General features: G+C 45.0%; 2 protein-coding genes across 4 annotated transcripts; both read right to left on the reverse strand.

The window, feature by feature from the left end:
- Positions 1 to 20,370: 20,370 nt before the first annotated feature.
- Positions 20,371 to 53,764, reverse strand: LOC128830654 (granulocyte-macrophage colony-stimulating factor receptor subunit alpha-like). Of its 2 annotated transcripts, XM_054016524.1 has the most exons (12): positions 53,720 to 53,764; positions 52,778 to 52,977; positions 45,003 to 45,115; positions 41,911 to 42,028; positions 41,592 to 41,728; positions 38,544 to 38,670; positions 37,759 to 37,888; positions 37,491 to 37,666; positions 37,090 to 37,244; positions 28,919 to 28,954; positions 21,338 to 21,467; positions 20,371 to 20,734 (listed from the first exon to the last, which is right to left on the reverse strand). In XM_054016524.1, the coding sequence occupies exons 4-12, from the start codon at positions 41,993 to 41,995 to the stop codon at positions 20,721 to 20,723; spliced, it is 990 nt and encodes a 329-aa protein (XP_053872499.1). In that variant the 5' UTR covers positions 41,996 to 42,028; positions 45,003 to 45,115; positions 52,778 to 52,977; positions 53,720 to 53,764; the 3' UTR covers positions 20,371 to 20,720. The 2 variants fall into 2 exon arrangements, with proteins under 2 accessions (XP_053872499.1, XP_053872498.1); XM_054016523.1 differs by lacking the exon at positions 45,003 to 45,115.
- A 38,734-nt stretch (positions 53,765 to 92,498) lies between these two features.
- Positions 92,499 to 125,892, reverse strand: LOC128830655 (granulocyte-macrophage colony-stimulating factor receptor subunit alpha-like). Of its 2 annotated transcripts, XM_054016526.1 has the most exons (12): positions 125,848 to 125,892; positions 124,906 to 125,105; positions 117,131 to 117,243; positions 114,039 to 114,156; positions 113,720 to 113,856; positions 110,672 to 110,798; positions 109,887 to 110,016; positions 109,619 to 109,794; positions 109,218 to 109,372; positions 101,047 to 101,082; positions 93,466 to 93,595; positions 92,499 to 92,862 (listed from the first exon to the last, which is right to left on the reverse strand). In XM_054016526.1, exons 4-12 carry the CDS (start codon positions 114,121 to 114,123, stop codon positions 92,849 to 92,851), a joined length of 990 nt encoding a protein of 329 aa, XP_053872501.1. In that variant the 5' UTR covers positions 114,124 to 114,156; positions 117,131 to 117,243; positions 124,906 to 125,105; positions 125,848 to 125,892; the 3' UTR covers positions 92,499 to 92,848. The 2 variants fall into 2 exon arrangements, with proteins under 2 accessions (XP_053872501.1, XP_053872500.1); XM_054016525.1 differs by lacking the exon at positions 117,131 to 117,243.
- Between the last annotated feature and the right edge of the window lie 18,287 nt (positions 125,893 to 144,179).

Genomic DNA, 144,179 nt, shown 5'->3' on the forward strand with positions numbered 1-144,179 from the left:
TAGCTGAGGCATAGTTTTGAAGATGTCAGTGGCGCCTAAATGTGGAGCTGAGGCATTTAGATGCCTCTGCATCTTTGTGGATCTAACCCTTTGTCTATTAGTGAACTTCCCCCTCTAACATGTTGCTATGGGCTACTCAGCCAGAAATAGCAACAGCTTTACTCAGTGTTCCAGTGCTGCAGCCCTGAAAAGGAAACCCTCATTATTTTGTAGGAGAAATGTCTTCAATCCCCTAGAGGATTGCTCGCTCTGAGGGAGAAGAGCCAGCCAGCACCTCTGACGTCTCTTACCATTAGCTAGGTTGACTGGCAATGAGATTCGACGCGAGTTTTATCTCATCTGGCCAGAAAGGCGAGACAGCTATCCACAACCTAGAGAAGATTTCTTAGGGGCCTTATCCGGATTACACAGCTATCTGCTTTTATAAGCCACAAGAGATGGATCAAAGGGGAGTACAGCAGGTTAGTACTGTTCCTAAGGACAAACTTAAAAAAAAATTCAGTGCTGTGATGGTTCTTAGTGGACATCTCAAAGAAAGTTCTCAATGTCATTTTCAGGGTGTGTGTGTGTGTGTGTGTGGGGGGGGGGGGGGGAATAATGCACTCCAAGACATTATAAGCAATGGACAACTAGCCTCACGTACTTTAAAGAGAATAAATTATGCTTAATTCAAAACATATAAAATGTAATATCTCCCAATTGTTTTAGAAGAAATGACTACAAAAGAAAAAGAACATATTACTATACAGTGATGAAGTATTGTCCTTTTTTTTTGTTAAAGGAGAAAAAGATGAAATTTACTTTAAATGCAAGAAAAGCCCAGTTTTTGTCTCACTTTATAGTTCTATAACAATCAAAACAATAATAATTACACCTAGCTCTTTAGAGCTCTTATAGTACTTTCATGCAGACATACATTGAAACAAGCTGTGAGCAAGGCTTTCCACCAGGTGGAGGACTTTCTCCTGCAACTGAGAAAACCATGACTATGTAATACACACAACACAGTGTAATGGGGAAATAAAGATTTGTTCTCATTTGGCACATTACTTTTCCTGAATCATAAGCTTCACAGGTAAATGTAAATCCTTTCCACTCTTCTGTATTCTCCTTCCATAGGTCCACTCTGAGTTGTCTACTAGGACAAAAACAAATGGCCTAAACTTCCAGCCCCAAATGCTTTATAGCTTGTTTGTAGACAAAGTGCAGCTGAAGTCGAGAATGTTAATGAGCTTTGGCAGACTTGGCAAATTTTATCACAGATTAATAGATTCCAAGTCCAGCAGGGACCATTGTGATCCTCTAGTCCAGGGATCGGCAACCTTTGGCATGCGGCTCACCAGGGTAAGCACCCTGGCAGGTCGGGCCGGTTTGTTTACCTGCCGCAGGTTTGGCCGATCGCAGCTCCCACTGGCCGCGGTTCGCGGCTCCAGGCCAAATGGGGGCTGCGGGATGCTGCGCAGGCGGAGGGATGTGCATAAGAAGAGAAGTCTAAATAAGCCATATAGGAAAGATATCAGGCCAGCACCTCACCTGTAGTAAATCAGCATAGCTCAATTGACTTTAATGGAGCTCTGCTGCTTTAATCCAATTAAGGATCTGCCCCATATCATGTTTCCCTGTATGTGGCATTTAAGAAGATATGGAAATGAAAGGACTGCTTCCAGCAATAGGATATACATGGAAATACAATACCAATGCCTCTAGTCATGACTAGTTCCTGCCGTCATGAAAATTGACAGTGGGAGGCAGTGTGATCCAGTGGAAAGAGCACTGGAGTGGGACTCAGGAGACCTGGGTTGTCTGCCTGGCTCTGCCTCTGATCTGGTGGGTTATCTTGGGCAAGTCAGTTCCTGTCTCTGTGCCTCAGCTTCCCCACCTATAAAATGGGGGGAATGATATTATCTCTTTTGAGAAGTACAATGAAAAATGCTGAGAGCGCAGTATTAATTCGTTGTTATTATTATTACAACAAGGGAATGGCACTTACATTGGGAGGGGAAAAGGAGACATGAATTAGTCAGCCACCCAATCATTCTTATTTTATCCGTTGAATTTCTCAAGGCTAAAGGTTCTCTCCCTGATCCCTCTATGCTGGCTTTATTACTCCTGTTCTACCCTCCTCAATGTTGAGGACCAAGGGGCAAGGCATGCTAGCATGGGAGGGATCAGAGCTAGAACATGCTATACTCTGGCCATTCTGGGCAGGTGGCATGGCCACCAGGGAGCTAGTTCCAGCCAATGCAAGTTGGAGCAGTTCAGTCCCTGGCCAGTCCCAGAATTGGGGGAGGCAAATGTGGCAGAGGCAGACCAGGTGCCAGATTATGGCAAGGTCCCCAAGCCTCAACAGAATGCTGACAAATACATAGTGGGATTCAGTCTGGCTCACCTGTGTGTTACTATTGTTAAAATACATATTAGAATTATAAGAATTAGGGCTGTCAAACGATTAAAAAAGTAATTATGATTAATTGCAAAATTAAAAATATATAATTGCGATTAATTGGAGTTTTAATTGCACTGTTAGTAATAGAATGCCATTTATTTAAATACTTTTGGATGTTTTCTACATTTTCAAATATATTTATTTCAATTACAACACAGAATACAAAGGATACAATGCTCACTTTGTATTATTTTTATTATAAATATTTGCACTGTAAAAAAGATAAACAAAAGAAATAATATTTTTCAATTCACCTCTCTAGTGAAATCTCTTTATTGTAAAAGCGCAACTTACAAAATGTAGATTTTCATTTGGTTTCACAACTGCACTTAAAACCAAAACAATGTAAAACTTTAAAGCCTACAAGTCCACTCAGTCCTACTTCTTCTTCTGTTAATTGCTAACACAAACTACTTTGTTCACATTTACGGGAGATAATGCTGGTCGCTTCTTATTTACAATGTCACCTGAAGGTGAGAACAAGTGTCCACATGGCACTGCGGAAGCCAGTGTTGCAAGATATTTATGTGCCAGATATGCTAAACATTTGCATGACTCTTCATGCTTCGACCACCATTCCAGAGGACATTCTTCCGTGCTGATGATGCTTATTAAAAAAATGTGTTAATTACATTTCTGACAGAACTCCTTGGAGAAGAATTGTATGTGTCCTGCTCCATAGTTTTACCTGCATTCTGCCATATATTTCATGTTATGGCAGTCTCGGATGAAAACCCAGTATATGTTGTTTGATTTAAGAACACTTTCATTGCAGATTTGACAAAATGCAAAGACGGTACCAATGTGAGATTTCTAAAGCTAGTTACAGCACTCGACCCAAGTTTAAGAATCTGAAGGGCCTTCCAAAATCTGAGAGGGACAAGGTGTGGAACATGCTGTCAGAAGTCTTTAAAAAACAATATTCCGATTTGGAAAGTACAGAACCCGAACCACGAAAAAAGAAAATCAACCTTCTGCTGGTGGCATCTGACTTAGATGATGAAATTGAATGTGTCAGTTCACATTGCTTTAGATCATTATCGAGCAGAACCCATCATCAGTATGGAAGCAGTTTAATCTCTCTCCTTTAGTATGGTAGATTTAAGTTTAACCAGTGTTTTTAATACTCTGAGAATATCCTCTTTCATTATTTTATTTTATTTTATTTGCTCTGGAAGGAATTTGAATTTACTTTCTCCCTGTCATGTGATGTCATTGCTGTGCTAAATGTTCTTCTTATGCTAATTTGGCATTTTTAGAATATTCAGACTGCTTTCATTATTATCATTTCTCCACTGAAATAGAAAGGAGGATTTTAGCTATTAATCAACAGTATGCAGATGACGCTTGGAGTAGACAGGAATCTGTTTGTTCAGAATTGTTAGTTTCACGTATACTTCAGAAAGGCCAGGAAACCCAGGGAGTTTCTAGCTATTGTACTCATGTGGACAGTGAAGTCACAATATTGTATATTAAGTGAATTTTTCACTTATTCATTCTTTTTTTGTCTGGTTGTGTGTGTATGTGTGGTGGGGGGAGTCTTTCTTGTTCTCATCCCCCAGGTTAAGGAGAGCTAGTCATATGTAGAAAGAATAGTAAATATGGCAGGCGACCAGCTTGGCTAAACAGTGAAATCCTTGCTGATCTTAAACACAAAAAAGAAGCTTACAAGAAGTGGAAGATTGGACAAATGACCAGGGAGGAGTATAAAAATATTGCTCAGGCATGCAAGAGTGAAATCAGGAAGGCCAAATCGCACTTGGAGTTGCAACTAGCAAGAGATGGTAAGAGTAACAAGAAGCATTTTTTCAGGTATGTTAGCAACAAGAAGAAAGTCAAGGAAAGTGTGGGCCCCTTACTGAATGAGGGAGGCAACCTAGTGACCGAGGATGTGGAAAAAGCTAATGTACTCAATGATTTTTTTGCCTGTCTTCACGAATGAGGTCAGCTCCCAGACTGCTGCACTGGGCAGCACAGTATGGGGAGAAGGTGACCAGCCCTCTGTGGAGAAAGAAGTGGTTCGGGACTATTTAGAAAAACTGGATGTGCACAAGTCCATGGGGCTGGATGCGCTGCATCCGAGGGTGCTAAAGGAGTTGGCAGATGAGATTGCAGAGCCATTAGCCATAATTTTTGAAAACTCATGGCGATCGGGGGAGGTCCCGGATGACTGGAAAAAGGCTAATGTAGTGTCCATCTTTAAAAAAGGGAAGGAGGAGGATCCGGGGAACTACAGGCCAGTCAGCCTCACCTCAGTCCCTGGAAAAATCATGGAGCAGGTCCTCAAGGAATCAAGTATGAAACACTTAGAGGAGAGGTGATCAGGAACAGTCAGCATGGATTCACCAAGGGGAAGTCGTGCCTGACTAACCCAATTGCCTTCTATGATGAGATAACTAGCTCTGTGGATGAGGGGAAAGCAGTGGATGTGTTATTCCTTGACTTTAGCAAAGCTTTTGATACGGTCTCCCACAGTATTCTTGCCAGCAAGTTAAAGAAGTATGGGCTGGATGAATGGACTGTAAGGTGGATAGAAAGCTGACTAGATCGTCGGGCTCAATGGGTAGTGATCAATGGCTCCATGTCTAGTTGGCAGCCGGTTTCAAGCGGAGTGCCCCAAGGGTCGGTCCTGGGGCCAGTTTTGTTTAATATCTTTATTAATGATCTGAAGGGTGGTGTGGACTGCACTCTCAGCAAGTTTGCAGATGATACTGATCTGGGAGGCCTGGTAGATACACTAGAGGGTAGGGATTGGATACAGAGGGACCTAGACAAATTACAGGATTGGGCCAAAAAAAACCTGATGAGGTTCAACAAGGACAAGTGCAGAGTACTGCACTTAGGACGGAAGAATCCCATGCACTGCTACAGACTAGGGACCAAATGGCTAGGTAGCAGGTCTGCAGAAAAGGACCTAGGGGTTACAGTGGACGAGAAGCTGGATATGAGTCAACAGTGTGCTCTTGTTGCCAAGAAGGCTAATGGCATTTTGGGCTGTATATGTAGGGGCATTGCCAGCAGATCGAGGAACGTGATCGTTCCCTTTTATTCGACGTTGGTGAGGCCTCATCTGGAGTACTGTGTCCAGTTTTGGGCCCCACAGTACAAGAAGGATGTGGAAAAATTGGAAAAAGTCCAGCGGAGGGCAACAAAAACGATTAGGGGTCTGGAGCACATGACTTATGAGGAGAGGCTGAGGGAACTGGGACTGTATAGTCTCCAGAAGAGAAAAATGAGGGGGGATTTGATAGCTGCTTTCAACTATCTGAGTGGGGGTTCCAAAAAGGATGGAGCTCAGCTGTTCTCAGTGGTGGCAGATGACAGAACAAGGAGCAATGGTCTCAAGTTGCAGTGGGGGAGGTCTAGGTTGGATATTAGGAAACACTATTTCACTCGGAGGGTGGTGAAGCACTGGAATGCATTACCTAGGGAGATGGTGGAGTCTCCTTCCTTGGAGTTTTTTAAGGCCCGGCTTGACAAAGCCCTGTCTGGGATGATTTAGTTGGGAATTGGTCCTGTTTTGAGCAGGGAGTTGGACTAGATGACCTCCTGAGGTCCCTTCCAACCCTGATATTCTCTGATTCTATGATATCTCCCTGTTAAAGATGTTTCCCATAGTGCTGAATCAAACAGAAACTTACTTAAGAGCAATATAAAGGTACTGGGGTCTAAGAAACTTGACTCTGTTAATCTATTTCATGCATAACTTGTTAGGATTTTTAGAACCATCCCTTTCCCTAGTCAAAGAGGTCAGAAGAATGACAGTAATTAAATGCAGCTCTATTTCAATGCAGTATGAGATGGACAAAGTAAAATGTGCCTTGTACTGACAGTGGGATATAGCCTCAGCTCTTACCCTTTTGAAGCACTTTAATAGGTTTTCTTGGAGGAACCAGTCCAAGAGTTATCCGAGACAAGCAGCATGGTCTAGTATAGTGGTGGGCAACCTGCGGCCTGCGGGGACGTGCTGGCCGCCGCTTCCTGCAGCTCCCATTGGCCAGGAATGGTGAACTGCAGCCACCGGGAGCTGTGAGGGGCCACGCTTGCAGATGGTCAACGTAAAGAAAATGTCTCGTGGCCTGCAATCACATTACCCTGATTGGCTGCATGTGGCCTGTGGGCCACAGGTTGCTTTCCACTAGAGTAGATCGGGGAATACACTGAGAGTCAGGAGACCTAGGTTCTGCTCTCCACTCTGCTACAGAATGACCTCTGGCAAGTCATTTTAGCCATTTAGGGCCTGATTTTCAGAGGTGTTGAACATATAAACTTTCAATTGTTATCAGTCATTGAAACTCAGTGGAAACAGAAACAGCAGGAGGCAAAATTAAAGCAATTAATTGTGGAGGAGAAGCTGCCAAATAACTTCAGCAGAGTTCAGGAAAAGAAAATCACAGAAGGAAAATAAGCCCAGTCTAGTAGGAAATCCAAAAACTCCTGGAGGAAATGAGGTTCAACAAGGACAAGTGCAGAGTCCTGCACTTAGGAAGGAAGAATCCCATGCACCACTACAGGCTGGGGACCAACTGGCTAAGCAGCAGTTCTGCAGAAAAGGACCTGGGGATTACAGTGGACGAGAAGCTGGATATGAGTCAGCAGTGTGCCCTTGTTGCCAAGAAGGCCAATGGCATAATGGGCTGTATTAGTAGGAGCATTGCCAGCAGATCGAGGGAAGTGATTATTCCCCTCTATTTGGCACTGGTGAGGCTACACCTGGAGTATTGTGTTCAGTTTTGATCCCCCCACTACAGAAGGGATGTGGACAAATTGGAGAGAGTCCAGCGGAGGGCAACGAAAATGATTAGGGGGCTGGAGCACATGACTTATGAGCAGAGGCTGAGGGAACTGGGTTTTTTAGTCTGCAGAAGAGAAGAGTGAGGGGGGATTTGATAGCAGCCTTCAGCTACCTGAAGAGGGATTCCAAAGAGGATGGAGCTAGGCTGTTCTCAGTGGTGGCAGATGACAGAACAAGCAGCAATGGTCTCAAGTTGGAGATCCACCATATCTCCTGGGTAGCTGCAATGTCCCTCCAGCTAGTTCTACCATGCTAGTCTGAGTTCCACTAACACAAGTCTATCTACCTGGGTCAAGAAGCTCTCTCCATCTGCTGGGTAGACATACCCTTCCTGTACAAATCTTGGGACTTCTTGTTGCAGACAGAGAAAATGTTTGAGAGACACCATGTCTTTTTCCTGATTCTGCAGTGACAATAGATGGAAAAAGGCCCACCACCTACAATTGCTTTATTTAGTTATTTTTGACTAAGCATGGAGGGTTGGTTTTGATCATCCTGGGCAACTGGAGTTAGTCGGTGGATGTCAGAGGGCTGGGAAATTGCACCCAAAAGAGATGGATTTATCAGGGGGGTGGATTTTTTCCTCCAGATTCTGCTGAGAGGGCAGTGTGTCAGATTAGCCAAAGACCAGTGTGAGTGCCTTCAGAACACAATATAGCGCCGTCTTTATTGCACGCCTCCTGTCAAGACCCTTACATGATTTATGAGATGAACAATTGAGCTTGGGGGTCTGGAAAGATAGCACTGTAAATAAACCCCAGGAACCAAGAGTATGAAACAGCCTTTTAAAACTAACTTCCCGTGAATCAATAGCAGCATTAACAGAGCCTGGCCTGGGGTTTTATAGAACCACTGTGAGAATTAAGCCTGAGGTTTTAATGATTTCATAAGGAGAAAGGATTTACGAGCCAGTTAAAAGGATACATTGCTGTATACCAAATTGAAGCTAACATATAACGAAGCCATTTTGAAAGAATACCCACTGAAGCAATAGTAGGAATGAAGTGTAAAGTAAAAGAGAATGGTGTCCTGTCAAAGGAAGACATTTGCTAAATGAAGAAATGATCTTTCTTCAGAATCCAATTGTTTACAATGGGCCTATTTCTAAATGTCTTACTCTGGCAAAGTAACTGTGAGTTTTGACTGAGTTAGGACTTCAGGTACGGGGCGTGTATGATAATACAGAGAAAAAACTGAGCATATAATAAAAAACTTTCCGTGTTCTCCTACACTGTACAATCATATTCCTTCATTCCTTGCTCATATTTATTCTAAACAGATAAAGTGCTACAGTGGTAGAAGAAATTTCTAACCATAAGCTACTTGTTACCCTGAAGAGAGGAAGGAGGGTCCTGAGGCTAGACAATGGCTTAGGAGATCTGGATTTAATTCCTGGCTATGCCATAGATGTTCTATGAGTCTGTCTACACTGCAATTGGAGTTGTGATTACAGCACAAGTCAGCATTCCCTTGCTGGCGTTAATCTAGCTAGCCTGGCTCAAAAATAGCAGTGAAGACGCAGCAGCATGGACAGTGTGGGCTAGGAACATGAACAAGACCCGGGGCTCCAGGCAGGCTGGTACAGTCCATTCTCCTACATCCTCCCACTATTTTTAGCTGCAGTAGTTTGGACAAAGTTAGCAGGAGAATGCCGACCTGTGCTGTAATCTCACCTCCAATTGCAGTGTAGACAGACCCTGTATTGCCTTGGGGAACTCACTTAATCTCCCTGCTTCAGTTTTCACCACTAAAATGTGGATAATAGCATGCTATTTCTCCCACTTATTTTTCTTGTCTAGTTAAATTATAAACTTTTTAGGGCAGGGATTGCCTATTACTATGCATGTATGCAGTGCCTAGCCCATTAGGGCCCCAATTTTAGCTGGGACCTGTTGGTGCATTTGTAATATAAATAATAATAGTAATAAATAGTATTAATTCTGAGCTGGCATTGCCTACCAGCCTTTCACCGGGTTCACCAAATTATCCCACAATCTGGAGAGGAGCTCAGGCAGATATAGGTCGTGATGTATCCTCTGTCTCCATTCCTCATTCCCGATCTAACCCTGCAGAGTCTGTGCACTCCCAGAATTCTGTCCCCACTCTCCTTCTTGGGGAAGCTGAGCCTTCTTGGTCAAAGAGGAAGTGGCAGAATTTACTTCAAGTGCTCAGAAAAGCCAACAGACGTTCTCAACTAATCTAAAGTTATGAGATGACAAGTGTGGGAGGTAATTGTGCCACCAGTCAGCACTGGTGAGGCCTCAGCTAGAGTTCTGTATCCAGTTTTGGGCACCATGTTTTAAGGAAGATGTGAACAAACTGGAAAAAGGTCAAAAGAGAGCAAACACAAATATAAGAAATGTTTAGAAAACATGACCTATGACTAAGGTTGAAAGAATTGCTCAAGTTTAACCCAGAGAAGAGAAGGTAGACGGGGAACATGGTAACAATCTTCAAATCAGTTAAAGGTTATAAACAAGATGGTGATAAATTGTTCTCCACATCCACTAAGGACAAGAATTAACAGGCTTAGTTCACCGCAAGTGATATTTAGGTTGGATAGTAGGAGTATAACTGTCTCTCAGGGGGTGTGGATTTTTCATTACATTAGTTATACCAATGTAAGTTTGTAGTGTAGACTTGGCTTTAGAATAGTTAAGCACTAGAACAGTTATGTAGGGGAGGATGTGGAACAGGTTAGACAAACACCAGAGATGTTGTAGGTATGCTGGGTCCTGCAGCAAGATGGACCAGATGAGTTCTTGAGCCCCTTCCAGCTCGACATTTCTGATTGTATAACTATTTGATAATGTATGATTCTATAATGAATAAGGAAGTCTGGCGTCCCTTCACTGAGCAGTAACATGCTGCAGCAGAACAACTCAAATAGCCACACCCGTGGAGTTCCTTTATACAAAAGAAACACATAGCCAAACTTCCCCTACTCGGGGCTTTCCATTCCCAGTGCTGAAGCTAGCATAGCTTCCTCCCAGAAGGTTTTACTTCGAAGTCCTTTTTCAAATGGAAAAGCCCAGTCCATGAAAACAAAGAAATCAAAGAAACAATGGGAAACTTATCCCTTCTTCTGGAAGATACTCCTCAGCCTGTCTAAGTTGCTCCAAGCCTCTCTTTCTGGTGGAAGAAGGCAAAATTTATATGGCCCCTTATCAAGTGTACCTTACCTTAACCCAGGACTCCCATGGGCTGCTAGGAAACTATATTTCTCAGCAATCTCTCACCACTGAGGCAAGATAGATGTTCTAGCCCACTTTACTCTGGGTATTCTAGTCTTAGGACTTTAATAGAGTTGGGTTTCTCTCCAAAATGACATACAGCCACTCCAAGGTGTCATCTTCTCTGTCAGGAATTGTGTTCTACTCCACAAGAATTAGTGACATTGATGCTATGCTGTAACCTGGACTATGTAACCTGTACTAGCATAGCTGACCTGCCTGGAGAAAAAGGCTAGATACTGTGGTTGAAAATTTGGGGAAGGAGGGTGATGCATAATTTCCAAGAAATAATTTTGTGTAGTAGCTTGCCCTTCTCTAGCACATAAACTCTCTAGGAAGTAGTTCAACAGTAAACCACAGAAAGGGTAAACAAATATGTTTTGAAGTCACATTGGATTCTTTCTAGAGACCCAGTATGTAACTTGGGAAACATGCCCAGGTTTCCGAAAGCTCTGCTGAGTGGAATGGAGAAATGAAAGAAACGGGTGCCTGTCAGTGCCCTCTGCTTCTGTCCCAGCTCTATCTGACTGGACTCAACGTGGGTTTTACAGTCCAACCCAATTCCCATTAAATCAATGGCAAAACTCCCACTGATTCAATTTGGAGAAGAATTGGACTCTATGGACCTGATCAAACTCTGCTATAAGCCATTGGGAGTCTTTCCATTGGCTTTACCGGGAATTGGATTGGGCTGTAAAACCCCCCACTTATTCTTGCTCACTCCTCTCCCCCACACTCACTCCATGGCTGTTTAAAGAAATTCATTCTTGTAGGCCTCTGGGGTTAGTGAGGAGTAGTTGGAGCAAGGGACAGCCCACATCTGAGTTGCTGCACAACTAGCGATGCACAGGAGAAAAAAGGTTCCTGATTTAGGTTTCTAAACTGCTACCTTGTGAAAAATCAAGTTGTTATTTTTGGAGTGGGAAATGTATTCATATGTGATTATTTATTACTTTAATTTATTATGTTTCTGTCCATGATCACAGCATCTGATTGCATTGTGTGTATTAAATTACATGGCACAGAGAAGACAGCATAAACAGCACCACTCCTTCTATTGCCCCAGTCAGGAGAAAAATGTCCCCAGTGATGAGCCACAGTCAGGTGACTGGCCAAAATGATCTGTCTGGCCCCCAACCTTTGATGCCACCTGGGGAAGCTAATTCCCCAGTCATGGATGCTCCATCCAAAGGGTTCTTCCCTCAGTCTCCAAGAGTTCAAGTCTAGGATAAGAGGCTGCCTCAGCCATCACAGTGATGCATGCAGGAAAAAACTCTCTCTTAGTGGAGGTCTATCCTGCAGCCTTGGAGTGTGATTGCATTTCATGCTGACACGCCAGAGAGGGATTAGTTTAGCTCATTTGGGTACCAAAACAGTGAAGCTGCAGCAGCGAGTGCTTCAGCATGGGTCTTACCATTACTGGGTAATAACTGAGGTGGCCAGTCTACACTGAACTGCACGCTGTTATGGCGTCATTCCTTCGGTACTCCAGCTAGCTAGGTCTGCATGAGCTGCAGACACACCCTCTGATTGCAGTATAGACCTACCCTTGGGTAGTCAGGTCTGAGACAATATAGATCAAGTTCAACTTGATAGCTACTGGGAATGGAGAAGCCACAAAGTGTGCAGAGCACCAGTGAATAGTATCTAGCTCTTAATTTTTCATCCATAGACCTTTAAGCACTTTACCAAAGAGGCCAGAATCATTCTTTCCTTTTTACAGATGGGGAAAATGACGCACAGAGTGATGAAATGATTTGCCCAAGGTCACCCAGTAGGCCGGTAACAGAGCTGCGAATGGAACCCAGCTCTTCTGAGTCTCGCCCCAGTGCCCTATCGCCTAGGGTTAGGCCATATTGTAATAGAAGCTCACCCACCGAATTCACCAGGAAGGTTGATTGCTGCAGTCCTTACTAGAGGCAGATTCTACGCATATAGCAGTACAGCCAGTAATCACTATCCACTTCCTCTCCTATCTTTCCCACACTGCTCTCTTTAGAGATCAACTAGCTGTCCCACAGCAGTGAAACATTTCATTTTCAATTGTTTGGACCGTTGTAATGTTATTTTCACGCCAATAAAACTTTAACGATGTGATTTTCCCATCTTACTCTGCTGACGTAAAGTGAAGGAATTAGAATCACGGTGACATGAGAAAAAGACCTCAATGTCAACCTCAGCCCCATATATTTAATTGTACTCTGTGCGTGTAACCATAAATACATTTAGCTCAGGGTACATTTTTGTTTGAGACTATGGTAATGTATTGAATCATATGCCTTACAATACTGGGTGTTACTCAGCCATTGTAGCACCCATCAGCACAAAAAACTAAATACAGTATTGTTCCTTTAAAAGTATATCTGAAATACAGACAAAGAAGCATTTGGTTTAAGTGATTCGCTCAGCATCACACAGGGACTCTGTGGCAGAGGCAGGGCTAGAATCCAGCTCTCCAGGGCAGCATTCAACTGCCTTAACCATGAGACCGTCCTTTCTCTTCCTTCATACCTCTGCCTCCTGCACTGCACGCCTTCCAATGTCTTCAGCAAATGAAGCAGGGCTACTACAGACAACAGCCTCCTTCTCTGCAAAATCCAGATTCATCCTCAGAGGAGATGCAGCATCTGTACTGAATGAGGCAGGGGTCCTGTGGAAAAATACAATGTGATCATGTAATTAAAGACTGTGTCATAAGGAATGTGCAGAAGAGGGTGAATCAAGAATACACAGGCAACCTTAATTCTGGCATTTCCTAACGTTTCAGTACTTGACTTTGCAACTTTAACATTCTGTAAGGTAAATTTTAAATATAATTTCCTACATTTTCAAAAACTAAAAAGAAAAAAAAACTCAAAAATTTCCTTATGTGGAACTGTATAGATCTCTGACATGGTTCCTCAGCAGGGTTGAGATCTTTAGCTCGATAGCACAGTTCTCTACCACTGCAGCTAATGAAGTAACTAGCAGCAAGAGAAGGTTGTATTTGTGTATGTGGCCCTGCCACTAGAGGGGGATGGAGACACATACTTTGCTAGTAGTTTTCACAGCTATTTACTAGACAACACAGGAATGTTGAGACCAGGTGAAAATGCACTTTCCCTCCTTGTTCCTATCTTCCCCCAGTCCCTGGCTCCTATCATCTTAAGCTGCCCTTTGTTCATATTCCCACTCCTGTATTTTCAGCACCCATTTACTCCTGCACCTATGCCCACTCCCAGCTCCTGCTCCTAACCCTCGCTCCCCCACATGCTTCTATTTCCCCTTCCCCATCCTGCATCTCTTCATGCCACCCCCCCCGCCCCCATTACTTACCCCTCCACATTTGAGTCGGACACTTTCCTCCTTTGCCTGCATGCTGGGCTCTGGCAGGGGGAGCATTGAAAACACAGGGCAGGCAGGCTCCCTGCTCTCACTTCTGGCGTCTGGCACCACAGTTGTTCCCTAGCAGCCAGGAGCTGCAATCGCAGAGAAAGTCCTGCTTGGCCCTTGCAGCACTGTGAGTCTTCAGAGAATTTAGCTGCCAAACTCTGACAAGTCTCCACTGAGCATGTGTAAAATGAGATTTTGCAGAGGCTTAAATTTACCAAATTTGGGAAGTTTTTCACAGAAGTGGCAAAAGGCACATTCCTGATATCAGGCCAGCCCTCCCCGCTAGTCAAATTTTAAATCCCTACTCCAAAACATGGAGGTGTTAGAGATTGTCATGAAACAGATGGAAGCACTTTTTAAACATGGGAAAACAATGTATTTTTCCTTAATCTGATATTCAGACATGTCCGAACCATTTTAGCTGAACCTTTCCCCCAGTATACCAGACACCCGGGATGGAAAATATCAGCTTGAACAGTTAAAATTTGACAAAGTTATAACAACTATCTACCCAGCCTATAACCAGGCCCCAGAGAGGAAGTCCTGAACAATCACCAATCAAAGGTCAGTATTCTCTCACAATTTAATTACAATTTTAAAAATACTTTTAAGAATATAATTAACAGAATAAACAAAATGAAAGCTGGACAATTCCAGGTACTAAGTTAGGTAGATCTGATATAAAAATTGAAATTGGTAGCAAAAGTCAAGTTCCTTTTGTCAAGAGGAGGCTTTCCCCATCCATTAGGGCTGGAGCTCTTTTGCTGATCTGTTTCCTTTTTATTTATTGCATACAGCAAGACGCATGAGGCTGTAGTAAGTTCTGTACAATCTTTCCTAGAATCAGAGTTTTTATTTTTGAAACTACAGTTGGTGTTGATTCATTTAAGGCCTGGCAGTTTCTATAAAGACAAGATACAGAGTGGTTTGAAAACTTTCTCTTCCAATGAAGTCAAGGGAAGAGATGGTAACAACTGTGACTGTTGGCGTCTCAAAGAAGATGAAACTCAAAGCAGTCTGAAGACTTAAGATAAAGTTCTGGTATGTATCCACACCCCCAAGTTTTTAGGGATTGGTTTTTGAATTTGATCCCATGCAAGTAGTGAGATGCTGCAATCACTGCCATCTGCAGTTTTGTCTTGAGAAGACGGGACTCTCATACATTAATTCCTCAGGCTGTCAGTACATAGCCTCAAAACATGACCTCTCTAGGATTGGGGCATTTTATGGAGATGCTTGGGCCAAATCCCAAGTGATAGGCAGGCTCCCAGGCTGGAAAATGTTCTGCCACAATGTCAAGTATAACTTTGAAAATACATGTGACTAAGAGTTGCTCTTTTAAATCGTGTGAGCCCACATCTTAAAAATGTAACATTATCTATATTGGTTATTTAATTGTTCCTAAATATTTCAGAACATTAAATAGCATAATATAATATCACTATAAGTAGTGTTAGAAAAACCTTTGTCCTCAACCTTAAATACAGTGCAAGTGCGAGTCATGTTCTAATTATGCAGATGTTGTAGTGACTCCACAATTTAGGTTGCTTTGAGATTTGCATTTAAAGAAGTAATAAAATTTCCATGTTTCACCTTTTAAGGATTGAATTTAGTTTCCAAATCTGTCACTTAAAATGTCCAGGTTATTTCTGTAGTGAAATGCTCACTTTTTCACATTTGAAAATGCTGTGGTTGGATAGGATGTGGTTGGATTGGAAAGGGGCACTGAAAGTGGCAGGGGTCCTATGGTAAAATTAATATGTGATCATATAATTAAAGGTTGTATCACAATGCATACACACAATAGGTCTTAATATAGGTGTGATAAATGAAGGGAGGGGAGCTCCCTTTTATGGACACCCAGCCAGCCAGTTAGCTATAAAATCCCTATTAGTAGCTGTTCTCTACTTTTTTACCTGTAAAGGGTTAAAAAAAAAAAGTCCATAGGTAAAGGAAGGGAGTGGGCACCTGATCAAAAGAGCCAACTTTTTAAAATTGGGAAAAAAACTTTTCCTTTGTGTCTGTTGTTCTCCGGGGAAGAGGGGAACAGGGCAGCAGTTATGCTGGGAGAAGCTGAAGGCCAGTTATGAAAAATCAGAATCATACCTAGGAATTGCTTATTTGGAAACTCAGATATGTAAGTACATCAAAAATGTCTAGAAAGATGCGATTAGGTTAATTTCTTTTATTTTGTGAGGCTTGTGGACTCCTCTGTGCTAATCCCAAATGCTTTTATTTTGTTTGTAACCTTTAAACTGGACCTCAAGAAGCTTATTCTTGATGTTTAATTTTTATAAATGGGATTTTTAAATCTAGTAAAAGACTAAGATCCAGATGTATTTTCTTTCTTTGTTTTTAATAAAAATTACCTTTTTTTAAGAACAGGATTGGATTTTTGGTGTCCTAATAGGTTTGTGCACATATTTTTAATTAGCTGGTGGTAACAGCTGATTTCTTTGTTTTCCTTTCTCATCTCTTCCCTGGAAGGGGGTGAAAGGGCTTGAGGGTACCCCATAGGAAGGAATTCTCAAGTGCGCCTTCCTGGGTTCCAAGGGGTTTTGCATTTGGTAGCATCTACCCAGCCAAGGTCAGAGAAAAACTGTAACCTTGGAAGTTTAATACAAGCCTGGAGTGGCAAGTATTAGTTTTTAGAGTCCTTGCAGGCCCCCACCTTCTGCACTCGAAGTGACAGAGTAGGGAATCAGCCTTGACAATAGGCAACCTAAATTCTGTCATTTCCTAATTTCCCCTGTGTGTCCAGGGACAGAATAGGCCCCCTGTCCTCCTGCATATCCTGCAACTAAAAGGGGCTGCCTAGAGAGGGATGGGCTCTGCCAGGTTAGAAATTTGCCCAAGACACACCATATGATGAGCATGTCCATACCGGATTGATTGCAGCCTGACTTAATAATGACCGCGCCATCCGTCTCCCACCAGGGCGCACGTGACAAGTATACTACGGGTGTAACCCTAACACAGAGAATCCATGGAAGAGATAACATCACCAGAGCCACATGGAAAGTAAGGATATTGAGACAAATATGGAAGTTGAAAAAACTTATTATGAAATGGAACAATACATCAGGCAACCTCCTAGGAATCTCTGAGGTCAGATGGAAGAACTTTGGAGAGGTACTAACAGAAGAAGGCCATGTACTCTATTACAGTGGAGAGGACAAACATGTCAACAGCATAGGATTTCTTGTGCATAAAGATATCAAGAATTCAGTATTAGGATGCGGCCCAATGTCCAGCAGGCTTATTTCCATCTGTCTAAAGGCAACACCATTTAAGATCACAGTGGTACAATCTGCAGTCCTACAACAGACTATGACAATGAGCAAATTGAAGATTTTTACAATCAGTTCCAAGACATCATTGATAAGGTACACAAGAAAGATATCCTGATTGTACAGGGAGATTGGAATGCTAAAGTGGGTACCATAGATGCCGACTCCGTGGGTGCTGCAGGGCTGGAGCACCCACGGGGAAAAATTATCGGGTGCTCCACACCCACTGGCAGCTAAGCTCCCCCCGCCCTCACCCCCTCCTGGACTCCTCCCAGCACTTTCTGCCCACTGCCTAACAGCTGTTTTGTGGTGCTTAGTGCTTTCTGGGAGGAAGGGGGTGGAGTGGGGACGTAGTGCACTATGGGGAGGAGTTGGTAAAGAGGTGGGGCAGGGGTGGGGACTTGGGGGAAGGAGGTGGAATTGGGGCAGGGTGAGGGTGGGGCAGGGTGGGGCTATGGGTGGGGGTGGTGTCGAGCACCCCTGGGGCAGAGGGGAAGTTGGTGCCTATGATGGGTACTGACGCACAGACAAATTGGCGAGATTATTGCGGCCCTTTCAGTAATGCGGTAATCAATGAGAGAGGATTGAGACTTTTGGAGTTTGCCAGCTATAACAATCTGGTTCTTGCAAACACGTTAGGAGCACATAAAGCAGTCAGATGATCAAGTGGCATGAACCTAATGGTCTACATCACAGCCAGATCGACTACATGATGGTGCAAAACTGATTTCATTCTGGGATTAACAGAAGGAAAGCAAGGAGCTTCCCCAGTGCTGATATTGGAAGTGATCACAACCTTGTGATGCTAAATTTTTGGCTGCGACTAAGGAAAATCATCAGGCCAAAGTTCACCAGAACTGAGTTTGACTTAGCAAGACTCAGAGACCAAAACATTGCAGAGTCATTCCAAGCAGTGATTGGCAGACAATTTGCCCCACTGCTTGCTCTAGAGGAAGATGTAGAAACAATGACCAACAATTTCAATGCTGTAACGAATGAGGCAGCAATGGACATCCTTGGGAAACATCGTAAGAAGACTAAACCATGAGTTACAAATGAAATACTACAAATGTGTGACATTAGAAGAGAACTTAAGAGAGACAAGAACAGCACCGAGGGAGTTGATAAATACAGAGCGATTGGCAGAAAGATCAAGAAAGGAATGAAGGTAGCCAAGGAGATATGGATTGTAAAACAATGCTCTAAAATTGAAGAGTGTATCAATAATAAAAATAGCAAACGAGCCTTCCAGGTTGTAAAAGATCTGATGAAGGAAAGATGGACCAAAACGAACGCAATTCAAGACAAAGAAGGGAACAGTCTTACAGAAGAAAGGGACATCATCAATAGGTCGACAAACTACTGCTCTGATCTACTCAACCACCAGAAAAATGGAGATCCTAGTGTCTTAGACAGTCCAGATTCAACAGAGGAGGATGATGTTCCAATACTACGTGAAGAAGTGGAGACAGCTGTGAAATCACTCAAGAACAGAAAGGCTACAGGTATTGACAACATCCCAGCCAAATTGATGAAATTCGGAGGAGAAATAGTAACAGATGTACTCACCAAGATCTGCAACAAGATCTGGCAGACCAGTGAGTGGCCCTCCACGTGGACACAGTCACTAATCATCACTCTGCCAAAGAAAGGCAACCTGCAATTGTGTCAAAATTACCGAACTATAAGCTTAATTAGCCATCCCAGCAAAGTGATGTTGAAAGTCATATTGAACAAATTGAAGCCACAAGCAGAGAGTATTATCGCTGAAGAACAGGCTGGCTTTCGTGCTGGAAGAAGTACCAAAGAACAGATTTTCAACCTTCATGTTCTGTGTGAGAAGTACTTACAACACCAGCAGGACATCTACCATGTCTTTGTTGACTTCAAGAAGGAGTTTGACAGAGTATGGCTCAAAGCTCTCTGGACAAGCATGAAGTACAATATTGGTTGTAAGCTTATTCTTACCATTAAAGAACTGTAGGGCTAAGGCCAGCAGTGCAGTTCTTGTCAATGGCACAATAGGAGACTGATTTCACACCACTGTTGGAATCTAGCAAGGCTGCCTTCTTTGGCCCACACTGTTCAACATCTACTTGGAGCACATAATGACTGATGCCCTAGAAGTTCACATTTCCACAGTCAGAATTGGGGGGCGATCAATCTCAAATCTTTGGTTTGCTGGTGACATTGACGGCCTGGCAGGCAGCAAAGATGAACTTGCCAACCTTGTGAAATGATTGGATGAAACCTCTGCAAGATATGGCTTGGAAATCAGTGCAGATAAAACCAAGCTGATGACAAACAAACGTGATGGGATCAGCTCACATATCATTGTCAGTGGACAAGAGCTGGAGACAGTGAAACAGTTCAAGTATTTGGGGGCAATCATCACTGATGAAGGATCCGAGGCAGAAATTGTGGCAAGAACTGCGCAAACAGCAGAAGCCGCAAAGCTAAAGCCAATTTGGAGGAATAAGAACATCTCCCTGGAATCCAAACTGAAACTGCTGCACGCATTGGTCATCTCAATTTTTCTGTATGTGTGCGAAACATGGACCCTTACATCAGAACTTGAACAGAAAATACAGGTAGTAGAGATGAGATACTTCTGTAAAATCCTGGGCATCTCCTACTTCGACCATGTCACTAATGAAGAGGTCTGCAACATTATCACCCTCCTGCCCCCCAAGCCTGCTCCTGCCCCCCCCCACGGAGGCCTGGGACCATTCCACCCCCTCTTCCCACCCCCCGCAGAGTTGCTGCGTAGGGCACCAAAATGGCTAGGGACGGCCCTGTATATATCCCAAAATCGCACAGGGCATAGTGAAGAGAGGCTACACCAGGGACACACCGCAGTGCTGCATTAAAATTAAGGAGCTCAGGCAATCCTACCAAAAGACAAAGGTGGCAAAGAGTCACTCTGGGTCAGAGCCGTAGACATGCCGCTTCTGTGATCAGCTGCATGCCATTCTAGGGGGGGACCCTACCAGTACCCCACCACTGTCTGGGGACACCTGCAAGGTGGCAGCCTCACACAACATGGATGAGGATTTTGTGGATGAGGAAAAGGAGAAGAATGTGCAGCAGGCAAGTGGAGAATCTTTTCTCCCTGGCAGCCAGGACGTTTTCCTCACCCTGGAGCCAATACATTCCTAGGGCTTATGGTTTCCAGACCCTGAAAGTGGAGAAGGCACCTCTGGTGAGTGCACATTTCTAACGACGCTACACGGGTTAAAAGCAATTGTGTTTAATGTTTGATTTCCCCTGAACAATTGGGATGCATTTGCGGCCAGTACAGCTAATGGAAAAGTCTGTTAACGTGTCTGGGGATGGAGCGGGAATCCTCCAGGGACATCTCCATGAAGCTCTCCTGGAGGTACTCTGAAAGCCTTTGCAGAAGGTTTCTGGGGAGGGCTGCCTTATTTCGTCCTCCACGGTAGGATACTTTACCACGCCAAGCCAGTAGCAAGTGGTCTGGAATCATTGCAGCACAAAGCATGGCAGCGAATGGTCCTGGGTTTTGGTCCAATTCATGCAACATTCGGTCTTTATCTTTCTGTGTCAGCCTCAGGAGAGTGAAATCATTCATGGTCACCTGGTTGAAATAGGGGAAGTTTTGTAAGGGAACATTAATAGCCTCTCTTTGGTGATCCCAGACACATTAGACTCTGGGCATGCTGGGCTGTTTGCGCTTGTCTAAAAGGGATCATCCCAGAGAATAGCCACATATAGGGGAGAGGGGGCATGTGTGTGTGCACATCCACTCCAAAACCGCAGCCCCTCCTTTTAAACGGCAACTGCAGCCCCTCCTTTTAAATGGCAAACACAACTAGCATTGGTTGCTATGGGAAAGGAGGGCACTGCAGTTTGAAACCATTCCCACATGATATGAATGCGGTAGAACCAGCCCCATGTACTCTTTGGCTTACCATGATTGCCACACTCATAACTATGGTAGCTGAGCATTTATTGCTGTTTCAGTCTTAACTCTTTCTGGCATTCATTACCATAGTATTTGAGTGCTTCCCAAGGATTAAAAGGTACATAATAATCTCCCTCACTTCCTTCTCAGCAGGCAGGAATAAAATATTTGAATAGAATTAAGATTTGTTTGTGTCTGTGAAGGTGAGACAGTAAGTGAAACAGACAGATAATTACCGAGGGAAAATTAAATAAAAGAAATACTCAACATCCTTACCAAACTCAATGGGCTCACTCCATTCCCCCCAATTCTGGCTTACGAGACATAAATCTCCCTTTGCTCTGATTTGCAAGGTGTACTTTTTTTTCATGTTGTAATTCGGAAATATGTAGCTTGTTCCTGTTACCTAAAAACAAGGCAATTATTAGTATTATTATTAATAATAATAACAACAACAAGTATTATGGTAGTGCCTAAGGGCCAGCCAAGAATGCAACCCCATTGTGCTAGACACTGTACAAACACAGAATAGTTAGACTAAGTACTTGTCTTCATTGTATATATTACATGCAAGTTTTCATTTGTTGATCCCAGCTTTACAAAGATATATTTGTGCCTGCTTATGGAAACAGAATATAGTTGTGACACACTGTACCTCAAAATGGCACCCTGAAACCCCCATATTCATCATTCATATGTAGTTGTGATATTTCATACAAAGCATGCCATATAAGATATCATATGAAAGGTCATAATCTGCTGAAATTCCTTGTTCTGTCCAAATATGTATATCACCAGTGTGTATGAAGTTATGAGATTTTGCTGTAGGGTTACTGAAATATGCTGTAAATTTGCTAGTGACATACAAAGGACTCCTGCCCAGGAGGGTGTTCAATGACCATTAATCAACCGGGGACTTATAATCAAGGGATTTACAATTCAATGACAGCTGCCAGAGCACCACACAATGGGGACAGCTCAACTCTATGACTCAGTTGCACAAGGCCACACCAGGGGGATTGCTCAACCCAGTGACTCAGTAAAGTCCACCAGAACGTGTTTGGGCAAGTGTCTTTTAGGCACTTGGACTGAGGATATAAAATAGGGGACAGTGGCAGCATGCCTTTGCCTTTCTCCTCCCCCACCTATGGTGGGAGCAACAAGAATGCTGAGAAGATGAAGGCTTCATCTGAGGAGACTGGTCCAGGCTTCAGGGAGAAGTGTGTATTAAGAACTGTAACATCCAGTGGGTGAGAAAATTGCTTGATCTAAATACTGCTTAGTGTATTAAGGTTTAAGATTTAGATTGTGCATTTATCTTTTATTTTCTTTGGTAACTATCTCTGGTCTCTTATGCCTACCACTTATAATCACTTAAAATCTTCTCTTTCTCTTTAATAAATCTGTTTTATACTTTACCTAAAAAGGTGAATTTTGCTTGAAGTGCTTGGGAAAGTGCTCAGTTTACAAAGGCTGGTGCGTTGTCCTCTCCACATTGAGGGAGGGGCAGACTGGGTAATAAACCTACATTGATCAGGCTTCTGACCAGGGCAAGACAGTACAACTCTGGGGTGTAAGGCTGGGGAGAATTGGCTGGTGCCTTTCTCTGTGTTTATGAGTGGCTCTGGGAGCATTCATGCAATCTAGCTGGGTGTGGGGGTCTACACGCTGTTGTGCTGAGTGTCTGGAGGGGTTTGCTGCTTGTCATTAGCAAAGCATTGTGAGAGACAGCTGCAGCTGGAGAATTAAGAGTGCACAGCGGTACCCCAGTTCCAGGTTGTATCCCGGGGATCCTGTCACAATGGTTAAATGCCAGAATTTTTCCAAAAAATATGCAACATGCAAAACACAGTACACCATCCCACCATAGCATTTTTCTGTTTGGAAGATTTTTCTGCATTTAAGTCTTCAGTGTTGTAACCTTTCACTTAAATTCTTGTGCTTTAAGAAGATTTCCTAGTTTCCTTCCTTGCTTTTATGTCTCCTAAGCAAAGGGAGAAAAGGAAGGTGAACTATAGAAAAATTCATATCTGTTTATTTTATCACAACACCATAGGCTTAGTGATGCAAGGATTAATTCTCTGTGCCATCTGTAACAGAGCGCCAACTTACTGGCATGGTGCCTCCTGCTGGTCGTCCAGGAATTAGCTCAATTCCAGCCTCAGAGCGCCTCCTGCTGGCCAGTGTCTCCCTGTCGGTACCTGCTTCCTGTGACCCCCCGCCCCAGTAGCACTTCAGGCCCCACATCCCTCCCAGACCCCAGTGCCCCTTACCTTGGGGTGCGGCTCCACAGCAGTGCCACCACACTCTGGGCCTCCCCTCCCAGGGGAATCCCAACCCTTTATACCCACCTTGCCTCAGTGGCTACTGCCGTTCGCCATCTAGCCCCTTCTCTCAGGGGCTAACTGCAGTCTGTAATGGCCACTCAGCCCTGGCAAGGGTTGGACCTGCTGCCTTTCTAGCTCCAGCTGCCTCCTTGCAGCCCTAGTAGCTCCCCTGGCCTTTAGCAAGGCCTCAGCCTGGGGACTCACCAGACCAGAGCTCCTCAGCTCTGCCTGCCCTTCCCCAGCCCTGCTCTGCCTCAGGTACCCTGCTTGATCTCCCAGGCAGCCTAGTCCTCTCTGCTCCCCAGATGGAACAAGAGTCTCTTCTCCCACTTGCTCAGCCTGCCCCTTTATCAGGGCCAGCTGTGCCCTAATTGCGTGCAACCACACCTGTGGCTGACTACCTAAGCAGCCTCCCTTGGCTGCTTATAACCCCTTTCTAACCAGAGTGGGGTGACTGCCCTGCTACACCTCCCAATGAGAGGAGGTTGGCCGATGGAGGTTCCTGTGACTGTGGGGCCTGTTTCCGATCCTCTGTCCATTCACGTATCCGGGCAGAGTTCCTCTGGGCGGCGTCCACTGGCTCCCTTGATGCCTTTGAGGAGCAGTGGGCGCTGTCCGGGGTTCTCTGCTCGGTGTCTCCGTCTGGTTCTCTTCTTTTGACCCTTTGACCACACTCCTGTCCCTGTTTTTACATTAGTTGTCCCCCGTAATTATTTGAGTTCCAGGCCCTGTGGATCCTCCCCTTAGGCTGGGGGGGGATCCTTTAGCAGTGGGCGGGCTTCTGCCCGCCCACTTCCCGGAACCCAATATGTACACCTCCCAATGCTATTCACAGTCTCTGCTAGACATTACTGTGTTTGAGTCCACCCAATTACTCATACGTATATATCATAAAGACCTACACTATTTTATGTTACTAGGATTTAGTTCCTTTAAGATATGGTTTTGCTAACTCTTGGATGGCTTTCTGGATTGAGCAACAGAGGGTCCTGTGGCACCTTTGAGACTAACAGAAGTATTGGGAGCATAAGCTTTCGTGGGTAAGAACCTCACTTCTTCAGATGTAAGACTTTCTGGATTGAGGTGAAGTACACAGGTCAGATTCCTGTTAAAATGAATATCTTGGCATATATTGGAACCCCACTCAATAAGATACTGAAGCTCCTAGACAGCTTGAAGTTTTTTTCGTCCAATTTAAACTGTCCTGAGCTTTTGGTGTTGGGTTTTTTGTTGTTATTTGTTTGCCACTATACATGGGAAAGTATTGCAAAGAATGAAATAAAATTTGTTTCCCACCTTTTGCAAAACAACATCAAATTATGATAGAGACAGAATTTATTTTATTTGTATCAGTGTGTGTGTGAAACCAATAGAAAATGGAAGGTTTTGAAAGGTGTGTGGAAAGTTAGATGATGTTCTATCTTTGAATTAATTACCTGATGTGCTAGGGCAGTAGTTTTCAATCTGTGGTCCGCGGACCCCTTGGGGTCTGAAGATTATGTATATGGGGTCCGTGAAAGGTTGTCATTACCATAGAACAGTTGCTTTCAACCCGTGGGTCTGCAGACTATATCTAAGATTTCCAAAGGGGTCTGCACCTCCATATAAAATTTTTTAGGGGTCCATCCAGATTACATATATCTTTGATTCTGACCTAACAGTTTGGAATATGATTGTAGCAGGGTGGTCACCTGCTCCGACCTTAAAGGGCTTAAAACAGCCCAGGAGAGGGCTGTGGCTGGGAGCAAGCAGTTCCCAGGCTGATTGGGGAAGCAGGCTCAACTGTGGCCATGCCCCAATCAGGGCTCAGCTGGCCCTTATAAGAGGGCAGTGGGCCAGGAGAAGAATCAGTCTCTCTCTGTCTCTAGAGGGAGAAGGACCTGGCTGCTGGGAAGCTGAACAGAGTACCTGAGGGGAGCAGGGCTGGGGAATAGGGCAAGGAAGCTGGGGAGCTCCCTCCTGGAAAAGCCCAGGGTGTGGCCATGTCAAAGGCCAGAAAGGTACTAAGTTGCAAAAGTGCAGCCCAGGGTAGGCAGAGGTAGCTGGTCCAAACCCCCCTTGCCTGTGATGAGTGGCTTTTACACTACAGTCTGCACCAGAGAGCGGAGGCTAGATGGTGACTGGCAGTAGCCCAAGACTGAAGTGATAGTGGGGATAGTGGGTGGGGGTTCCCCTGGGTGGGGAGACCCAAAGACCGGGTATACTGCCAGGGGGCAGCACCCAAGGACAAGGGACACCAGGTCTGGGAGGGACACAGGGGCTAGCAGCAGCGAGGCACCAGCCTGCAGAGGGCACTCTGGGACAAAAGAGCTAATTCCCAAGACAACCAGTAGGAGGCGCCGCAGTGGTGAGTCCTGCCCTGTTACACAGTGGTGGAGAATGCGGGCATAGGTGGTCCACCCCCAATACAAGGGGCACAGGAAGGACAGTGGGACTATTGCCCCAGGACTTAAAGGAACAGGGGATGATGGATCCTGGATACACTGGAGGTTTCTATGGGGAGACCCCGGGTGTTGTCCCTGGCTGGGCCCCGAGGTCAGTGCCCTAGTAGAAGGGGGCTGACGACCTGCAGGGGGTCCGGGAGACCCAGAATGGACTGTGGAAGGTGCAATGAGCCCTCCATGGACAGTTGCCCAGCTGGCAGAGGATCATCGGGCCCTGATAAAGCTCCTCTGTAGGCAGATTAGGAGGGACTACCTAGAGCCGGGCGAGGAGCCCAGCGCCAGGGCCAGGAGGCCTGGCGTGGAACAGAAGACGTGTTATGCCTGTGCCAGGTGTGGGCATTTAAGACGGGACTGTCCCTATTGGGGTGGAAGCAGGGCGCTGCAGCCCAAACAGGGACAAGGACAGGTCCCTAGGAAAGTCCACCGGGTGAGGGAAGCCGGGCAGCTGCAGATCTGTTGGGCCTGTGGTCGACAGGGCCATATGCAGTGGACATGCCCAGGCCTGATGTGAAAGGTCCACGTCGGTCCCGGCAAAGGGACCGAACCCCAAATGGACCACGAGAAGCCCCGGGCAGGACGGAGGTGGAGCGCCTGCTGGAGCTGCTGGATACTGAGCCATCTTCGGAGGACCTGAGAGGTGGCCAGAGGAGGTGCCAGTGGGCCCGGAAGGACCAAAGCTGGAGAAGGCGGTAACCGGGATGGAGGAGACCCCGAAGGAGGTCGGGACTCAGACCATCGCCAGGCAGGTCACCAGTACAGAAACGCAGACTGAGAGGGCCCAGCATGAGGCTAAGGCCCAAGTGGTCCAGGAACAAGAGATGAAATGGACCCAGACCCTGAAGGAAGAGGGCCTGGGGACCCTGATCTGAGGGTGCAGCTCAAAGAGGCAGAGCTGGCCCATCGGAAGGCCAAGGCACAGGCCTGGGAGATGGCCTGAAGCTGGGAGGCCTGGAAGAGAAAGCATGCGGAACCGGAGGGGCAGCCCTGGAGTGCCAACTTTGGGGAGCCCAGGCCAAGAGGTTCCCCTTCCACCAAGGGTGGGGGTTTTGAGGAGGGGTGTATGTAGTGGGGTGGTCACCTGCTCCAGCCTTACAGGGCTTAAAACAGCCCAGGAGAGGGCTGTGGCTGGGAGCAAGCAGTTCCCAGGCTGATTGGGGAAGCAGGCTCAACTGTGGCCACGCCCCAATCAGGGCTCTGCTGGCCCTTATAGGAGGGCAGTGGGCCAGGAGCAGAGTCAGTCTCTCTCTGTCTCTAGAGAGAGAAGGACCTGGCTGCTGGGAAGCTGAACAGAGTACCTGAGGGGAGCAGGGCTGGGGAATAGAGCAAGGAAGCTGGGGAGCTCCCTCCTGGAAAAGCCCAGGGTGTGGCCATGTCAAAGGCCAGAAAGGTACTAAGTTGCAAAGGTGCAGCCCAGAGTAGGCAGAGGCAGCCGGTCCAACCCCCCCTTGCCTGTGATGAGTGGCTTTTACACTACAGTCTGCACCAGAGAGCGGAGGCTAGATGGTGACTGGCAGTAGCCCAAGACTGAAGTGAGGTGGGGATACTGGGTGGGGGAGACCAAGAGAGCGGGTGTACCGACAAGGAGCACCGGGTCTGGGAGGGACACGGGGGCCAGCGGCAGTGAGGCACCACCCTGCTGAGGGCACTCTGGGTCAAAAGAGCTAATTCCCAGGACAACCAACAGGAGGCCCCACAGGGGTGAGTCTTGCCCCGTTACAATGGGTTAAGAAAACTGAAACATAAAGATACTTTGTAGTATGCTACTGTGACACTGAGTCAGTGAGGGTTAAGCAATGAGCAGGCTAAGTGACCCAAAATCAACCTTAAGGACATATTAGATAAGTATGTCCATGGTAAACAGGGCCATTCCTTGTAGATAGTTATCAAAGCCTTGTTAAAGTAGACTAAATTCTTTAAAATGTAAACCTGTATTGTTAGAAAATTAGAAGAAGCTACTGAGTGTATTTGTCTGTGTTTACCTAGATCTTGTTAGATGTTAAAAATGTGACCAGATTAGCTTGTGGATGCTAAACATCTGTTCCTGTCTGTTATATTCTATTGATTCAAGGATGAAAAAGGAATATTAACATTTAGATGAAACTTGGGTTGTTATAATACCATTACCTTTATTTCTCTTTGAAATTTGTAGTAAACTACCTATGAACTACTTGAATGGTTAATTACCTTATGCTAATGAATGCAGCTCGTTACCAGTGTGTGCCTAGGAAATAGAGATTTACTTCAAAGCAACAATGTATATTACCTCTTCTTCATCCAAGGAATGCCTGCTGTGTCATAGCCTGCTAGCAAACTATAAAAGAACTCTCAGATCTGCTTAAACTTCGTCAGCGGAAGTTCAAGCTACAAGACTGAGATCTCCAGATACCCTGGACTGTCCCTGCAAATTCTTATGGAAGAATTTGAACAAACTCTATACATGGACTGGCTATTAAAGTGATTCTGGAAGGACTTTTTGCAAATCAGCAGCTCACCATTTCTGCTATGAAACTGACCTAAGAACTTTATTCATCTCCATATGTATAATGATCTTTTATCCAAAGTAACTTTTTCTTTTCTTTTTAAATAAATCTTAAATTAGCTAATAAGAATTGGCTGTAAGCGTGTACTTGTGTAAAATCTGAAATATTCATTGACCTGGTGGTTAATGTGTCCAATCTCTTGGGATTGATAGAACTTTATATATGGCGAATAAGATTTTAAGTAATCCTCACCATATTTGACAGACTTGGCTGTCTGGGTGGGAGCCAAAGGCTGGATTGCTTAAGGGGAACTCTATTTTAGCTTCTTGATAACCAGTATGGTATTGCAGAAACTGCTTGGTCTAATTTGGTGACCCGAATTAGAAGAATAAACCAACTGTTTTGGGGATCGTCTGCCCCATTCTTTGCAGTTGGCCCTGATTGAGCAATCTCAGTATGACCCCTCCAGCAACCCCAGTGACAGCTACTTGAGTGTTATATTGACACCAAAACTATTTAGGCACTAGTAACAATATTTTACACTGTAGTAGAGTAAATGCTAAGCCAGGACAAGACCATATATTAGTATGAGAAGAGAATAGTTACCGTAGGACACTCATTGCTGCTTTCCTTGGGATTGGCCTGTAAGACAAAGAAAAGTTTATTATTTTATTATTTGTTTTGCTACCTTGTAATACCCGATTTCTTTCTTTCTTTTCCTTTTTGATTGTTTACTTACTAGCTTGGTTCAGAAGAAGGTGCAAATAGAATTTACAATATCTAAGATTCCAATATTATGCAATAAGTTTCCTCCTATCACATACAGATGTCCTTGGTTGTAATTAATGACTGGCAAACCTGGTGAGTCTGCTCCAATAACTCGCCTGAGTTTGGTTTCTAGTCAAAGTTTGTGCTTCTTGCATTTCAGGTTAAAAAAGAAAGGAAACTTAAATCTTCTTCCTTTCTTCCTTCCTTAGACAAGCAATTGCATGATGCTGGTGCTGAATTAAAGTCTCCCTCCCCCTTGTCCTGTTTAACGGTGACATCACAAAGAAAGAGGAGGCTGAGGCTGGTTCCTTGGGTTCCATATGTGGCTACTCTTGTTTGCCTTTTGTTCTTTCTTCTGTAAGCATGGTCTGAGTGAGTTCTCCCCTGACATGTAGTGATGCATAGAGGAAAAGACTTCAGGAGCAAATTATGTTTTCATAGACACATGTACTCTGCCTAGGTGCACAGCAGATGGAGCTGCTTTGCCAAACTGATCAATTCTGTCTGGTTTGACAGACCCAGGGGAACTTTAGAGGAAAACAGCATTAGAGCTGCACAGACGCTCGGCGTGTTTTGGGTGGATCCCCGCCGAGCTGGTGGCAAGGGGAACTTGCCACTACCAGGGCCCTGGGTCGGGACCCAGTGGAGAGGGCAGGTCCGGGTCCCCCTACCACTCCACCCCCCCCCACCATGGGAATCATATGGACTCTAGCTGCTAGGCCACGCTACCCTGTCTGATGGGGGTGATTATATAGATGCTGGCCATTGGGTCGCACTGCTCCAACGGTGGGAATGATTTATATGGACCCTGGCCATTTGGCCACACTGCCCTGACACTTGGGGTGACTTACATGGACTCTGGCCACTAGGCCGTACTACCCCACCAGTGAGGGGGGGAATTATATGGACTCGGACCATTGGGCGACACTACCCTGACACTTGGGGCGAGTTTGTGGACTCTGGCCGCTAGGTTGTATTACCCCGCCTGCAAGTGGGGAGTTATATTGACTTGGGCCATTGGGCCACACTACCCTGACACTTGGGGTGAGTTACGTGGATTCAGGCCACTAGGCTGTACTACCCCACCTGTAGGGAAAGAGTTATATGGACTCTGGACATTGGGCCACACTGCTCCAATGTGGGGAGCGATTTATATGGACTCTGGCCATTAGGGAACACTACCCTGCCCAACAGGTGATTGTGTGGAGAGAGGCCATTAGGCCACATCGGGCCACCCACAGAGAGGCGAGCACGTGAACTTGGGAGTGGCAAGGTTCCGACACCCCATCCCACCTCTGCCACAAAGGGGTGGTGCGACACCAGGCCCACCACAGGCATTCATCATCAATATCGTCTACAGTACCACCTGGGAAGACCACTTACAGCATTTATAGGAAGTGTTAAAAGCATTATAGGAGGTATGACTTAGAGCCAACCTGGCGAAATGTAAGGTGGCTGTGAGTGAAGTGACCTATCTGGGATAATGCGTAGGAGGTGGCCTGGCAAAACTAGTGGTTGATAAGGTGTAGGCATGTCCTGTCCCCCAGACAAAGAGGCAAGTCAGACATTTTCTTGCCCTGGCAGGATATTACTAGTGGTATATCCCCAGCTTAGCCTCAATTGCAGCCCCACTTATAGACTTCATAAAAGGCAACAACCCTAAGAAAATCCATTGGGATGGGAAGTGCAAGAAAGCGTTCAGAGAACTGAAAACATGACTGTCAGGGAACCATGCTCTTCAGCCCTGCTTTTTTTCTGGGGAATTCATATTACACCCTGATGCCTAGGACGTCAGTCTCAGCGCCATCCTTTCACAAGACTTTGAAGGGGGACAACACCAGGACCTTTACCTAAGTAGGAAGCTATTCACAAGGGAAAAGTAGTACTCCATCATTGGAAAGGATGCATTCACTATCCAATGGGCAGTAGAAGCCCTCAGGTATTACTTGTTGCACAGCCCCTTTTCCCTGATCACTGATCATGCGCCCCTATGCTGGGTCCAGTCCATCAGGGATACGAACCCTCATTCAATCTTATAGTTTCTGATACTGGGTGGGAACGGACCATGCTCACGCAGATTTCTTTTCACAGATCAGGGTTGGAGACAACTCAACCCCAAATGTTTTTCCCATCTTGAGGGGTAGGGTATATGAAGGGACATGCCCTCACCCTGGTATGGAAGAGGCTAATTATCTCCTCTGTGCCTGTTTCATGCTAACAAGACACACCTGCAAGGCTTGCTCAGCCTGGAGTGGGAGGAGCTTAAAGGAGGGAAACCTACCACAGGAAGGGACAGTAAAAAGGAAGAAGGTTGCTCCAGCTAGAGACTGTTGGCAACAAAGGGACTCCAGCCGAGGAGGAGACAGCCGCAAGATGCACAGCTCCCGAAGCCGCCCTGACTGATGGTAAAGCAATATGCCCCAGGAAGAAGGGTAGAAGGTAAACCCTTCGATGAGGCAATAGATTCTGAGAGACTGAGCCTTTAGAGCTGACTCTCTAGGGGCCGCCTGAGAGGCTGATCCTTGTTCCAGCCAGAGCTTCCCCTCTTGTAAAGGGAAGGGAAGAACAGGAGCCAAACTTCAGCTTGTGGGCAGTAGGCATAAGAACATGAGGAGGAGGAGAGGTGGCGGGCTGAATGGCGGGATGAAAAGAGCAAGTAGCGCGCTGAAGACGATAGGTGGCGTCAGCTTGCAGACAGACGGCAAGAGTCAATGCTACGTCTGCTGGAGCATCAAACTGATATGCTCGAGCGTATGGTTGAGCTGCAGGAAAGGCAGCAGGAGCAGAGACCGCCGCTACAGCCCCTGTTTAACCAACAGCCCTCCTCCCCAAGTTCCATAGCCTCCTCACCCAGACGCCCAAGAACACGGTGGGGGGGCCTCCGGCCACCCAGTCACTCCACCCCAGATGATCGCCCAAGCATCAGAAGGCTGGCCTTCAATAAGAGTTAAAGTTTTAAAATGCAGTGTGTCCTTTTCCATCCCTCCTCCCCCACCCATCCCAGGCTACCTTGGCAATTATCCCCCTACTTCTGTGAGGAACTAATAAAGAATGCATGAATGTGAAATAACAATGACTTTATTGCCTCTGCAAGCGGTGCTCGAATTGGGGAGGGGACGGTGGGGTGGGGTGGTTGGTTTACAGGGAAGTAGAGTGAACCGGGTCGGGGGGGGGGGGTTGGAGGGTTCATCAAGGAGAAACAAACAGAAGTTTCACACAGTAGCCTGGCCAGTCACAAAACTCGTTTTCAAAGCTTCTCTGATGCGCACTGCGCCCTGCTGTGCTCCTCTAACCGCCCTGGTGTCTGGCTGCGCGTAATCAGTGGCCAGGCGAGTTGCCTCAACCTTCCACCCCGCCATAAAGGTCTCCCCCTTACTCTCACAGATATTGTGGAGCGCACAGCAAGCAGCAATAACAATGGGGATATTCTTTTCGCTGAGGTCTGAGCGAGTCAGTAAGCTGCGCCAGCGCGCTTTTAAACGTCCAAATGCACATTCCACCACCATTCGGCACTTGCTCAGCCTGTAGTTGAACAGGTCCTGACTCCTGTCCAGGCTGCCTGTGTACGGCTTCATGAGCCATGGCATTAAGGGGTAGGCTGGGTCCCCAAGGATCACGATAGGCATTTCAACATCCCCAACGGTTACTTTCTGGTCCGGGAAGAAAGTCCCTTCCTCCAGCTTTCGAAACAGAGCAGAGTTCCTGAAGACGCGAGCATCATGTACCTTTCCCGGCCATCCCACGTTGATGTTGGTGAAACGTCCCTTGTGATCCACCAGGGCTTGCAGCAGCATTGAAAAGTACCCCTTGCGGTTTACGTAGTCGGTGGCTTGGTGCTCCGGTGCCAAGATAGGGATATGGGTTCCGTCTATGGCCCCACCACAGTTTGGGAATCCCATTTCAGCAAAACCATCCACTATTGACTGCACGTTGCCCAGAGTCACTACCCTTGCTATTACCAGGTCTTTCATTGCCCTGGCAAATTGGATCACAGCAGCCCCCACCGTAGATTTGCCCACTCCAAATTGATTCCCGACTGACCGGTAGCTGTCTGGCGTTGCAAGCTTCCACAGGGCTATCGCCACTCGCTTCTCAACTGTGAGGGCTGCTCTCATCTTGGTATCCTGGCGTTTCAGGACAGGGGAAAGCAAGTCACAAAGTTCCATGAAAGTGCCCTTACGCATGCGAAAGTTTCGCAGCCACTGGGAATCGTCCCACACCTGCAGCACAATGCGGTCCCACCAGTCTGTGCTTGTTTCCTGGGCCCAGAATCGGCGTTCCACGGCATGAACCTGCCCCAGTGACACCATGATTTCCACATTGCTGGGGCCTGTGCCTTGTGAGAGGTCTATGTCCATGTCAATTTCCTTATCACTCTCTTCGCCGCGCTGCAATCGCCTCCTCGGCTGGTCCGGGTTTCGCCTTGGCATGTCCTGGCTCTGCATATGCTCCAGGACAATGCGTGTGGTGTTCATAGTGCTCATAATTGCCGCGGTGATCTGAGCGGGCTCCATGATCCCAGTGCTAGCTATGGCGCCTGGTCAGAAAAAAGGCGCGAAACTAGTATCTGACGGACCAGGAGAAGGAGGGAGGGCGGGAGGGAGGCAGGGAGGGCCGAGTGACGACATGGCGAACAGGTACAGGGAATTAAAATCAAGAAAGGTGGCTGTGCATCAGGGAGAAACACAAACAACTGTCACACAGAATGGTCCCCCCAAAGATTAAACTTAAAACCCTGGGCTTAGCAGGCCGTTGATTTCACGGAGGAAGGGGAAGCAAATGAATACAGAACAAATCTATTTTTTACATCTTAAGCTGGCAGCCGACGGTGCAGCATGACTGATAGCCTCTGCAGTATGATGACGATGGTTACCAATCGTAATATACCATCTTCTACCAAAAGGCAAGGGGCTGCTGCTGTGTAGCAATGCAGCCCCACGTCTGCCAGCCCCACGTCTGCAAGCACCCAGATCGCCCTCGGCCTCTTCTGGGTGCTTAGCAGACAATACTGGGCAATTGGCAGAAAATAGTATACTACGACTGATAGTCATCATCATCGAGACAGTAGCATGTCTGCCCAGGTGCCCATGATTGACAGCCACTGCAGTATGACGACGACGGATACCAGTCGTAATATACCATCTTCGACCAAAGGGCAAGGGGCTGGCGCAATGCAGCCCTACGGCTGCCAGCCCCATGGCTATTAGTCATGCTACACCGTCTACCGCCAAAAGGCAGTTAGCAGCTGCTGCTGTGTAGCAATGCAGTCCCACGTCTGCCGGCACCCAGAGGACATATGGTGACGGTGAGCTCAGCTGAGCTGAGCGGGCTCCATGCTTGCCGTGGTATGTTGTCCACACAGGTAACCCAGGTAAAAAGGCGTGAATCTATTGTCTGCCATTGCTGTGACGGAGGGGGAGGGGCCTGACGACATGTACCCAGAACCTCCCGCGACACTGTTTTGCATCATCCGGGCATTGGGATCTCAACCCAGAATTCCAATGGGCGGCGGAGACTGCGGGAACTGTGGGATAGCTGTGGGATAGCTACCCATAGTACAATGCTCCGGAAGTCGACGCTAGCCTCGGTACTGTGGACGTGGTCCGCCGACTAGAGCACTTAGAGCATTTTATGTGGGGACACACACAATCGGCTGTATACAACCGATTTCTATAAAACCGGCTTCTATAAATTCGAACTAATTTCGTAGTGTAGACATACCCTCAGTAAGTACTGAGGGCTGGTCTACACTGAAAAATTAGATTGATCTTCTATATCGCTCAGTGTGTGGAAAAAGTACACACCCAAGTTCTGTAGTTAATTTGGCCTAATCTCTGGTGTAGACCCGACTAGGCTGATGGAAGAATTCTTCTGTCAAGCTAGCTACCACCTCTCACAGGGGTGACAGCTACAGTGATGGAAAATCCCCATCAGTTGCTGTAGGAAATGTCTTCACTACTGCAGCTCCATAGCTGTGCTGCTGTAGTGTCTGTAATGTAGAGAAGCCCCAAGCCCTTTATATTTAAATTACCTTCAGGCATCTTTGATTTCCCTCTTTCAATCTAAGTTCCCTAAGTGAACTGTTTAGTTTTTACCCACTTGCTTTACTGTTTAATAGAGATGCAAACCCCATTGATCAACTTCAATCCTGAGCTATTCCCATCAGAATCAATGAGAGCTATACCCTCTTTTCCCAGGGCTGAATTTGGGCTTATGAATGTCACATCACTGCCTTGATTTCACCTCTCTCCAAGTCCCAGCTAGTTGTAGTAACCCAGTGCACAGTTAGCATCACACCAGTGGAATACAGAAGGCATTAAAAGGTTGGTTAATTAGCGCAAATCCCTGTCTCCTGGAACAAACTCTTACGATCAATTGATCTCAAGTGGAATAAAAGTATAGTCCATACAAAAAGCTACTTTAAAAGAATGTTAAATGTGCAGAGTGAAGCACTGAAAATGTCAAAGATTGTCTATACCACGGCCTTTATAACAGAAATGCATAAACACATAGGAACATCCCTGACACAAAGGACACCCCCTGCCAAATGCCATATATGAAATTACACACAAAACACCTGTGTTAAAAGAACTTTATGTTTACAAAGTCAAACACTCAAAATTTAGGTAGCACAAGAATTGAAGTGCCTGTGCAAACTTAATTTGGCCCCTTTGTAGTATGCATTATGCAGTATGCACCTGTTTTCCTCTCTGACTGTGAGACTGAGTCTCCTTGCCTAGCAAGTTCCAGTCTCCTCCCTGCAGGCTCCTTGTCCCAATCTACTCCCCCAGGCCTCCTCTACAATGCCTTAGGTTGGGCTCTTGTGGCCTCTGCATTTGAATCAGATGGCCTCTTCCTCCTCCACACTGGCAGGGGTGCACTGGGAGCACAGGAAAGGCAGATGCCCAGCTCTCAGTTCCAATGTCAAGTCCCACCCTGCCTGGAGCAGTCGGGAGCAGCCATAACTTCATAGCCCTGCGCTTGAACATGCTCAGCAGCTCTGTGGGGATGGCACATGCACAGCCTAGTCACAACTAGGAGCTGTGAGAGGCTCAGATATGCTCAGTGATTCCAGAATTTAGCAAGTCTCTACTGTGCAAGTACAAACTGTGATTTTTTCAAAGGCTTCTCCCTGGTCAAATCTGGGCAGATTTTCACAGGGATGGTAAAAGGCACATCCTGACACAAAGGACACCCCCTGCCAAATGTCAAGTCCCTGGTCCAAATAATGGTGTCCTCGAGTTTCCAAAGAAAAGATTGCTAGAATTCTTTTAATATTGAAAAACTGTATTTTTCTCTAGTCTTGTTCTGAACTATTTTGGCTAATACCTGCTATGGAAAATTTCAGCCCAAATAGTTAAAGTTTGGCAAAGTTATAAGTAACCAAAAACAAGGTCTTAGACTGGGAAGTGTCGGGCAACCTTAATAATAGGTGGTGCTATCAGCCTTGCCTATAATATTGTACGGGTTGTCATTGCACAGAGACATATTTGGAGGTGGGGATGAGTTAAATCAGTGAATCAATTATCTAGTGACCTGCACTCTTAGGGATAAAAGCTTTAAGAAGCTGTTTTCAGATCCCAGGATAATGAATGGCGTTGTAAGCTGGGGTTTTCACCTGTTCCAGTGGACAGCAAATTGTAGTGTTTAGTTCTCTCCACTGTCTCTGTGGATGGATGCTGTTGGATCTGAGTTCAGAAAAGTAATCGCTGTGATAGGGTTAGCAATGATGGAAGAGCAAGTGTAATGCTGGTGAGAAACAAAAGTAGTTAAGAGAGTGGGCACAGACAGTTGCAGGTGCTGAAAGACAGTTATGGGGACATGGTTAGCAAATGAGGCAATAAACTATGTAGCGTGCAGGAATGGCTGGATCTAAAAAGGACTGCATGACGGATGAGGAAGGAGAGGTGACTTTAGTGTAGGAGAGGCTTATGTTTGTGTATATATTATAGATTGATAAACAGAAAATATATATTTGTAGTGAGAGTCATTCGAAAAGTTACACTTACAATAGCATTCTTATTTCGAATGTCAATTTGATACTCAAAGCAGTGATCTACATTTCCTTCCATGTGGCTTGGCTGGGGCCGTTTCCATCGCACTATACACCCTGCTTGGTCTTCAGAACAGTTTACTGTGATATTTAATGGAGGAGTGAGTATTTCTAGAATAAAATAATCATTATTACATTAGCTAAAGAATCAGCTTTTGATAAAGAATCAGTTCACATTTGGAATTATATCTTTGCAACCATAAGGGCTAGAAACAGGTTTTTTTAAAAAGAAAGATAAAAGCTTATGTTCTGGAGCACAGCTCTGAAATGAATGCAGGCCCTTCTCCCAGTGAAGAATGGTTCACTCTCTACTTGTAGTAAAAATGGAAATTAAACAGAAAGAAACTTTTTCCTTACCTATTTCATATAGTGTGATGTACTCATCATAAAACCGAATCTCCGATTCGTTGCTCGACCCATTCACCAGGAAGTAAACTTTCTCTTTAATGTCTGTCACATTTTGAAAACTGCATGCGATAGGTCTTCCAAGTGCATCTCTTATGTAACGTGGACATTCTTGTTCATCTTCTTCCCTGCATATACCAAAATGTTTCAATCAAACATGAGAAATGTCATCTGTCAAATGTGAATTCAAAACTTCCTTGAGCCAATGAAAACTCTTTACTTTGAGTATTGAAAGAAAAGAAAATATTGGGTATCTTCTGGAGCATTCCTGCCAGCCTTCCAAGTGCAATTCATGAAGGAAATGTTGTAAATCACACAGGAGAAATTTTCAACAGATGTTCCATTCATGCCTGGAAACCAAGAAAAGTTACATGTGTATTTACATATTACCAATTTGCGAAGAAGAAGAAGGGTGAACTACTGGTACAAGCAGATACAATTCTGCACACACTGGGTCAGACCCAGAGAGAATTTGAGCATCTGCAACTTCTATTGATGATTTTAGGTACCTAAGGATATAGGAGCCTAATTTTAGGCACTCAAGTGTGAAAACTTTTGCATTCCATTTAACCATGGTGATTAAACCTAGTTGTCATAACCATTAACAATATGACTCAGTTTGTATTAGTCAGCCAGAACGAGGCACATGTTAGCCATAAATTGCTTCAGTGAAGACGCCTATTTTGGTCACTGTTTTATTTCGCAACGCACCATTTTAATCCACACTTTCTCTAAGAGACTGACAAAAGAAAAACAATTATATCACACACACATGTTTCTATCCTGTGAGTTACTGTGCAAAAGTGAACCCTTCCTCTGCCACAATGTCACTAGCACATTTGAGGCCACAGTTTGTTACAAAATGGCATCATTGTAGCAGATTTGCAAATGTATTTGTAATAAAAAATGAAATTAATGATAACTTCTAGAATAAAATGTATTCTGAGAGTTTTTTCTCAAAATATTGTAGATAGACAAAACCTTTCACAAACTGTAATGCATTACCTTGAGGAATGAATCTTGCTTCTGCTGAATATGAAATGTTGTTGTACATTGCTTGAACTTTGAATAATGCCCCCTTATGTATAGGATTAGCATTGGCTCTGCTAAACGTGCAGGTTTTATTGTACACCTGAAAAATAACATGCATTTGAATTAATCATTTGTTTTTTCATTCCCAGTTTTAACTGGTTCTAACTATGGGAAAAGTCCAAGCATAAGTCCATTGAAACCTGTAGGACGTCTCACAGTGTGTAAAGTTAAGCAAAGGTGTAAGTGTTTTCAGCGGTAGGGTCTTTGCACAGTTCCAGCTGCATGCATTGCCTCCCATATTTCTGCAGGGAAGTCTAGGGGATCTACAAAGAGAGGTGCCATGGAGTGCAACCAGTAACCTCTCCTCTCCTGCCCTCCCACCAGACTCCATGGAGTTCCTTCAACAAAGAGAATAGAAGCTTTTGCAGGGATCAAATGATGGTAGCAGCAAGCTCCCCTCTCTTCTGGAAAGGCAAGGGTAGATCTGCATCCAGAGAATTCCCTCTGTGAATGACTTCCTGGGGAAGGTTCTGAGCCTGAATATTTAATAGATGTACAGGTGTCCCCATGAATTTGCAAAACTATTCTATGCATGATCAAAAGTCTTCCAAAAGTTGGTTGTTGTCCCAAAAAGTACATAGGGACTAATTAAAGATGGTGGGAATATGATTTTTACCCCGATTATAAATATTTGCTGTCTGTACATTTGTTCAACAATATACATTAAAAATCAATACATCCAATTATTGAAACAATTTATGTTCTGGAGCTTCTCTTCACAGCCAGAAAGATTAGCAATGTTGGCCTTAATTCACCAGTATATTACTGCAATTTTACATCCAACAGAGTCACATCAGAATAAACTGGAGTGACACAGACGTGCCATCACTTTTAAATGAAAAATTCTCGAACCCCAAGAAAACAGCGCTACGATCCCCTTTGAGATCATAGTCTTGAAAAATGAGAATCAGTGACCGAGGAAGCTGAAATGTTGAAAATGCATCCTGGTCTATGGGGAAGGCAGCTCCCATTTGAATGTAAAATGGAAGCAGTCCTGACTCTGAGTTGTAAAGATAAGGTTTTGTTTGTTCTTTTTTTAAAATGTAATTAGGCCTCTTGTGTTTACCATGCATTCACAGCAAGAGCTATATTCCCTGTGGCCTACTCCCCATCATGAGATTTGACCTCTCCATGGGCAGAATCAGTCTTACAGTAACTAGACATCTTAGGTAGTTATATGGCCCCCATCACTGTAGCATCTGATTGCCTCATAAGCTAGTGATTGTTTCCATTTTGTAGATGGGAACTGAGGCACAGAAAGACTAAGTTACTTGACCAAGGTCACACAGAGAGTCTGGGGCAGAGCAGAGACAAGGTTAGTGCCCTAGCCCCTGGACCATCCTTCCACTCTGAACGCTCTCACTGAAATCACATTCACAGCTATGGAGTGTATGAAACTGTAATGGGTATTTCTAAAACTACTATTTAAATCTGATATATTCTTTTACAGCCACTTTCCCTTAAGTCCCAAAGCTCGTCTGTGGGGCCCTGCAGGATTCCAGCACTGCAGCAGGGGCAGGAGAGATCAGGGCTTGGGTAGATTCTATCCCCTCTTGGCCAAACACAAGCAAGCCAAATGAAATTTGGTAATTTGTGTAGATTACAGCCTGCAGGGGCTGTGCAGGAAAGGGTTGTGTGACGGTGTGGAAACAAGGGCCTTCTGCTTGGACACCCCTTCCCTCCAGTGGATTGTCAGGGATCTGTGTATATCTAAGGATCTGGCCAAACCACCAGATTACTTCTATGTGAGGGCAAACCCCACTGCCAAACTGAAAGCAGGAAATTTTGCAAATGCATCTTTCCAGACTTTCTACTCCCCTACATGGCTTATTCCTGCATAGGGAAGCTTCACACACTAAGCTATCCAGGCAGTTCTAAACAAAACCTTTTTCTCCTTGTTTTAGGCAAACATTTCAGTAAATTCTCTGATTCTCAAAAACAAACTAACGTCAACAGTGCTGCTGGCCCGTCAGAGAAACAGCAAGATGTGGAACAAATAAAGATGCCCTCTGGCAGCCACTGTCTCCAAACAGTCCTTTATAAAAAGGTATGCTGTCATCAGGAGGACTTTTGTGCTTTTGCTGTATCTTCCAGATGCAGTGGATCACAAGAATGTGTGCTAGGAATTTCTGTATTGGATCAGACCAGTTATCCATCTGGTCCCATATCCTGTCTCTGAGATTGGCCAGCAGCCGATGTTTCAAAGAAAGGTGCCCACTAAATGAATGAGCTCTATATTGTTAGACATCTTCTCCCCCAGTAGGTATGTGTAGACTGATCAAGTCACCTCTTAATCTTCTCTTTTATAAGAAAAGTAAAGAGAGTTCACTAATGACTCAGTTCCCTACACTCCGTCTGTTAGGTTGGTGGAAGTGCTCCTAATGAGGGGACACACCATGGACTCAAGGAGGATAGTGTGGACATAGAATCGTAGGGTTAGAAGGGACGATCAGGAGCTCATCTAGTCCAACCCGCTGCTCAAAGCAGGGCTAATCCCCAGACAGATTTTTACCCCAGTTCCCTAAGTGGGCCCCTCAAGGACTGAGTTCACAGCTTTAGGTTTAGCAAACCAATACTCAAACCACTGAGCTATCCCTCCTCCCTATAATTACTGTAATTACTACAGTGGCTATAACTCACCCTAATATAGGTCAACTTACGTTTGTAGTGTAGACATACTCAAAGTCTTTTCCTGCAAAGCAGGTTTCCCAGACCTCAGATCATTCATGTAGCTCTATCCTGAATTCTTCAATTTTCAGCATCCTTTTGAAGTGGTGACACCAGAACTGGACACAGTATTCCAATAATAATCTCACCAAAGCTGTACACAGAGCACCCTAGGCTTTTCTAGGCTTTTATGATACTACAAGTGATACATATGTTTCTTCAATAAATCGAGTATATAAAAGGAAAAGAAACTACAGTTTATTGTTTCTGTTAATAAGTAAATAGAAAACTTACCTTTTTCTCAGTTTGCTTACTCTCGCCTACATGCATAGAACACCTGTATTCAGTATCATTGAGACTGCTGTCCCAGGTAAGCTTTAGTTTTCCAGGATTCAACGTCAAGTTGGCAATGGGTGAGGATGATGAATTCGCTGTAAGTTTTATGAATTAATATCAGAGAGGATGCAATAAGATTTTTCAAAGTTTTCAGGTGCAGAGGCTAGTATTTAGCAGGCCTGCTATGACAATACATAGTGTAACTGGACGGGCAAATATCCCTAGAGTGAGATGAATTAAGTCCTTTAGATTATCTCAATTAAAGTATTATACTTACACCCTGTATACACAATGTCAGCATGCAACGTAGGAAATAACATAACGCAAAAAAACATGGAAAAAATTCCTAGAGTGGCAGCCATCCTTTTTTCCTTGGAAAATGACAGGAATGAAACCTACAAGAGAAGAAACAGATGCCAAAGCATACTTAGGTTTCTGTAAAGCTTGATTTCTTTTAAGGACAGAATCAAAGACTGTTTTTATTAGTCACTAGAATCAGCTAAATACATCACACGTATGCCCCAGCAACAAGGTCCAGTAGCTAAGGCATTATGCTGGTACTTGGGAGACTGGGGTTGAACCCCCTTTTTTTGGTCACAGACTCACTGTGACTTTGGGCTGGTTGCTTAGGCCCTCTGGCCCAAGGGAAGCAGGCATTGTGGTTCCTCGCCACTCAGTAGAATTCACAAACCCTGGGTTAGGCACCTAGGCTCTCTGTAGAATGCATGAGGAAGCCGGCTGGCTAAGAGTGGGATCCATGAAAGCCTGCATGCTAGGAACTGAGTTGTCAAAGCTAGCCAATAGCAGATGCAGAGGAGAGGGATGTGTCCTGACCCCTGCCCCTTTCAGGGAGTTAGGTGCCTAAATCTAGGCTGGAGAGGAGCACCTATCTCTGCTTGGGATGTGCAGCCATGGACCCTTCTCCTGGAGCCAGGAACCTAAGCTGTTGCTTGAAGAATGGCAGAAGTACTCTCCTAATTCTATACAAAACAGAGGTGGTGGTAGCCTTATAACCTTTAGCCTTGTAGTTAAGACACTCGGATGGGAGACCCCAGTTCAGTTCTTCCCTCTGCCTGCTGTGGAGAAAGGATTTGACTTTGGGTTTCCCACCTCTCCTCTGACTGCCCTAATCACTGGCTGTAGAGTCAGTCACAAACTCTCTCACCCAGTGTCTAGTTCATTTTTTAATTATGTAATATAAAGTGGAACAGCTTCAATAAGAGAGATTGAGAAAGCCTCACAAGAGATTATCCCATAGTCTAGTGGTTGGGGCATGCATCTAAAGGGTGGAAAGCCCAAGTTCAAATATGTTCTCTTCTAAGGGTGGAACTGAACCAGGGTCTTCCACATCCCAGGTGAGTGTTCTAACCAGTGGACTAAAGATTATAAAGAAGGCTGTTGCTGCCTCCTTCCTCCCTTAGCTTCTCTGTATGGCTTAAAGCATGCCTACTGGATTGAGCCCCACAGGCGAGGTAGGTGGGACATTGCCTAGTTTCACCTGGGCTGAGGATTATGCAGGCGTGAGACAGGCACTGGCTATCAGTATTGAGGCAGCGATGTGCACAGCCAGAGACAGAAATGTAGACACCTTGGGGACTTTAACAGCAGAAATTTTGACACTGAACAACTTTAGGCACCTCCAGAGTTAGGTGGCAGCTGAGTAGCAGTTTTGAGGATTTCGGTGGTGCCTAAATTTTGGACTTAGTCACCTAAAGTAGGAGTTAGATGCCTAAATCCTTTTGTGGTTCTGGTTCTCTCTCCCTCAGTTCCCCTTCCGTACGAAGCAGATAACAGCACTGCGCTACCTCGCTGGCGTGTGGTGAGGATAAATACATTAAAGATTGTGAGGTGCTCAGATATTATGGCAACAGGGCCCATCTACTTATTTCCTTTGTAAAACCTTCTGAGAGCTATAGATTAAAAGCATTTAAATAAGAGTCAAGTGTTAGCACATAGGCTTGTTTGTCAGCCTGAGATAGAATTTTGGGTTTGACTTTTTGATACCCTTATATCTTATACTAATATGTGTAAACAAAAGACAAAGACAGTGTGTTACATCTGCCCTCAAGCAGAAAGGGTGAAAGAGATAAGAGATGGAACTAAAGTCTTACAGGGTATGGTAGGAGTGTAATATATGAGCATACACTGGAAGGCTGCCTGGGTCCTCTCTCCGGTCAAGGTCGAGCAACCAGTTAGGAGGGGCAAGAGCATGCAGGCATAAGACACACTAAAAGCCAAAGAAAGGCCAGGCATTGGCCAGAGCACAACCTCACTCCTTACGCCTCCCAGGGGGTACAAAAGAGGTGGGACGAAGACCCAGACCCACAACCCTCCAAAATGGAACATGACCATAAATTGTAAGGTGTGGGACTGTGGGCATGCATTGCAGGTATGTTTGGGCCTGCTAAGAATAGGGAATAGGGAGTGGGGGTGGGAACGGGGAACAGGGATATAGCAAGGCTCTGCAGTGTCAGAGCTGGGAAGGGGGACACGGGGTAAATGCTCTGCGGCATCAGAGCTGGGAACAGGACACTGGGAAACAAGACTCTGTGGCATCAGAGTTATATGTGCTTGCTTGGAACTAACCCCAATACACATCGCATTGCCTGCATTTGGGGCTTCTGGTCTTCTGCTTTCTGTTTGCGTGACAAGAACCGGGGGATGGGGTGAAGGAAAAGCTCTCTAACATTAGATATTATTATTCTTGATGCCATCCATTATTTCATATTGCCTCTTATTCATTTCCTGTCTACCTGAAACATTCCTAGTCTTTTCAATCTCTCCTTATATGGGAATCTTTTCATGGCTCTGATTATATTTGCAGCAATTCTTTGAATCTGTCAATTTCTTTTGAGAGAAGGTGATTGGAACTGAACACAGTTTTCCAAGTGATGGCATATTATTGGTTTATATAATTGCATTATAATATTTTCAGTATCATTTTCTTTCCCTTTACTTTTATGTCCTTACATTTGGTTTGCTTTTTTGACCATTGATGCATATTGAGCAAAGGAATATCCACAGTGGTTATAGTTAATTTTGAACTCAGAAATGAGGAGCTGAGACGATTATTATTATTCCTTCCAATGTGTATTATCTTGCATTTGCTGCAGTGAGCTTCATCTGCTGCCATGCTGCCCTGAATGTCCCTGACAGGAGGTTCCTGACCCTTCTCTCTGTCCTGACTAACCTAAAGAATTTTGTGCCACTTTCAAATGTGGTCATCTCACTGTTCATCCTCTTTTCCAGAATGTTATTAAACATATAAAGACATACTAGGACTAGTATGTAACTGTAACTTGTCAGACAATGTTTTCCTACTTTGTTTCTTGCCTCTTGGCTGCTGATCCAGGAATACTCAATCCTCACCTTGGACACTTTAGTTACTTTAAGAGTCTTTTGCGAGGGACTTTGTCACAGACTTTTTGAAGGTCCAAATGTATTACGCCATCTGCTGCTTCTTTATTACTTCTGTTGACATGCTGAAAACATCATAGTAAATCAGAGAGGCATGATTTTCCTTTTTAGAAGCTGGTCCTTTGAACCTAACATGTTCATACAGGTATATTTTAATTCTGTTTTTAATTGTAACCAATTTACCTGGTACTGAAGTGAGATTTCCCAATTTATAATTCCTTATATCTCCCTTAGTACTATATTTCAAAGAGTGGTGCCCTCTAGTATAATAGCAAATTTTAATGAGTGATTGTATACTCATTAGCCTCCCAGCCACTTCATTCTTACTCTTGGATGTATACCCTCTCATCCTGATGACTTATTGCTCCTCAGTTTATCAATTTGTTCCAGCACCGTCTCTTTTTACACCTCAGCCTCTTTCAGTACCTCATCTTTATTACTTGTAAAGAGTAAATGTCCCCTCATGATCCTTTCTGGTGAAGAATGGTGCAAAGAAATAATTTTGTTTCTTTGCAATGCCCTTTTCCTCCTTAATCATTCCCTTTACTCCCTGGTAGTTGAGTGGACACATCAATTCATTCACAGACATCCTGCTTTTGACACATTTAAATTATTTCTTATTTTTTTAAATGTCTTTACTATCTGCTATTTAAAATCCGGCTTAGCCCACTTAATACCATTTTACTTTGTACCTGTCATAGTGCTTTCAACTGACTTCATTTGGATGATTTCTATTTTCTGAAGGAAATTTGTGTGGAGAAATAAAATCTTGTATCTTGCCATATTTTTTTAATCTACCTGCTTCCTTTTTTGTTTAGGACATTCGGAGTTGCCTTTGTCTTTGTTAAATAAATAACCTCCATACTAGATCTAAGGATTTTCACTTTTTCACTTTTGACTTTAGGGACTTTTTGACTAGCTTCCTCTTTTTTTATTAAAAAATCCCCTTTCTACAGTGCTTAATTTTTGGTATGGCTCCTCCACCCATGGATGGTGAAATTAATTATATTGCTATTTGTCATTGACTTCACTGATTTATCCCTTCCATTAGAAATCCCCCTTTTCAGTTCCTTAGCACTTTCTCTTACAAAATACTCTAGAGCTGAAATTTTCTATGCTTGGACCATGTGCAAATGAAAACAATACATTTGTCCCAAAGGTCCCAATCAGGAACTTTACATACAGAAATCTCTAGAATTCCTGAACAACTGTTCAAACATTGTCTATTTTTGTAAATCTTTGTGAAATCTAAGAAACAAATTATCTGAGAAAATTCAGTTCAGCAGTTTCTCAGTTCTAATCAGACCAAGAATCCATGTGTTGCTGCATTAAATTTTCTTGGATTGATTCCATGGGGGATGAGTGGAGATGATCTCTCCTCAGGAGCTGCAAGTGACTCAGCTCCCCACCAATCAGAGGGTCTGCTGAGACAGAGGCCATCCCCATGGAGGTCTCTTGCCTCCACCATTCTGCTCTCCCCAATCTCCAGCTTTCTGATGGCTTTTGGCAGCACTGCTCCTGGTGGCTTCCCCACTGCCCTCAGATCCTCCCTAAGGGGAACTTCAAAGAATGGAAGCAAAAATCAGGCAAGCTGCTACAGATGTGGCCTGTTGTAACCTTTGAATCTTTGTCACACAAATTTGGGGAGGGAGAGGGCACTCTCCCCCAGATAACTGTCTCACCCCACATCCCTAGCTATCTGTGGGGAAATTACACCAGTTTAGGAGGTTCCTGGTGTGGTAGCTCCTATGCCAATCCCCAGTCTATGAGTAGCAGTATGGTTGGAAGAAAAGTGCTGTGAGCAGGTCTTTCCTACACAATGTTCATCTCCAGCTACCAGAACAGCACCTTGGGGCTACTTGGCTGCAGGATAATTTTTTATAACATCCCTTACATAGACCCTGCCCAATGCAAAGACAGCCAGAGGGTTATCTCTGGAAGCACCTCTTGCATTGTGAGCCCCTTAGCTACAACCAGGATCAGGATGCACAGAGCTATATCCCTGCAAATCCCCTGTTTAAGGGTTCAGGCAAAGGGGAGACTACAGCCTAATGTGGGAAACTTCCCTTTCTACACCTTCTGCAGCCAGCCCCTCTAAACCAATGAAGTCTTCCCTCTACATCTCTCCCAGCTGTGCTCAGGGCCACCACATTGCCTCTGTACTCTGAGGTCCTACACAATTCCTTTTTCTTTATAAAGTATTTCTTTACTTGTGTTCACTTAATCATTCTTGATATTTGCAGATTTGCAAGAAGTGATTGATTTAGTACAAATCAGAATTCACTACTTAAAAATCACTAGGTAATTCCCAACAAAAATTATCTGGAGTTACTCAGTACCTGTTAGAAATGATTTAGGTTTATATTACTTATCCGCAGTAAAACAATTTTCTTGTCATTTATTAGTGATTAAATGATTCTAGGCTATCACTAATACATGCCAAGTAATAAGTTTGCTGGTAGTTAATAATTAGAAACAGAGTAATTTTTAACAAATATTAAACAATTCTGAGCAATTCTAAGTAACTACTGGTAAATGACAAGTAGCTATTTTGCCTGATATCCAGTAATTAATACATTTTGAGGTTTGGAGGTTTATATTTTTAATGGGGTTGCTGGGTGTAAGCTGGATTTGAATTTCAGATTTAAGTTCTAGTCCAAATTTAGTAAAAAAAAAAAAAAAAAAAAGAGAGAGCGAGAGAGCGAGCGAGAGAGACAAAAATTTCACTGTGTTCTCCAGACTGTTTAATTTTGAAAGAGTTATTTTTGCACTTTAATAGGAGGGTAGAAGTAGATCACACCTCCACTTATCTTACAGCTTTCTTTCATCCCCTCATTATTCTGCTATATCTCTCTTTTCTGACCCCTCTTCTACTCTTGCTATGGCTTTGATCCTGCAAAGATTCACACATCTGCTTAACTTCACCTGCATGAGTAGTCCCAGTGAAATTAAGTTCATGCGTAAGACTTTAGTGCCTTAGACTCAGTGGGCCAGATCAAGAGGTAATGTATTAGAGAGTATTAATAACATGTTGATGAGTAGGTGCAAGTCTAAGTTTGTGTAACAACACTGAGCAGACCCACGTTACACCTGCTTAGACTCCCTCAGGCTAGGTCTACACTACCCGCCTTATTCGGCGGGTAGAAATCGGGACGCGACAATTGATCCCCGAATCGACGTGCTTACTCCACCTGTGGAGGTAGGAGTAAGCGCCGTCGACGGGGAGCCGCGGAGGTCGATTTTGCCGCCGTCCTCACAGTGGGGTAAGTCGGCTCCGATACGTCGAATTCAGCTACGCTATTCGCGTAGCTGAATTTGCGTATCTTAAATCGACCCACCCCCTGTAGTGAAGACCTGCCCAGGTTCAGAGTGGCTAATTATGGAATACTAAACAAGAGCTCCATTATTTCACTCTTTTCATGTGAAACTGAATTTCCTCGAAGACACTGATACTCAGACTGAGGCTCGCGAGCCATTAGTGGCTCTTTAATGGGTCTCCAGCATCTCTCTGCAGCACAAGATATTAAAACGCGATGTGATTTAATTATTAACCAATCTAAGTTATTAACCAATCAGGATGATTTTACTATGTTTTTAACCAATTGTATTTGATGAAAATAATACTTGGTCAATCATTTTGCTGTGATTTATATATATATATATATTTTCCCTGTCATACTGATTAAATATGAATATATTGTACTACAGTAAATGAAACAATTAATTCACAGAACTGTGGCTCTTTTGGGTAATGCTGATCATTAATTTGGCTCCTGAACTACTGAAGTCTGAGTATTATTATTCTAGGAGGAGAAAACTTTTCTTTCCTTCAGTACCTGTTTTGCTAAAGGAGATTTTCTCCTTAGAAAAACAATTACAGTACAAAGAAACAACACTAATTACTGGAATTTTTGCTCATGATAAGAAAAGTTCTTCTCTTACATAAGATTTTAATTGCTTTCAGGGGAGGTTAATCATTGCAAAATCAAGGAAACGGAAATATGAGTTTTTTATTCTGTGAATTGTTTTTCTTAAGGCCTTTCTACAGTACAATTTACAGCCATTTCAGGAGAAATGTGATGAAAGCGAGAATACTCTAGAAGCCTCTCCCCATTAGGCTTGGGATTGTTATACAGGAGCCTTTCAGAACCCATTCAAAGGGACACAGAGAAAGAAAGAAAGAAAGAGAAGGGGGGGTGGGATTCTGGGGCCGACACGGTTGGTGGAGCCCTGGCTTCAGCCAGTATGAACTCTGTCTTACCTTTGCCTCTCTTTGCTAGCCTAAGGACTTCCCAACACTGTTTTCCAGCTGACTATTAAAACCCATCCCGTTTTGAAAAGGCTGCCTGGTGTTGCTTTAAATACTTAATGAAGGACATTGATCCCTGAAGAGGGTACAATGTCTGTGAACAGATGTCTACCTTAGTCAGACTCTGTGTTCAGAGCTCATGGTGAGAAACAGGTGGGGTGGAGCCTGAAGGCCCGGTCTCAGAGGTGTTGAGGCTGTGTGGTCTATCCTGGAGGAAAAGTGGGACCCTGGGGGCTATGGGGCACTGAAGAGGTATTCCCAGGAGACTACTTCAAGTCTGGGGCATAGCACATACCGTGTAGATTCATGACAACTGGTTACAACTCATTACAATTTTGTAGTGCAGACAGAACCATAGCCATATCCTCAAGCTATATTAGAACCTTAAACATTTCCACAGGGCACCCCGCATTTCAGGGAGAGTAGTTTTGTACCCACTGTTCTTCAAAGCCATGTTAAACCCAGGCTGGGACAGCCAAGATATACTGTTATTGCAGTGCAGACAGACCATTGCCGAGACCGTCTCTTTTTAAACACTGCAGAATCATTCTCATGACATCATTATGTGGCAACAATACAGGCACAGCTGCTGGGGTGAGAGTTTGCCGAAGCTTCAGTACAAATTTACAGCATTTTAAGTGTAGACAAACCCTATTACTATTATTATTGATATGTTTTCAGTAGCACCCACGATGTGCTAAGCAAAAGGAGAATTTATACTCTTAAGCAGACAAAACAAAGAGGACCAAACAGCAAGATGGAGGGTCTGGGAAGGATGTACGCCACACAAGCAGTGTGGGGAGGTGGTAATTAGCCATGTTCTGATTGGGGACTCTTGTTAAAACAAGGTTTGGGTTTTTTTAAACTAGTATAAAATATATTGACTTTTCCCAGGTAACTCCCAACCTTGCCACAATCAGCTGGTTAGTTTCTTGTCGGCTCTACAATAGAAGTGGGTCTTCGGGAGGGACTTCAGTATGAAAAGGATCAGTTAAGAAAAGGTGTTCCACGCATAGGGAAAGGCATAGAGGAAAATGTGGAGATGCTTGTGGGAAAAGTATCCAAACAGGGCATCGAGAGAAGCATTACTGGTAGAGTGAAAGGGATGGGGTGGATGCAGTGATATGGAACTAATAATCCAAATCTATCTCAGCTTTCCCTCAGGACCCAGGCTAAGATAGGAAAGGGTCTTGGAAATGTTAGTTCTTAATAGGTGACATTCTGCTGGAATGGATGTGTCCATTTTCCCCCAATTGATTCCAGTTCTCCTTTGGTGAGATTGTACAGTAGTGATTAACTGATTCCAATAGCCCTATATGCAACTTTCAAGTAATGAGGACTATCATTACTGTGGCCACTATCACAGGGTAAGTAGGATCAGCTTGGCTTTCATATGGGAGCAAATATCAACAAATTCATTTTTATTAGGTCTTTAAAGGGAGAGCACCATCTGAGGAGAGAGAAATGGATGGAAGACCTACTTTTAGATTCTAATTCCTAGTTCTGCCACTGACTAGTTGTGCAACCTTGGGCAAGTCATTCATGCCTGTTTTACGCTTATAAAAGACTATAAAAACATAGAACTGGAAGGGACTTCCTGCATCATGAAGTCCAGTCTGCTGCTATCACAGGCAGCTCTAGCCTATAATCCCATTAATAAACTCCATTTTGAAACCATTCAGGTTTCTTGCCCCCACTACATCTATTGGGAGGCTGTTCCAGAACCCCTCTCTTCTGATGTTATAATTAGGCTCTGTCAAATGATTAAAAAAATTAATCATGGTTAATCATGCAATTAATTGCCTACCCTGGCCCCATGCTGCTCCTGGAAGCGGCTAGCAGGGCCCCAGGGGCAGGGGTCTCCCTCCGCACACTGCTCCTGCCTGCAAGCACTGCCTCCACAGCTCCCATTAGCTGGGAATGGGAATCTGTGGCCAATGGGAGCTGAAGGGGTGGTGCTTGCAGACAGGGGCAGCACACGGAGCCACGTGCCCCCCCATTTCTCCCCAGGGGTTACAGGGGCACGTTGGCCCCTTCCGGGAGCAGCATGGGGCCACACACCACCAACTGGGAGCCACCGGAGCTAAGTGCTGCCCGCAGGAGGTCGCCCCCCAAACCTCAGCCCTGAGCCCCATCCTGGAGCCAACACTCCATATCCCCTCCTGCACCTCAAACGGTCTCCTGCACCCCAAACCCCAGCTCTGAGCCCCTTTCCAGAGCCAACACCCCAGACCCTCTTCTCCACACCAGAACTCTGCCCCAAGCTCAGATCAGAGCCCCCTCCCACACTGTGAACCCCTCAGCCCCAGCCCAGAGCCTGCACCCCCTCCCAAACCCTAACCCCCTACCCAAGCCCAGTGAAAGTGAGTGTGTGTGTGGGGGGAGAGAGAGCGATGGAGAGAAGGGGGACGGAGTGAGCAGGGTGCGGTTAATTTTTTTGAGTTAATCGCGTGAGTTAACTGTGATTAATCAACAGCCCTAGTTATAATGCTTCTAATTTCCAGCCTGAATTTACTGATGGCTAGTATTTACAGAAAGCAATCATATCCCCTCTCAGCCTTTGCTTTGATAGGCTACACAAGCCAAGTGGAGTCTCTCCTTCTAAGATAGGCTCGCCATTCCGCTGATCTGCACCTGTTCCAGCGGAATTCCCCTTTCTTAAACATGGGTAACCAGAATTGTACACAGAATTCCAAATGAGGGCTTAGCAGTGCCTTGTACGATAGCATTCAGACTTCTCTAGCTCAAACAAATGCCATTTATAAAATAAGGATAATAATACTTACCTTACAGAGGTGTTGTGAGGGTAAATGGAAGCTTATAAATTGCTTTGAGATGCTAAGAGCACCATATATGTGCAACATTTACTATTAAAGTATTGAAATGAAATTAAAAGCCAGGATACATATCAGTCATTGAAATATACATTCAATTCATGCTATTCCTAGAACTGATTCACTCTATGTAGCGATCTGCAACTTACCAAACACAAACCCATGTACAGGAGACAACATACAAATGCTTCCAGTTAGATTATTTTTTAAAAGAAGAAAGAGATAGCAACATTTCTCCTGGATACACAAAATAGATGTCAGAGCAAATAAGGCAGCCCAACACACAAGGGAAAATATTGCTAATGTTTTTCCTGGACCTGGCAGGCAGTGCTGGGAATCTGATCACTCCCTTTACTCACATTTGTCCTTAACTTCAGATCATAAATCATAAATAATAATGTGTCATCACAATTTTGGCTAAAACCATCCTCAAATCTGCACTTGGAGGTAGATGAACTCAATCTAATATAGCTTTTTTTCCCAATGCAAATGTTTGTGTTATGTCATAGGAGCCTTGAGAAATAAAAATAACAATAAAAAACCCCAAACAAGCAAACAAAAAACAAAGACAAAAACTAGCTTACCTCCTCCTTGCAAAAGGCTTGGTATCTCGTTTAACTTAGGGTCTTGGGTCTGATTGAAATGCTTGAGACTGAAGCTGTCGTACTGCCGCGACAATAATTTATCATTGCATAGTATCCAATTCATGGGAAGTGTTGCAAGACTGATATTGAGACAGTTCTTTGGGTCATTTCCTTCGCAGTTTCCGGACTTCTTTAATCTCCTTGTTTGCAGAATATAAATAATTTCACACAAAATGAACATCAAGTTAATTAATAAGATACCCTCTTCCCATTTCAGCCGGTCCATTTGTGCCTTTGGGTCTACCATTGGATATAAACGTACATATAGAAAATATATGTCCTACAAATAAGCCCGCTTCCACAAACAATAGTTTGCCTGTAAGTTCTTCTCACTGAAAGAGCTTTCTGTTCCAATAAGTATCTTATCAGACAGGACCAATGCAAACACAGCAGTATAATTGTGTGTAATGGGATCAAGGCACCTCAGTTTAACATACATCCTTCTCTACACTGAACTGTGAAACATATATTAGTATTTATTACTATTAGCATATCAAATCAAAATACAAGGCACAATTAATGAGTTGAGGACAGCCTATTTGTTATTAATTATTACTATTATTTTATTATTATAGCACATATAGGCCTCAATCAGGAGTCAAGGCCCTATTATGCCAGGTGCTGTACACACATATAATAACAATAATACCATCACTGCCGCAAAGAGCTTACAATCTATACCATATCTCTGCATTTCTCTGCTTTTGTCACTTTTAAATCTCCTCAACCTTAATTTTGTTTGTATATGGTTTTTAGTCTTTAATTTCCTGGGGGCTATTACTGCAGTAAAAAAAAACATATATTTACAGGTAACTCACATATCTACTTTGCATATTATATCTAATGGTAGGAGAAAATACAAACAGACCAATCTCCACAAACCTGCAGTGCTTTTGGCTGCTTGGATCTCCTACAGTTGGATTCTCAACAGCAACTTTTCCCTCTATACAAATTCAAGCAGATGTTTCCTCTTCTTCAGGGTCTCAATTCCTCACTTTCAGCCACAACAACACTGGCGAGGAGCCTGCCGGATATTATTCACTGAGCCAACTTCATCATGGTAGCTGCAGAAGTAAGATTCTTTCTCCCCCTCTTTCCTTCTCCTCCTCACATCATCTCATCCTGAGTCCTTTACAGACTATGAACCAGATTCTGATCTCACTTATATTGGTGTAAATCTGGAGTAACTCCAGAATGGATTTACTCTGGCTTTACACCAGCATAACCGAAATCAGAATCTGCTCCTATATATGCATAGAATAACCCCTCTCTTCTCCCCCCACACACACCTTAAAAGATTATTTAGGTTGAAAAATCAGGCACTTGACCCCTCCCTGTGTGTCAGTTCTGTGCCCTGAATAAGGCAGAGGTTCTGTGGAAAAAAGTAGCATATGATCATGTAATTAAAAGACTGTATTATAATGCATACACACAAGGGAGCAGAAACAGGTTGCACAGGCAATCATAAATCTTGCATTTCCTAAGTAGTTGACTGGCCAACCTAAATAACATTTGTAATGTATTTTAATGTAACTTCCTAGGTCTTTTTTGTTTTAATAGGAAATAAGAAAATATCAAATTATATTATGTACCGACCATCCCCTCATAAATTATCATGAGGGCTGAACCCTAATTTTTCAGTACCACAGTACAAGCTATTACCACTTGAGCTACAGCCTAACATCAAAAAGAACAGGAGTACTTGTGGCACTTTAGAGACTAACAAACATATTTATTTATTTATAAGCTTATGCTCTAATAAATTTGTTAGTCTCTAAGGTGCCACAAGTACTCCTGTTCTTTTTGCGGATACAGACTAACACGGCTGCTACTCTGAAACCAGCCTAGCCACAGGGCTACAAGTATATCCTGGGGGCTTATCTACACACAAATCTGCACCTAAATCACTAAATCAGGTTTAGTTCACAGCTTTTATTATTTTGGTGCAAGTCTGTGTGAAAATTTGGAATAAAAGTGTCTGATTTTGATTTTGCTTGTCAGTCTAGAGCACTTTTATTCTGACTTTCACTGAAATAACAAATGGTGTGAATTAAAAGTGACAGTTATTTCAGTGCAAGTTTGTGTGTAGACCAGCTTTCACATGACACTGCAGCAGAAAGCCACAAAAGATCTTGGTTTCAAATACAAAGTAACGAGACTGTCTTCCAGAATCTCAGAGTTGAGATGTAGTGGAAAGTTAGCAACAGTCACTATTATTACTACACCTCTACCTCGATATAACGCTACTCGTTTTAACACGAATTTGGATATAACGTGGTAAAGCAGCGCTCCGGGGGAGTGAGGCTGTGCACTCTGGCGGAGCAAAGCAAGTTTGATATAACATGGCTTCACCTATAATGCAGTAAGATTTTTTGGCTCCCAAGGACAGCATTATATCGAGGTAGAGGTGTATTTCCATTGCTGTTATGCCACCATGCTTCCAGTACAACTGTACCCCAGGAGCACACTGCTTCAACTTTCCCTGTTTCCAGGATTTACCAGGTTATAGCTCCCAAAAGGTATCCAACAGACCTGCCTTTCCCATGGCATCTGGCAAACCAGACACCTTTTCCTCCACTCGGATCATCCCATGGCACTGTCCACTTCATCACCTGTCACAGTTCAAAGTGGGAGAAACTGTCCAAAGAAATAGAAAAGCAGATATAAGAAACCGGTTTCCAGACATCTTATACCTGTACACTGCACAGGACCTCTGTCTAGGCACAGGTCAGAAGCAGATAGCACAAAGCAACACAAATGAAAGCTGAGATTGAACAATGCAAGATCTGCTGCTAATAATAAACAATACATGACTTCATCGGCAATTAAGCACCCAATATACCTGGATCACCAAGGCCTGGCTGGATGACACCGCAAGCCCTGTGCTAGCCCACCGTGTCCCTCCAGGATACTCGGTACATCACAGACCCAGAGATGACAAGAAGGCAGATGGAACTGCATTCATCTTGTCTGCACACATTAAATGCAAGAGAGGTGGTTCAGGTAAGGCAACTTCATTTGAATTCATTCATCTGACAGTAGAAGCCAGAACCAAAGTAATCTGATTTTATACTCATTTACAGACCATCACAGACTAAACGATTCATTAAGGAGCTCACTGATACCTTGTTGGCGATGGTGGTGAAATACCCAGACTTGTCATCCTGGGAGATATCAACATACATAGCAACAAGGCCACAGATGCAAAAGCCCCAAAAATTCATCTTGTCACTTGCCTCCCTAGGATTTTCATGGGTCACCCCTGGTCCAACCCACACAGCTAGCCACATTTTGGACCTGATCTTCAGCCTAAACGTCAAGATCATAGACATCACAATCCAGCCACTGTCTTTGATAGATGACTACCTCATTAAGGCAGTTGTCAGAGACCATCCAGCTCCCCAGGAACAAGAAAGACAAATGATCCTGATTCAACTTCAAAGGCTCATGGACTCTGACAAATTCCAAAGCCTGCTAGAAGACAGCAGCACTCCATCTGCAGGACAAGGAGTAGAAGACCTGGTGAATCATTACCATTCTTCACTGACCTCGGCCACCGATGCACTGGTTCCCAAATGGTCCTTTCCTCTTCATTGCCCACACAGATCTCCTGGGTTTTCTGACACCTTGCACTGTATGAAGAGAGGGGTGGAAACTTAAGTGTTGATGGCAGGGAAAAAAAAGTGTGAATCAAACTGGATGAAACTCAGGGTGGTAAACCTCTTCATCAATCCTGTATACCTACAACCTGCATCAAAACTGAGCACAAGTGCTGTGAAGAACTATTATCCCTCTTTGCTGAAAAGATTACGCACATTTGGGAAGCCTTCTCAAACAGCATGGATCCACTCTGCCTGTACCCGCCAACCACAGCCCACCTACCTTCCCAGAATTCAGTACATTCACTCATCAAGAAGTTCTGGACACCCTAGAGGAGTCTTCACCCAAGACTTGTGAACCTGACCCATGCCCTTCCTGGCTTGTGAAAGACAGTCATGAAAAACTGGTGCTACTCCTGATGGAAATAGATAATGTATCATTTACAAAAGGAATATTCCCTTTCTCCTTCAAACATGCAATAGTCTAACCAACACTGAAAAAAACCATCCTGGATGCATCAGTTCTAGCCAAATACTGCCCAGTATCAAACCTCCTCTTCCTGAGAAGTTCATGGAGAAGCTAGCCAAAGGCCAACTACAAACTCATCTAATTGAAACTAACATTTTAGACCTGGTACAATCTGGATTCAGGGAAGAATATGGAACTGAAATCACTTTAGTGGCATTGATGTGTGATCTTCTGTTGTCAGTGGATAGAGGACAGACATCCATTCTCATTGCCCTGAACTTCTGTGCAGCATTCAGCACTGTTGATTGAGATACTGCTGTCCCACCTGAGAGAAATGGCAGGGGCGCAGAGTAATGCACAAAAATGGTTTGAGTCCTTCCTGGGGAGATGCACCCAATGAATAGTGATGGGAAACTGTACAACATCAACAGGCGCTCTAAATTCCAGAATTCCACAAGGATCAAATCTCCTCCTCGTGATTTTCAACATGTACATCCAGCCACTAGTTGAACTGATCAGACAACATGGACTCAACTCCCAGCATTATGCAGATGACACACAGCTCTACCTATCCTTCACTATATCTGACCACACCACTACCACCCACAATGGCTCATCGCTTGGACAAGATCAGCTCGTGGGTGAAGAACAGCTGGCTGAAGCTGGACCTGAGCAAAACAGAGGTGATGCTGTTGGTGAGCATAGGAAAGAATTTTGAAGAGTTTGAAACTACGATGCAATCTCTTTGGTCAATTCAGTCTGTAGTTTAGTACTCTTGGATCCCTTGCTGGCACTAAGCAGCATCTGCAAGTAATGCTTTCTACCATCTTCAAAGGGCTGGCAGACTCTCCTGATGGATGATGACCTGGCTTCAGTTATTCATACCTTTGTCACCTCTTATCTAGATTAAAGCAATATAATATACCTGAGCATGAAGCCACCAGTGCTTAGGAAACTTCAACTAGAATGCTGCAGTGCATCTTCTCAGCAACACAGGATACCACCAGCACATCAAACCTGTCCTCCAGTCTCTACACTGGCTTCCCATAGAATTTTGAATCAAGTTGAAGGTCTTGATCCTTATCTTTAAGGCATTTTATGATCTGGGGCCAGGGTATCTAAAAGGCTTCAGGATGAAGACTGTGGCTGACAACTGTGCACCTCTGTTCCAATGGGACTTTCTACCACAAGGTAAAGCTCATCTGTGCAGGACACAGAAATTTCTTGCGGATCAGTCCAAGGCTTTGGAATGAACTTCCCTAAGAAATAACGATAATCACCAATCTCACCATCTTCCATACCAAGTGGAAGGTGCATTTCTTTGACTTTACCTTCTCTAACATAAATAAATAGCATCATGTGGATTTAAAACAAAAACACCCTCAATAGACCTAAATTGAGACACTTCACTGCATATGCTTCTCCCCATGGGAAGAGGATGAGAGAACAAACAAAGCATGACAGATTTTAGACATGTTGGTTAATGTACTACTGGAAGATGCTCAGATACCATGGTGGTGAGCGCAGTGTAAAAACCAATTGTGACAGACCCAAACCAGTGGGGTACAGGAGTCTGGTAGAGGGCAAATATACTGGTCACTGGATGAGTAGTTTTCTGTTCCCTGAGTGACCAGAGCAGGGGCTGCACTAGAGTAATCAGGAACCTGCTAGAACCAATTAAGCCAGGCAGGCTAATTAGGACACCTGCAGTCAATTAAGAAGAAGCTACTAGAATCAATTAAGGCAGGCTAATCAGGGCACCTGGGCTTTAAAAAGGAGCTCACTTCAGTTTGTGGTGTGAGTGTAAGGTGCTGAGAGTCAGAGGTGCAAGGAGCTGAGAGTGAGAGGGTGTGCTGCTGGAGCACAAGCGTTATCAGACACCAGGAGGAAGGTCCTGTGGTGAGAATAAGGAAGGTGTTTGGAGGCGGTCATGGGGAAGTAGCCCAGGGAGTTGTAGCTGTCATGCAGCTGTTACAGGAGGCACTATAGACAGCTGCAGTCCACAGGGCCCTGGGCTGGAACCCGGAGCAGAGGGCGGGCCTGGGTTCCCCCCAAACCTCCCAATTGACCTGGACTGTGGGTTCTTCCAGAGGGGAAGGTCTCTGGGCTGTTCCCCAACCCACATGGTGAATCTCTGAGGAAAGAAAATCTGTCGATAAGTGCAGGACCCTCCAAGATAGAGGAGGAACTTTGTCACACTATATAGAATAGAAAGTTATTGCTTAACCACCATTGTAAAGATTGTGACATGGATAAAAACATAGATACTTACCTAACACCACAAAAAATACTGTGGCTGGATGACTTCTTTTCTCCCATGAGTTAGTTTATGTTTGTTCAGACTGATAAATCTGAAGTTCTGACAATTACTGGTGACATGTTTTACTACATATTCACTTGACACTTGGAGACCTCTTTGTGATTAGTTGAACTATAATAATAATAATAATATTAATAATACTCATGGTTAGCAAGAAGTATCATTTTGTATGTGTCTGTTGACACAGAATTGTAAGCTCTTTAGAGCAGGGACCAGATCTTCCCATGTGTTGGCACAGTGCCTAGTTCATCTGCCTCTGTGGTAAGGTATTGCTATGTACTAACACAGGTATGCTGTTCTTCCGAAGTAAAAATATATATTAATTGGGGAACAATCAGTATCTTTTCTTCTTTGTGAACCCACATATCTGTTTCACCATACTTTTCATGTAAAACAAAATAGGAAGTGGTTAAAATGTAGTCTGACTCATTTAAACCCAGAAAAAAGACCCAGAAAAAGGAAACTGTGGATCCACCCCCACTACGTGTCAGAGCAACTGATTGTGTGCAAATAAGGGCCTAAGCTGCTTTATGAAAAAGAAAGACGTAACTTAGGCCTTCTCTACACTACAGATTTAGGTCAACGTAAACTGCTTTGCATTGACCTAGCTGTGGAAGTTTCTTCACTTAAATTTGACCCCGCCAACATAACTGCCGCTCTATGGCAATTTAGTAACACCACCTCCCTCAGCAGCATAGAGTCACGGTCAATGTAATCAGATTGACGCAGTGTCAGTGTAGACACTGCGTTGCTTATGTCAACTGTTACTGGCTTTCAGGAGCCATCCCACAATTCCCCACACTGACAACACAATAGATACAAGTGCTCCTGGTGAGGACATGCACCGCTGACACAAGGAGACAAGTGTGCACATTCACAAGTGATTTAATAACTGCCGTGACTGTATGCCAACGTAAGTTAGGTTGACATAATTTTGTAGTGTAGATATGGCCTTATGCCCACATCAGGAATATGGTGGCCTAAATATCTTTGAGGATTTGGGCCTGAGTGATCATCACCTTACAGAACAGCAGGAATCAAAATACCTGACTGAGAAATATAGCTACAAATATGGCTCAAATATTATGAAATGAATTGAGTTATGTGGGTTTTATTTTAAAAAAGGAAGAATGCATTCCCAAAATTTGCTCACAATTTCACAAAATGGTGTGGAAAACAGACATTCTAGGAATACAAAATTGCCCCAAATTAAATAGCAAAAATGGTCACCTGAAATTAAAAAAAAAACAGTAACAACCACCAAAGCACCATGCTTTTTACAACTCTAGGTGTTCTACTAATGCAACTTTTCAGATGATCACCCTCTTGTGGGTTATACGTGAACAGAGCTGCAAAATTCAGATCCAAATTGTCAACAGCCTACCCCACAATTCCAGGGATATTTACAGGCAACATTTTGGTTTGGCCCATTATAGAGATAGGACCTGGCCGCTCGATTCAGATTCTGAAACTCCTCCAAGTGTTAGGCCTGGAAGGACATTTCAGGTCCAGGCCTTCGGTTCAGACCCTTCTCCAGCTCAAGGCTGTGCCTTTAGTTTGTTCTATTTATGGTATAACTCAAGCAAAAAAACTGCAGCATTAATTCAGTAGCCAGGTTGAGAAATCAAGAATCCTCAAGTCAGGCAGTTCCAGAAGTTAAGGCTGAATACTCAACCCCTTTCCAAGCCAGTGCTGTGACATTTCACAGAATTATTCATGCAGTTGGACCATTTCCAAAAATTCATAGTGAATCATGAAAACCTCAATTTTGGTGATTTTACAATTTCACTTCCTATTTTTCATGTCTTGCTTCTTTATTTAAAAAGCTATTGCATAGCGCTACGACTGCTAAAGCAAAAGAGCTCAACACTCCCTAGTTGCAAAACTCAGAGCTGTATCTCTAACATGTAACACACACAAATGCCCTTCCCTGAAAAAAAGTGTCAATAAGCCTCATTCTCCGCAGCCTTGCACCTGGTGTAATCATTTCCACCTGTGCAAGGTAAAGGCAGAATGGGTGTAAAATGCTGCCATTATGATTTTGATAGCTTGTTTCCAGGCTAATATTACAAGTTTACATCAGCTCTTGGTTCATGAATTTCTAAGGGCTAGTCTACACTAGAAGCGCTACAGAGACACAGTTGCACTGATGCAGCTGTGCCGCTATTGTGTCTAGTGAAGACACTCTAAGCCGGCAGGTGAGAGCTCTCCCATTGATTTCATTACTCCATCTTCACGAGAGGTGGAAGCTATGTCAGTGGGAGAAGCTCTCCTGCTGACACAGCACTACCTACACGGGCACTGGGGGTGGTGTAACTTATGTTGCTCAGGGGCTTCCTATGGTTCTGTTTCCCCTTAAGATGGAGGTGACCTAGTCACCATCCCCTCAAAACTTTGGGGTGGGAGGAGGCTGAGTAAATGACAGCCCTACATACAGGAGCGTTTCTGGGGCCTTCTAGGGAGGAAGGTAAGTTATTTAAAAGGGAAGCTATCTATATTAGAGATAGATCCATCCATAGTCCTACTCCATACCAAAATGCTGTGGCCAGAATCATTTTTCTTGTTTGTTGCTTTGACCGTGTCACTCTTCTTGGAGTTACTTTACTGTTCCTCATCATGCTTTGCATCAAAGTCCAAATATTTTTCCTTTTAAGGCCCCATATAGCTCAGTCCCCACCTACTATTGCTCTTCATCTGTTTTTCTTGTTAAAATGGGGGTGACGGCACACACTTTCCTTTCTATAACTCTGAGGTTATGGATGAAAGTGCTGTATGAAAGCTAAATATTTTTATCCTGGTCTTGGTGTCTCTCAGTGGGTGTTTGATTCATGGGCAATTACAGACCTCACTGAAGCTGATGGGTGTCCTATCCACCTTTCATTCAGGGTAAATGGAAGGAGCAATTAAGCTCCCTTATGGAATAAAAGAGCTGAAACAATAGAAGCTCCCTCTCACAAAATGGAGCAGCAAGGTAAATCCTGAATAAAAGCTGGACCATGTGTCCCTAGGAGAACTGATTGCAAATGCAGGGGTTGGGGCTTTGATTTGGTTGCAGCTATCTGTCTGTGTGTGAAAGAAACCAGAAAGTAAACAGACCATCAGAGGAGCACTAGTGACTGTGAGGGTGGCCTTGAGAGAAAGCTGAGAGAGAGAGATTCTTTTGGGCACAGGACTTGCTGGAAAGTAGGCTTGGATTTCTGAATCAGGAAACTGCCTCTTGTTGTTTGTTCCTACTGTGTTCAGGGAAACAGGACTTTGTGTACATTCTTTGTAAATAAGCAGGATTGCATCAAAGAAATACGTAAGTAGTATATCTGATTTCAATTCATAACAGAAACCGCCTAGCAAGGCTCCACATATAGGCTAGCTGTTTTGGCCAAGGGCAACAATACTATCATTCTCATCTCTGACCTGGTCTTCTTTCATGTTCCCCTCTGCTCTGTCCACTCTGCCAAATTCAAAGACACCATTTTCAATACCCTTTTCATTTCCATCTCTCACAAACATCTTCCTGCCTTCTTCCACGACATTACACCTCTCCGTTGGCTGTATTTTGGGCTCCACTCAGAAACTATGGGTGAGCTCCTCACCCTCTCTGTAGTCTCTTTACAGTGGATGAAAGGGCTACTGTGCTGTAAAAGTACCCTAAATGCCACAGGTCTGGCTGTGGGACGATGACCCTGGGACAGGCACTGCAGATGGCAGCTATAAGGCTCTCTACTGAAAGTCCTAGAATAGGGTTGTGCTTGTTTCAGGAGCAGTATGTGACTGCAATGCGCTGCATTGTGGAGATTCTAGGCTAGGGAGGCTGCCATAACTCACACGTGGTTTGGGGGCTGTTGAAATTACGCCTGGGGTCCCAGAACAACCCAGGATTGCACTATTGTTCAGTGGTTTAAAGCTGTCTGCTGGAATGTGAGTTCTAAGCTGTGCCTGGGGGGAACAACTACTGGCAGGTATAATTCCAGCACTTTAGTGTCTGAGGTTGTATGTCTAGAACCCGGGACTGTGGGAAGCCTGGACCTCTGACATTGCCACTCAAGGAGGTAGGCAAAGCATTAGCTCTCTAAACCTGGAAGGTCAAGCCCCCCCAGCCTATGCTACTGGCACACTCAAGGCCTTTGGCCACCTGATTATTTCACACTGGCTGCCTAAGCCAGGAAGTGAGGTTGGTGAGCTGTCTACGCAACTGTATAGACTTCTTGCTGCTGCTACATTGGACTCTGTTCATGCCACTTCCTGAAGTGTGTATCTAATCCTATTCCTGCTCCTCACTCCTACCTTGCTCCTGCTCTGTGTCCGATCCTTGTCTCTCTCCCGTTCCTGCCCTTTCACCTCACTCCTGACCATTGGCTACCAATCCTGGCTCTGACTTCTGACTCCAACTCTGGCTCAAGCCTGGGCTCTGGCATTTGGTATCTGATCCTGTCTCTGAGCCTCAGTTTAGGTTCCTGGTCCTGGCTGTGCTTCTACTCTCTGGCTCTGATCCCCGCTTCAGTTCCCTGACTTAGACTCCTGCTCTGCCCACTAGACCTGACTCCTGCTCTGACCAGTAGGCCAGACTGCCTATGTCCTGGTTCCTAACACTGAGCTTGGACAGATGTACACACGTGTTAACACTGCTCAAGCTAGCATGCTAAAATTAGCAGTATAGCCATAGCTGCATGGGCCAGCCACCCAAGTACGAGCCTCCTGAGCCCCTAGATATATACTTGGGCAACTAGCCTTTGCTGCTAGGTGGTCACACTGCTATTTTTAGGCTCTAGCTTGAGTAGAGCTAGTGCATGTACATCTACCCGAGCTGGGAATTACACCTCCCCGCTGCTGTGTAGACATACTCTTAGGGTACGGCTACACTACGAAATTAGTTCGAATTTATAGAAGCCGGTTTTATTGAAATCGGTTGTATACAGCCGATTGTGTGTGTCCACACAATAAAATGCTCTAGGTGCTCTAGTCGGCGGACCGCATCCACAGTACAAGGCTAGCGTCGACTTCCAGAGCATTGCACTATGGGTAGCTATCCCACAGCTATCCCACAGTTCCCGCAGTCTCCGCCGCCCCTTTGAATTCTGGGTTGAGATCCCAATGCCCGGATGATGCAAAACAGTGTCGCGGGCGGTTCTGGGTACATGTCGTCAGGCCCCTCCCTCCCCCGTCACAGCAATGGCAGACAATAGATTCGTGCCTCTTTACCTGGGTTACCTGGGTTACCTGTGCAGACAACATGGAGCCCGCTCAGCTCAGCTCACCGTCACCATATGTCCTCTGGGTGCCGGCAGACGTGGGACTGGATTGCTACACAGCAGCAGCTGCTAACTGCCTTTTGGCGGTAGACGGTGCAGTAGACTGGTAGCCTTCATCGGCGATCTGGGTGCTGGCAGCCGTGGGGCTTGCCTTTTGGCAGTAAATGGTGTATTACGACTATTAGCCGTCCTATTACAAGTCGGGTCATCGCACGTTAGCAGAGTCTTCCCCGAGCAGCCGATTGTGCAATAGGCCTGAAGACCATCGTCATACGCCGCCCCGTATTTGCTGCCAAGCACCCAGAAAGATGCCGAGGGCTATCAGTCATGCTGCACCATCGTCTTAAGATGTAAAAAATAGATTTGCTCTGTATTCATTTGCTTCCCCCTCCCTCCGTCAAATCAACGGCCTGCTAAGCCCAGGGTTTTCAGTTTAATCTTTGGGAGGAACATTCTGTGTGACAGTTGTTTGTGTTTCTCCCTGATGCACAGCCACCGTTCTTGATTTTAATTCCCTGTGCCTGTACGCCATGTCGTCACTCGGCCCCCCTCCCTCCTTCCCCTAGTCCGTCAGATACTACGTTTGCGCCACAGCTCAGAGAGCCGAGAAGCGGTTCGCGCCTTTTCTTTGAATTCTGGGTTGAGATTCCAATGCCCGGATGATGCAAAACAGTGTCGCGGGCGGTTCTGGGTACATGTCGTCAGGCCCCTCCCCCCTCGTCACAGCAACGCAGACAATAGATTCGCGCCTTTTTACCTGGGTTACCTGTGCAGACAACATACCACGGCAAGCATGGAGCCCGCTCAGCTGAGCTCACCGTCACCATATGTCCTCTGGGTGCTGGCAGACGTGGGACTGCATTGCTACACAGCAGCAGCTGCTAACTGCCTTTTGGCGGTAGACGGTGTAGCATGAGTGATAGCCATGGGGCTGGCAGCCGTAGGGCTGCATTGCACCAGCCCCTTGCCAGGCGATGGTATATTATGACTGGTACCCGTCGTCATCGTATTGGTGTGGCTGTCAATCATGGCCACCTGGGCAGACATGCTACTGTTTCGATGATGATGGCTACCAGTCGTAATATACTATTTTCTGCCAATTGCCCAGTATTGTCTGCTAAGCACCCAGGAGAGGCCGAGGGCGATGCTGGGTGCTGGCGGACGTGGGGCTGGCAGACGTGGGGCTGCATTGCTACACAGCAGCAGCCCCTTGCCTTTTTGCAGATGATGGTATTTTATGACTGGTATCCGTCATCGTCGTACTGGAGAGGCTATCACTCATGCTGCACCATCGGCTGCCACCTTAAGATGTAAAAAATAGATTTGTTCTGTATTCATTTGCTTCCCCTTCCTCCGTGAAATCAATGGCCTGCTAAGCCCAGGGTTTCCAGTTTAATCTTTGGGGGGACCATTCTGTGTGACAGTTGTTTGTGTTTCTCCCTGTTCCTGTACCTGTACGCCATGTCGTCACTCGGCCCTCCCTCCCTCCCTCCCGCCCTCCCTCCTTCTCCTGGTCCATCAGATACTAGTTTCGCGCCTTTTTTCTGACCAGGCGCCATAGCTAGCACTGGGATCATGGAGCCCGCTCAGATCACCGCGGCAATTATGAGCACTATGAACACCACGCGTATTGTCCTGGAGTATATGCAGAGCCAGGACATGCCAAGGCGAAACCCGGACCAGGCGAGGAGGCGATTGCAGCGCGGCGACGAGAGTGATGAGGAAATTGACATGGACATAGACCTCTCACAAGGCACAGGCCCCAGCAATGTGGAAATCATGGTGTCACTGGGGCAGGTTGATGCCGTGGAACACCGATTCAGGGCCCGGGAAACAAGCACAGACTGGTGGGACCGCATCATGCTGCAGGTATGGGACGATTCCCAGTGGCTGCGAAACTTTCGCAAGCGTAAGGGCACTTTCATGGAACTTTGTGACTTGCTTTCCCCTGCCCTGAAACGCCAGGATACCAAGATGAGAGCAGCCCTCACAGTTGAGAAGCGAGTGGCGATAGCCCTGTGGAAGCTTGCAACGCCAGACAGCTACCGGTCAGTCGGGAATCAATTTGGAGTGGGCAAATCTACGGTGGGGGCTGCTGTGATCCAATTTGCCAGGGCAATGAAAGACCTGGTGATAGCAAGGGTAGTGACTCTGGGCAACGTGCAGTCAATAGTGGATGGTTTTGCTGAAATGGGATTCCCAAACTGTGGTGGGGCCATAGACGGAACCCATATCCCTATCTTGTCACCGGAGCACCAAGCCACCGACTACGTAAACCGCAAGGGGTACTTTTCAATGCTGCTGCAAGCCCTGGTGGATCACAAGGGACGTTTCACCAACATCAACGTGGGATGGCCGGGAAAGGTACATGATGCTCGCGTCTTCAGGAACTCTGCTCTGTTTCGAAAGCTGGAGGAAGGGACTTTCTTCCCGGACCAGAAAGTGACCATTGGGGATGTTGAAATGCCTATCGTGATCCTTGGGGACCCAGCCTACCCCTTAATGCCATGGCTCATGAAGCCGTACACAGGCAGCCTGGACAGGAGTCAGGACCTGTTCAACTACAGGCTGAGCAAGTGCCGAATGGTGGTGGAATGTGCATTTGGACGTTTAAAAGCGCGCTGGCGCAGCTTACTGACTCGCTCAGACCTCAGCAAAAAGAATATCCCCATTGTTATTGCTACTTGCTGTGCGCTCCACAATATCTGTGAGAGTAAGGGGGAGACCTTTATGGCGGGGTGGGAGGTTGAGGCAACTCGCCTGGCCGCTGATTACGCGCAGCCAGACACCAGGGCGGTTAGAGGAGCACAGCAGGGCGCGGTGCGCATCAGAGAAGCTTTGAAAACGAGTTTTGTGACTGGCCAGGCTACTGTGTGAAACTTCTGTTTGTTTCTCCTTGATGAACCCTCCAAACCCCCCCCCCCCCCGACCCGGTTCACTCTACTTCCCTGTAAACCAACCACCCCAGCCCACCCTCCCCTCCCGCTTGCAGAGGCAATAAAGTCATTTTTTTTTAACATTCATGCATTCTTTATTAGTTCCTTACAGAGGTAGGGGGATAATTGCCAAGGTAGCCTGGGATGGGTGGGGGAGGAGGGATGGAAAAGGACACACTGCATTTTAAAACTTTAAGTCTTATTGAAGGCCAGCCTTCTGATGCTTGGGCGATCATCTGGGGTGGAGTGACTGGGTGGACGGAGGCCCCCCCACCGTGTTCTTGGGCGTCTGGGTGAGGAGGCTATGGAACTTGGGGAGGAGGGCTGTTGGTTACACAGGGGCTGTAGCGGCGGTCTCTGCTCCTGCTGCCTTTCCTGCAACTCAACCATACGCTCGAGCATATCAGTTTGATGCTCCAGCAGACGGAGCATTGCCTCTTGCCGTCTGTCTGCAAGCTGACGCCACCTATCGTCTTCAGCCCGCCACTTGCTCTGTTCTTCCCGCGATTCAGCCCGCCACCTCTCCTCTCGTTCATATTGGGCTTTTCTCATCTCCGACATTGACTGCCTCCACGCATTCTGCTGTGCTCTATCAGCCTGGGCGGACATCTGGAGCTCCGTGAACATCTCGTCCCTCGTCCTACGTTTTCTCTTTCTAATGTTCACGAGCCTCTGCGAAGGAGAAACATTTGCAGCTGGCGGAGGAGAAGGAAGAGGTGGTTAAAAAAGACACATTTTAGAGAACAATGGGTACACTCTTTCATTACAAGGTCGCATATTTCGGCTTGCAGGCAGCCATCGTAGGCCACAGTGTTTTGGCTTTTTTAACCTTCTTAACATGCGGGAAAGTTTGCAAACAGCAGTGCATTTCCCATATCAAGGATGAATTGGGTTGTCCATTTAAAATGGGGTTTCAATGTAAAAGGAGGGGGCTGCGGTTTCCCGGTTAACATGCGGCACAAACACAAGTAAACCACCCCCCCCCCCACACACACACACGATTCTCTGGGATGATCACTTCACCCCTCCCCCCACCGCGTGATTAACAGCGGGGAACATTTCTGGTCAGAAGAGCAGGAACGGGCGCCTCTGAATGTCCCCTTAATAAAATCACCCCATTTCAACCAGGAGAGCTTTCTGGAGATGTCCCTGGAGGATTTCCGCTCCATCCCCATACACGTTAACAGACTTTTCCAGTAGATGTACTGGCTGCGATTGCCAGGGCAAAGTAATCATTAAACACGCTTGCTTTTTTTTTTGTAATGTTTACAAATAGTTACAAAGTTACACTCACCAGAGGTCTCCTGTGTGCCCTGAGGGTCTTGGGTGAGTTTGGGGGTTACTGGTTCCAGGTCCAGGGTCACAAACATATCCTGGCTGTTGGGGAAATCGGTTTCTCCGCTTCCTTGCTGCTGTGAGCTACCTACAGTACCTCCATCGTCATCTTCCTCGTTCCCCGAACCGTCTTCCCTGTGTGTTTCTCCAGTGAGAGAGTCATAGCACACAGTTGGGGTAGTGGTGGCTGCACCCCCTAGGATCGCATGCAGCTCCGCGTAGTAGCGGCAAGTTTGCGGCTCTGCCCCGGACCTTCCGTTTGCTTCTCTGGCTTTGTGGTAAGCTTGCCGTAGCTCCTTAATTTTCACGCGGCACTGCTGTGTGTCCCTGTTATGGCCTCGGTCCTTCATGGCCTTGGAGATCTTTTCTAATACTTTTCCATTTCTTTTACTGCTACGGAGTTCAGCTATCACTGCTTCATCTCCCCATATGGCGAGCAGATCTCGTACCTCCCGTTCGGTCCATGCTGGAGCTCTTTTGCGATCCTGGGAGGACTCCATCACGGTTACCTGTGCTGATGAGCTCTGCGTGGTCACCTGTGCTCTCCACGCTGGGCAAACAGGAAATGAAATTCAAACCTTCGCGGGTCTTTTCCTGTCTACCTGGTCAGTGCATCTGAGTTGAGAGTGCTGTCCAGAGCGGTCACAATGAAGCACTGTGGGATAGCTCCCGGAGGCCAATAACGTCGAATTCCGTCCACACTACCCCAATTCCGACCCGCAAAGACCGGTTTTATCGCTAATCCCCTCGTCAGAGGTGGTGTAAAGAAACCGGTTTAAAGGACCCTTTAAGTCGAAAGAAAGGGCTTCGTTGTGTGGACGTGTCCAGGCTTAATTCGGTTTAACGCTGCTAAAGTCGACCTAAACCCGTAGTGTAGACCAGGCCTTAGTGGCACAGCACAGAATCTCATCCCATATTTTCATTTTTAAAAAGTTTCTAGTCCTTATATTTAGGAAGATGACATTCAAAATGTGAACCAGAAACAGGTGAGGCAATGTCTTCCTGATGAACAACTTTTAGTTGTTTCAAAGGCGCCTAACTGTAAAGCCCAATGTTGTTGATTGAAATGGAAATGTTAACTATTTCACAGCTGATCAAAATATGCAGCAAAAAAGGGGGATGATTGTGCAGATCTTCTAAACTGATCTACTGTGAATGGTATGTCATTTTAGCATCAAGAGTGAAAGCAGCCTGGATTATGAGCAGACCTAGAAGAATACTCCCCTTAAGTAAAATCTTCAGAAAGTCTTAGCAACATATGAAGTTTTTTTTTTAAACTAAAGCTGAAAAAAAGAAATAGGTCAGTTTATGTTCGTATCATTCAAAGAGTAGCTGGAGTTCTTACTACATGGAATCGTCTTGTAACAGAGTAAACAGCACTTGTGCAACGTCCAGAGTTCTCAGAAATTACATTGCACTTTTGATAGCACATATTGTTGAAGAGATCTTATGAAACAATGCAACTTGTTTTTCTCTGAACGATGCAAACTCAGCTGCATTCACATCTCTCTTCAGAGACTGAGTTTTATTGTAAAACAGGAGTAGTATGTTGGGTATATTCAAATAACAGTAAATGTTCTAGTATTGGACAGTCCAGTGTGGCCTAATTGATCAAAAGTGATTTTGGACACCCAAGCAGAGATACCATTTAAGGGCCTGATTTTTCGGAAAGTGCAGAATACTCCTTCCGAAAATGTTCCAAACCACGGAAAAGCCACTTGTATTTGAAATGTCAAATTAATCCAAAAGCGTCCAATTTCCTAGGATTTTAAATATGGAATGCTCTAAAATTTAAGATAACGTGTTGTCTGGGACTTTGGAAAGCTATATGCGCAGTCAAGCACCCTTCTACATGCTGCTGGAGAATTAACTTCCCTTTTCCTTGTCCAGGTTTCCACCCTTAGAGCTGATCCAATATAATAGTAGTGGAATGATAATTTGTATTATGCCTGCTGTGACTGAGAAGTCTTTACAACATTAGTCCACCAAGGAACATGCAAGTAAACACAGTGCCAACATGTTTCTCATTTGAAAAATCATGTTTTCTTTGATTCAATTTAATTATAATTCGCTGGGTGTTGATCAACTCACCGCTTCAGGACTTTGCCTCCTGCAGATGCGTGTTCAAACTCTGAGCTCAGGAACTGCCTTAATAGAGCTACTTAAAAGCTCTTTTTGTTTTACAGTCTGCAATCGTCTTGGGCTAGAGCCAAAAAGAGACTTATGTGTGACAACACCCAACTTCTAGGCACTTTGCCATCTAGTATAAGCCTCAGCCCAGGCTTCCAGGACAATACCTGGGGAGGGTTAGTCACCTAAGAAAGGAATCCTCAGAAATCCACATGTTGAGTGGGCAGCTGTCTAAGCTAGCTAGGAGTGAAAAGCAGAGGAAAGGGGTGGAGCTTATGGCCCAGATTCACAAAGGTCCTTAGGCACCTAACTCTGTTGATCTAGTCCTTAGGCACCTGACTGATGGGCTGGAGGGAAGCACCTATCTCGGCTCAGGATTCTGAGCTGTGCACCTCTAACCCACACACCTCCTGGATGTGGTTTTCTGTCCCATCTAGTGGCACTAGGGAGAGGGATATATATATATATATATATATATATATATATATATATATATAAAATTATTTTGCTATACGGCCTTCACTAATAGCCAGTTGGCTTTTAGCTCAGGCAATAGAGCTCATGCACTTAGCTCCAGAGGTCCCAGGTTTGATCCCACCCACCAGGGTCTGTCGGTGTTATACACGCTCGCCTGGAGTTATATGCCTAAGGAAGGCCAGCCCTTCCTTGCAATAAAAAGAGAGAGATTCCCCCAAATCCTCCTATTGTAGCCAATAGCACTGTGGTTATGGCACTCAGCTGGAATGTGGGAGATTCAAATTCCTGCCCTACCTGATTTGGAGTAGAAACTTACACCCTGTTCTCTTACCTCCCACTGGGCTATTGGCTATTCTGGGCGTGGTTCCCTCCATTTTCTCCTGTTGGAGCTGTTCCGCTTTGTATAAATAATTAAATAGTAAGTGGAGTAGGGATTTGAAGCTGGGTCTCCCACATCTCAGCTGAGTGCCCTAACCACAAGGCATTCTGGGTAGATGCACACAGCTAGCTCAATTCCCAACTTGCTCACCCTCTGCTGTGTTTTGTGTGTGAGGCCTGATTCTGTAGGTGTGCTCTGAAAACACTTAACAGATCAGGCCCCGCTGGGGTGATAGGCAGGGGAAAGCCTAGTCTGAAAATCTTGTCATGGCTTAAGCATGAACGGGAGCTCCAAGCAGCACCTTAGTTGTGGGGCAGCGTCAGGATAAAGGCAGCTTTGTGCATGCCCACTGGCAGAAACTTAGCCACCTAAGATACTTTATGCACCAGTATGGTTAGGCAGTAGCTGAGGCATAGTTTTGAAGATGTCAGTGGCGCCTAAATGTGGAGCTGAGGCATTTAGATGCCTCTGCATCTTTGTGGATCTAACCCTTTGTCTATTAGTGAACTTCCCCCTCTAACATGTTGCTATGGGCTACTCAGCCAGAAATAGCAACAGCTTTACTCAGTGTTCCAGTGCTGCAGCCCTGAAAAGGAAACCCTCATTATTTTGTAGGAGAAATGTCTTCAATCCCCTAGAGGATTGCTCGCTCTGAGGGAGAAGAGCCAGCCAGCACCTCTGACGTCTCTTACCATTAGCTAGGTTGACTGGCAATGAGATTCGACGCGAGTTTTATCTCATCTGGCCAGAAAGGCGAGACAGCTATCCACAACCTAGAGAAGATTTCTTAGGGGCCTTATCCGGATTACACAGCTATCTGCTTTTATAAGCCACAAGAGATGGATCAAAGGGGAGTACAGCAGGTTAGTACTGTTCCTAAGGACAAACTTAAAAAAAAATTCAGTGCTGTGATGGTTCTTAGTGGACATCTCAAAGAAAGTTCTCAATGTCATTTTCAGGGTGTGTGTGTGTGTGTGTGTGTGGGGGGGGGGAATAATGCACTCCAAGACATTATAAGCAATGGACAACTAGCCTCACGTACTTTAAAGAGAATAAATTATGCTTAATTCAAAACATATAAAATGTAATATCTCCCAATTGTTTTAGAAGAAATGACTACAAAAGAAAAAGAACATATTACTATACAGTGATGAAGTATTGTCCTTTTTTTTTGTTAAAGGAGAAAAAGATGAAATTTACTTTAAATGCAAGAAAAGCCCAGTTTTTGTCTCACTTTATAGTTCTATAACAATCAAAACAATAATAATTACACCTAGCTCTTTAGAGCTCTTATAGTACTTTCATGCAGACATACATTGAAACAAGCTGTGAGCAAGGCTTTCCACCAGGTGGAGGACTTTCTCCTGCAACTGAGAAAACCATGACTATGTAATACACACAACACAGTGTAATGGGGAAATAAAGATTTGTTCTCATTTGGCACATTACTTTTCCTGAATCATAAGCTTCACAGGTAAATGTAAATCCTTTCCACTCTTCTGTATTCTCCTTCCATAGGTCCACTCTGAGTTGTCTACTAGGACAAAAACAAATGGCCTAAACTTCCAGCCCCAAATGCTTTATAGCTTGTTTGTAGACAAAGTGCAGCTGAAGTCGAGAATGTTAATGAGCTTTGGCAGACTTGGCAAATTTTATCACAGATTAATAGATTCCAAGTCCAGCAGGGACCATTGTGATCCTCTAGTCCAGGGATCGGCAACCTTTGGCATGCGGCTCACCAGGGTAAGCACCCTGGCAGGTCGGGCCGGTTTGTTTACCTGCCGCAGGTTTGGCCGATCGCAGCTCCCACTGGCCGCGGTTCGCGGCTCCAGGCCAAATGGGGGCTGCGGGATGCTGCGCAGGCGGAGGGATGTGCATAAGAAGAGAAGTCTAAATAAGCCATATAGGAAAGATATCAGGCCAGCACCTCACCTGTAGTAAATCAGCATAGCTCAATTGACTTTAATGGAGCTCTGCTGCTTTAATCCAATTAAGGATCTGCCCCATATCATGTTTCCCTGTATGTGGCATTTAAGAAGATATGGAAATGAAAGGACTGCTTCCAGCAATAGGATATACATGGAAATACAATACCAATGCCTCTAGTCATGACTAGTTCCTGCCGTCATGAAAATTGACAGTGGGAGGCAGTGTGATCCAGTGGAAAGAGCACTGGAGTGGGACTCAGGAGACCTGGGTTGTCTGCCTGGCTCTGCCTCTGATCTGGTGGGTTATCTTGGGCAAGTCAGTTCCTGTCTCTGTGCCTCAGCTTCCCCACCTATAAAATGGGGGGAATGATATTATCTCTTTTGAGAAGTACAATGAAAAATGCTGAGAGCGCAGTATTAATTCGTTGTTATTATTATTACAACAAGGGAATGGCACTTACATTGGGAGGGGAAAAGGAGACATGAATTAGTCAGCCACCCAATCATTCTTATTTTATCCGTTGAATTTCTCAAGGCTAAAGGTTCTCTCCCTGATCCCTCTATGCTGGCTTTATTACTCCTGTTCTACCCTCCTCAATGTTGAGGACCAAGGGGCAAGGCATGCTAGCATGGGAGGGATCAGAGCTAGAACATGCTATACTCTGGCCATTCTGGGCAGGTGGCATGGCCACCAGGGAGCTAGTTCCAGCCAATGCAAGTTGGAGCAGTTCAGTCCCTGGCCAGTCCCAGAATTGGGGGAGGCAAATGTGGCAGAGGCAGACCAGGTGCCAGATTATGGCAAGGTCCCCAAGCCTCAACAGAATGCTGACAAATACATAGTGGGATTCAGTCTGGCTCACCTGTGTGTTACTATTGTTAAAATACATATTAGAATTATAAGAATTAGGGCTGTCAAACGATTAAAAAAGTAATTATGATTAATTGCAAAATTAAAAATATATAATTGCGATTAATTGGAGTTTTAATTGCACTGTTAGTAATAGAATGCCATTTATTTAAATACTTTTGGATGTTTTCTACATTTTCAAATATATTTATTTCAATTACAACACAGAATACAAAGGATACAATGCTCACTTTGTATTATTTTTATTATAAATATTTGCACTGTAAAAAAGATAAACAAAAGAAATAATATTTTTCAATTCACCTCTCTAGTGAAATCTCTTTATTGTAAAAGCGCAACTTACAAAATGTAGATTTTCATTTGGTTTCACAACTGCACTTAAAACCAAAACAATGTAAAACTTTAAAGCCTACAAGTCCACTCAGTCCTACTTCTTCTTCTGTTAATTGCTAACACAAACTACTTTGTTCACATTTACGGGAGATAATGCTGGTCGCTTCTTATTTACAATGTCACCTGAAGGTGAGAACAAGTGTTCACATGGCACTGCGGAAGCCAGTGTTGCAAGATATTTATGTGCCAGATATGCTAAACATTTGCATGACTCTTCATGCTTCGACCACCATTCCAGAGGACATTCTTCCGTGCTGATGATGCTTATTAAAAAAATGTGTTAATTACATTTCTGACAGAACTCCTTGGAGAAGAATTGTATGTGTCCTGCTCCATAGTTTTACCTGCATTCTGCCATATATTTCATGTTATGGCAGTCTCGGATGAAAACCCAGTATATGTTGTTTGATTTAAGAACACTTTCATTGCAGATTTGACAAAATGCAAAGACGGTACCAATGTGAGATTTCTAAAGCTAGTTACAGCACTCGACCCAAGTTTAAGAATCTGAAGGGCCTTCCAAAATCTGAGAGGGACAAGGTGTGGAACATGCTGTCAGAAGTCTTTAAAAAACAATATTCCGATTTGGAAAGTACAGAACCCGAACCACGAAAAAAGAAAATCAACCTTCTGCTGGTGGCATCTGACTTAGATGATGAAATTGAATGTGTCAGTTCACATTGCTTTAGATCATTATCGAGCAGAACCCATCATCAGTATGGAAGCAGTTTAATCTCTCTCCTTTAGTATGGTAGATTTAAGTTTAACCAGTGTTTTTAATACTCTGAGAATATCCTCTTTCATTATTTTATTTTATTTTATTTGCTCTGGAAGGAATTTGAATTTACTTTCTCCCTGTCATGTGATGTCATTGCTGTGCTAAATGTTCTTCTTATGCTAATTTGGCATTTTTAGAATATTCAGACTGCTTTCATTATTATCATTTCTCCACTGAAATAGAAAGGAGGATTTTAGCTATTAATCAACAGTATGCAGATGACGCTTGGAGTAGACAGGAATCTGTTTGTTCAGAATTGTTAGTTTCACGTATACTTCAGAAAGGCCAGGAAACCCAGGGAGTTTCTAGCTATTGTACTCATGTGGACAGTGAAGTCACAATATTGTATATTAAGTGAATTTTTCACTTATTCATTCTTTTTTTGTCTGGTTGTGTGTGTATGTGTGGTGGGGGGAGTCTTTCTTGTTCTCATCCCCCAGGTTAAGGAGAGCTAGTCATATGTAGAAAGAATAGTAAATATGGCAGGCGACCAGCTTGGCTAAACAGTGAAATCCTTGCTGATCTTAAACACAAAAAAGAAGCTTACAAGAAGTGGAAGATTGGACAAATGACCAGGGAGGAGTATAAAAATATTGCTCAGGCATGCAAGAGTGAAATCAGGAAGGCCAAATCGCACTTGGAGTTGCAACTAGCAAGAGATGGTAAGAGTAACAAGAAGCATTTTTTCAGGTATGTTAGCAACAAGAAGAAAGTCAAGGAAAGTGTGGGCCCCTTACTGAATGAGGGAGGCAACCTAGTGACCGAGGATGTGGAAAAAGCTAATGTACTCAATGATTTTTTTGCCTGTCTTCACGAATGAGGTCAGCTCCCAGACTGCTGCACTGGGCAGCACAGTATGGGGAGAAGGTGACCAGCCCTCTGTGGAGAAAGAAGTGGTTCGGGACTATTTAGAAAAACTGGATGTGCACAAGTCCATGGGGCTGGATGCGCTGCATCCGAGGGTGCTAAAGGAGTTGGCAGATGAGATTGCAGAGCCATTAGCCATAATTTTTGAAAACTCATGGCGATCGGGGGAGGTCCCGGATGACTGGAAAAAGGCTAATGTAGTGTCCATCTTTAAAAAAGGGAAGGAGGAGGATCCGGGGAACTACAGGCCAGTCAGCCTCACCTCAGTCCCTGGAAAAATCATGGAGCAGGTCCTCAAGGAATCAAGTATGAAACACTTAGAGGAGAGGTGATCAGGAACAGTCAGCATGGATTCACCAAGGGGAAGTCGTGCCTGACTAACCCAATTGCCTTCTATGATGAGATAACTAGCTCTGTGGATGAGGGGAAAGCAGTGGATGTGTTATTCCTTGACTTTAGCAAAGCTTTTGATACGGTCTCCCACAGTATTCTTGCCAGCAAGTTAAAGAAGTATGGGCTGGATGAATGGACTGTAAGGTGGATAGAAAGCTGACTAGATCGTCGGGCTCAATGGGTAGTGATCAATGGCTCCATGTCTAGTTGGCAGCCGGTTTCAAGCGGAGTGCCCCAAGGGTCGGTCCTGGGGCCAGTTTTGTTTAATATCTTTATTAATGATCTGAAGGGTGGTGTGGACTGCACTCTCAGCAAGTTTGCAGATGATACTGATCTGGGAGGCCTGGTAGATACACTAGAGGGTAGGGATTGGATACAGAGGGACCTAGACAAATTACAGGATTGGGCCAAAAAAAACCTGATGAGGTTCAACAAGGACAAGTGCAGAGTACTGCACTTAGGACGGAAGAATCCCATGCACTGCTACAGACTAGGGACCAAATGGCTAGGTAGCAGGTCTGCAGAAAAGGACCTAGGGGTTACAGTGGACGAGAAGCTGGATATGAGTCAACAGTGTGCTCTTGTTGCCAAGAAGGCTAATGGCATTTTGGGCTGTATATGTAGGGGCATTGCCAGCAGATCGAGGAACGTGATCGTTCCCTTTTATTCGACGTTGGTGAGGCCTCATCTGGAGTACTGTGTCCAGTTTTGGGCCCCACAGTACAAGAAGGATGTGGAAAAATTGGAAAAAGTCCAGCGGAGGGCAACAAAAACGATTAGGGGTCTGGAGCACATGACTTATGAGGAGAGGCTGAGGGAACTGGGACTGTATAGTCTCCAGAAGAGAAAAATGAGGGGGGATTTGATAGCTGCTTTCAACTATCTGAGTGGGGGTTCCAAAAAGGATGGAGCTCAGCTGTTCTCAGTGGTGGCAGATGACAGAACAAGGAGCAATGGTCTCAAGTTGCAGTGGGGGAGGTCTAGGTTGGATATTAGGAAACACTATTTCACTCGGAGGGTGGTGAAGCACTGGAATGCATTACCTAGGGAGATGGTGGAGTCTCCTTCCTTGGAGTTTTTTAAGGCCCGGCTTGACAAAGCCCTGTCTGGGATGATTTAGTTGGGAATTGGTCCTGTTTTGAGCAGGGAGTTGGACTAGATGACCTCCTGAGGTCCCTTCCAACCCTGATATTCTCTGATTCTATGATATCTCCCTGTTAAAGATGTTTCCCATAGTGCTGAATCAAACAGAAACTTACTTAAGAGCAATATAAAGGTACTGGGGTCTAAGAAACTTGACTCTGTTAATCTATTTCATGCATAACTTGTTAGGATTTTTAGAACCATCCCTTTCCCTAGTCAAAGAGGTCAGAAGAATGACAGTAATTAAATGCAGCTCTATTTCAATGCAGTATGAGATGGACAAAGTAAAATGTGCCTTGTACTGACAGTGGGATATAGCCTCAGCTCTTACCCTTTTGAAGCACTTTAATAGGTTTTCTTGGAGGAACCAGTCCAAGAGTTATCCGAGACAAGCAGCATGGTCTAGTATAGTGGTGGGCAACCTGCGGCCTGCGGGGACGTGCTGGCCGCCGCTTCCTGCAGCTCCCATTGGCCAGGAATGGTGAACTGCAGCCACCGGGAGCTGTGAGGGGCCACGCTTGCAGATGGTCAACGTAAAGAAAATGTCTCGTGGCCTGCAATCAGATTACCCTGATTGGCTGCATGTGGCCTGTGGGCCACAGGTTGCTTTCCACTAGAGTAGATCGGGGAATACACTGAGAGTCAGGAGACCTAGGTTCTGCTCTCCACTCTGCTACAGAATGACCTCTGGCAAGTCATTTTAGCCATTTAGGGCCTGATTTTCAGAGGTGTTGAACATATAAACTTTCAATTGTTATCAGTCATTGAAACTCAGTGGAAACAGAAACAGCAGGAGGCAAAATTAAAGCAATTAATTGTGGAGGAGAAGCTGCCAAATAACTTCAGCAGAGTTCAGGAAAAGAAAATCACAGAAGGAAAATAAGCCCAGTCTAGTAGGAAATCCAAAAACTCCTGGAGGAAATGAGGTTCAACAAGGACAAGTGCAGAGTCCTGCACTTAGGAAGGAAGAATCCCATGCACCACTACAGGCTGGGGACCAACTGGCTAAGCAGCAGTTCTGCAGAAAAGGACCTGGGGATTACAGTGGACGAGAAGCTGGATATGAGTCAGCAGTGTGCCCTTGTTGCCAAGAAGGCCAATGGCATAATGGGCTGTATTAGTAGGAGCATTGCCAGCAGATCGAGGGAAGTGATTATTCCCCTCTATTTGGCACTGGTGAGGCTACACCTGGAGTATTGTGTTCAGTTTTGATCCCCCCACTACAGAAGGGATGTGGACAAATTGGAGAGAGTCCAGCGGAGGGCAACGAAAATGATTAGGGGGCTGGAGCACATGACTTATGAGCAGAGGCTGAGGGAACTGGGTTTTTTAGTCTGCAGAAGAGAAGAGTGAGGGGGGATTTGATAGCAGCCTTCAGCTACCTGAAGAGGGATTCCAAAGAGGATGGAGCTAGGCTGTTCTCAGTGGTGGCAGATGACAGAACAAGCAGCAATGGTCTCAAGTTGGAGATCCACCATATCTCCTGGGTAGCTGCAATGTCCCTCCAGCTAGTTCTACCATGCTAGTCTGAGTTCCACTAACACAAGTCTATCTACCTGGGTCAAGACGCTCTCTCCATCTGCCGGGTAGACATACCCTTCCTGTACAAATCTTGGGACTTCTTGTTGCAGACAGAGAAAATGTTTGAGAGACACCATGTCTTTTTCCTGATTCTGCAGTGACAATAGATGGAAAAAGGCCCACCACCTACAATTGCTTTATTTAGTTATTTTTGACTAAGCATGGAGGGTTGGTTTTGATCATCCTGGGCAACTGGAGTTAGTCGGTGGATGTCAGAGGGCTGGGAAATTGCACCCAAAAGAGATGGATTTATCAGGGGGGTGGATTTTTTCCTCCAGATTCTGCTGAGAGGGCAGTGTGTCAGATTAGCCAAAGACCAGTGTGAGTGCCTTCAGAACACAATATAGCGCCGTCTTTATTGCACGCCTCCTGTCAAGACCCTTACATGATTTATGAGATGAACAATTGAGCTTGGGGGTCTGGAAAGATAGCACTGTAAATAAACCCCAGGAACCAAGAGTATGAAACAGCCTTTTAAAACTAACTTCCCGTGAATCAATAGCAGCATTAACAGAGCCTGGCCTGGGGTTTTATAGAACCACTGTGAGAATTAAGCCTGAGGTTTTAATGATTTCATAAGGAGAAAGGATTTACGAGCCAGTTAAAAGGATACATTGCTGTATACCAAATTGAAGCTAACATATAACGAAGCCATTTTGAAAGAATACCCACTGAAGCAATAGTAGGAATGAAGTGTAAAGTAAAAGAGAATGGTGTCCTGTCAAAGGAAGACATTTGCTAAATGAAGAAATGATCTTTCTTCAGAATCCAATTGTTTACAATGGGCCTATTTCTAAATGTCTTACTCTGGCAAAGTAACTGTGAGTTTTGACTGAGTTAGGACTTCAGGTACGGGGCGTGTATGATAATACAGAGAAAAAACTGAGCATATAATAAAAAACTTTCCGTGTTCTCCTACACTGTACAATCATATTCCTTCATTCCTTGCTCATATTTATTCTAAACAGATAAAGTGCTACAGTGGTAGAAGAAATTTCTAACCATAAGCTACTTGTTACCCTGAAGAGAGGAAGGAGGGTCCTGAGGCTAGACAATGGCTTAGGAGATCTGGATTTAATTCCTGGCTATGCCATAGATGTTCTATGAGTCTGTCTACACTGCAATTGGAGTTGTGATTACAGCACAAGTCAGCATTCCCTTGCTGGCGTTAATCTAGCTAGCCTGGCTCAAAAATAGCAGTGAAGACGCAGCAGCATGGACAGTGTGGGCTAGGAACATGAACAAGACCCGGGGCTCCAGGCAGGCTGGTACAGTCCATTCTCCTACATCCTCCCACTATTTTTAGCTGCAGTAGTTTGGACAAAGTTAGCAGGAGAATGCCGACCTGTGCTGTAATCTCACCTCCAATTGCAGTGTAGACAGACCCTGTATGGCCTTGGGGAACTCACTTAATCTCCCTGCTTCAGTTTTCACCACTAAAATGTGGATAATAGCATGCTATTTCTCCCACTTATTTTTCTTGTCTAGTTAAATTATAAACTTTTTAGGGCAGGGATTGCCTATTACTATGCATGTATGCAGTGCCTAGCCCATTAGGGCCCCAATTTTAGCTGGGACCTGTTGGTGCATTTGTAATATAAATAATAATAGTAATAAATAGTATTAATTCTGAGCTGGCATTGCCTACCAGCCTTTCACCGGGTTCACCAAATTATCCCACAATCTGGAGAGGAGCTCAGGCAGATATAGGTCGTGATGTATCCTCTGTCTCCATTCCTCATTCCCGATCTAACCCTGCAGAGTCTGTGCACTCCCAGAATTCTGTCCCCACTCTCCTTCTTGGGGAAGCTGAGCCTTCTTGGTCAAAGAGGAAGTGGCAGAATTTACTTCAAGTGCTCAGAAAAGCCAACAGACGTTCTCAACTAATCTAAAGTTATGAGATGACAAGTGTGGGAGGTAATTGTGCCACCAGTCAGCACTGGTGAGGCCTCAGCTAGAGTTCTGTATCCAGTTTTGGGCACCATGTTTTAAGGAAGATGTGAACAAACTGGAAAAAGGTCAAAAGAGAGCAAACACAAATATAAGAAATGTTTAGAAAACATGACCTATGACTAAGGTTGAAAGAACTGCTCAAGTTTAACCCAGAGAAGAGAAGGTAGACGGGGAACATGGTAACAATCTTCAAATCAGTTAAAGGTTATAAACAAGATGGTGATAAATTGTTCTCCACATCCACTAAGGACAAGAATTAACAGGCTTAGTTCACCGCAAGTGATATTTAGGTTGGATAGTAGGAGTATAACTGTCTCTCAGGGGGTGTGGATTTTTCATTACATTAGTTATACCAATGTAAGTTTGTAGTGTAGACTTGGCTTTAGAATAGTTAAGCACTAGAACAGTTATGTAGGGGAGGATGTGGAACAGGTTAGACAAACACCAGAGATGTTGTAGGTATGCTGGGTCCTGCAGCAAGATGGACCAGATGAGTTCTTGAGCCCCTTCCAGCTCGACATTTCTGATTGTATAACTATTTGATAATGTATGATTCTATAATGAATAAGGAAGTCTGGCGTCCCTTCACTGAGCAGTAACATGCTGCAGCAGAACAACTCAAATAGCCACACCCGTGGAGTTCCTTTATACAAAAGAAACACATAGCCAAACTTCCCCTACTCGGGGCTTTCCATTCCCAGTGCTGAAGCTAGCATAGCTTCCTCCCAGAAGGTTTTACTTCGAAGTCCTTTTTCAAATGGAAAAGCCCAGTCCATGAAAACAAAGAAATCAAAGAAACAATGGGAAACTTATCCCTTCTTCTGGAAGATACTCCTCAGCCTGTCTAAGTTGCTCCAAGCCTCTCTTTCTGGTGGAAGAAGGCAAAATTTATATGGCCCCTTATCAAGTGTACCTTACCTTAACCCAGGACTCCCATGGGCTGCTAGGAAACTATATTTCTCAGCAATCTCTCACCACTGAGGCAAGATAGATGTTCTAGCCCACTTTACTCTGGGTATTCTAGTCTTAGGACTTTAATAGAGTTGGGTTTCTCTCCAAAATGACATACAGCCACTCCAAGGTGTCATCTTCTCTGTCAGGAATTGTGTTCTACTCCACAAGAATTAGTGACATTGATGCTATGCTGTAACCTGGACTATGTAACCTGTACTAGCATAGCTGACCTGCCTGGAGAAAAAGGCTAGATACTGTGGTTGAAAATTTGGGGAAGGAGGGTGATGCATAATTTCCAAGAAATAATTTTGTGTAGTAGCTTGCCCTTCTCTAGCACATAAACTCTCTAGGAAGTAGTTCAACAGTAAACCACAGAAAGGGTAAACAAATATGTTTTGAAGTCACATTGGATTCTTTCTAGAGACCCAGTATGTAACTTGGGAAACATGCCCAGGTTTCCGAAAGCTCTGCTGAGTGGAATGGAGAAATGAAAGAAACGGGTGCCTGTCAGTGCCCTCTGCTTCTGTCCCAGCTCTATCTGACTGGACTCAACGTGGGTTTTACAGTCCAACCCAATTCCCATTAAATCAATGGCAAAACTCCCACTGATTCAATTTGGAGAAGAATTGGACTCTATGGACCTGATCAAACTCTGCTATAAGCCATTGGGAGTCTTTCCATTGGCTTTACCGGGAATTGGATTGGGCTGTAAAACCCCCCACTTATTCTTGCTCACTCCTCTCCCCCACACTCACTCCATGGCTGTTTAAAGAAATTCATTCTTGTAGGCCTCTGGGGTTAGTGAGGAGTAGTTGGAGCAAGGGACAGCCCACATCTGAGTTGCTGCACAACTAGCGATGCACAGGAGAAAAAAGGTTCCTGATTTAGGTTTCTAAACTGCTACCTTGTGAAAAATCAAGTTGTTATTTTTGGAGTGGGAAATGTATTCATATGTGATTATTTATTACTTTAATTTATTATGTTTCTGTCCATGATCACAGCATCTGATTGCATTGTGTGTATTAAATTACATGGCACAGAGAAGACAGCATAAACAGCACCACTCCTTCTATTGCCCCAGTCAGGAGAAAAATGTCCCCAGTGATGAGCCACAGTCAGGTGACTGGCCAAAATGATCTGTCTGGCCCCCAACCTTTGATGCCACCTGGGGAAGCTAATTCCCCAGTCATGGATGCTCCATCCAAAGGGTTCTTCCCTCAGTCTCCAAGAGTTCAAGTCTAGGATAAGAGGCTGCCTCAGCCATCACAGTGATGCATGCAGGAAAAAACTCTCTCTTAGTGGAGGTCTATCCTGCAGCCTTGGAGTGTGATTGCATTTCATGCTGACACGCCAGAGAGGGATTAGTTTAGCTCATTTGGGTACCAAAACAGTGAAGCTGCAGCAGCGAGTGCTTCAGCATGGGTCTTACCATTACTGGGTAATAACTGAGGTGGCCAGTCTACACTGAACTGCACGCTGTTATGGCGTCATTCCTTCGGTACTCCAGCTAGCTACGTCTGCATGAGCTGCAGACACACCCTCTGATTGCAGTATAGACCTACCCTTGGGTAGTCAGGTCTGAGACAATATAGATCAAGTTCAACTTGATAGCTACTGGGAATGGAGAAGCCACAAAGTGTGCAGAGCACCAGTGAATAGTATCTAGCTCTTAATTTTTCATCCATAGACCTTTAAGCACTTTACCAAAGAGGCCAGAATCATTCTTTCCTTTTTACAGATGGGGAAAATGACGCACAGAGTGATGAAATGATTTGCCCAAGGTCACCCAGTAGGCCGGTAACAGAGCTGCGAATGGAACCCAGCTCTTCTGAGTCTCGCCCCAGTGCCCTATCGCCTAGGGTTAGGCCATATTGTAATAGAAGCTCACCCACCGAATTCACCAGGAAGGTTGATTGCTGCAGTCCTTACTAGAGGCAGATTCTACGCATATAGCAGTACAGCCAGTAATCACTATCCACTTCCTCTCCTATCTTTCCCACACTGCTCTCTTTAGAGATCAACTAGCTGTCCCACAGCAGTGAAACATTTCATTTTCAATTGTTTGGACCGTTGTAATGTTATTTTCACGCCAATAAAACTTTAACGATGTGATTTTCCCATCTTACTCTGCTGACGTAAAGTGAAGGAATTAGAATCACGGTGACATGAGAAAAAGACCTCAATGTCAACCTCAGCCCCATATATTTAATTGTACTCTGTGCGTGTAACCATAAATACATTTAGCTCAGGGTACATTTTTGTTTGAGACTATGGTAATGTATTGAATCATATGCCTTACAATACTGGGTGTTACTCAGCCATTGTAGCACCCATCAGCACAAAAAACTAAATACAGTATTGTTCCTTTAAAAGTATATCTGAAATACAGACAAAGAAGCATTTGGTTTAAGTGATTCGCTCAGCATCACACAGGGACTCTGTGGCAGAGGCAGGGCTAGAATCCAGCTCTCCAGGGCAGCATTCAACTGCCTTAACCATGAGACCGTCCTTTCTCTTCCTTCATACCTCTGCCTCCTGCACTGCACGCCTTCCAATGTCTTCAGCAAATGAAGCAGGGCTACTACAGACAACAGCCTCCTTCTCTGCAAAATCCAGATTCATCCTCAGAGGAGATGCAGCATCTGTACTGAATGAGGCAGGGGTCCTGTGGAAAAATACAATGTGATCATGTAATTAAAGACTGTGTCATAAGGAATGTGCAGAAGAGGGTGAATCAAGAATACACAGGCAACCTTAATTCTGGCATTTCCTAACGTTTCAGTACTTGACTTTGCAACTTTAACATTCTGTAAGGTAAATTTTAAATATAATTTCCTACATTTTCAAAAACTAAAAAGAAAAAAAAACTCAAAAATTTCCTTATGTGGAACTGTATAGATCTCTGACATGGTTCCTCAGCAGGGTTGAGATCTTTAGCTCGATAGCACAGTTCTCTACCACTGCAGCTAATGAAGTAACTAGCAGCAAGAGAAGGTTGTATTTGTGTATGTGGCCCTGCCACTAGAGGGGGATGGAGACACATACTTTGCTAGTAGTTTTCACAGCTATTTACTAGACAACACAGGAATGTTGAGACCAGGTGAAAATGCACTTTCCCTCCTTGTTCCTATCTTCCCCCAGTCCCTGGCTCCTATCATCTTAAGCTGCCCTTTGTTCATATTCCCACTCCTGTATTTTCAGCACCCATTTACTCCTGCACCTATGCCCACTCCCAGCTCCTGCTCCTAACCCTCGCTCCCCCACATGCTTCTATTTCCCCTTCCCCATCCTGCATCTCTTCATGCCACCCCCCCCGCCCCCATTACTTACCCCTCCACATTTGAGTCGGACACTTTCCTCCTTTGCCTGCATGCTGGGCTCTGGCAGGGGGAGCATTGAAAACACAGGGCAGGCAGGCTCCCTGCTCTCACTTCTGGCGTCTGGCACCACAGTTGTTCCCTAGCAGCCAGGAGCTGCAATCGCAGAGAAAGTCCTGCTTGGCCCTTGCAGCACTGTGAGTCTTCAGAGAATTTAGCTGCCAAACTCTGACAAGTCTCCACTGAGCATGTGTAAAATGAGATTTTGCAGAGGCTTAAATTTACCAAATTTGGGAAGTTTTTCACAGAAGTGGCAAAAGGCACATTCCTGATATCAGGCCAGCCCTCCCCGCTAGTCAAATTTTAAATCCCTACTCCAAAACATGGAGGTGTTAGAGATTGTCATGAAACAGATGGAAGCACTTTTTAAACATGGGAAAACAATGTATTTTTCCTTAATCTGATATTCAGACATGTCCGAACCATTTTAGCTGAACCTTTCCCCCAGTATACCAGACACCCGGGATGGAAAATATCAGCTTGAACAGTTAAAATTTGACAAAGTTATAACAACTATCTACCCAGCCTATAACCAGGCCCCAGAGAGGAAGTCCTGAACAATCACCAATCAAAGGTCAGTATTCTCTCACAATTTAATTACAATTTTAAAAATACTTTTAAGAATATAATTAACAGAATAAACAAAATGAAAGCTGGACAATTCCAGGTACTAAGTTAGGTAGATCTGATATAAAAATTGAAATTGGTAGCAAAAGTCAAGTTCCTTTTGTCAAGAGGAGGCTTTCCCCATCCATTAGGGCTGGAGCTCTTTTGCTGATCTGTTTCCTTTTTATTTATTGCATACAGCAAGACGCATGAGGCTGTAGTAAGTTCTGTACAATCTTTCCTAGAATCAGAGTTTTTATTTTTGAAACTACAGTTGGTGTTGATTCATTTAAGGCCTGGCAGTTTCTATAAAGACAAGATACAGAGTGGTTTGAAAACTTTCTCTTCCAATGAAGTCAAGGGAAGAGATGGTAACAACTGTGACTGTTGGCGTCTCAAAGAAGATGAAACTCAAAGCAGTCTGAAGACTTAAGATAAAGTTCTGGTATGTATCCACACCCCCAAGTTTTTAGGGATTGGTTTTTGAATTTGATCCCATGCAAGTAGTGAGATGCTGCAATCACTGCCATCTGCAGTTTTGTCTTGAGAAGACGGGACTCTCATACATTAATTCCTCAGGCTGTCAGTACATAGCCTCAAAACATGACCTCTCTAGGATTGGGGCATTTTATGGAGATGCTTGGGCCAAATCCCAAGTGATAGGCAGGCTCCCAGGCTGGAAAATGTTCTGCCACAATGTCAAGTATAACTTTGAAAATACATGTGACTAAGAGTTGCTCTTTTAAATCGTGTGAGCCCACATCTTAAAAATGTAACATTATCTATATTGGTTATTTAATTGTTCCTAAATATTTCAGAACATTAAATAGCATAATATAATATCACTATAAGTAGTGTTAGAAAAACCTTTGTCCTCAACCTTAAATACAGTGCAAGTGCGAGTCATGTTCTAATTATGCAGATGTTGTAGTGACTCCACAATTTAGGTTGCTTTGAGATTTGCATTTAAAGAAGTAATAAAATTTCCATGTTTCACCTTTTAAGGATTGAATTTAGTTTCCAAATCTGTCACTTAAAATGTCCAGGTTATTTCTGTAGTGAAATGCTCACTTTTTCACATTTGAAAATGCTGTGGTTGGATAGGATGTGGTTGGATTGGAAAGGGGCACTGAAAGTGGCAGGGGTCCTATGGTAAAATTAATATGTGATCATATAATTAAAGGTTGTATCACAATGCATACACACAATAGGTCTTAATATAGGTGTGATAAATGAAGGGAGGGGAGCTCCCTTTTATGGACACCCAGCCAGCCAGTTAGCTATAAAATCCCTATTAGTAGCTGTTCTCTACTTGCTTTACCTGTAAAGGGTTAAAAAAAAAAAGTCCATAGGTAAAGGAAGGGAGTGGGCACCTGATCAAAAGAGCCAACTTTTTAAAATTGGGAAAAAAACTTTTCCTTTGTGTCTGTTGTTCTCCGGGGAAGAGGGGAACAGGGCAGCAGTTATGCTGGGAGAAGCTGAAGGCCAGTTATGAAAAATCAGAATCATACCTAGGAATTGCTTATTTGGAAACTCAGATATGTAAGTACATCAAAAATGTCTAGAAAGATGCGATTAGGTTAATTTCTTTTATTTTGTGAGGCTTGTGGACTCCTCTGTGCTAATCCCAAATGCTTTTATTTTGTTTGTAACCTTTAAACTGGACCTCAAGAAGCTTATTCTTGATGTTTAATTTTTATAAATGGGATTTTTAAATCTAGTAAAAGACTAAGATCCAGATGTATTTTCTTTCTTTGTTTTTAATAAAAATTACCTTTTTTTAAGAACAGGATTGGATTTTTGGTGTCCTAATAGGTTTGTGCACATATTTTTAATTAGCTGGTGGTAACAGCTGATTTCTTTGTTTTCCTTTCTCATCTCTTCCCTGGAAGGGGGTGAAAGGGCTTGAGGGTACCCCATAGGAAGGAATTCTCAAGTGCGCCTTCCTGGGTTCCAAGGGGTTTTGCATTTGGTAGCATCTACCCAGCCAAGGTCAGAGAAAAACTGTAACCTTGGAAGTTTAATACAAGCCTGGAGTGGCAAGTATTAGTTTTTAGAGTCCTTGCAGGCCCCCACCTTCTGCACTCGAAGTGACAGAGTAGGGAATCAGCCTTGACAATAGGCAACCTAAATTCTGTCATTTCCTAATTTCCCCTGTGTGTCCAGGGACAGAATAGGCCCCCTGTCCTCCTGCATATCCTGCAACTAAAAGGGGCTGCCTAGAGAGGGATGGGCTCTGCCAGGTTAGAAATTTGCCCAAGACACACCATATGATGAGCATGTCCATACCGGATTGATTGCAGCCTGACTTAATAATGACCGCGCCATCCGTCTCCCACCAGGGCGCACGTGACAAGTATACTACGGGTGTAACCCTAACACAGAGAATCCATGGAAGAGATAACATCACCAGAGCCACATGGAAAGTAAGGATATTGAGACAAATATGGAAGTTGAAAAAACTTATTATGAAATGGAACAATACATCAGGCAACCTCCTAGGAATCTCTGAGGTCAGATGGAAGAACTTTGGAGAGGTACTAACAGAAGAAGGCCATGTACTCTATTACAGTGGAGAGGACAAACATGTCAACAGCATAGGATTTCTTGTGCATAAAGATATCAAGAATTCAGTATTAGGATGCGGCCCAATGTCCAGCAGGCTTATTTCCATCTGTCTAAAGGCAACACCATTTAAGATCACAGTGGTACAATCTGCAGTCCTACAACAGACTATGACAATGAGCAAATTGAAGATTTTTACAATCAGTTCCAAGACATCATTGATAAGGTACACAAGAAAGATATCCTGATTGTACAGGGAGATTGGAATGCTAAAGTGGGTACCATAGATGCCGACTCCGTGGGTGCTGCAGGGCTGGAGCACCCACGGGGAAAAATTATCGGGTGCTCCACACCCACTGGCAGCTAAGCTCCCCCCGCCCTCACCCCCTCCTGGACTCCTCCCAGCACTTTCTGCCCACTGCCTAACAGCTGTTTTGTGGTGCTTAGTGCTTTCTGGGAGGAAGGGGGTGGAGTGGGGACGTAGTGCACTATGGGGAGGAGTTGGTAAAGAGGTGGGGCAGGGGTGGGGACTTGGGGGAAGGAGGTGGAATTGGGGCAGGGTGAGGGTGGGGCAGGGTGGGGCTATGGGTGGGGGTGGTGTCGAGCACCCCTGGGGCAGAGGGGAAGTTGGTGCCTATGATGGGTACTGACGCACAGACAAATTGGCGAGATTATTGCGGCCCTTTCAGTAATGCGGTAATCAATGAGAGAGGATTGAGACTTTTGGAGTTTGCCAGCTATAACAATCTGGTTCTTGCAAACACGTTAGGAGCACATAAAGCAGTCAGATGATCAAGTGGCATGAACCTAATGGTCTACATCACAGCCAGATCGACTACATGATGGTGCAAAACTGATTTCATTCTGGGATTAACAGAAGGAAAGCAAGGAGCTTCCCCAGTGCTGATATTGGAAGTGATCACAACCTTGTGATGCTAAATTTTTGGCTGCGACTAAGGAAAATCATCAGGCCAAAGTTCACCAGAACTGAGTTTGACTTAGCAAGACTCAGAGACCAAAACATTGCAGAGTCATTCCAAGCAGTGATTGGCAGACAATTTGCCCCACTGCTTGCTCTAGAGGAAGATGTAGAAACAATGACCAACAATTTCAATGCTGTAACGAATGAGGCAGCAATGGACATCCTTGGGAAACATCGTAAGAAGACTAAACCATGAGTTACAAATGAAATACTACAAATGTGTGACATTAGAAGAGAACTTAAGAGAGACAAGAACAGCACCGAGGGAGTTGATAAATACAGAGCGATTGGCAGAAAGATCAAGAAAGGAATGAAGGTAGCCAAGGAGATATGGATTGTAAAACAATGCTCTAAAATTGAAGAGTGTATCAATAATAAAAATAGCAAACGAGCCTTCCAGGTTGTAAAAGATCTGATGAAGGAAAGATGGACCAAAACGAACGCAATTCAAGACAAAGAAGGGAACAGTCTTACAGAAGAAAGGGACATCATCAATAGGTCGACAAACTACTGCTCTGATCTACTCAACCACCAGAAAAATGGAGATCCTAGTGTCTTAGACAGTCCAGATTCAACAGAGGAGGATGATGTTCCAATACTACGTGAAGAAGTGGAGACAGCTGTGAAATCACTCAAGAACAGAAAGGCTACAGGTATTGACAACATCCCAGCCAAATTGATGAAATTCGGAGGAGAAATAGTAACAGATGTACTCACCAAGATCTGCAACAAGATCTGGCAGACCAGTGAGTGGCCCTCCACGTGGACACAGTCACTAATCATCACTCTGCCAAAGAAAGGCAACCTGCAATTGTGTCAAAATTACCGAACTATAAGCTTAATTAGCCATCCCAGCAAAGTGATGTTGAAAGTCATATTGAACAAATTGAAGCCACAAGCAGAGAGTATTATCGCTGAAGAACAGGCTGGCTTTCGTGCTGGAAGAAGTACCAAAGAACAGATTTTCAACCTTCATGTTCTGTGTGAGAAGTACTTACAACACCAGCAGGACATCTACCATGTCTTTGTTGACTTCAAGAAGGAGTTTGACAGAGTATGGCTCAAAGCTCTCTGGACAAGCATGAAGTACAATATTGGTTGTAAGCTTATTCTTACCATTAAAGAACTGTAGGGCTAAGGCCAGCAGTGCAGTTCTTGTCAATGGCACAATAGGAGACTGATTTCACACCACTGTTGGAATCTAGCAAGGCTGCCTTCTTTGGCCCACACTGTTCAACATCTACTTGGAGCACATAATGACTGATGCCCTAGAAGTTCACATTTCCACAGTCAGAATTGGGGGGCGATCAATCTCAAATCTTTGGTTTGCTGGTGACATTGACGGCCTGGCAGGCAGCAAAGATGAACTTGCCAACCTTGTGAAATGATTGGATGAAACCTCTGCAAGATATGGCTTGGAAATCAGTGCAGATAAAACCAAGCTGATGACAAACAAACGTGATGGGATCAGCTCACATATCATTGTCAGTGGACAAGAGCTGGAGACAGTGAAACAGTTCAAGTATTTGGGGGCAATCATCACTGATGAAGGATCCGAGGCAGAAATTGTGGCAAGAACTGCGCAAACAGCAGAAGCCGCAAAGCTAAAGCCAATTTGGAGGAATAAGAACATCTCCCTGGAATCCAAACTGAAACTGCTGCACGCATTGGTCATCTCAATTTTTCTGTATGTGTGCGAAACATGGACCCTTACATCAGAACTTGAACAGAAAATACAGGTAGTAGAGATGAGATACTTCTGTAAAATCCTGGGCATCTCCTACTTCGACCATGTCACTAATGAAGAGGTCTGCAACATTATCACCCTCCTGCCCCCCAAGCCTGCTCCTGCCCCCCCCCACGGAGGCCTGGGACCATTCCACCCCCTCTTCCCACCCCCCGCAGAGTTGCTGCGTAGGGCACCAAAATGGCTAGGGACGGCCCTGTATATATCCCAAAATCGCACAGGGCATAGTGAAGAGAGGCTACACCAGGGACACACCGCAGTGCTGCATTAAAATTAAGGAGCTCAGGCAATCCTACCAAAAGACAAAGGTGGCAAAGAGTCACTCTGGGTCAGAGCCGTAGACATGCCGCTTCTGTGATCAGCTGCATGCCATTCTAGGGGGGGACCCTACCAGTACCCCACCACTGTCTGGGGACACCTGCAAGGTGGCAGCCTCACACAACATGGATGAGGATTTTGTGGATGAGGAAAAGGAGAAGAATGTGCAGCAGGCAAGTGGAGAATCTTTTCTCCCTGGCAGCCAGGACGTTTTCCTCACCCTGGAGCCAATACATTCCTAGGGCTTATGGTTCCCAGACCCTGAAAGTGGAGAAGGCACCTCTGGTGAGTGCACATTTCTAACGACGCTACATGGGTTAAAAGCAATTGTGTTTAATGTTTGATTTCCCCTGAACAATTGGGATGCATTTGCGGCCAGTACAGCTAATGGAAAAGTCTGTTAACGTGTCTGGGGATGGAGCGGGAATCCTCCAGGGACATCTCCATGAAGCTCTCCTGGAGGTACTCTGAAAGCCTTTGCAGAAGGTTTCTGGGGAGGGCTGCCTTATTTCGTCCTCCACGGTAGGATACTTTACCACGCCAAGCCAGTAGCAAGTGGTCTGGAATCATTGCAGCACAAAGCATGGCAGCGAATGGTCCTGGGTTTTGGTCCAATTCATGCAACATTCGGTCTTTATCTTTCTGTGTCAGCCTCAGGAGAGTGAAATCATTCATGGTCACCTGGTTGAAATAGGGGAAGTTTTGTAAGGGAACATTAATAGCCTCTCTTTGGTGATCCCAGACACATTAGACTCTGGGCATGCTGGGCTGTTTGCGCTTGTCTAAAAGGGATCATCCCAGAGAATAGCCACATATAGGGGAGAGGGGGCATGTGTGTGTGCACATCCACTCCAAAACCGCAGCCCCTCCTTTTAAACGGCAACTGCAGCCCCTCCTTTTAAATGGCAAACACAACTAGCATTGGTTGCTATGGGAAAGGAGGGCACTGCAGTTTGAAACCATTCCCACATGATATGAATGCGGTAGAACCAGCCCCATGTACTCTTTGGCTTACCATGATTGCCACACTCATAACTATGGTAGCTGAGCATTTATTGCTGTTTCAGTCTTAACTCTTTCTGGCATTCATTACCATAGTATTTGAGTGCTTCCCAAGGATTAAAAGGTACATAATAATCTCCCTCACTTCCTTCTCAGCAGGCAGGAATAAAATATTTGAATAGAATTAAGATTTGTTTGTGTCTGTGAAGGTGAGACAGTAAGTGAAACAGACAGATAATTACCGAGGGAAAATTAAATAAAAGAAATACTCAACATCCTTACCAAACTCAATGGGCTCACTCCATTCCCCCCAATTCTGGCTTACGAGACATAAATCTCCCTTTGCTCTGATTTGCAAGGTGTACTTTTTTTTCATGTTGTAATTCGGAAATATGTAGCTTGTTCCTGTTACCTAAAAACAAGGCAATTATTAGTATTATTATTAATAATAATAACAACAACAAGTATTATGGTAGTGCCTAAGGGCCAGCCAAGAATGCAACCCCATTGTGCTAGACACTGTACAAACACAGAATAGTTAGACTAAGTACTTGTCTTCATTGTATATATTACATGCAAGTTTTCATTTGTTGATCCCAACTTTACAAAGATATATTTGTGCCTGCTTATGGAAACAGAATATAGTTGTGACACACTGTACCTCAAAATGGCACCCTGAAACCCCCATATTCATCATTCATATGTAGTTGTGATATTTCATACAAAGCATGCCATATAAGATATCATATGAAAGGTCATAATCTGCTGAAATTCCTTGTTCTGTCCAAATATGTATATCACCAGTGTGTATGAAGTTATGAGATTTTGCTGTAGGGTTACTGAAATATGCTGTAAATTTGCTAGTGACATACAAAGGACTCCTGCCCAGGAGGGTGTTCAATGACCATTAATCAACCGGGGACTTATAATCAAGGGATTTACAATTCAATGACAGCTGCCAGAGCACCACACAATGGGGACAGCTCAACTCTATGACTCAGTTGCACAAGGCCACACCAGGGGGATTGCTCAACCCAGTGACTCAGTAAAGTCCACCAGAACGTGTTTGGGCAAGTGTCTTTTAGGCACTTGGACTGAGGATATAAAATAGGGGACAGTGGCAGCATGCCTTTGCCTTTCTCCTCCCCCACCTATGGTGGGAGCAACAAGAATGCTGAGAAGATGAAGGCTTCATCTGAGGAGACTGGTCCAGGCTTCAGGGAGAAGTGTGTATTAAGAACTGTAACATCCAGTGGGTGAGAAAATTGCTTGATCTAAATACTGCTTAGTGTATTAAGGTTTAAGATTTAGATTGTGCATTTATCTTTTATTTTCTTTGGTAACTATCTCTGGTCTCTTATGCCTACCACTTATAATCACTTAAAATCTTCTCTTTCTCTTTAATAAATCTGTTTTATACTTTACCTAAAAAGGTGAATTTTGCTTGAAGTGCTTGGGAAAGTGCTCAGTTTACAAAGGCTGGTGCGTTGTCCTCTCCACATTGAGGGAGGGGCAGACTGGGTAATAAACCTACATTGATCAGGCTTCTGACCAGGGCAAGACAGTACAACTCTGGGGTGTAAGGCTGGGGAGAATTGGCTGGTGCCTTTCTCTGTGTTTATGAGTGGCTCTGGGAGCATTCATGCAATCTAGCTGGGTGTGGGGGTCTACACGCTGTTGTGCTGAGTGTCTGGAGGGGTTTGCTGCTTGTCATTAGCAAAGCATTGTGAGAGACAGCTGCAGCTGGAGAATTAAGAGTGCACAGCGGTACCCCAGTTCCAGGTTGTATCCCGGGGATCCTGTCACAATGGTTAAATGCCAGAATTTTTCCAAAAAATATGCAACATGCAAAACACAGTACACCATCCCACCATAGCATTTTTCTGTTTGGAAGATTTTTCTGCATTTAAGTCTTCAGTGTTGTAACCTTTCACTTAAATTCTTGTGCTTTAAGAAGATTTCCTAGTTTCCTTCCTTGCTTTTATGTCTCCTAAGCAAAGGGAGAAAAGGAAGGTGAACTATAGAAAAATTCATATCTGTTTATTTTATCACAACACCATAGGCTTAGTGATGCAAGGATTAATTCTCTGTGCCATCTGTAACAGAGCGCCAACTTACTGGCATGGTGCCTCCTGCTGGTCGTCCAGGAATTAGCTCAATTCCAGCCTCAGAGCGCCTCCTGCTGGCCAGTGTCTCCCTGTCGGTACCTGCTTCCTGTGACCCCCCGCCCCAGTAGCACTTCAGGCCCCACATCCCTCCCAGACCCCAGTGCCCCTTACCTTGGGGTGCGGCTCCACAGCAGTGCCACCACACTCTGGGCCTCCCCTCCCAGGGGAATCCCAACCCTTTATACCCACCTTGCCTCAGTGGCTACTGCCGTTCGCCATCTAGCCCCTTCTCTCAGGGGCTAACTGCAGTCTGTAATGGCCACTCAGCCCTGGCAAGGGTTGGACCTGCTGCCTTTCTAGCTCCAGCTGCCTCCTTGCAGCCCTAGTAGCTCCCCTGGCCTTTAGCAAGGCCTCAGCCTGGGGACTCACCAGACCAGAGCTCCTCAGCTCTGCCTGCCCTTCCCCAGCCCTGCTCTGCCTCAGGTACCCTGCTTGATCTCCCAGGCAGCCTAGTCCTCTCTGCTCCCCAGATGGAACAAGAGTCTCTTCTCCCACTTGCTCAGCCTGCCCCTTTATCAGGGCCAGCTGTGCCCTAATTGCGTGCAACCACACCTGTGGCTGACTACCTAAGCAGCCTCCCTTGGCTGCTTATAACCCCTTTCTAACCAGAGTGGGGTGACTGCCCTGCTACACCTCCCAATGAGAGGAGGTTGGCCGATGGAGGTTCCTGTGACTGTGGGGCCTGTTTCCGATCCTCTGTCCATTCACGTATCCGGGCAGAGTTCCTCTGGGCGGCGTCCACTGGCTCCCTTGATGCCTTTGAGGAGCAGTGGGCGCTGTCCGGGGTTCTCTGCTCGGTGTCTCCGTCTGGTTCTCTTCTTTTGACCCTTTGACCACACTCCTGTCCCTGTTTTTACATTAGTTGTCCCCCGTAATTATTTGAGTTCCAGGCCCTGTGGATCCTCCCCTTAGGCTGGGGGGGGATCCTTTAGCAGTGGGCGGGCTTCTGCCCGCCCACTTCCCGGAACCCAATATGTACACCTCCCAATGCTATTCACAGTCTCTGCTAGACATTACTGTGTTTGAGTCCACCCAATTACTCATACGTATATATCATAAAGACCTACACTATTTTATGTTACTAGGATTTAGTTCCTTTAAGATATGGTTTTGCTAACTCTTGGATGGCTTTCTGGATTGAGCAACAGAGGGTCCTGTGGCACCTTTGAGACTAACAGAAGTATTGGGAGCATAAGCTTTCGTGGGTAAGAACCTCACTTCTTCAGATGTAAGACTTTCTGGATTGAGGTGAAGTACACAGGTCAGATTCCTGTTAAAATGAATATCTTGGCATATATTGGAACCCCACTCAATAAGATACTGAAGCTCCTAGACAGCTTGAAGTTTTTTTCGTCCAATTTAAACTGTCCTGAGCTTTTGGTGTTGGGTTTTTTGTTGTTATTTGTTTGCCACTATACATGGGAAAGTATTGCAAAGAATGAAATAAAATTTGTTTCCCACCTTTTGCAAAACAACATCAAATTATGATAGAGACAGAATTTATTTTATTTGTATCAGTGTGTGTGTGAAACCAATAGAAAATGGAAGGTTTTGAAAGGTGTGTGGAAAGTTAGATGATGTTCTATCTTTGAATTAATTACCTGATGTGCTAGGGCAGTAGTTTTCAATCTGTGGTCCGCGGACCCCTTGGGGTCTGAAGATTATGTATATGGGGTCCGTGAAAGGTTGTCATTACCATAGAACAGTTGCTTTCAACCCGTGGGTCTGCAGACTATATCTAAGATTTCCAAAGGGGTCTGCACCTCCATATAAAATTTTTTAGGGGTCCATCCAGATTACATATATCTTTGATTCTGACCTAACAGTTTGGAATATGATTGTAGCAGGGTGGTCACCTGCTCCGACCTTAAAGGGCTTAAAACAGCCCAGGAGAGGGCTGTGGCTGGGAGCAAGCAGTTCCCAGGCTGATTGGGGAAGCAGGCTCAACTGTGGCCATGCCCCAATCAGGGCTCAGCTGGCCCTTATAAGAGGGCAGTGGGCCAGGAGAAGAATCAGTCTCTCTCTGTCTCTAGAGGGAGAAGGACCTGGCTGCTGGGAAGCTGAACAGAGTACCTGAGGGGAGCAGGGCTGGGGAATAGGGCAAGGAAGCTGGGGAGCTCCCTCCTGGAAAAGCCCAGGGTGTGGCCATGTCAAAGGCCAGAAAGGTACTAAGTTGCAAAAGTGCAGCCCAGGGTAGGCAGAGGTAGCTGGTCCAAACCCCCCTTGCCTGTGATGAGTGGCTTTTACACTACAGTCTGCACCAGAGAGCGGAGGCTAGATGGTGACTGGCAGTAGCCCAAGACTGAAGTGATAGTGGGGATAGTGGGTGGGGGTTCCCCTGGGTGGGGAGACCCAAAGACCGGGTATACTGCCAGGGGGCAGCACCCAAGGACAAGGGACACCAGGTCTGGGAGGGACACAGGGGCTAGCAGCAGCGAGGCACCAGCCTGCAGAGGGCACTCTGGGACAAAAGAGCTAATTCCCAAGACAACCAGTAGGAGGCGCCGCAGTGGTGAGTCCTGCCCTGTTACACAGTGGTGGAGAATGCGGGCATAGGTGGTCCACCCCCAATACAAGGGGCACAGGAAGGACAGTGGGACTATTGCCCCAGGACTTAAAGGAACAGGGGATGATGGATCCTGGATACACTGGAGGTTTCTATGGGGAGACCCCGGGTGTTGTCCCTGGCTGGGCCCCGAGGTCAGTGCCCTGGTAGAAGGGGGCTGACGACCTGCAGGGGGTCCGGGAGACCCAGAATGGACTGTGGAAGGTGCAATGAGCCCTCCATGGACAGTTGCCCAGCTGGCAGAGGATCATCGGGCCCTGATAAAGCTCCTCTGTAGGCAGATTAGGAGGGACTACCTAGAGCCGGGCGAGGAGCCCAGCGCCAGGGCCAGGAGGCCTGGCGTGGAACAGAAGACGTGTTATGCCTGTGCCAGGTGTGGGCATTTAAGACGGGACTGTCCCTATTGGGGTGGAAGCAGGGCGCTGCAGCCCAAACAGGGACAAGGACAGGTCCCTAGGAAAGTCCACCGGGTGAGGGAAGCCGGGCAGCTGCAGATCTGTTGGGCCTGTGGTCGACAGGGCCATATGCAGTGGACATGCCCAGGCCTGATGTGAAAGGTCCACGTCGGTCCCGGCAAAGGGACCGAACCCCAAATGGACCACGAGAAGCCCCGGGCAGGACGGAGGTGGAGCGCCTGCTGGAGCTGCTGGATACTGAGCCATCTTCGGAGGACCTGAGAGGTGGCCAGAGGAGGTGCCAGTGGGCCCGGAAGGACCAAAGCTGGAGAAGGCGGTAACCGGGATGGAGGAGACCCCGAAGGAGGTCGGGACTCAGACCATCGCCAGGCAGGTCACCAGTACAGAAACGCAGACTGAGAGGGCCCAGCATGAGGCTAAGGCCCAAGTGGTCCAGGAACAAGAGATGAAATGGACCCAGACCCTGAAGGAAGAGGGCCTGGGGACCCTGATCTGAGGGTGCAGCTCAAAGAGGCAGAGCTGGCCCATCGGAAGGCCAAGGCACAGGCCTGGGAGATGGCCTGAAGCTGGGAGGCCTGGAAGAGAAAGCATGCGGAACCGGAGGGGCAGCCCTGGAGTGCCAACTTTGGGGAGCCCAGGCCAAGAGGTTCCCCTTCCACCAAGGGTGGGGGTTTTGAGGAGGGGTGTATGTAGTGGGGTGGTCACCTGCTCCAGCCTTACAGGGCTTAAAACAGCCCAGGAGAGGGCTGTGGCTGGGAGCAAGCAGTTCCCAGGCTGATTGGGGAAGCAGGCTCAACTGTGGCCACGCCCCAATCAGGGCTCTGCTGGCCCTTATAGGAGGGCAGTGGGCCAGGAGCAGAGTCAGTCTCTCTCTGTCTCTAGAGAGAGAAGGACCTGGCTGCTGGGAAGCTGAACAGAGTACCTGAGGGGAGCAGGGCTGGGGAATAGAGCAAGGAAGCTGGGGAGCTCCCTCCTGGAAAAGCCCAGGGTGTGGCCATGTCAAAGGCCAGAAAGGTACTAAGTTGCAAAGGTGCAGCCCAGAGTAGGCAGAGGCAGCCGGTCCAACCCCCCCTTGCCTGTGATGAGTGGCTTTTACACTACAGTCTGCACCAGAGAGCGGAGGCTAGATGGTGACTGGCAGTAGCCCAAGACTGAAGTGAGGTGGGGATACTGGGTGGGGGAGACCAAGAGAGCGGGTGTACCGACAAGGAGCACCGGGTCTGGGAGGGACACGGGGGCCAGCGGCAGTGAGGCACCACCCTGCTGAGGGCACTCTGGGTCAAAAGAGCTAATTCCCAGGACAACCAACAGGAGGCCCCACAGGGGTGAGTCTTGCCCCGTTACAATGGGTTAAGAAAACTGAAACATAAAGATACTTTGTAGTATGCTACTGTGACACTGAGTCAGTGAGGGTTAAGCAATGAGCAGGCTAAGTGACCCAAAATCAACCTTAAGGACATATTAGATAAGTATGTCCATGGTAAACAGGGCCATTCCTTGTAGATAGTTATCAAAGCCTTGTTAAAGTAGACTAAATTCTTTAAAATGTAAACCTGTATTGTTAGAAAATTAGAAGAAGCTACTGAGTGTATTTGTCTGTGTTTACCTAGATCTTGTTAGATGTTAAAAATGTGACCAGATTAGCTTGTGGATGCTAAACATCTGTTCCTGTCTGTTATATTCTATTGATTCAAGGATGAAAAAGGAATATTAACATTTAGATGAAACTTGGGTTGTTATAATACCATTACCTTTATTTCTCTTTGAAATTTGTAGTAAACTACCTATGAACTACTTGAATGGTTAATTACCTTATGCTAATGAATGCAGCTCGTTACCAGTGTGTGCCTAGGAAATAGAGATTTACTTCAAAGCAACAATGTATATTACCTCTTCTTCATCCAAGGAATGCCTGCTGTGTCATAGCCTGCTAGCAAACTATAAAAGAACTCTCAGATCTGCTTAAACTTCGTCAGCGGAAGTTCAAGCTACAAGACTGAGATCTCCAGATACCCTGGACTGTCCCTGCAAATTCTTATGGAAGAATTTGAACAAACTCTATACATGGACTGGCTATTAAAGTGATTCTGGAAGGACTTTTTGCAAATCAGCAGCTCACCATTTCTGCTATGAAACTGACCTAAGAACTTTATTCATCTCCATATGTATAATGATCTTTTATCCAAAGTAACTTTTTCTTTTCTTTTTAAATAAATCTTAAATTAGCTAATAAGAATTGGCTGTAAGCGTGTACTTGTGTAAAATCTGAAATATTCATTGACCTGGTGGTTAATGTGTCCAATCTCTTGGGATTGATAGAACTTTATATATGGCGAATAAGATTTTAAGTAATCCTCACCATATTTGACAGACTTGGCTGTCTGGGTGGGAGCCAAAGGCTGGATTGCTTAAGGGGAACTCTATTTTAGCTTCTTGATAACCAGTATGGTATTGCAGAAACTGCTTGGTCTAATTTGGTGACCCGAATTAGAAGAATAAACCAACTGTTTTGGGGATCGTCTGCCCCATTCTTTGCAGTTGGCCCTGATTGAGCAATCTCAGTATGACCCCTCCAGCAACCCCAGTGACAGCTACTTGAGTGTTATATTGACACCAAAACTATTTAGGCACTAGTAACAATATTTTACACTGTAGTAGAGTAAATGCTAAGCCAGGACAAGACCATATATTAGTATGAGAAGAGAATAGTTACCGTAGGACACTCATTGCTGCTTTCCTTGGGATTGGCCTGTAAGACAAAGAAAAGTTTATTATTTTATTATTTGTTTTGCTACCTTGTAATACCCGATTTCTTTCTTTCTTTTCCTTTTTGATTGTTTACTTACTAGCTTGGTTCAGAAGAAGGTGCAAATAGAATTTACAATATCTAAGATTCCAATATTATGCAATAAGTTTCCTCCTATCACATACAGATGTCCTTGGTTGTAATTAATGACTGGCAAACCTGGTGAGTCTGCTCCAATAACTCGCCTGAGTTTGGTTTCTAGTCAAAGTTTGTGCTTCTTGCATTTCAGGTTAAAAAAGAAAGGAAACTTAAATCTTCTTCCTTTCTTCCTTCCTTAGACAAGCAATTGCATGATGCTGGTGCTGAATTAAAGTCTCCCTCCCCCTTGTCCTGTTTAACGGTGACATCACAAAGAAAGAGGAGGCTGAGGCTGGTTCCTTGGGTTCCATATGTGGCTACTCTTGTTTGCCTTTTGTTCTTTCTTCTGTAAGCATGGTCTGAGTGAGTTCTCCCCTGACATGTAGTGATGCATAGAGGAAAAGACTTCAGGAGCAAATTATGTTTTCATAGACACATGTACTCTGCCTAGGTGCACAGCAGATGGAGCTGCTTTGCCAAACTGATCAATTCTGTCTGGTTTGACAGACCCAGGGGAACTTTAGAGGAAAACAGCATTAGAGCTGCACAGACGCTCGGCGTGTTTTGGGTGGATCCCCGCCGAGCTGGTGGCAAGGGGAACTTGCCACTACCAGGGCCCTGGGTCGGGACCCAGTGGAGAGGGCAGGTCCGGGTCCCCCTACCACTCCACCCCCCCCCACCATGGGAATCATATGGACTCTAGCTGCTAGGCCACGCTACCCTGTCTGATGGGGGTGATTATATAGATGCTGGCCATTGGGTCGCACTGCTCCAACGGTGGGAATGATTTATATGGACCCTGGCCATTTGGCCACACTGCCCTGACACTTGGGGTGACTTACATGGACTCTGGCCACTAGGCCGTACTACCCCACCAGTGAGGGGGGGAATTATATGGACTCGGACCATTGGGCGACACTACCCTGACACTTGGGGCGAGTTTGTGGACTCTGGCCGCTAGGTTGTATTACCCCGCCTGCAAGTGGGGAGTTATATTGACTTGGGCCATTGGGCCACACTACCCTGACACTTGGGGTGAGTTACGTGGATTCAGGCCACTAGGCTGTACTACCCCACCTGTAGGGAAAGAGTTATATGGACTCTGGACATTGGGCCACACTGCTCCAATGTGGGGAGCGATTTATATGGACTCTGGCCATTAGGGAACACTACCCTGCCCAACAGGTGATTGTGTGGAGAGAGGCCATTAGGCCACATCGGGCCACCCACAGAGAGGCGAGCACGTGAACTTGGGAGTGGCAAGGTTCCGACACCCCATCCCACCTCTGCCACAAAGGGGTGGTGCGACACCAGGCCCACCACAGGCATTCATCATCAATATCGTCTACAGTACCACCTGGGAAGACCACTTACAGCATTTATAGGAAGTGTTAAAAGCATTATAGGAGGTATGACTTAGAGCCAACCTGGCGAAATGTAAGGTGGCTGTGAGTGAAGTGACCTATCTGGGATAATGCGTAGGAGGTGGCCTGGCAAAACTAGTGGTTGATAAGGTGTAGGCATGTCCTGTCCCCCAGACAAAGAGGCAAGTCAGACATTTTCTTGCCCTGGCAGGATATTACTAGTGGTATATCCCCAGCTTAGCCTCAATTGCAGCCCCACTTATAGACTTCATAAAAGGCAACAACCCTAAGAAAATCCATTGGGATGGGAAGTGCAAGAAAGCGTTCAGAGAACTGAAAACATGACTGTCAGGGAACCATGCTCTTCAGCCCTGCTTTTTTTCTGGGGAATTCATATTACACCCTGATGCCTAGGACGTCAGTCTCAGCGCCATCCTTTCACAAGACTTTGAAGGGGGACAACACCAGGACCTTTACCTAAGTAGGAAGCTATTCACAAGGGAAAAGTAGTACTCCATCATTGGAAAGGATGCATTCACTATCCAATGGGCAGTAGAAGCCCTCAGGTATTACTTGTTGCACAGCCCCTTTTCCCTGATCACTGATCATGCGCCCCTATGCTGGGTCCAGTCCATCAGGGATACGAACCCTCATTCAATCTTATAGTTTCTGATACTGGGTGGGAACGGACCATGCTCACGCAGATTTCTTTTCACAGATCAGGGTTGGAGACAACTCAACCCCAAATGTTTTTCCCATCTTGAGGGGTAGGGTATATGAAGGGACATGCCCTCACCCTGGTATGGAAGAGGCTAATTATCTCCTCTGTGCCTGTTTCATGCTAACAAGACACACCTGCAAGGCTTGCTCAGCCTGGAGTGGGAGGAGCTTAAAGGAGGGAAACCTACCATAGGAAGGGACAGTAAAAAGGAAGAAGGTTGCTCCAGCTAGAGACTGTTGGCAACAAAGGGACTCCAGCCGAGGAGGAGACAGCCGCAAGATGCACAGCTCCCGAAGCCGCCCTGACTGATGGTAAAGCAATATGCCCCAGGAAGAAGGGTAGAAGGTAAACCCTTCGATGAGGCAATAGATTCTGAGAGACTGAGCCTTTAGAGCTGACTCTCTAGGGGCCGCCTGAGAGGCTGATCCTTGTTCCAGCCAGAGCTTCCCCTCTTGTAAAGGGAAGGGAAGAACAGGAGCCAAACTTCAGCTTGTGGGCAGTAGGCATAAGAACATGAGGAGGAGGAGAGGTGGCGGGCTGAATGGCGGGATGAAAAGAGCAAGTAGCGCGCTGAAGACGATAGGTGGCGTCAGCTTGCAGACAGACGGCAAGAGTCAATGCTACGTCTGCTGGAGCATCAAACTGATATGCTCGAGCATATGGTTGAGCTGCAGGAAAGGCAGCAGGAGCAGAGACCGCCGCTACAGCCCCTGTTTAACCAACAGCCCTCCTCCCCAAGTTCCATAGCCTCCTCACCCAGACGCCCAAGAACACGGTGGGGGGGCCTCCGGCCACCCAGTCACTCCACCCCAGATGATCGCCCAAGCATCAGAAGGCTGGCCTTCAATAAGAGTTAAAGTTTTAAAATGCAGTGTGTCCTTTTCCATCCCTCCTCCCCCACCCATCCCAGGCTACCTTGGCAATTATCCCCCTACTTCTGTGAGGAACTAATAAAGAATGCATGAATGTGAAATAACAATGACTTTATTGCCTCTGCAAGCGGTGCTCGAATTGGGGAGGGGACGGTGGGGTGGGGTGGTTGGTTTACAGGGAAGTAGAGTGAACCGGGTCGGGGGGGGGGGGTTGGAGGGTTCATCAAGGAGAAACAAACAGAAGTTTCACACAGTAGCCTGGCCAGTCACAAAACTCGTTTTCAAAGCTTCTCTGATGCGCACTGCGCCCTGCTGTGCTCCTCTAACCGCCCTGGTGTCTGGCTGCGCGTAATCAGTGGCCAGGCGAGTTGCCTCAACCTTCCACCCCGCCATAAAGGTCTCCCCCTTACTCTCACAGATATTGTGGAGCGCACAGCAAGCAGCAATAACAATGGGGATATTCTTTTCGCTGAGGTCTGAGCGAGTCAGTAAGCTGCGCCAGCGCGCTTTTAAACGTCCAAATGCACATTCCACCACCATTCGGCACTTGCTCAGCCTGTAGTTGAACAGGTCCTGACTCCTGTCCAGGCTGCCTGTGTACGGCTTCATGAGCCATGGCATTAAGGGGTAGGCTGGGTCCCCAAGGATCACGATAGGCATTTCAACATCCCCAACGGTTACTTTCTGGTCCGGGAAGAAAGTCCCTTCCTCCAGCTTTCGAAACAGAGCAGAGTTCCTGAAGACGCGAGCATCATGTACCTTTCCCGGCCATCCCACGTTGATGTTGGTGAAACGTCCCTTGTGATCCACCAGGGCTTGCAGCAGCATTGAAAAGTACCCCTTGCGGTTTACGTAGTCGGTGGCTTGGTGCTCCGGTGCCAAGATAGGGATATGGGTTCCGTCTATGGCCCCACCACAGTTTGGGAATCCCATTTCAGCAAAACCATCCACTATTGACTGCACGTTGCCCAGAGTCACTACCCTTGCTATCACCAGGTCTTTCATTGCCCTGGCAAATTGGATCACAGCAGCCCCCACCGTAGATTTGCCCACTCCAAATTGATTCCCGACTGACCGGTAGCTGTCTGGCGTTGCAAGCTTCCACAGGGCTATCGCCACTCGCTTCTCAACTGTGAGGGCTGCTCTCATCTTGGTATCCTGGCGTTTCAGGACAGGGGAAAGCAAGTCACAAAGTTCCATGAAAGTGCCCTTACGCATGCGAAAGTTTCGCAGCCACTGGGAATCGTCCCACACCTGCAGCACAATGCGGTCCCACCAGTCTGTGCTTGTTTCCTGGGCCCAGAATCGGCGTTCCACGGCATGAACCTGCCCCAGTGACACCATGATTTCCACATTGCTGGGGCCTGTGCCTTGTGAGAGGTCTATGTCCATGTCAATTTCCTTATCACTCTCTTCGCCGCGCTGCAATCGCCTCCTCGGCTGGTCCGGGTTTCGCCTTGGCATGTCCTGGCTCTGCATATGCTCCAGGACAATGCGCGTGGTGTTCATAGTGCTCATAATTGCCGCGGTGATCTGAGCGGGCTCCATGATCCCAGTGCTAGCTATGGCGCCTGGTCAGAAAAAAGGCGCGAAACTAGTATCTGACGGACCAGGAGAAGGAGGGAGGGCGGGAGGGAGGCAGGGAGGGCCGAGTGACGACATGGCGAACAGGTACAGGGAATTAAAATCAAGAAAGGTGGCTGTGCATCAGGGAGAAACACAAACAACTGTCACACAGAATGGTCCCCCCAAAGATTAAACTTAAAACCCTGGGCTTAGCAGGCCGTTGATTTCACGGAGGAAGGGGAAGCAAATGAATACAGAACAAATCTATTTTTTACATCTTAAGCTGGCAGCCGACGGTGCAGCATGACTGATAGCCTCTGCAGTATGATGACGATGGTTACCAATCGTAATATACCATCTTCTACCAAAAGGCAAGGGGCTGCTGCTGTGTAGCAATGCAGCCCCACGTCTGCCAGCCCCACGTCTGCAAGCACCCAGATCGCCCTCGGCCTCTTCTGGGTGCTTAGCAGACAATACTGGGCAATTGGCAGAAAATAGTATACTACGACTGATAGTCATCATCATCGAGACAGTAGCATGTCTGCCCAGGTGCCCATGATTGACAGCCACTGCAGTATGACGACGACGGATACCAGTCGTAATATACCATCTTCGACCAAAGGGCAAGGGGCTGGCGCAATGCAGCCCTACGGCTGCCAGCCCCATGGCTATTAGTCATGCTACACCGTCTACCGCCAAAAGGCAGTTAGCAGCTGCTGCTGTGTAGCAATGCAGTCCCACGTCTGCCGGCACCCAGAGGACATATGGTGACGGTGAGCTCAGCTGAGCTGAGCGGGCTCCATGCTTGCCGTGGTATGTTGTCCACACAGGTAACCCAGGTAAAAAGGCGTGAATCTATTGTCTGCCATTGCTGTGACGGAGGGGGAGGGGCCTGACGACATGTACCCAGAACCTCCCGCGACACTGTTTTGCATCATCCGGGCATTGGGATCTCAACCCAGAATTCCAATGGGCGGCGGAGACTGCGGGAACTGTGGGATAGCTGTGGGATAGCTACCCATAGTACAATGCTCCGGAAGTCGACGCTAGCCTCGGTACTGTGGACGTGGTCCGCCGACTAGAGCACTTAGAGCATTTTATGTGGGGACACACACAATCGGCTGTATACAACCGATTTCTATAAAACCGGCTTCTATAAATTCGAACTAATTTCGTAGTGTAGACATACCCTCAGTAAGTACTGAGGGCTGGTCTACACTGAAAAATTAGATTGATCTTCTATATCGCTCAGTGTGTGGAAAAAGTACACACCCAAGTTCTGTAGTTAATTTGGCCTAATCTCTGGTGTAGACCCGACTAGGCTGATGGAAGAATTCTTCTGTCAAGCTAGCTACCACCTCTCACAGGGGTGACAGCTACAGTGATGGAAAATCCCCATCAGTTGCTGTAGGAAATGTCTTCACTACTGCAGCTCCATAGCTGTGCTGCTGTAGTGTCTGTAATGTAGAGAAGCCCCAAGCCCTTTATATTTAAATTACCTTCAGGCATCTTTGATTTCCCTCTTTCAATCTAAGTTCCCTAAGTGAACTGTTTAGTTTTTACCCACTTGCTTTACTGTTTAATAGAGATGCAAACCCCATTGATCAACTTCAATCCTGAGCTATTCCCATCAGAATCAATGAGAGCTATACCCTCTTTTCCCAGGGCTGAATTTGGGCTTATGAATGTCACATCACTGCCTTGATTTCACCTCTCTCCAAGTCCCAGCTAGTTGTAGTAACCCAGTGCACAGTTAGCATCACACCAGTGGAATACAGAAGGCATTAAAAGGTTGGTTAATTAGCGCAAATCCCTGTCTCCTGGAACAAACTCTTACGATCAATTGATCTCAAGTGGAATAAAAGTATAGTCCATACAAAAAGCTACTTTAAAAGAATGTTAAATGTGCAGAGTGAAGCACTGAAAATGTCAAAGATTGTCTATACCACGGCCTTTATAACAGAAATGCATAAACACATAGGAACATCCCTGACACAAAGGACACCCCCTGCCAAATGCCATATATGAAATTACACACAAAACACCTGTGTTAAAAGAACTTTATGTTTACAAAGTCAAACACTCAAAATTTAGGTAGCACAAGAATTGAAGTGCCTGTGCAAACTTAATTTGGCCCCTTTGTAGTATGCATTATGCAGTATGCACCTGTTTTCCTCTCTGACTGTGAGACTGAGTCTCCTTGCCTAGCAAGTTCCAGTCTCCTCCCTGCAGGCTCCTTGTCCCAATCTACTCCCCCAGGCCTCCTCTACAATGCCTTAGGTTGGGCTCTTGTGGCCTCTGCATTTGAATCAGATGGCCTCTTCCTCCTCCACACTGGCAGGGGTGCACTGGGAGCACAGGAAAGGCAGATGCCCAGCTCTCAGTTCCAATGTCAAGTCCCACCCTGCCTGGAGCAGTCGGGAGCAGCCATAACTTCATAGCCCTGCGCTTGAACATGCTCAGCAGCTCTGTGGGGATGGCACATGCACAGCCTAGTCACAACTAGGAGCTGTGAGAGGCTCAGATATGCTCAGTGATTCCAGAATTTAGCAAGTCTCTACTGTGCAAGTACAAACTGTGATTTTTTCAAAGGCTTCTCCCTGGTCAAATCTGGGCAGATTTTCACAGGGATGGTAAAAGGCACATCCTGACACAAAGGACACCCCCTGCCAAATGTCAAGTCCCTGGTCCAAATAATGGTGTCCTCGAGTTTCCAAAGAAAAGATTGCTAGAATTCTTTTAATATTGAAAAACTGTATTTTTCTCTAGTCTTGTTCTGAACTATTTTGGCTAATACCTGCTATGGAAAATTTCAGCCCAAATAGTTAAAGTTTGGCAAAGTTATAAGTAACCAAAAACAAGGTCTTAGACTGGGAAGTGTCGGGCAACCTTAATAATAGGTGGTGCTATCAGCCTTGCCTATAATATTGTACGGGTTGTCATTGCACAGAGACATATTTGGAGGTGGGGATGAGTTAAATCAGTGAATCAATTATCTAGTGACCTGCACTCTTAGGGATAAAAGCTTTAAGAAGCTGTTTTCAGATCCCAGGATAATGAATGGCGTTGTAAGCTGGGGTTTTCACCTGTTCCAGTGGACAGCAAATTGTAGTGTTTAGTTCTCTCCACTGTCTCTGTGGATGGATGCTGTTGGATCTGAGTTCAGAAAAGTAATCGCTGTGATAGGGTTAGCAATGATGGAAGAGCAAGTGTAATGCTGGTGAGAAACAAAAGTAGTTAAGAGAGTGGGCACAGACAGTTGCAGGTGCTGAAAGACAGTTATGGGGACATGGTTAGCAAATGAGGCAATAAACTATGTAGAATGCAGGAATGGCTGGATCTAAAAAGGACTGCATGACGGATGAGGAAGGAGAGGTGACTTTAGTGTAGGAGAGGCTTATGTTTGTGTATATATTATAGATTGATAAACAGAAAATATATATTTGTAGTGAGAGTCATTCGAAAAGTTACACTTACAATAGCATTCTTATTTCGAATGTCAATTTGATACTCAAAGCAGTGATCTACATTTCCTTCCATGTGGCTTGGCTGGGGCCGTTTCCATCGCACTATACACCCTGCTTGGTCTTCAGAACAGTTTACTGTGATATTTAATGGAGGAGTGAGTATTTCTAGAATAAAATAATCATTATTACATTAGCTAAAGAATCAGCTTTTGATAAAGAATCAGTTCACATTTGGAATTATATCTTTGCAACCATAAGGGCTAGAAACAGGTTTTTTTAAAAAGAAAGATAAAAGCTTATGTTCTGGAGCACAGCTCTGAAATGAATGCAGGCCCTTCTCCCAGTGAAGAATGGTTCACTCTCTACTTGTAGTAAAAATGGAAATTAAACAGAAAGAAACTTTTTCCTTACCTATTTCATATAGTGTGATGTACTCATCATAAAACCGAATCTCCGATTCGTTGCTCGACCCATTCACCAGGAAGTAAACTTTCTCTTTAATGTCTGTCACATTTTGAAAACTGCATGCGATAGGTCTTCCAAGTGCATCTCTTATGTAACGTGGACATTCTTGTTCATCTTCTTCCCTGCATATACCAAAATGTTTCAATCAAACATGAGAAATGTCATCTGTCAAATGTGAATTCAAAACTTCCTTGAGCCAATGAAAACTCTTTACTTTGAGTATTGAAAGAAAAGAAAATATTGGGTATCTTCTGGAGCATTCCTGCCAGCCTTCCAAGTGCAATTCATGAAGGAAATGTTGTAAATCACACAGGAGAAATTTTCAACAGATGTTCCATTCATGCCTGGAAACCAAGAAAAGTTACATGTGTATTTACATATTACCAATTTGCGAAGAAGAAGAAGGGTGAACTACTGGTACAAGCAGATACAATTCTGCACACACTGGGTCAGACCCAGAGAGAATTTGAGCATCTGCAACTTCTATTGATGATTTTAGGTACCTAAGGATATAGGAGCCTAATTTTAGGCACTCAAGTGTGAAAACTTTTGCATTCCATTTAACCATGGTGATTAAACCTAGTTGTCATAACCATTAACAATATGACTCAGTTTGTATTAGTCAGCCAGAACGAGGCACATGTTAGCCATAAATTGCTTCAGTGAAGACGCCTATTTTGGTCACTGTTTTATTTCGCAACGCACCATTTTAATCCACACTTTCTCTAAGAGACTGACAAAAGAAAAACAATTATATCACACACACATGTTTCTATCCTGTGAGTTACTGTGCAAAAGTGAACCCTTCCTCTGCCACAATGTCACTAGCACATTTGAGGCCACAGTTTGTTACAAAATGGCATCATTGTAGCAGATTTGCAAATGTATTTGTAATAAAAAATGAAATTAATGATAACTTCTAGAATAAAATGTATTCTGAGAGTTTTTTCTCAAAATATTGTAGATAGACAAAACCTTTCACAAACTGTAATGCATTACCTTGAGGAATGAATCTTGCTTCTGCTGAATATGAAATGTTGTTGTACATTGCTTGAACTTTGAATAATGCCCCCTTATGTATAGGATTAGCATTGGCTCTGCTAAACGTGCAGGTTTTATTGTACACCTGAAAAATAACATGCATTTGAATTAATCATTTGTTTTTTCATTCCCAGTTTTAACTGGTTCTAACTATGGGAAAAGTCCAAGCATAAGTCCATTGAAACCTGTAGGACGTCTCACAGTGTGTAAAGTTAAGCAAAGGTGTAAGTGTTTTCAGCGGTAGGGTCTTTGCACAGTTCCAGCTGCATGCATTGCCTCCCATATTTCTGCAGGGAAGTCTAGGGGATCTACAAAGAGAGGTGCCATGGAGTGCAACCAGTAACCTCTCCTCTCCTGCCCTCCCACCAGACTCCATGGAGTTCCTTCAACAAAGAGAATAGAAGCTTTTGCAGGGATCAAATGATGGTAGCAGCAAGCTCCCCTCTCTTCTGGAAAGGCAAGGGTAGATCTGCATCCAGAGAATTCCCTCTGTGAATGACTTCCTGGGGAAGGTTCTGAGCCTGAATATTTAATAGATGTACAGGTGTCTCCATGAATTTGCAAAACTATTCTATGCATGATCAAAAGTCTTCCAAAAGTTGGTTGTTGTCCCAAAAAGTACATAGGGACTAATTAAAGATGGTGGGAATATGATTTTTACCCCGATTATAAATATTTGCTGTCTGTACATTTGTTCAACAATATACATTAAAAATCAATACATCCAATTATTGAAACAATTTATGTTCTGGAGCTTCTCTTCACAGCCAGAAAGATTAGCAATGTTGGCCTTAATTCACCAGTATATTACTGCAATTTTACATCCAACAGAGTCACATCAGAATAAACTGGAGTGACACAGACGTGCCATCACTTTTAAATGAAAAATTCTCGAACCCCAAGAAAACAGCGCTACGATCCCCTTTGAGATCATAGTCTTGAAAAATGAGAATCAGTGACCGAGGAAGCTGAAATGTTGAAAATGCATCCTGGTCTATGGGGAAGGCAGCTCCCATTTGAATGTAAAATGGAAGCAGTCCTGACTCTGAGTTGTAAAGATAAGGTTTTGTTTGTTCTTTTTTTAAAATGTAATTAGGCCTCTTGTGTTTACCATGCATTCACAGCAAGAGCTATATTCCCTGTGGCCTACTCCCCATCATGAGATTTGACCTCTCCATGGGCAGAATCAGTCTTACAGTAACTAGACATCTTAGGTAGTTATATGGCCCCCATCACTGTAGCATCTGATTGCCTCATAAGCTAGTGATTGTTTCCATTTTGTAGATGGGAACTGAGGCACAGAAAGACTAAGTTACTTGACCAAGGTCACACAGAGAGTCTGGGGCAGAGCAGAGACAAGGTTAGTGCCCTAGCCCCTGGACCATCCTTCCACTCTGAACGCTCTCACTGAAATCACATTCACAGCTATGGAGTGTATGAAACTGTAATGGGTATTTCTAAAACTACTATTTAAATCTGATATATTCTTTTACAGCCACTTTCCCTTAAGTCCCAAAGCTCGTCTGTGGGGCCCTGCAGGATTCCAGCACTGCAGCAGGGGCAGGAGAGATCAGGGCTTGGGTAGATTCTATCCCCTCTTGGCCAAACACAAGCAAGCCAAATGAAATTTGGTAATTTGTGTAGATTACAGCCTGCAGGGGCTGTGCAGGAAAGGGTTGTGTGACGGTGTGGAAACAAGGGCCTTCTGCTTGGACACCCCTTCCCTCCAGTGGATTGTCAGGGATCTGTGTATATCTAAGGATCTGGCCAAACCACCAGATTACTTCTATGTGAGGGCAAACCCCACTGCCAAACTGAAAGCAGGAAATTTTGCAAATGCATCTTTCCAGACTTTCTACTCCCCTACATGGCTTATTCCTGCATAGGGAAGCTTCACACACTAAGCTATCCAGGCAGTTCTAAACAAAACCTTTTTCTCCTTGTTTTAGGCAAACATTTCAGTAAATTCTCTGATTCTCAAAAACAAACTAACGTCAACAGTGCTGCTGGCCCGTCAGAGAAACAGCAAGATGTGGAACAAATAAAGATGCCCTCTGGCAGCCACTGTCTCCAAACAGTCCTTTATAAAAAGGTATGCTGTCATCAGGAGGACTTTTGTGCTTTTGCTGTATCTTCCAGATGCAGTGGATCACAAGAATGTGTGCTAGGAATTTCTGTATTGGATCAGACCAGTTATCCATCTGGTCCCATATCCTGTCTCTGAGATTGGCCAGCAGCCGATGTTTCAAAGAAAGGTGCCCACTAAATGAATGAGCTCTATATTGTTAGACATCTTCTCCCCCAGTAGGTATGTGTAGACTGATCAAGTCACCTCTTAATCTTCTCTTTTATAAGAAAAGTAAAGAGAGTTCACTAATGACTCAGTTCCCTACACTCCGTCTGTTAGGTTGGTGGAAGTGCTCCTAATGAGGGGACACACCATGGACTCAAGGAGGATAGTGTGGACATAGAATCGTAGGGTTAGAAGGGACGATCAGGAGCTCATCTAGTCCAACCCGCTGCTCAAAGCAGGGCTAATCCCCAGACAGATTTTTACCCCAGTTCCCTAAGTGGGCCCCTCAAGGACTGAGTTCACAGCTTTAGGTTTAGCAAACCAATACTCAAACCACTGAGCTATCCCTCCTCCCTATAATTACTGTAATTACTACAGTGGCTATAACTCACCCTAATATAGGTCAACTTACGTTTGTAGTGTAGACATACTCAAAGTCTTTTCCTGCAAAGCAGGTTTCCCAGACCTCAGATCATTCATGTAGCTCTATCCTGAATTCTTCAATTTTCAGCATCCTTTTGAAGTGGTGACACCAGAACTGGACACAGTATTCCAATAATAATCTCACCAAAGCTGTACACAGAGCACCCTAGGCTTTTCTAGGCTTTTATGATACTACAAGTGATACATATGTTTCTTCAATAAATCGAGTATATAAAAGGAAAAGAAACTACAGTTTATTGTTTCTGTTAATAAGTAAATAGAAAACTTACCTTTTTCTCAGTTTGCTTACTCTCGCCTACATGCATAGAACACCTGTATTCAGTATCATTGAGACTGCTGTCCCAGGTAAGCTTTAGTTTTCCAGGATTCAACGTCAAGTTGGCAATGGGTGAGGATGATGAATTCGCTGTAAGTTTTATGAATTAATATCAGAGAGGATGCAATAAGATTTTTCAAAGTTTTCAGGTGCAGAGGCTAGTATTTAGCAGGCCTGCTATGACAATACATAGTGTAACTGGACGGGCAAATATCCCTAGAGTGAGATGAATTAAGTCCTTTAGATTATCTCAATTAAAGTATTATACTTACACCCTGTATACACAATGTCAGCATGCAACGTAGGAAATAACATAACGCAAAAAAACATGGAAAAAATTCCTAGAGTGGCAGCCATCCTTTTTTCCTTGGAAAATGACAGGAATGAAACCTACAAGAGAAGAAACAGATGCCAAAGCATACTTAGGTTTCTGTAAAGCTTGATTTCTTTTAAGGACAGAATCAAAGACTGTTTTTATTAGTCACTAGAATCAGCTAAATACATCACACGTATGCCCCAGCAACAAGGTCCAGTAGCTAAGGCATTATGCTGGTACTTGGGAGACTGGGGTTGAACCCCCTTTTTTTGGTCACAGACTCACTGTGACTTTGGGCTGGTTGCTTAGGCCCTCTGGCCCAAGGGAAGCAGGCATTGTGGTTCCTCGCCACTCAGTAGAATTCACAAACCCTGGGTTAGGCACCTAGGCTCTCTGTAGAATGCATGAGGAAGCCGGCTGGCTAAGAGTGGGATCCATGAAAGCCTGCATGCTAGGAACTGAGTTGTCAAAGCTAGCCAATAGCAGATGCAGAGGAGAGGGATGTGTCCTGACCCCTGCCCCTTTCAGGGAGTTAGGTGCCTAAATCTAGGCTGGAGAGGAGCACCTATCTCTGCTTGGGATGTGCAGCCATGGACCCTTCTCCTGGAGCCAGGAACCTAAGCTGTTGCTTGAAGAATGGCAGAAGTACTCTCCTAATTCTATACAAAACAGAGGTGGTGGTAGCCTTATAACCTTTAGCCTTGTAGTTAAGACACTCGGATGGGAGACCCCAGTTCAGTTCTTCCCTCTGCCTGCTGTGGAGAAAGGATTTGACTTTGGGTTTCCCACCTCTCCTCTGACTGCCCTAATCACTGGCTGTAGAGTCAGTCACAAACTCTCTCACCCAGTGTCTAGTTCATTTTTTAATTATGTAATATAAAGTGGAACAGCTTCAATAAGAGAGATTGAGAAAGCCTCACAAGAGATTATCCCATAGTCTAGTGGTTGGGGCATGCATCTAAAGGGTGGAAAGCCCAAGTTCAAATATGTTCTCTTCTAAGGGTGGAACTGAACCAGGGTCTTCCACATCCCAGGTGAGTGTTCTAACCAGTGGACTAAAGATTATAAAGAAGGCTGTTGCTGCCTCCTTCCTCCCTTAGCTTCTCTGTATGGCTTAAAGCATGCCTACTGGATTGAGCCCCACAGGCGAGGTAGGTGGGACATTGCCTAGTTTCACCTGGGCTGAGGATTATGCAGGCGTGAGACAGGCACTGGCTATCAGTATTGAGGCAGCGATGTGCACAGCCAGAGACAGAAATGTAGACACCTTGGGGACTTTAACAGCAGAAATTTTGACACTGAACAACTTTAGGCACCTCCAGAGTTAGGTGGCAGCTGAGTAGCAGTTTTGAGGATTTCGGTGGTGCCTAAATTTTGGACTTAGTCACCTAAAGTAGGAGTTAGATGCCTAAATCCTTTTGTGGTTCTGGTTCTCTCTCCCTCAGTTCCCCTTCCGTACGAAGCAGATAACAGCACTGCGCTACCTCGCTGGCGTGTGGTGAGGATAAATACATTAAAGATTGTGAGGTGCTCAGATATTATGGCAACAGGGCCCATCTACTTATTTCCTTTGTAAAACCTTCTGAGAGCTATAGATTAAAAGCATTTAAATAAGAGTCAAGTGTTAGCACATAGGCTTGTTTGTCAGCCTGAGATAGAATTTTGGGTTTGACTTTTTGATACCCTTATATCTTATACTAATATGTGTAAACAAAAGACAAAGACAGTGTGTTACATCTGCCCTCAAGCAGAAAGGGTGAAAGAGATAAGAGATGGAACTAAAGTCTTACAGGGTATGGTAGGAGTGTAATATATGAGCATACACTGGAAGGCTGCCTGGGTCCTCTCTCCGGTCAAGGTCGAGCAACCAGTTAGGAGGGGCAAGAGCATGCAGGCATAAGACACACTAAAAGCCAAAGAAAGGCCAGGCATTGGCCAGAGCACAACCTCACTCCTTACGCCTCCCAGGGGGTACAAAAGAGGTGGGACGAAGACCCAGACCCACAACCCTCCAAAATGGAACATGACCATAAATTGTAAGGTGTGGGACTGTGGGCATGCATTGCAGGTATGTTTGGGCCTGCTAAGAATAGGGAATAGGGAGTGGGGGTGGGAACGGGGAACAGGGATATAGCAAGGCTCTGCAGTGTCAGAGCTGGGAAGGGGGACACGGGGTAAATGCTCTGCGGCATCAGAGCTGGGAACAGGACACTGGGAAACAAGACTCTGTGGCATCAGAGTTATATGTGCTTGCTTGGAACTAACCCCAATACACATCGCATTGCCTGCATTTGGGGCTTCTGGTCTTCTGCTTTCTGTTTGCGTGACAAGAACCGGGGGATGGGGTGAAGGAAAAGCTCTCTAACATTAGATATTATTATTCTTGATGCCATCCATTATTTCATATTGCCTCTTATTCATTTCCTGTCTACCTGAAACATTCCTAGTCTTTTCAATCTCTCCTTATATGGGAATCTTTTCATGGCTCTGATTATATTTGCAGCAATTCTTTGAATCTGTCAATTTCTTTTGAGAGAAGGTGATTGGAACTGAACACAGTTTTCCAAGTGATGGCATATTATTGGTTTATATAATTGCATTATAATATTTTCAGTATCATTTTCTTTCCCTTTACTTTTATGTCCTTACATTTGGTTTGCTTTTTTGACCATTGATGCATATTGAGCAAAGGAATATCCACAGTGGTTATAGTTAATTTTGAACTCAGAAATGAGGAGCTGAGACGATTATTATTATTCCTTCCAATGTGTATTATCTTGCATTTGCTGCAGTGAGCTTCATCTGCTGCCATGCTGCCCTGAATGTCCCTGACAGGAGGTTCCTGACCCTTCTCTCTGTCCTGACTAACCTAAAGAATTTTGTGCCACTTTCAAATGTGGTCATCTCACTGTTCATCCTCTTTTCCAGAATGTTATTAAACATATAAAGACATACTAGGACTAGTATGTAACTGTAACTTGTCAGACAATGTTTTCCTACTTTGTTTCTTGCCTCTTGGCTGCTGATCCAGGAATACTCAATCCTCACCTTGGACACTTTAGTTACTTTAAGAGTCTTTTGCGAGGGACTTTGTCACAGACTTTTTGAAGGTCCAAATGTATTACGCCATCTGCTGCTTCTTTATTACTTCTGTTGACATGCTGAAAACATCATAGTAAATCAGAGAGGCATGATTTTCCTTTTTAGAAGCTGGTCCTTTGAACCTAACATGTTCATACAGGTATATTTTAATTCTGTTTTTAATTGTAACCAATTTACCTGGTACTGAAGTGAGATTTCCCAATTTATAATTCCTTATATCTCCCTTAGTACTATATTTCAAAGAGTGGTGCCCTCTAGTATAATAGCAAATTTTAATGAGTGATTGTATACTCATTAGCCTCCCAGCCACTTCATTCTTACTCTTGGATGTATACCCTCTCATCCTGATGACTTATTGCTCCTCAGTTTATCAATTTGTTCCAGCACCGTCTCTTTTTACACCTCAGCCTCTTTCAGTACCTCATCTTTATTACTTGTAAAGAGTAAATGTCCCCTCATGATCCTTTCTGGTGAAGAATGGTGCAAAGAAATAATTTTGTTTCTTTGCAATGCCCTTTTCCTCCTTAATCATTCCCTTTACTCCCTGGTAGTTGAGTGGACACACCAATTCATTCACAGACATCCTGCTTTTGACACATTTAAATTATTTCTTATTTTTTTAAATGTCTTTACTATCTGCTATTTAAAATCCGGCTTAGCCCACTTAATACCATTTTACTTTGTACCTGTCATAGTGCTTTCAACTGACTTCATTTGGATGATTTCTATTTTCTGAAGGAAATTTGTGTGGAGAAATAAAATCTTGTATCTTGCCATATTTTTTTAATCTACCTGCTTCCTTTTTTGTTTAGGACATTCGGAGTTGCCTTTGTCTTTGTTAAATAAATAACCTCCATACTAGATCTAAGGATTTTCACTTTTTCACTTTTGACTTTAGGGACTTTTTGACTAGCTTCCTCTTTTTTTATTAAAAAATCCCCTTTCTACAGTGCTTAATTTTTGGTATGGCTCCTCCACCCATGGATGGTGAAATTAATTATATTGCTATTTGTCATTGACTTCACTGATTTATCCCTTCCATTAGAAATCCCCCTTTTCAGTTCCTTAGCACTTTCTCTTACAAAATACTCTAGAGCTGAAATTTTCTATGCTTGGACCATGTGCAAATGAAAACAATACATTTGTCCCAAAGGTCCCAATCAGGAACTTTACATACAGAAATCTCTAGAATTCCTGAACAACTGTTCAAACATTGTCTATTTTTGTAAATCTTTGTGAAATCTAAGAAACAAATTATCTGAGAAAATTCAGTTCAGCAGTTTCTCAGTTCTAATCAGACCAAGAATCCATGTGTTGCTGCATTAAATTTTCTTGGATTGATTCCATGGGGGATGAGTGGAGATGATCTCTCCTCAGGAGCTGCAAGTGACTCAGCTCCCCACCAATCAGAGGGTCTGCTGAGACAGAGGCCATCCCCATGGAGGTCTCTTGCCTCCACCATTCTGCTCTCCCCAATCTCCAGCTTTCTGATGGCTTTTGGCAGCACTGCTCCTGGTGGCTTCCCCACTGCCCTCAGATCCTCCCTAAGGGGAACTTCAAAGAATGGAAGCAAAAATCAGGCAAGCTGCTACAGATGTGGCCTGTTGTAACCTTTGAATCTTTGTCACACAAATTTGGGGAGGGAGAGGGCACTCTCCCCCAGATAACTGTCTCACCCCACATCCCTAGCTATCTGTGGGGAAATTACACCAGTTTAGGAGGTTCCTGGTGTGGTAGCTCCTATGCCAATCCCCAGTCTATGAGTAGCAGTATGGTTGGAAGAAAAGTGCTGTGAGCAGGTCTTTCCTACACAATGTTCATCTCCAGCTACCAGAACAGCACCTTGGGGCTACTTGGCTGCAGGATAATTTTTTATAACATCCCTTACATAGACCCTGCCCAATGCAAAGACAGCCAGAGGGTTATCTCTGGAAGCACCTCTTGCATTGTGAGCCCCTTAGCTACAACCAGGATCAGGATGCACAGAGCTATATCCCTGCAAATCCCCTGTTTAAGGGTTCAGGCAAAGGGGAGACTACAGCCTAATGTGGGAAACTTCCCTTTCTACACCTTCTGCAGCCAGCCCCTCTAAACCAATGAAGTCTTCCCTCTACATCTCTCCCAGCTGTGCTCAGGGCCACCACATTGCCTCTGTACTCTGAGGTCCTACACAATTCCTTTTTCTTTATAAAGTATTTCTTTACTTGTGTTCACTTAATCATTCTTGATATTTGCAGATTTGCAAGAAGTGATTGATTTAGTACAAATCAGAATTCACTACTTAAAAATCACTAGGTAATTCCCAACAAAAATTATCTGGAGTTACTCAGTACCTGTTAGAAATGATTTAGGTTTATATTACTTATCCGCAGTAAAACAATTTTCTTGTCATTTATTAGTGATTAAATGATTCTAGGCTATCACTAATACATGCCAAGTAATAAGTTTGCTGGTAGTTAATAATTAGAAACAGAGTAATTTTTAACAAATATTAAACAATTCTGAGCAATTCTAAGTAACTACTGGTAAATGACAAGTAGCTATTTTGCCTGATATCCAGTAATTAATACATTTTGAGGTTTGGAGGTTTATATTTTTAATGGGGTTGCTGGGTGTAAGCTGGATTTGAATTTCAGATTTAAGTTCTAGTCCAAATTTAGTAAAAAAAAAAAAAAAAAAAAGAGAGAGCGAGAGAGCGAGCGAGAGAGACAAAAATTTCACTGTGTTCTCCAGACTGTTTAATTTTGAAAGAGTTATTTTTGCACTTTAATAGGAGGGTAGAAGTAGATCACACCTCCACTTATCTTACAGCTTTCTTTCATCCCCTCATTATTCTGCTATATCTCTCTTTTCTGACCCCTCTTCTACTCTTGCTATGGCTTTGATCCTGCAAAGATTCACACATCTGCTTAACTTCACCTGCATGAGTAGTCCCAGTGAAATTAAGTTCATGCGTAAGACTTTAGTGCCTTAGACTCAGTGGGCCAGATCAAGAGGTAATGTATTAGAGAGTATTAATAACATGTTGATGAGTAGGTGCAAGTCTAAGTTTGTGTAACAACACTGAGCAGACCCACGTTACACCTGCTTAGACTCCCTCAGGCTAGGTCTACACTACCCGCCTTATTCGGCGGGTAGAAATCGGGACGCGACAATTGATCCCCGAATCGACGTGCTTACTCCACCTGTGGAGGTAGGAGTAAGCGCCGTCGACGGGGAGCCGCGGAGGTCGATTTTGCCGCCGTCCTCACAGTGGGGTAAGTCGGCTCCGATACGTCGAATTCAGCTACGCTATTCGCGTAGCTGAATTTGCGTATCTTAAATCGACCCACCCCCTGTAGTGAAGACCTGCCCAGGTTCAGAGTGGCTAATTATGGAATACTAAACAAGAGCTCCATTATTTCACTCTTTTCATGTGAAACTGAATTTCCTCGAAGACACTGATACTCAGACTGAGGCTCGCGAGCCATTAGTGGCTCTTTAATGGGTCTCCAGCATCTCTCTGCAGCACAAGATATTAAAACGCGATGTGATTTAATTATTAACCAATCTAAGTTATTAACCAATCAGGATGATTTTACTATGTTTTTAACCAATTGTATTTGATGAAAATAATACTTGGTCAATCATTTTGCTGTGATTTATATATATATATATATTTTCCCTGTCATACTGATTAAATATGAATATATTGTACTACAGTAAATGAAACAATTAATTCACAGAACTGTGGCTCTTTTGGGTAATGCTGATCATTAATTTGGCTCCTGAACTACTGAAGTCTGAGTATTATTATTCTAGGAGGAGAAAACTTTTCTTTCCTTCAGTACCTGTTTTGCTAAAGGAGATTTTCTCCTTAGAAAAACAATTACAGTACAAAGAAACAACACTAATTACTGGAATTTTTGCTCATGATAAGAAAAGTTCTTCTCTTACATAAGATTTTAATTGCTTTCAGGGGAGGTTAATCATTGCAAAATCAAGGAAACGGAAATATGAGTTTTTTATTCTGTGAATTGTTTTTCTTAAGGCCTTTCTACAGTACAATTTACAGCCATTTCAGGAGAAATGTGATGAAAGCGAGAATACTCTAGAAGCCTCTCCCCATTAGGCTTGGGATTGTTATACAGGAGCCTTTCAGAACCCATTCAAAGGGACACAGAGAAAGAAAGAAAGAAAGAGAAGGGGGGGTGGGATTCTGGGGCCGACACGGTTGGTGGAGCCCTGGCTTCAGCCAGTATGAACTCTGTCTTACCTTTGCCTCTCTTTGCTAGCCTAAGGACTTCCCAACACTGTTTTCCAGCTGACTATTAAAACCCATCCCGTTTTGAAAAGGCTGCCTGGTGTTGCTTTAAATACTTAATGAAGGACATTGATCCCTGAAGAGGGTACAATGTCTGTGAACAGATGTCTACCTTAGTCAGACTCTGTGTTCAGAGCTCATGGTGAGAAACAGGTGGGGTGGAGCCTGAAGGCCCGGTCTCAGAGGTGTTGAGGCTGTGTGGTCTATCCTGGAGGAAAAGTGGGACCCTGGGGGCTATGGGGCACTGAAGAGGTATTCCCAGGAGACTACTTCAAGTCTGGGGCATAGCACATACCGTGTAGATTCATGACAACTGGTTACAACTCATTACAATTTTGTAGTGCAGACAGAACCATAGCCATATCCTCAAGCTATATTAGAACCTTAAACATTTCCACAGGGCACCCCGCATTTCAGGGAGAGTAGTTTTGTACCCACTGTTCTTCAAAGCCATGTTAAACCCAGGCTGGGACAGCCAAGATATACTGTTATTGCAGTGCAGACAGACCATTGCCGAGACCGTCTCTTTTTAAACACTGCAGAATCATTCTCATGACATCATTATGTGGCAACAATACAGGCACAGCTGCTGGGGTGAGAGTTTGCCGAAGCTTCAGTACAAATTTACAGCATTTTAAGTGTAGACAAACCCTATTACTATTATTATTGATATGTTTTCAGTAGCACCCACGATGTGCTAAGCAAAAGGAGAATTTATACTCTTAAGCAGACAAAACAAAGAGGACCAAACAGCAAGATGGAGGGTCTGGGAAGGATGTACGCCACACAAGCAGTGTGGGGAGGTGGTAATTAGCCATGTTCTGATTGGGGACTCTTGTTAAAACAAGGTTTGGGTTTTTTTAAACTAGTATAAAATATATTGACTTTTCCCAGGTAACTCCCAACCTTGCCACAATCAGCTGGTTAGTTTCTTGTCGGCTCTACAATAGAAGTGGGTCTTCGGGAGGGACTTCAGTATGAAAAGGATCAGTTAAGAAAAGGTGTTCCACGCATAGGGAAAGGCATAGAGGAAAATGTGGAGATGCTTGTGGGAAAAGTATCCAAACAGGGCATCGAGAGAAGCATTACTGGTAGAGTGAAAGGGATGGGGTGGATGCAGTGATATGGAACTAATAATCCAAATCTATCTCAGCTTTCCCTCAGGACCCAGGCTAAGATAGGAAAGGGTCTTGGAAATGTTAGTTCTTAATAGGTGACATTCTGCTGGAATGGATGTGTCCATTTTCCCCCAATTGATTCCAGTTCTCCTTTGGTGAGATTGTACAGTAGTGATTAACTGATTCCAATAGCCCTATATGCAACTTTCAAGTAATGAGGACTATCATTACTGTGGCCACTATCACAGGGTAAGTAGGATCAGCTTGGCTTTCATATGGGAGCAAATATCAACAAATTCATTTTTATTAGGTCTTTAAAGGGAGAGCACCATCTGAGGAGAGAGAAATGGATGGAAGACCTACTTTTAGATTCTAATTCCTAGTTCTGCCACTGACTAGTTGTGCAACCTTGGGCAAGTCATTCATGCCTGTTTTACGCTTATAAAAGACTATAAAAACATAGAACTGGAAGGGACTTCCTGCATCATGAAGTCCAGTCTGCTGCTATCACAGGCAGCTCTAGCCTATAATCCCATTAATAAACTCCATTTTGAAACCATTCAGGTTTCTTGCCCCCACTACATCTATTGGGAGGCTGTTCCAGAACCCCTCTCTTCTGATGTTATAATTAGGCTCTGTCAAATGATTAAAAAAATTAATCATGGTTAATCATGCAATTAATTGCCTACCCTGGCCCCATGCTGCTCCTGGAAGCGGCTAGCAGGGCCCCAGGGGCAGGGGTCTCCCTCCGCACACTGCTCCTGCCTGCAAGCACTGCCTCCACAGCTCCCATTAGCTGGGAATGGGAATCTGTGGCCAATGGGAGCTGAAGGGGTGGTGCTTGCAGACAGGGGCAGCACACGGAGCCACGTGCCCCCCCATTTCTCCCCAGGGGTTACAGGGGCACGTTGGCCCCTTCCGGGAGCAGCATGGGGCCACACACCACCAACTGGGAGCCACCGGAGCTAAGTGCTGCCCGCAGGAGGTCGCCCCCCAAACCTCAGCCCTGAGCCCCATCCTGGAGCCAACACTCCATATCCCCTCCTGCACCTCAAACGGTCTCCTGCACCCCAAACCCCAGCTCTGAGCCCCTTTCCAGAGCCAACACCCCAGACCCTCTTCTCCACACCAGAACTCTGCCCCAAGCTCAGATCAGAGCCCCCTCCCACACTGTGAACCCCTCAGCCCCAGCCCAGAGCCTGCACCCCCTCCCAAACCCTAACCCCCTACCCAAGCCCAGTGAAAGTGAGTGTGTGTGTGGGGGGAGAGAGAGCGATGGAGAGAAGGGGGACGGAGTGAGCAGGGTGCGGTTAATTTTTTTGAGTTAATCGCGTGAGTTAACTGTGATTAATCAACAGCCCTAGTTATAATGCTTCTAATTTCCAGCCTGAATTTACTGATGGCTAGTATTTACAGAAAGCAATCATATCCCCTCTCAGCCTTTGCTTTGATAGGCTACACAAGCCAAGTGGAGTCTCTCCTTCTAAGATAGGCTCGCCATTCCGCTGATCTGCACCTGTTCCAGCGGAATTCCCCTTTCTTAAACATGGGTAACCAGAATTGTACACAGAATTCCAAATGAGGGCTTAGCAGTGCCTTGTACGATGGCATTCAGACTTCTCTAGCTCAAACAAATGCCATTTATAAAATAAGGATAATAATACTTACCTTACAGAGGTGTTGTGAGGGTAAATGGAAGCTTATAAATTGCTTTGAGATGCTAAGAGCACCATATATGTGCAACATTTACTATTAAAGTATTGAAATGAAATTAAAAGCCAGGATACATATCAGTCATTGAAATATACATTCAATTCATGCTATTCCTAGAACTGATTCACTCTATGTAGCGATCTGCAACTTACCAAACACAAACCCATGTACAGGAGACAACATACAAATGCTTCCAGTTAGATTATTTTTTAAAAGAAGAAAGAGATAGCAACATTTCTCCTGGATACACAAAATAGATGTCAGAGCAAATAAGGCAGCCCAACACACAAGGGAAAATATTGCTAATGTTTTTCCTGGACCTGGCAGGCAGTGCTGGGAATCTGATCACTCCCTTTACTCACATTTGTCCTTAACTTCAGATCATAAATCATAAATAATAATGTGTCATCACAATTTTGGCTAAAACCATCCTCAAATCTGCACTTGGAGGTAGATGAACTCAATCTAATATAGCTTTTTTTCCCAATGCAAATGTTTGTGTTATGTCATAGGAGCCTTGAGAAATAAAAATAACAATAAAAAACCCCAAACAAGCAAACAAAAAACAAAGACAAAAACTAGCTTACCTCCTCCTTGCAAAAGGCTTGGTATCTCGTTTAACTTAGGGTCTTGGGTCTGATTGAAATGCTTGAGACTGAAGCTGTCGTACTGCCGCGACAATAATTTATCATTGCATAGTATCCAATTCATGGGAAGTGTTGCAAGACTGATATTGAGACAGTTCTTTGGGTCATTTCCTTCGCAGTTTCCGGACTTCTTTAATCTCCTTGTTTGCAGAATATAAATAATTTCACACAAAATGAACATCAAGTTAATTAATAAGATACCCTCTTCCCATTTCAGCCGGTCCATTTGTGCCTTTGGGTCTACCATTGGATATAAACGTACATATAGAAAATATATGTCCTACAAATAAGCCCGCTTCCACAAACAATAGTTTGCCTGTAAGTTCTTCTCACTGAAAGAGCTTTCTGTTCCAATAAGTATCTTATCAGACAGGACCAATGCAAACACAGCAGTATAATTGTGTGTAATGGGATCAAGGCACCTCAGTTTAACATACATCCTTCTCTACACTGAACTGTGAAACATATATTAGTATTTATTACTATTAGCATATCAAATCAAAATACAAGGCACAATTAATGAGTTGAGGACAGCCTATTTGTTATTAATTATTACTATTATTTTATTATTATAGCACATATAGGCCTCAATCAGGAGTCAAGGCCCTATTATGCCAGGTGCTGTACACACATATAATAACAATAATACCATCACTGCCGCAAAGAGCTTACAATCTATACCATATCTCTGCATTTCTCTGCTTTTGTCACTTTTAAATCTCCTCAACCTTAATTTTGTTTGTATATGGTTTTTAGTCTTTAATTTCCTGGGGGCTATTACTGCAGTAAAAAAAAACATATATTTACAGGTAACTCACATATCTACTTTGCATATTATATCTAATGGTAGGAGAAAATACAAACAGACCAATCTCCACAAACCTGCAGTGCTTTTGGCTGCTTGGATCTCCTACAGTTGGATTCTCAACAGCAACTTTTCCCTCTATACAAATTCAAGCAGATGTTTCCTCTTCTTCAGGGTCTCAATTCCTCACTTTCAGCCACAACAACACTGGCGAGGAGCCTGCCGGATATTATTCACTGAGCCAACTTCATCATGGTAGCTGCAGAAGTAAGATTCTTTCTCCCCCTCTTTCCTTCTCCTCCTCACATCATCTCATCCTGAGTCCTTTACAGACTATGAACCAGATTCTGATCTCACTTATATTGGTGTAAATCTGGAGTAACTCCAGAATGGATTTACTCTGGCTTTACACCAGCATAACCGAAATCAGAATCTGCTCCTATATATGCATAGAATAACCCCTCTCTTCTCCCCCCACACACACCTTAAAAGATTATTTAGGTTGAAAAATCAGGCACTTGACCCCTCCCTGTGTGTCAGTTCTGTGCCCTGAATAAGGCAGAGGTTCTGTGGAAAAAAGTAGCATATGAACATGTAATTAAAAGACTGTATTATAATGCATACACACAAGGGAGCAGAAACAGGTTGCACAGGCAATCATAAATCTTGCATTTCCTAAGTAGTTGACTGGCCAACCTAAATAACATTTGTAATGTATTTTAATGTAACTTCCTAGGTCTTTTTTGTTTTAATAGGAAATAAGAAAATATCAAATTATATTATGTACCGACCATCCCCTCATAAATTATCATGAGGGCTGAACCCTAATTTTTCAGTACCACAGTACAAGCTATTACCACTTGAGCTACAGCCTAACATCAAAAAGAACAGGAGTACTTGTGGCACTTTAGAGACTAACAAACATATTTATTTATTTATAAGCTTATGCTCTAATAAATTTGTTAGTCTCTAAGGTGCCACAAGTACTCCTGTTCTTTTTGCGGATACAGACTAACACGGCTGCTACTCTGAAACCAGCCTAGCCACAGGGCTACAAGTATATCCTGGGGGCTTATCTACACACAAATCTGCACCTAAATCACTAAATCAGGTTTAGTTCACAGCTTTTATTATTTTGGTGCAAGTCTGTGTGAAAATTTGGAATAAAAGTGTCTGATTTTGATTTTGCTTGTCAGTCTAGAGCACTTTTATTCTGACTTTCACTGAAATAACAAATGGTGTGAATTAAAAGTGACAGTTATTTCAGTGCAAGTTTGTGTGTAGACCAGCTTTCACATGACACTGCAGCAGAAAGCCACAAAAGATCTTGGTTTCAAATACAAAGTAACGAGACTGTCTTCCAGAATCTCAGAGTTGAGATGTAGTGGAAAGTTAGCAACAGTCACTATTATTACTACATCTCTACCTCGATATAACGCTACTCGTTTTAACACGAATTTGGATATAACGTGGTAAAGCAGCGCTCCGGGGGAGTGAGGCTGTGCACTCTGGCGGAGCAAAGCAAGTTTGATATAACATGGCTTCACCTATAATGCAGTAAGATTTTTTGGCTCCCAAGGACAGCATTATATCGAGGTAGAGGTGTATTTCCATTGCTGTTATGCCACCATGCTTCCAGTACAACTGTACCCCAGGAGCACACTGCTTCAACTTTCCCTGTTTCCAGGATTTACCAGGTTATAGCTCCCAAAAGGTATCCAACAGACCTGCCTTTCCCATGGCATCTGGCAAACCAGACACCTTTTCCTCCACTCGGATCATCCCATGGCACTGTCCACTTCATCACCTGTCACAGTTCAAAGTGGGAGAAACTGTCCAAAGAAATAGAAAAGCAGATATAAGAAACCGGTTTCCAGACATCTTATACCTGTACACTGCACAGGACCTCTGTCTAGGCACAGGTCAGAAGCAGATAGCACAAAGCAACACAAATGAAAGCTGAGATTGAACAATGCAAGATCTGCTGCTAATAATAAACAATACATGACTTCATCGGCAATTAAGCACCCAATATACCTGGATCACCAAGGCCTGGCTGGATGACACCGCAAGCCCTGTGCTAGCCCACCGTGTCCCTCCAGGATACTCGGTACATCACAGACCCAGAGATGACAAGAAGGCAGATGGAACTGCATTCATCTTGTCTGCACACATTAAATGCAAGAGAGGTGGTTCAGGTAAGGCAACTTCATTTGAATTCATTCATCTGACAGTAGAAGCCAGAACCAAAGTAATCTGATTTTATACTCATTTACAGACCATCACAGACTAAACGATTCATTAAGGAGCTCACTGATACCTTGTTGGCGATGGTGGTGAAATACCCAGACTTGTCATCCTGGGAGATATCAACATACATAGCAACAAGGCCACAGATGCAAAAGCCCCAAAAATTCATCTTGTCACTTGCCTCCCTAGGATTTTCATGGGTCACCCCTGGTCCAACCCACACAGCTAGCCACATTTTGGACCTGATCTTCAGCCTAAACGTCAAGATCATAGACATCACAATCCAGCCACTGTCTTTGATAGATGACTACCTCATTAAGGCAGTTGTCAGAGACCATCCAGCTCCCCAGGAACAAGAAAGACAAATGATCCTGATTCAACTTCAAAGGCTCATGGACTCTGACAAATTCCAAAGCCTGCTAGAAGACAGCAGCACTCCATCTGCAGGACAAGGAGTAGAAGACCTGGTGAATCATTACCATTCTTCACTGACCTCGGCCACCGATGCACTGGTTCCCAAATGGTCCTTTCCTCTTCATTGCCCACACAGATCTCCTGGGTTTTCTGACACCTTGCACTGTATGAAGAGAGGGGTGGAAACTTAAGTGTTGATGGCAGGGAAAAAAAAGTGTGAATCAAACTGGATGAAACTCAGGGTGGTAAACCTCTTCATCAATCCTGTATACCTACAACCTGCATCAAAACTGAGCACAAGTGCTGTGAAGAACTATTATCCCTCTTTGCTGAAAAGATTACGCACATTTGGGAAGCCTTCTCAAACAGCATGGATCCACTCTGCCTGTACCCGCCAACCACAGCCCACCTACCTTCCCAGAATTCAGTACATTCACTCATCAAGAAGTTCTGGACACCCTAGAGGAGTCTTCACCCAAGACTTGTGAACCTGACCCATGCCCTTCCTGGCTTGTGAAAGACAGTCATGAAAAACTGGTGCTACTCCTGATGGAAATAGATAATGTATCATTTACAAAAGGAATATTCCCTTTCTCCTTCAAACATGCAATAGTCTAACCAACACTGAAAAAAACCATCCTGGATGCATCAGTTCTAGCCAAATACTGCCCAGTATCAAACCTCCTCTTCCTGAGAAGTTCATGGAGAAGCTAGCCAAAGGCCAACTACAAACTCATCTAATTGAAACTAACATTTTAGACCTGGTACAATCTGGATTCAGGGAAGAATATGGAACTGAAATCACTTTAGTGGCATTGATGTGTGATCTTCTGTTGTCAGTGGATAGAGGACAGACATCCATTCTCATTGCCCTGAACTTCTGTGCAGCATTCAGCACTGTTGATTGAGATACTGCTGTCCCACCTGAGAGAAATGGCAGGGGCGCAGAGTAATGCACAAAAATGGTTTGAGTCCTTCCTGGGGAGATGCACCCAATGAATAGTGATGGGAAACTGTACAACATCAACAGGCGCTCTAAATTCCAGAATTCCACAAGGATCAAATCTCCTCCTCGTGATTTTCAACATGTACATCCAGCCACTAGTTGAACTGATCAGACAACATGGACTCAACTCCCAGCATTATGCAGATGACACACAGCTCTACCTATCCTTCACTATATCTGACCACACCACTACCACCCACAATGGCTCATCGCTTGGACAAGATCAGCTCGTGGGTGAAGAACAGCTGGCTGAAGCTGGACCTGAGCAAAACAGAGGTGATGCTGTTGGTGAGCATAGGAAAGAATTTTGAAGAGTTTGAAACTACGATGCAATCTCTTTGGTCAATTCAGTCTGTAGTTTAGTACTCTTGGATCCCTTGCTGGCACTAAGCAGCATCTGCAAGTAATGCTTTCTACCATCTTCAAAGGGCTGGCAGACTCTCCTGATGGATGATGACCTGGCTTCAGTTATTCATACCTTTGTCACCTCTTATCTAGATTAAAGCAATATAATATACCTGAGCATGAAGCCACCAGTGCTTAGGAAACTTCAACTAGAATGCTGCAGTGCATCTTCTCAGCAACACAGGATACCACCAGCACATCAAACCTGTCCTCCAGTCTCTACACTGGCTTCCCATAGAATTTTGAATCAAGTTGAAGGTCTTGATCCTTATCTTTAAGGCATTTTATGATCTGGGGCCAGGGTATCTAAAAGGCTTCAGGATGAAGACTGTGGCTGACAACTGTGCACCTCTGTTCCAATGGGACTTTCTACCACAAGGTAAAGCTCATCTGTGCAGGACACAGAAATTTCTTGCGGATCAGTCCAAGGCTTTGGAATGAACTTCCCTAAGAAATAACGATAATCACCAATCTCACCATCTTCCATACCAAGTGGAAGGTGCATTTCTTTGACTTTACCTTCTCTAACATAAATAAATAGCATCATGTGGATTTAAAACAAAAACACCCTCAATAGACCTAAATTGAGACACTTCACTGCATATGCTTCTCCCCATGGGAAGAGGATGAGAGAACAAACAAAGCATGACAGATTTTAGACATGTTGGTTAATGTACTACTGGAAGATGCTCAGATACCATGGTGGTGAGCGCAGTGTAAAAACCAATTGTGACAGACCCAAACCAGTGGGGTACAGGAGTCTGGTAGAGGGCAAATATACTGGTCACTGGATGAGTAGTTTTCTGTTCCCTGAGTGACCAGAGCAGGGGCTGCACTAGAGTAATCAGGAACCTGCTAGAACCAATTAAGCCAGGCAGGCTAATTAGGACACCTGCAGTCAATTAAGAAGAAGCTACTAGAATCAATTAAGGCAGGCTAATCAGGGCACCTGGGCTTTAAAAAGGAGCTCACTTCAGTTTGTGGTGTGAGTGTAAGGTGCTGAGAGTCAGAGGTGCAAGGAGCTGAGAGTGAGAGGGTGTGCTGCTGGAGCACAAGCGTTATCAGACACCAGGAGGAAGGTCCTGTGGTGAGAATAAGGAAGGTGTTTGGAGGCGGTCATGGGGAAGTAGCCCAGGGAGTTGTAGCTGTCATGCAGCTGTTACAGGAGGCACTATAGACAGCTGCAGTCCACAGGGCCCTGGGCTGGAACCCGGAGCAGAGGGCGGGCCTGGGTTCCCCCCAAACCTCCCAATTGACCTGGACTGTGGGTTCTTCCAGAGGGGAAGGTCTCTGGGCTGTTCCCCAACCCACATGGTGAATCTCTGAGGAAAGAAAATCTGTCGATAAGTGCAGGACCCTCCAAGATAGAGGAGGAACTTTGTCACACTATATAGAATAGAAAGTTATTGCTTAACCACCATTGTAAAGATTGTGACATGGATAAAAACATAGATACTTACCTAACACCACAAAAAATACTGTGGCTGGATGACTTCTTTTCTCCCATGAGTTAGTTTATGTTTGTTCAGACTGATAAATCTGAAGTTCTGACAATTACTGGTGACATGTTTTACTACATATTCACTTGACACTTGGAGACCTCTTTGTGATTAGTTGAACTATAATAATAATAATAATATTAATAATACTCATGGTTAGCAAGAAGTATCATTTTGTATGTGTCTGTTGACACAGAATTGTAAGCTCTTTAGAGCAGGGACCAGATCTTCCCATGTGTTGGCACAGTGCCTAGTTCATCTGCCTCTGTGGTAAGGTATTGCTATGTACTAACACAGGTATGCTGTTCTTCCGAAGTAAAAATATATATTAATTGGGGAACAATCAGTATCTTTTCTTCTTTGTGAACCCACATATCTGTTTCACCATACTTTTCATGTAAAACAAAATAGGAAGTGGTTAAAATGTAGTCTGACTCATTTAAACCCAGAAAAAAGACCCAGAAAAAGGAAACTGTGGATCCACCCCCACTACGTGTCAGAGCAACTGATTGTGTGCAAATAAGGGCCTAAGCTGCTTTATGAAAAAGAAAGACGTAACTTAGGCCTTCTCTACACTACAGATTTAGGTCAACGTAAACTGCTTTGCATTGACCTAGCTGTGGAAGTTTCTTCACTTAAATTTGACCCCGCCAACATAACTGCCGCTCTATGGCAATTTAGTAACACCACCTCCCTCAGCAGCATAGAGTCACGGTCAATGTAATCAGATTGACGCAGTGTCAGTGTAGACACTGCGTTGCTTATGTCAACTGTTACTGGCTTTCAGGAGCCATCCCACAATTCCCCACACTGACAACACAATAGATACAAGTGCTCCTGGTGAGGACATGCACCGCTGACACAAGGAGACAAGTGTGCACATTCACAAGTGATTTAATAACTGCCGTGACTGTATGCCAACGTAAGTTAGGTTGACATAATTTTGTAGTGTAGATATGGCCTTATGCCCACATCAGGAATATGGTGGCCTAAATATCTTTGAGGATTTGGGCCTGAGTGATCATCACCTTACAGAACAGCAGGAATCAAAATACCTGACTGAGAAATATAGCTACAAATATGGCTCAAATATTATGAAATGAATTGAGTTATGTGGGTTTTATTTTAAAAAAGGAAGAATGCATTCCCAAAATTTGCTCACAATTTCACAAAATGGTGTGGAAAACAGACATTCTAGGAATACAAAATTGCCCCAAATTAAATAGCAAAAATGGTCACCTGAAATTAAAAAAAAAACAGTAACAACCACCAAAGCACCATGCTTTTTACAACTCTAGGTGTTCTACTAATGCAACTTTTCAGATGATCACCCTCTTGTGGGTTATACGTGAACAGAGCTGCAAAATTCAGATCCAAATTGTCAACAGCCTACCCCACAATTCCAGGGATATTTACAGGCAACATTTTGGTTTGGCCCATTATAGAGATAGGACCTGGCCGCTCGATTCAGATTCTGAAACTCCTCCAAGTGTTAGGCCTGGAAGGACATTTCAGGTCCAGGCCTTCGGTTCAGACCCTTCTCCAGCTCAAGGCTGTGCCTTTAGTTTGTTCTATTTATGGTATAACTCAAGCAAAAAAACTGCAGCATTAATTCAGTAGCCAGGTTGAGAAATCAAGAATCCTCAAGTCAGGCAGTTCCAGAAGTTAAGGCTGAATACTCAACCCCTTTCCAAGCCAGTGCTGTGACATTTCACAGAATTATTCATGCAGTTGGACCATTTCCAAAAATTCATAGTGAATCATGAAAACCTCAATTTTGGTGATTTTACAATTTCACTTCCTATTTTTCATGTCTTGCTTCTTTATTTAAAAAGCTATTGCATAGCGCTACGACTGCTAAAGCAAAAGAGCTCAACACTCCCTAGTTGCAAAACTCAGAGCTGTATCTCTAACATGTAACACACACAAATGCCCTTCCCTGAAAAAAAGTGTCAATAAGCCTCATTCTCCGCAGCCTTGCACCTGGTGTAATCATTTCCACCTGTGCAAGGTAAAGGCAGAATGGGTGTAAAATGCTGCCATTATGATTTTGATAGCTTGTTTCCAGGCTAATATTACAAGTTTACATCAGCTCTTGGTTCATGAATTTCTAAGGGCTAGTCTACACTAGAAGCGCTACAGAGACACAGTTGCACTGATGCAGCTGTGCCGCTATTGTGTCTAGTGAAGACACTCTAAGCCGGCAGGTGAGAGCTCTCCCATTGATTTCATTACTCCATCTTCACGAGAGGTGGAAGCTATGTCAGTGGGAGAAGCTCTCCTGCTGACACAGCACTACCTACACGGGCACTGGGGGTGGTGTAACTTATGTTGCTCAGGGGCTTCCTATGGTTCTGTTTCCCCTTAAGATGGAGGTGACCTAGTCACCATCCCCTCAAAACTTTGGGGTGGGAGGAGGCTGAGTAAATGACAGCCCTACATACAGGAGCGTTTCTGGGGCCTTCTAGGGAGGAAGGTAAGTTATTTAAAAGGGAAGCTATCTATATTAGAGATAGATCCATCCATAGTCCTACTCCATACCAAAATGCTGTGGCCAGAATCATTTTTCTTGTTTGTTGCTTTGACCGTGTCACTCTTCTTGGAGTTACTTTACTGTTCCTCATCATGCTTTGCATCAAAGTCCAAATATTTTTCCTTTTAAGGCCCCATATAGCTCAGTCCCCACCTACTATTGCTCTTCATCTGTTTTTCTTGTTAAAATGGGGGTGACGGCACACACTTTCCTTTCTATAACTCTGAGGTTATGGATGAAAGTGCTGTATGAAAGCTAAATATTTTTATCCTGGTCTTGGTGTCTCTCAGTGGGTGTTTGATTCATGGGCAATTACAGACCTCACTGAAGCTGATGGGTGTCCTATCCACCTTTCATTCAGGGTAAATGGAAGGAGCAATTAAGCTCCCTTATGGAATAAAAGAGCTGAAACAATAGAAGCTCCCTCTCACAAAATGGAGCAGCAAGGTAAATCCTGAATAAAAGCTGGACCATGTGTCCCTAGGAGAACTGATTGCAAATGCAGGGGTTGGGGCTTTGATTTGGTTGCAGCTATCTGTCTGTGTGTGAAAGAAACCAGAAAGTAAACAGACCATCAGAGGAGCACTAGTGACTGTGAGGGTGGCCTTGAGAGAAAGCTGAGAGAGAGAGATTCTTTTGGGCACAGGACTTGCTGGAAAGTAGGCTTGGATTTCTGAATCAGGAAACTGCCTCTTGTTGTTTGTTCCTACTGTGTTCAGGGAAACAGGACTTTGTGTACATTCTTTGTAAATAAGCAGGATTGCATCAAAGAAATACGTAAGTAGTATATCTGATTTCAATTCATAACAGAAACCGCCTAGCAAGGCTCCACATATAGGCTAGCTGTTTTGGCCAAGGGCAACAATACTATCATTCTCATCTCTGACCTGGTCTTCTTTCATGTTCCCCTCTGCTCTGTCCACTCTGCCAAATTCAAAGACACCATTTTCAATACCCTTTTCATTTCCATCTCTCACAAACATCTTCCTGCCTTCTTCCACGACATTACACCTCTCCGTTGGCTGTATTTTGGGCTCCACTCAGAAACTATGGGTGAGCTCCTCACCCTCTCTGTAGTCTCTTTACAGTGGATGAAAGGGCTACTGTGCTGTAAAAGTACCCTAAATGCCACAGGTCTGGCTGTGGGACGATGACCCTGGGACAGGCACTGCAGATGGCAGCTATAAGGCTCTCTACTGAAAGTCCTAGAATAGGGTTGTGCTTGTTTCAGGAGCAGTATGTGACTGCAATGCGCTGCATTGTGGAGATTCTAGGCTAGGGAGGCTGCCATAACTCACACGTGGTTTGGGGGCTGTTGAAATTACGCCTGGGGTCCCAGAACAACCCAGGATTGCACTATTGTTCAGTGGTTTAAAGCTGTCTGCTGGAATGTGAGTTCTAAGCTGTGCCTGGGGGGAACAACTACTGGCAGGTATAATTCCAGCACTTTAGTGTCTGAGGTTGTATGTCTAGAACCCGGGACTGTGGGAAGCCTGGACCTCTGACATTGCCACTCAAGGAGGTAGGCAAAGCATTAGCTCTCTAAACCTGGAAGGTCAAGCCCCCCCAGCCTATGCTACTGGCACACTCAAGGCCTTTGGCCACCTGATTATTTCACACTGGCTGCCTAAGCCAGGAAGTGAGGTTGGTGAGCTGTCTACGCAACTGTATAGACTTCTTGCTGCTGCTACATTGGACTCTGTTCATGCCACTTCCTGAAGTGTGTATCTAATCCTATTCCTGCTCCTCACTCCTACCTTGCTCCTGCTCTGTGTCCGATCCTTGTCTCTCTCCCGTTCCTGCCCTTTCACCTCACTCCTGACCATTGGCTACCAATCCTGGCTCTGACTTCTGACTCCAACTCTGGCTCAAGCCTGGGCTCTGGCATTTGGTATCTGATCCTGTCTCTGAGCCTCAGTTTAGGTTCCTGGTCCTGGCTGTGCTTCTACTCTCTGGCTCTGATCCCCGCTTCAGTTCCCTGACTTAGACTCCTGCTCTGCCCACTAGACCTGACTCCTGCTCTGACCAGTAGGCCAGACTGCCTATGTCCTGGTTCCTAACACTGAGCTTGGACAGATGTACACACGTGTTAACACTGCTCAAGCTAGCATGCTAAAATTAGCAGTATAGCCATAGCTGCATGGGCCAGCCACCCAAGTACGAGCCTCCTGAGCCCCTAGATATATACTTGGGCAACTAGCCTTTGCTGCTAGGTGGTCACACTGCTATTTTTAGGCTCTAGCTTGAGTAGAGCTAGTGCATGTACATCTACCCGAGCTGGGAATTACACCTCCCCGCTGCTGTGTAGACATACTCTTAGGGTACGGCTACACTACGAAATTAGTTCGAATTTATAGAAGCCGGTTTTATTGAAATCGGTTGTATACAGCCGATTGTGTGTGTCCACACAATAAAATGCTCTAGGTGCTCTAGTCGGCGGACCGCATCCACAGTACAAGGCTAGCGTCGACTTCCAGAGCATTGCACTATGGGTAGCTATCCCACAGCTATCCCACAGTTCCCGCAGTCTCCGCCGCCCCTTTGAATTCTGGGTTGAGATCCCAATGCCCGGATGATGCAAAACAGTGTCGCGGGCGGTTCTGGGTACATGTCGTCAGGCCCCTCCCTCCCCCGTCACAGCAATGGCAGACAATAGATTCGTGCCTCTTTACCTGGGTTACCTGGGTTACCTGTGCAGACAACATGGAGCCCGCTCAGCTCAGCTCACCATCACCATATGTCCTCTGGGTGCCGGCAGACGTGGGACTGGATTGCTACACAGCAGCAGCTGCTAACTGCCTTTTGGCGGTAGACGGTGCAGTAGACTGGTAGCCTTCATCGGCGATCTGGGTGCTGGCAGCCGTGGGGCTTGCCTTTTGGCAGTAAATGGTGTATTACGACTATTAGCCGTCCTATTACAAGTCGGGTCATCGCACGTTAGCAGAGTCTTCCCCGAGCAGCCGATTGTGCAATAGGCCTGAAGACCATCGTCATACGCCGCCCCGTATTTGCTGCCAAGCACCCAGAAAGATGCCGAGGGCTATCAGTCATGCTGCACCATCGTCTTAAGATGTAAAAAATAGATTTGCTCTGTATTCATTTGCTTCCCCCTCCCTCCGTCAAATCAACGGCCTGCTAAGCCCAGGGTTTTCAGTTTAATCTTTGGGAGGAACATTCTGTGTGACAGTTGTTTGTGTTTCTCCCTGATGCACAGCCACCGTTCTTGATTTTAATTCCCTGTGCCTGTACGCCATGTCGTCACTCGGCCCCCCTCCCTCCTTCCCCTAGTCCGTCAGATACTACGTTTGCGCCACAGCTCAGAGAGCCGAGAAGCGGTTCGCGCCTTTTCTTTGAATTCTGGGTTGAGATTCCAATGCCCGGATGATGCAAAACAGTGTCGCGGGCGGTTCTGGGTACATGTCGTCAGGCCCCTCCCCCCTCGTCACAGCAACGCAGACAATAGATTCGCGCCTTTTTACCTGGGTTACCTGTGCAGACAACATACCACGGCAAGCATGGAGCCCGCTCAGCTGAGCTCACCGTCACCATATGTCCTCTGGGTGCTGGCAGACGTGGGACTGCATTGCTACACAGCAGCAGCTGCTAACTGCCTTTTGGCGGTAGACGGTGTAGCATGAGTGATAGCCATGGGGCTGGCAGCCGTAGGGCTGCATTGCACCAGCCCCTTGCCAGGCGATGGTATATTATGACTGGTACCCGTCGTCATCGTATTGGTGTGGCTGTCAATCATGGCCACCTGGGCAGACATGCTACTGTTTCGATGATGATGGCTACCAGTCGTAATATACTATTTTCTGCCAATTGCCCAGTATTGTCTGCTAAGCACCCAGGAGAGGCCGAGGGCGATGCTGGGTGCTGGCGGACGTGGGGCTGGCAGACGTGGGGCTGCATTGCTACACAGCAGCAGCCCCTTGCCTTTTTGCAGATGATGGTATTTTATGACTGGTATCCGTCATCGTCGTACTGGAGAGGCTATCACTCATGCTGCACCATCGGCTGCCACCTTAAGATGTAAAAAATAGATTTGTTCTGTATTCATTTGCTTCCCCTTCCTCCGTGAAATCAATGGCCTGCTAAGCCCAGGGTTTCCAGTTTAATCTTTGGGGGGACCATTCTGTGTGACAGTTGTTTGTGTTTCTCCCTGTTCCTGTACCTGTACGCCATGTCGTCACTCGGCCCTCCCTCCCTCCCTCCCGCCCTCCCTCCTTCTCCTGGTCCATCAGATACTAGTTTCGCGCCTTTTTTCTGACCAGGCGCCATAGCTAGCACTGGGATCATGGAGCCCGCTCAGATCACCGCGGCAATTATGAGCACTATGAACACCACGCGTATTGTCCTGGAGTATATGCAGAGCCAGGACATGCCAAGGCGAAACCCGGACCAGGCGAGGAGGCGATTGCAGCGCGGCGACGAGAGTGATGAGGAAATTGACATGGACATAGACCTCTCACAAGGCACAGGCCCCAGCAATGTGGAAATCATGGTGTCACTGGGGCAGGTTGATGCCGTGGAACACCGATTCAGGGCCCGGGAAACAAGCACAGACTGGTGGGACCGCATCATGCTGCAGGTATGGGACGATTCCCAGTGGCTGCGAAACTTTCGCAAGCGTAAGGGCACTTTCATGGAACTTTGTGACTTGCTTTCCCCTGCCCTGAAACGCCAGGATACCAAGATGAGAGCAGCCCTCACAGTTGAGAAGCGAGTGGCGATAGCCCTGTGGAAGCTTGCAACGCCAGACAGCTACCGGTCAGTCGGGAATCAATTTGGAGTGGGCAAATCTACGGTGGGGGCTGCTGTGATCCAATTTGCCAGGGCAATGAAAGACCTGGTGATAGCAAGGGTAGTGACTCTGGGCAACGTGCAGTCAATAGTGGATGGTTTTGCTGAAATGGGATTCCCAAACTGTGGTGGGGCCATAGACGGAACCCATATCCCTATCTTGTCACCGGAGCACCAAGCCACCGACTACGTAAACCGCAAGGGGTACTTTTCAATGCTGCTGCAAGCCCTGGTGGATCACAAGGGACGTTTCACCAACATCAACGTGGGATGGCCGGGAAAGGTACATGATGCTCGCGTCTTCAGGAACTCTGCTCTGTTTCGAAAGCTGGAGGAAGGGACTTTCTTCCCGGACCAGAAAGTGACCATTGGGGATGTTGAAATGCCTATCGTGATCCTTGGGGACCCAGCCTACCCCTTAATGCCATGGCTCATGAAGCCGTACACAGGCAGCCTGGACAGGAGTCAGGACCTGTTCAACTACAGGCTGAGCAAGTGCCGAATGGTGGTGGAATGTGCATTTGGACGTTTAAAAGCGCGCTGGCGCAGCTTACTGACTCGCTCAGACCTCAGCAAAAAGAATATCCCCATTGTTATTGCTACTTGCTGTGCGCTCCACAATATCTGTGAGAGTAAGGGGGAGACCTTTATGGCGGGGTGGGAGGTTGAGGCAACTCGCCTGGCCGCTGATTACGCGCAGCCAGACACCAGGGCGGTTAGAGGAGCACAGCAGGGCGCGGTGCGCATCAGAGAAGCTTTGAAAACGAGTTTTGTGACTGGCCAGGCTACTGTGTGAAACTTCTGTTTGTTTCTCCTTGATGAACCCTCCAAACCCCCCCCCCCCGACCCGGTTCACTCTACTTCCCTGTAAACCAACCACCCCAGCCCACCCTCCCCTCCCGCTTGCAGAGGCAATAAAGTCATTTTTTTTTAACATTCATGCATTCTTTATTAGTTCCTTACAGAGGTAGGGGGATAATTGCCAAGGTAGCCTGGGATGGGTGGGGGAGGAGGGATGGAAAAGGACACACTGCATTTTAAAACTTTAAGTCTTATTGAAGGCCAGCCTTCTGATGCTTGGGCGATCATCTGGGGTGGAGTGACTGGGTGGACGGAGGCCCCCCCACCGTGTTCTTGGGCGTCTGGGTGAGGAGGCTATGGAACTTGGGGAGGAGGGCTGTTGGTTACACAGGGGCTGTAGCGGCGGTCTCTGCTCCTGCTGCCTTTCCTGCAACTCAACCATACGCTCGAGCATATCAGTTTGATGCTCCAGCAGACGGAGCATTGCCTCTTGCCGTCTGTCTGCAAGCTGACGCCACCTATCGTCTTCAGCCCGCCACTTGCTCTGTTCTTCCCGCGATTCAGCCCGCCACCTCTCCTCTCGTTCATATTGGGCTTTTCTCATCTCCGACATTGACTGCCTCCACGCATTCTGCTGTGCTCTATCAGCCTGGGCGGACATCTGGAGCTCCGTGAACATCTCGTCCCTCGTCCTACGTTTTCTCTTTCTAATGTTCACGAGCCTCTGCGAAGGAGAAACATTTGCAGCTGGCGGAGGAGAAGGAAGAGGTGGTTAAAAAAGACACATTTTAGAGAACAATGGGTACACTCTTTCATTACAAGGTCGCATATTTCGGCTTGCAGGCAGCCATCGTAGGCCACAGTGTTTTGGCTTTTTTAACCTTCTTAACATGCGGGAAAGTTTGCAAACAGCAGTGCATTTCCCATATCAAGGATGAATTGGGTTGTCCATTTAAAATGGGGTTTCAATGTAAAAGGAGGGGGCTGCGGTTTCCCGGTTAACATGCGGCACAAACACAAGTAAACCACCCCCCCCCCACACACACACACGATTCTCTGGGATGATCACTTCACCCCTCCCCCCACCGCGTGATTAACAGCGGGGAACATTTCTGGTCAGAAGAGCAGGAACGGGCGCCTCTGAATGTCCCCTTAATAAAATCACCCCATTTCAACCAGGAGAGCTTTCTGGAGATGTCCCTGGAGGATTTCCGCTCCATCCCCATACACGTTAACAGACTTTTCCAGTAGATGTACTGGCTGCGATTGCCAGGGCAAAGTAATCATTAAACACGCTTGCTTTTTTTTTTGTAATGTTTACAAATAGTTACAAAGTTACACTCACCAGAGGTCTCCTGTGTGCCCTGAGGGTCTTGGGTGAGTTTGGGGGTTACTGGTTCCAGGTCCAGGGTCACAAACATATCCTGGCTGTTGGGGAAATCGGTTTCTCCGCTTCCTTGCTGCTGTGAGCTACCTACAGTACCTCCATCGTCATCTTCCTCGTTCCCCGAACCGTCTTCCCTGTGTGTTTCTCCAGTGAGAGAGTCATAGCACACAGTTGGGGTAGTGGTGGCTGCACCCCCTAGGATCGCATGCAGCTCCGCGTAGTAGCGGCAAGTTTGCGGCTCTGCCCCGGACCTTCCGTTTGCTTCTCTGGCTTTGTGGTAAGCTTGCCGTAGCTCCTTAATTTTCACGCGGCACTGCTGTGTGTCCCTGTTATGGCCTCGGTCCTTCATGGCCTTGGAGATCTTTTCTAATACTTTTCCATTTCTTTTACTGCTACGGAGTTCAGCTATCACTGCTTCATCTCCCCATATGGCGAGCAGATCTCGTACCTCCCGTTCGGTCCATGCTGGAGCTCTTTTGCGATCCTGGGAGGACTCCATCACGGTTACCTGTGCTGATGAGCTCTGCGTGGTCACCTGTGCTCTCCACGCTGGGCAAACAGGAAATGAAATTCAAACCTTCGCGGGTCTTTTCCTGTCTACCTGGTCAGTGCATCTGAGTTGAGAGTGCTGTCCAGAGCGGTCACAATGAAGCACTGTGGGATAGCTCCCGGAGGCCAATAACGTCGAATTCCGTCCACACTACCCCAATTCCGACCCGCAAAGACCGGTTTTATCGCTAATCCCCTCGTCAGAGGTGGTGTAAAGAAACCGGTTTAAAGGACCCTTTAAGTCGAAAGAAAGGGCTTCGTTGTGTGGACGTGTCCAGGCTTAATTCGGTTTAACGCTGCTAAAGTCGACCTAAACCCGTAGTGTAGACCAGGCCTTAGTGGCACAGCACAGAATCTCATCCCATATTTTCATTTTTAAAAAGTTTCTAGTCCTTATATTTAGGAAGATGACCTTTGAAATGTGAACCAGAAACAGGTGAGGCAATGTCTTCCTGATGAACAACTTTTAGTTGTTTCAAAGGCGCCTAACTGTAAAGCCCAATGTTGTTGATTGAAATGGAAATGTTAACTATTTCACAGCTGATCAAAATATGCAGCAAAAAAGGGGGATGATTGTGCAGATCTTCTAAACTGATCTACTGTGAATGGTATGTCATTTTAGCATCAAGAGTGAAAGCAGCCTGGATTATGAGCAGACCTAGAAGAATACTCCCCTTAAGTAAAATCTTCAGAAAGTCTTAGCAACATATGAAGTTTTTTTTTTAAACTAAAGCTGAAAAAAAGAAATAGGTCAGTTTATGTTCGTATCATTCAAAGAGTAGCTGGAGTTCTTACTACATGGAATCGTCTTGTAACAGAGTAAACAGCACTTGTGCAACGTCCAGAGTTCTCAGAAATTACATTGCACTTTTGATAGCACATATTGTTGAAGAGATCTTATGAAACAATGCAACTTGTTTTTCTCTGAACGATGCAAACTCAGCTGCATTCACATCTCTCTTCAGAGACTGAGTTTTATTGTAAAACAGGAGTAGTATGTTGGGTATATTCAAATAACAGTAAATGTTCTAGTATTGGACAGTCCAGTGTGGCCTAATTGATCAAAAGTGATTTTGGACACCCAAGCAGAGATACCATTTAAGGGCCTGATTTTTCGGAAAGTGCAGAATACTCCTTCCGAAAATGTTCCAAACCACGGAAAAGCCACTTGTATTTGAAATGTCAAATTAATCCAAAAGCGTCCAATTTCCTAGGATTTTAAATATGGAATGCTCTAAAATTTAAGATAACGTGTTGTCTGGGACTTTGGAAAGCTATATGCGCAGTCAAGCACCCTTCTACATGCTGCTGGAGAATTAACTTCCCTTTTCCTTGTCCAGGTTTCCACCCTTAGAGCTGATCCAATATAATAGTAGTGGAATGATAATTTGTATTATGCCTGCTGTGACTGAGAAGTCTTTACAACATTAGTCCACCAAGGAACATGCAAGTAAACACAGTGCCAACATGTTTCTCATTTGAAAAATCATGTTTTCTTTGATTCAATTTAATTATAATTCGCTGGGTGTTGATCAACTCACCGCTTCAGGACTTTGCCTCCTGCAGATGCGTGTTCAAACTCTGAGCTCAGGAACTGCCTTAATAGAGCTACTTAAAAGCTCTTTTTGTTTTACAGTCTGCAATCGTCTTGGGCTAGAGCCAAAAAGAGACTTATGTGTGACAACACCCAACTTCTAGGCACTTTGCCATCTAGTATAAGCCTCAGCCCAGGCTTCCAGGACAATACCTGGGGAGGGTTAGTCACCTAAGAAAGGAATCCTCAGAAATCCACATGTTGAGTGGGCAGCTGTCTAAGCTAGCTAGGAGTGAAAAGCAGAGGAAAGGGGTGGAGCTTATGGCCCAGATTCACAAAGGTCCTTAGGCACCTAACTCTGTTGATCTAGTCCTTAGGCACCTGACTGATGGGCTGGAGGGAAGCACCTATCTCGGCTCAGGATTCTGAGCTGTGCACCTCTAACCCACACACCTCCTGGATGTGGTTTTCTGTCCCATCTAGTGGCACTAGGGAGAGGGATGGATATATATATATATATATATATATATATATATATATATATATATATATATATATATATATATATATATAAAATTATTTTGCTATACGGCCTTCACTAATAGCCAGTTGGCTTTTAGCTCAGGCAATAGAGCTCATGCACTTAGCTCCAGAGGTCCCAGGTTTGATCCCACCCACCAGGGTCTGTCGGTGTTATACACGCTCGCCTGGAGTTATATGCCTAAGGAAGGCCAGCCCTTCCTTGCAATAAAAAGAGAGAGATTCCCCCAAATCCTCCTATTGTAGCCAATAGCACTGTGGTTATGGCACTCAGCTGGAATGTGGGAGATTCAAATTCCTGCCCTACCTGATTTGGAGTAGAAACTTACACCCTGTTCTCTTACCTCCCACTGGGCTATTGGCTATTCTGGGCGTGGTTCCCTCCATTTTCTCCTGTTGGAGCTGTTCCGCTTTGTATAAATAATTAAATAGTAAGTGGAGTAGGGATTTGAAGCTGGGTCTCCCACATCTCAGCTGAGTGCCCTAACCACAAGGCATTCTGGGTAGATGCACACAGCTAGCTCAATTCCCAACTTGCTCACCCTCTGCTGTGTTTTGTGTGTGAGGCCTGATTCTGTAGGTGTGCTCTGAAAACACTTAACAGATCAGGCCCCGCTGGGGTGATAGGCAGGGGAAAGCCTAGTCTGAAAATCTTGTCATGGCTTAAGCATGAACGGGAGCTCCAAGC

Source organism: Malaclemys terrapin, chromosome 1 (assembly GCF_027887155.1).
Source record: "Malaclemys terrapin pileata isolate rMalTer1 chromosome 1, rMalTer1.hap1, whole genome shotgun sequence".
Lineage (NCBI taxonomy): Eukaryota > Metazoa > Chordata > Testudines > Emydidae > Malaclemys > Malaclemys terrapin.

Coding starts and splice junctions, on each gene's coding strand:
- LOC128830654 (XM_054016523.1), bottom strand. CDS start 41,995: ATGGCTGCCACTCTAGGAATTTTTTCCATGTTTTTTTGCGTTATGTTA. Junction 37,889..38,543: donor AGCAAGATTCATTCCTCAAG/GTAATGCATTAC, acceptor CTTGGTTTCCAG/GCATGAATGGAACATCTGTT. Junction 37,667..37,758: donor CTTTTCTTTCAATACTCAAA/GTAAAGAGTTTT, acceptor TGGTATATGCAG/GGAAGAAGATGAACAAGAAT.
- LOC128830655 (XM_054016525.1), bottom strand. CDS start 114,123: ATGGCTGCCACTCTAGGAATTTTTTCCATGTTTTTTTGCGTTATGTTA. Junction 109,795..109,886: donor CTTTTCTTTCAATACTCAAA/GTAAAGAGTTTT, acceptor TGGTATATGCAG/GGAAGAAGATGAACAAGAAT. Junction 109,373..109,618: donor CATCACACTATATGAAATAG/GTAAGGAAAAAG, acceptor ATTTTATTCTAG/AAATACTCACTCCTCCATTA.